This window comes from Harpia harpyja, chromosome 18, assembly GCF_026419915.1.
Source record: "Harpia harpyja isolate bHarHar1 chromosome 18, bHarHar1 primary haplotype, whole genome shotgun sequence".
Lineage (NCBI taxonomy): Eukaryota > Metazoa > Chordata > Aves > Accipitriformes > Accipitridae > Harpia > Harpia harpyja.
This window is the reverse complement of record NC_068957.1, coordinates 16,075,050-16,215,202: the sequence shown is the minus strand read 5'-3', so window position 1 is coordinate 16,215,202 and position 140,153 is coordinate 16,075,050. Positions and strand designations below refer to the sequence as shown.

The 140,153-nt window shown below is 45.5% G+C and overlaps 3 protein-coding genes across 8 annotated transcripts; 1 reads left to right on the top strand and 2 right to left on the bottom strand.

The window, feature by feature from the left end:
- Positions 1-39,066: 39,066 nt before the first annotated feature.
- On the bottom strand, positions 39,067-45,401 carry AGTR2 (angiotensin II receptor type 2). Of its 2 annotated transcripts, none has more exons than XM_052813994.1 (3): positions 44,348-45,401; positions 42,944-43,162; positions 39,067-41,224 (listed from the first exon to the last, which is right to left on the bottom strand). In XM_052813994.1, exon 3 carries the CDS (start codon positions 41,149-41,151, stop codon positions 40,033-40,035), a length of 1,119 nt encoding a protein of 372 aa, XP_052669954.1. In that variant the 5' UTR covers positions 41,152-41,224; positions 42,944-43,162; positions 44,348-45,401; the 3' UTR covers positions 39,067-40,032. The 2 variants fall into 2 exon arrangements, with proteins under 2 accessions (XP_052669954.1, XP_052669953.1); XM_052813993.1 differs by having other exon boundaries at positions 42,944-44,524; positions 44,940-45,401.
- A 6,450-nt stretch (positions 45,402-51,851) lies between these two features.
- On the top strand, positions 51,852-53,301 carry LOC128153863 (nyctalopin-like). The gene has a single exon (XM_052813710.1). The coding sequence runs from the start codon at positions 51,975-51,977 to the stop codon at positions 53,259-53,261; it is 1,287 nt and encodes a 428-aa protein (XP_052669670.1). The 5' UTR covers positions 51,852-51,974; the 3' UTR covers positions 53,262-53,301.
- Positions 53,302-60,222: 6,921 nt separating this feature from the next.
- Positions 60,223-115,638, bottom strand: PLS3 (plastin 3). 5 transcript variants are annotated; one of them, XM_052813532.1, is made up of 17 exons: positions 115,552-115,638; positions 83,681-83,767; positions 74,805-74,968; positions 72,278-72,407; positions 71,693-71,825; positions 70,319-70,400; positions 69,489-69,654; positions 68,197-68,339; positions 66,833-66,859; positions 66,625-66,720; positions 65,912-66,107; positions 65,161-65,239; positions 64,383-64,497; positions 64,131-64,264; positions 63,107-63,230; positions 62,376-62,500; positions 60,223-61,547 (listed from the first exon to the last, which is right to left on the bottom strand). In XM_052813532.1, the coding sequence occupies exons 2-17, from the start codon at positions 83,745-83,747 to the stop codon at positions 61,415-61,417; spliced, it is 1,914 nt and encodes a 637-aa protein (XP_052669492.1). In that variant the 5' UTR covers positions 83,748-83,767; positions 115,552-115,638; the 3' UTR covers positions 60,223-61,414. The 5 variants fall into 5 exon arrangements, with proteins under 5 accessions (XP_052669492.1, XP_052669495.1, XP_052669494.1 ...); XM_052813535.1 differs by lacking the exon at positions 115,552-115,638 and adding an exon at positions 115,476-115,496; XM_052813534.1 differs by lacking the exon at positions 115,552-115,638 and adding an exon at positions 95,020-95,133.
- Between the last annotated feature and the right edge of the window lie 24,515 nt (positions 115,639-140,153).

The window sequence follows — 140,153 nt, the reverse complement described above, 5'->3', positions numbered from 1 at the left end:
CCCCGTACAGGCACAAGGGGACCCTGGTGGCTGGCTGCTTAATTGCACTCCTCCGTTTCCAACTCCTCTTTTCCGTGGCTTTTCCAGATCCACACCGTGACAAACACACTTTCTGTCCTCAATAAGTGGGACTTCTTGTTGAGTAAAGTGCTACTCAGCATGGCTCGATGTAGTCACGACTAAGAGGTGTACCAGGAGTGAGAAGTGTGTGGGTGTCCTGGTTTCCGCTGGGATAGAGTTAATTTTCTTTCTAGTAGCCAGTATAGTGTTACATTTTGGATTTAGTAGGAGAAGAATGTTGATAACACACTGATGTTTTCAGTTGTTGCTAAATAGTGTTTATACTCAGTCAAGGGTTTTCCAGCTTCTCGTGCCCAGACAGCAAGAAGGCTGGAGGGGCACAAGAAGCTGGGAGGGGACACAGCCAGGACAGCTGACCCAAACTGGCCAAAGGGGTATTCCACAGCATGTGATGTCATGCCCAGTATATAAACTGGGGGGGAGTTGGCCAGGGGGACAGATCGCTGCTCAGGAACTACCTGAGCATCAGTCAGCAAGTGGTGAGCAATTGTGTTGTACATCACTTGTTTTTTATATCCTAATTCATTATTATTATTGTCATTTTATTATTACTATCATCATTATTATTATTATTATTATTTTCTTCCTCTCTGTCCCATTAAACTGTCTTTATCCCAACCCACAAGTTTTAATTTTTTCTTCAATTCTCTCCCCCATCCCACTGGAGGGGCGGGGGGGGAGTGAGCAAGTGGCTGCGTGGTGCTTAGTTGCCAGCTGGCAACATGGTTTAAACCATGACAGTGGGACAGAGTGTGATAGGTAGGAAGGTAAAACCAGACTGTATTTTATCACCCTGTGTAGCAGGTTCTCTAGGACAGTTCAGTTTTAGAAACTGGAGGGATGCCAGGATACTCTATCTTTGGAACCAAAAGCCAGTACAAGTGTAGCGTCCTGGCAGGACACAAGCTTTGGGGAGAATAAATAAAAATTTGAGAAAATACTCCTTCACAGGCTGCCTGGGAATTCTGGATTCAAGTGGCCAAGCCACAATGCCAGACACAAACCTTCAGGCTAGTTCTGTATGAAACAATACAAAACCCACCCCCACCGAGGACACACTGAGAAATGAGTCAATAATCTTCTAAAGCCTATTTGAACTGTACATAAACTAAATGAACCTTTTTGACAATCCTGATTTGAGTTATGAATTTGAAATAAAATGAGATAGCATGGTTTGGTGTTGGATTTTGGGTAACTTCAGTATCTGTGGGTCACCGTCTACCCAGGGGGAAACAAAAGTGTTCCTGTAAACAATGCTGGGCCTGACAAAAGCACTGAGTTCTCTTCCAAACTCATGATTCAGAATTGGCTATCAGCTTGTTTAGAAATGAAATGAGATGAAAAACAACCTGTTAGCCACAGCCTCTCCCTCCTTATTAGGATTAAGTGCATGTTGTAATGTTGCGGAGTCATTGACTGGCATTCTCTCTGTGTAACTCAAGATGACTAAAAGTAAAACTATACTGGAGGTACCACTCCTGGGATGTGTTCTGTTTCTGACCATGTGAATGTTCATTTCTAATGCATTTTCTGTATTTAAAGAGGAAAAATAAAAATCACAGCACAGTCATAATTCCAGACGTGATCAGTGGAGAGATGAGTATCATCAAGAAGAGAATTGCGCCTGAAGCAGGGCCTTTTTTTGCCTCCCTGTTAGCTATGCAGCTGAATAGCACAGCAGTTTGATTTGCATTCACTAGAGGTTGAGGCCATCAGGTTGAGCCCTGAAGGCTGGTTCCTCACAGCTAGCATAGCCACCCATCGGCCAAGCACCCTGTGAGCCAGTTACCGCTGGAATGTCTCAGCTAGAAAGACAGAGATGATAACCAGCAAACCAAAGCCAGCTTGGTTCTGCCACAGATGACATATCCCATCTCCTGACCAGCAGCATAACTGAGGTATCTAAGTAACCTCCTTTCTTTGGAAAGCACCCCTGGATTACTATGAACTCCACTTACTGAACACTCTGTTAAATCCAATGGGGGGAAAAAAAAGGAAAAAAAACCACCCCAACCATTAATGATAACCTTAACATGCTGACTACACAGCAAACAATTTGGACATTTCCTAGGAGCAGTGAGATACCCATGTTTTCCATTCGGTTGCACCAGTGCTATTATCAGATGTTGGGTATTGCCCTTAGCTAACACAAACACAGCTATGGTGATGAAGTAGATGTGCTTGGTGTGCTTATTTAAGAACAGGATGAGTAAATTCTGTTTCTTAATCTGTATTTTCTGCGATAGCAGTGCTTACTAATGTCGGCACCTGGCACACAAATTCAAAACCAATTCAGCAGACAAAGCCAGGACTCATTTACCTCTCCCATTCCCAACTGGCTGGAGCTAAAGACCAGAAAACCCACTCTCCACATAGAAGCAACAGCTTTAGAATAGCACTAATCCTGGCATTAAAGTGGTAAAAGGAAATCACTGGTGTGTCTACAAGGCAGGCAGTCCTTTCTAGGATAAAGTGATCCAGAAGAGGAGCAAGAGTGAATGCAAGAGATGCCTGCAGCCTTGCCATCTCTAACATGCACAAGTCCTCAAAAAAGAGTCATGAATCTCAAAACAAATTAAGTTTTCTCCCACCCAGAGAAGACCAAGCAGCACTGGCAGCTGCATGTGGAAGTGTCCACCTACCAGACATGAATCATGTAGTTCAAAATAATGTCTGCCCTAGCTGAGAGCCCAAAATAAACAAGAGCTCAAGTGCAGGAATAATTATTGGTGTTCTGCAAGGCTAACAGTCAAACCCACCAGCAGCACACAAGGATGTTACGTGAAAAGCTGATGGAGCTGGGCCTGGCTACCTACAGATCGACACATTTTATCCATGGAGATCCCTGCCTCAGGAATCAAACTACACACATCTGCCATTCTGGTATGCCTGCGAGTGCAGCTACGTGACACTTGCCCCATGGTACCCAGTGTGGTGTTATAAACCAGCTCCACACCTCTGAACAATAATGCATATGCCAGTGTGCATTAGACAGCCATGACAAGGATGCTAGCACCTATCCACAAAGGCAGAGATGGCAGTGAGGGACACCATAGCTGTATTTGCTGGCTGACAGAAAGAGTGCCCTCCTATTTTATTCCAGCATCAGCTCAGCAGCTTCCCTACAGCTACAGGCAAACATCAGGTAACCAAATGGCAGTAAACCAAGCAATCAGAAAGAAAAAAAAAAACAACCAACTAAAACAAACAAACAAAAAACCCCATTAAAACAAAACCATACCCCCCAACCAAACAAACCCAAACAAAAAAAACCCAAATCAAACAAAACCACTATGCCTTGGCCTTCAGAATCTGAGAAAGATGACATAAACCATCTAACCATACTCAACAGCACGTACTTACTCTCATCCAGAACTCCACAGCCATGTTGCACTCTGTAGAAGAGAGGATCAGAAAGTCAGAAGGGATTGCTATAGACTGACAGGTGAAGCAAGGCAGAAAATTTAGGCTGTTGGCTCCTGCAGCTGCATGAATTATCCTCTCCTCTACAGGTGAACAGAATCAAAACCTACAGTTCACATTTAAATTAATGCTTTCTGCTTAAGAAAGCATCAGCCTTGATTTAAAGACGAAGTGATAATGAGCAAGCCAGTTTCCTTAGTTGTGAACTGAACTGCAGGTGATCTAGAACAAACCTTTGCCACTAACTTAATAAATAAATAAATAAATAAATAAAAAGTCATTGGTCAAACAACCCATGAAAGTAAGGCAGCATTCTCCATCTTGTGAGAAATGTATTATTTCACTGTGTGCCAGCTGTAAGCAAGGTGGAAGCGTATTTAGAAAGAAGGCATGGCAAGAAGTGGCCCTCCTGCTATGAAGACAGGATGGAGAGGTGACGATGGTATTGTCAAGGGCACAGGCAATGCAAGTTACGGAGACAAAGGCAGTTGTTTCTGAAGTAGCCATCTGCAGCTTCAGAGAGGTGCTTCTGGAAGCAGACTGTCAGAGTTTATAACAAAACACAAGGAGAGTGGAAAATAATTACTTGAGGCCTCATGCCAGTACTGGCTTTCCTAGTTCTAATGGTCCCCATCCATCAGTTTGTATGACCCAGACAACTGAGATATGAAGCAGATTCTGCTTCCAACCCTGCTGATCCCTTTAGGGTGAGGATTGAGATTTTGCTCATGGTAAAAGAAGATGATCTTTTATACATCCTTCCTCCTGGATCTGTTTTCCTTCTTTATCAGTTTTGTGCCTGTTCTGTATTGCTGGGATGTTCATTGCTGCTGTTCAACAGGCCATCAGGAAGCACACATCTACTCCATTTGGATCTCAAGCCACAAGTTCATTTTCATTAAAGGTTTAATGGAATGGAAATTCTAAGAAAATTTGATTCAGAAACTTAGAAAGGGGCTATTGAAAGTTTTCAGTAATGTCTGAAGAGTTTGGTTCACTAATGTAATACTAAATAACACACTCTATTATACATTATGTAATCATATTAAAGACCTGTATTGGCCTAATCTCAACGATTGGTGCTTGATCAGATTTTTCCCCAACTTCAGCACTTTTGGATTCATCTATGTGACCAACTCAGAGGTGAGAAGTGCAGCAAAGTCATTCCGGCTGAGCTACTTGCCTCTACGGACAGTCTGCTATCATAACCCAAAAGAGGCAGCTGAAAGCTCACTCGCTCATCTCCTCACAACAGAACAGTTGCAAAACTGCTTTAAGAGCAAAATGCGTAAGCCTTCAAAGTCATGCTCCTAGGAAAATCCCTTTTTTATATTTGAGGGCGGAGACTTGAAACTATATGGAAAGCAAATTTGCCTTTGGGCATTTTTAGCAGGCTGCAACCTGCAATTAACATAACACACACTAATCAGGTTAGTGATGGGGAAGTTTTACATATGCATGTGGGAAGACAATATAAGGCAGAAATAAACTCACTCAAATATACCAGCAGAACTGAAAGGCTCTACAGTACTGCTCTTCCACTACACTGAGTCTGGAAGATTTTACTGTCACAGCCACTAAAAAGGGAGCCACAAATCTCCATCCACAAAATTAATCAAGGTGTTTTCAAGACTGTGTGCAAGGTTGTCAGTTTTGTGTCTATGGTACATTGACCTCCGCATTAGTTGATTTTATTATTTTTGAGTTTTAATTGAAGAGAACCTGAGAAGAGACTCGAGTCTCTTCAGGAATTTTTGGATGGAACATGCTCGTCAAATACTTCGCTCTTTCAGACCAAAGCTCTTTCCAGGATACCACAGCCTTCCTTGTAGCACTGGCTGTCTTCAGTCCCTGAGAACTTGTCAATTTGGCTGATACTACTAAAGTTGCCATATAGGAATATATGATACTTCTCGAACACGGAGCTCTATCTAGAATAAGGAGCAAAGCAACAAAAAAAAAAGACTAAGATGTTCAAAGTAGGATTAAGTAGAGGCTAGATGTTTATATCAATTGCGTAAACCTCTGAAAATCTCTGCTGAAATACTAACTTGCATGAGAGTAACCAAAGTGCAGTGAACAACTGCATTTGTGTCCCAGGACTCCTAATTCCCCCAGTTCTGCTTCCGCGTGTGGTCCAGAGCATCTCAGCTTTCCCTGGGCAAAGCAGCCTGGTGCCAAACAAACATCCAAGCCTGTTCAAGACAGATCAGCCAGGTCTCACTCCACCTGCCCCCTCCCTGACCATCCTAGAGGCATGCTCCAAACACATTCTTTGAGCAACTGCAACACTGTGTAAATGTAAAACCTCAAGTATCATATAGTGGAAGACGTAACAACAGATACAACTAATAAAAGGGAAGAGATAAAGTATGGAAGAACTAAATCCTGGGAGCATGCAATTATCAAAATTTAATGATCGGGGAGCACATAGATGTCAGAATATAATGACTTGCCTATTGAGAAATATTTCAGAGGCGTGGCCAGTAGAAACTAAGGACTCATTTTTAATTGAGTAAAATAAAGCCTAGGAATGAGTACTATACTAGTTTTCAAATATGCTGAACTGAGTTCATCAATCTCATTAACAGTTTAATTTTCAAATTCTTCCCCAGTATCAAGTGCTAATACTTGTGGAATTCAGCAAAGCCAGGAGATGCTGGATGGGGGGTTTTTTGTTTGTTTTGGTTTTTTGTTTTTGGTTTTTTTAAGTTCTATACCTTCTTGCTAGTTACACACAAACAGCTTTTCACAGAAGATAACATAAATGCATATTCTTGAGAAGCTTTTGACTAACAGTAAGGCTTTGAAATACAGGCATTGACTACCACACAGCAAAAAGAAGACCTTTCAGCTAAGTCCACTTTTCCTTGAGGTAATTTTACATATTAACATGCAGTCCTTCTATAGGTTCTCTAAAAGAATTACCCTTGTGATTGCCCTCCTTCACAACATGATAAAAGCCAGGCTGTTAGCCCTGCCCGACATCTTAGGAAGGGAAATACCTCCATCAACACTTTCCTTTGTGTGATACCTGTTCCTGCAGGTTAGCAGTTTACTCTCAGAAATAGCTCATCCAAGTCAGTGGGACTCCTCACGTAAGCAAAAGCATACCCACATCAAGTAATAACAGTAATAACACCATAAAATCACCTGTTAAAATAACACAATTCTAAGTCTAAAGAGAAAAAGAATATGAATGATAGAGATATTATTCCTACTACTATCTAGTTCTTATACAGCTCTTTCTATCACTAGAGTCAGAAATCCTTTGTAACAGAATATAGTCTTTTTACACTCTTTTTACAAAGAGGAAAGCAGAGGTAGGTTGCTAAAGTATTTTCTGCAGTACCTGTTTAGCAGAAAACACGTGAACTGCGGTGGACACAAGCACTGGACCCCATGAATCCCAGAACCCATAATTTCCTTTATGGTCACCATGGGGCCTCCTCCCCTCTAAAACTAGGGAGTGCATTTGTATTCCCCTCAAGCAGGGAAGAAAGCTGACCACCCTCCAGATAATCCATAATTGATTGGAAAAAGCTTTAACCAGAAACACCATAAGTTATTTTAATACCCACAACACACATCCTGGTTGCCACAAACCTGGCCACTCCCCTGGCTTTCCTTTCCAAGCCCTGAGGCTCTCTCCCTCTGGCTCAGGGTCTTCTGAGCAGCCCATCCTCGCAGTCCAGCAGCTCCTCGTCTCCAGCAGTATCAGGAACAGCCATATCTGGCCCCAAAAGCCCAGTGAAAGGGCCAGAGCCTTGGCTGGGTAAAATAAGTGCGAAGGCAACTCCCCCCTTCACATAGCCATGCCATCAGCAAGGTGGCAGTGGTAACACCTGCTTGGAGGTGCATCCTTTTAGCATGCTCCCAGAGCAGCTGCCCCAACAGCCAGAGAGATGCCATTTTCTGATGAAACACTGATTTTAATCAAGGCGCTTAGAGATGCCAACACTGAGGAACCTCAGGGTCTTCCAGGCTGCCTGACTTCCTGTGCCTAAACGCGTTAGGCTTAGGCAACATCCCAGCATGAGGCTTCTAGGATTACAGTTTTGGATTACAGTCCCACCTAATTGCCACTCTGGGCTGGTAATGTATTTTGGGGAAGGGCCAAAGTCTCTATCAGACTTCAAGAAGTCTCAGGACAGAATGGTAAGGGACTGAGTACAGTCCTGATCTGAGGTCTCAGTGCAGATGTGCATCTGAAAGGAATCTCTCAGAAGACATTTTTCTATTAGTTATGCAAAGAAAAATTCATCTTTCTTGGCAGCTCAACTCATTCACATCTCATGTCAGCATTTTAGTGTCCATGATTTGTGTGGGATCAGGGCTCCAGATGGAACAAACAGAATTTTATCTCTTCTTTCTCCATGGCAAGTATCACTGCACAATGAACAGAGAAAGCTTTTTTTGTCTTTTTTACTTCAGATATTAGAGATTGAAATATATACTTCTGCTACAATTAGCAGAAAAATGTACATCTACCATTCCTAAAGTTTGGGAAAAATTTACAAAAATGGTGTCATTTTCTGCTCTGCTGAATTGCTGGAAGTATCAGTATACCCAATGTTAACAACCTGCTTCCACCAGGTTACAGCTGCTCTGCAGTGTAAAGGATGCCCACTTCTAAAAATGTTCTACTGCAGAGGATAAAAAAAATACACTCCACTTTCCTCAAAGCTGAAGAGGTTTAATGTGTTGAGTTTTACACTGTTATTTTTTTATTCTCAAAGAACTTGCATTTTCTGTAGCTGGTTTTAATGTTCAAGTGAAAAAAGTATTATGAAGGCATGTTTTTTCCTTCAAGCTGGGGCAATTACCAACATCTGATGGCACTCATCCAGATACTTATGGACTGTGAAGCTCTGCAAACTTTTCTTCATTCATGAGTTTCTTTGTGTAATCTTGGTCTGGCAATCCTGTAATCTCCCGCACTTCTCATTACAAACCTCTCCTTGACTGGCAAGCAAGAGAGTAAGGTTTGCACAAGAGTGTAGGAATGCAAAGTAAGAAACTGCGCTGACATCCTTTCCATGTGATGGAGCAAGACACAAGAACCTGCACTTATGCACCTGGTAGGGAACACCAGGACACGTTCACAGCAGCAGCAAGTACTGAAAAAGGGGATTGAGCAGCCCCTGGGAAGTTAACATATAATCTGGATGGATAGCAAATACTGATCCATAGAAGACTAGCTGTGAGAAATGCTCCAGTTTATAGTGAAAATCTGGGTGTGATGGCTGTACTATGTTCAGTTTCATATTGCCAAAGGATCATCTTCTCTCTTGGTTTTCTTACAAACAGTTGTAAAAGCTGAAGGAGAGAATTAGATTTTCTGTCCGTGATGGGAAGGCCTAGGAAACATCCTGGGAAACTTCCTTCTGTTACTCCATCCAATTCCAAACACACTTGAGCTGATACTCCAGGACTTAGTACAAACTCTCCAGAGCTGTCGCAGTATGGAGAAATAAGATTCATTCAAAACAATGATTTTTGAGTGTTACTTTTAATTTTAAAATTGATGATTCATGTCCAAACTGTAGGATCCTATGTTTATTGATTGTCACTGCAGAATTTCATTAACCAATCCCATGCCACTTTGTTCTACAGATGTTTCAAGGTAGCATTTCATTTAAGCCATTCTAGTGTTAGATGTCAACCAAACGGTAACCTTACAAGCATTGTTTTCAGCAGCGCTTGTTATGGTGCCAGCAAACATCCAGTTTGGGGAAGACATGCCAGTCTTGCTTATACAAGATTCTGTGGGTAGGAGACACTCCCATAAGACATAGCTTTGTTAATTACATGAAAATTTGCTTTTTGCTTTGGATTGAGGGGTTCTTTTGCTGTTATTTTTTATTTGTTCCCTGGAAAATGAGCTTTGATGTTGGAATGTAGTTCCAGAAAGAAGGAATTGTTCAGCATGTAACTTGGTCACCTCTATTCTGGTATGCATGCATGGAAATAGAACAAGACATTACCCGAATCTTCCTAGGGTGTAAATCATGGTTGCCGCCTTTACTGGGACACTGAGGAAGGGCTCTAGGTATGTGTGCAGCATTTAAGTTGACACTGATACTAAACTAGGCACTGGTAGTACAAGGGACAACACAGGTACGTCAGTCCTTCCAGCAAGGGGTTAATATTGGCTGGCTTTCTCTTTCAGATGTTTCAGTGCTTCCCATTTCTTGGCTTTTGCCCATATACAGTGTTGCTTTACAGGCTAAATTACACAGTTTTGTGTCAAAACTTCTTTAACTAGCATCCTTCCTAGCTAAGTGAATGTTGAAGAGGGAGAGGAAATATGGTAGAAAATAAAGTCAAACAATGAGGGCTGCATTTACCCACTTGCTTAACTGATGAGAAGACAATCACGTTTTTTCATTTGCATTCAAATGACATGCAGTTGGGGCTTGCTCTGGGTGTGTTTGAGGTAACTGGCTGAGACACTAGACAAATAGATGTTCTCATTTGTTAACCTCAACAAGATTACGAGGAGGTTGACGGTGTTGTGAAAGAAACATTTTTCCCATCAAAGACTAAAAGACCATTGGTGATACCAATTCAATCAGAAATTCTGGTACATTCTGCTACACCTTGATTGTCTCCTAAGGCTTTTCAGGGTTCACTGGCTTACTTGACAATGAATATGCTTTCTCCATGGGCATGCATTGGCTGACAAAGTGGGTGTGGACGGTGGAGAGGAAACTGAACCCTAGAGAAGAGTTCAATCTGCCACACTGGCATACAGATTTACTGCTATGCTGTTGGCTGTTTATATAAAGATCGAGGTCCGGTCCTTCCTTATCTGCCTAAATCAAGGTCAGATAATATCTCCACTAGTTTGAATATTTCAAGCACAATATTTAATGACACGGACACCTGTTTTAGGCCTTTCACTTAGAAAGATAAAGATTGCAAACACAAGAATACAATCACCACATGGCACTCCAAACAAGGTCAGGGGTTTCACAGGCACACTAAGGTCACAAATGATAAAACAGACTGCAAATGGCTAACTTGCTGGCTTTGCTCCAAAATAGCATGGATATTTACCAACTTGGCACCTGGATCTTCGTCTTTATCAAAAGAAGGTATCAAGCATTCTTATTACAGGATCAGGAAAAAAAGTAAACACTTCTATAAAGATTTGCTAGAATGGATGATCTGGAAGGGTTGATCTTAGCTTCTTTAGCAGAAAGGGTCACTGTGGTGTCAGAAGACACAAAGCAGGAGGTTGGAGAAGGGCAGATCTAGGTCATGCGATCCAATACACTATGGACCATAGTGTCATTCCATTCCCCTCAAGATGATCAAACCTCAATTCAACCAGTTAAGGTTTTCCCCCGCTCCAGATAGAGCATTGTTCCACGATCTGACACCTCTGAAGATCAAACGTACTTTTTTTAACAACTGTACTTGTGCTTAATCAGCTTGCTTTTCCTCCTTTGCTGCTATCCCCCCCTTCCCCTTCTTTCCTCCCATCTTTCCTTTTGCCCTTGTCTATTGAGACCTGTCATATCTCCTCTCACTCTTTGGTATTTCTAAGGTAAATAAACCAAATTCCTCTAGTTAGATCTCAGTTCCTCTGGTCATTCTGACATCCCTTCTCTGCACCTCTTCCAGTCTGAATTAAGCTTCTTTGAACATGGGTAACCACAGGCAGGGACAAAGAGTGGGGAGGACAAGGATGCAACCTTTGAAGACAATCTAAGCATCCTGTTTACATGAGAGCCCAAACAGAAGAGGCACATTCTCCAGCCATTTGAAAAGCTGTTGATCCTAGCACAGTGATAAAGCAGAACCAGTAAGTCTAAGTTTTTATCGCTTTAATACATTTATTTATTAAGGTGTGTCTTTGGTTAATGTTTGAAGGTAATTTCCCACTGGAGACAAAACAAGCTAAACTCTATTTGCAGAAGATTAGATCATATTAGTCTGTTTTATAATGAGAAAAGTGTCTGGGAGGAGGTCATTGGAGATGGGACACATGTCTTTGTTTTTGCAAATTCATCAGAACTGATTTTCCAAAAGACTAAATTATCTCAAATTCAGCAACAAGCTCAAGCATTTAAAAAAAAAAAAGTGGAAAAATGTTGTGACATAAGTTTTTAACTTTTCTTTTCAAAACATTTTTTAAATTTTGTTGTAATTGCCATTTTTTTCTTTAAACTTAACCTGAACATTTGTATCAGTTCTGCCACAGAACTCAGAAATATACTATTTAGAATCACAGAACAACTTAGGCTAGAATGTACCTCTAGTCCAGCCTCCTGCCTATGAGGTGAATGGGCTTTTTGCTTTTTTCATATAAAATTAAGTAAACCTCTGCAGTTGGAATATTGTTATGCCACTGAAAAGGATGGAAATCTAGGCTGAAGCAAGGACTCAGGTCTTGCTTTTTCTGGCCCTTCTGCTGAAACTGTTTTTTCCTTTAAAAGCTAGCCAAGAGAAATAGCTTATCCTTGTCTCAGACTGAACAGATGCAGTCAGAGGTGTCCTCTTTTAATATTGTTATAACAAACATTTCTGCTGAAAGTCCTGAGATTTACTTTAATGAACACCAGTAGTAATACAAGTGAGACTCCTGAAAAAGAGAAATTCAGAAAAATTCTTTGTGCTTAAAAAATCAACACCAAAGCAAAAGCCTGCTGGAGATGAGGGAAAGAAACAATAGGGAAATAGAACAACTAAAAGGTTCTAACACCCTAAAAACATTTAAAGTTACGGAAAAAATTCAAAACAAGGCTTTGACAGCAATAGAGAAGCAATTAAACAGGAAAAGGCAGATAAAAGATATTAATGTTTCTGAAGCCTGGAGATGCAGTTTGGATATAGTGTGACACTTCACAGGCTCAGCAGGTAGAAAGCAGTACATAGGTCATCTCCTCATGCCTGCAAAACACAAATTCTTGCCAGACTAATGCCAGGAAAATAAAAGATACTTTTCTTCAGAGAAAAAACCAAACCAAATAAAGAATCCAAGCATTTCCCCCCCCCAACTCTTCTGCTGAGATGGCATTTGAGATGACAGGAAACTGAAGACTTGACAAGAGCCATTAAAACAAGAAATCACAGCAACTGTTAGCTCCAGAGTCACTGCTGTCTCTCCCATGCTTAGACAATATGGTGGGTCCGTCACATACACAAATGTTGTGATGACACTAGGAAACCTTACAATAATGAAATAATAAAGCTCTGTGATGTCACCCAAACCGTGCAGTTGTCCTCTGCAACTATCTCTATGAGTCAATCTGCTGTGTCTATCCTCATTGGATTTAAATATATTTCAAAAGCTCTTTTATGAGATCACAATATCTAATTTCTCACCTTTATTGAAAACTGCCAGCCTCTAAGGTTTTTGACCACACTTATTTTGTGTCAAGAATTTGCAGATGCAGTAGGTAAGGTCTGTTTGTGTGTTGTCTATTTCCTTTTCTCTCTTCAACCAATTTCTTGTGCATCTGCTCCTGCTTCTTCCAGTTTAGACTGACTGATATGTAGCCCAGACACCATTTAACCAATATACACAAAACCTAAGCCACATGCAATCACAACAGAAATTCCAATTTCACAGCAGGATGGTGAGAAAGAGACAAAGTTCAAGCTTAATTGTGGAAGAAGGATAACAAGTGTAACTTGTTTGTTTGACTAACACTATCTCCATTCCCCACCTCTCTAATGAGATTCCAGGCTTAGCTTGTGCACATGCAAAGCTAAGATGAGCATGAGCCTTGGAGCCTGTGTCAGTCACATTGGTCAAAGACACTCAGATGACCTCCAAGCCACTTCTATAAATACCTCCTTCTTCCTGTTCCAGAAGCTCTATGGCAACTATTTTCTGTAGAAGGATTACTCGTGTTTACAGTTGCTGAAGAAACCAAGCTGTGTTAACAGTACTGAAACCCATCAGGCTGGTTTTCCTGACCAACGGACCAGTCCTCCTCCTTGGCCAAGTTTTCAAGCCTCAGCAATGATCTGGGACCTTCTTGGGCATCTGACTTGAAACACCTTGTGAGGGAGTTTGCTAAGCGTGCCCTCTCCCAAGGAGGCACCTGCACATGGGCAACCATTTAGTGTTGGGAATGATGGCTCTTTGCTCTAGCGAGGGGCTTTTTCAGAGGTAGTTGAGACTAAGACTGTTTATTCAACAGCAACATTCTGGTACTGGAACAAAGTCCCACATATGCAGTTTGGCTGTGTCTATGAACAACAGTCAGCAACTGGATAAAATGCTAGTACAGCCTAAAAAGCGTGTCAAGCAATCCACAGCAAAACACCTTTTTCTAGATATTTTATTCTTCCTGTCCCCCTTCAGCTCTTTTTATGGCAAAACACTTGGATACAATCAGAGTCTCACTCAGTGAAGAAAACCTTCTTTTAAAATAAACTTTTCCCTCTCTCTTTTTAGAGGAAAGATTGAAGTCAGATAGCAATGGACTTATAGTTGGCCTAAGCTAGTAGTCAAAGGGTGTATATAGCTTTTGTAAGAGAATGTGATGATTTAATTCTTGTATTTGTTCAAAATGAGAAAATATCATCAATTTCCTTCTCTTAGGATTTTATTTTCTCCTATTTAATCCTATTCCTTAGTTTCTGTTTTAAAAACCCTCAAATAACTTAATAGTTTTGTGCCTAGTATGCTTTCTGTGGATTCAACTATTCAGACCAGGAAGAAAATGTCACACTTGTTCCAATTCTTTGTTAAACTATACCATCATCTGTCATGTGCGATGCCTAACAGATGTAACAGCCATGCTCTTTTTTATTTGCAGCTACATTCAGATCAAAAGATTTCTGTATGAGCAAAGAGAGCAGCAGGCCAGGTGGAGAATTGAATTCCAAAAGGCTACATAAAATTCCTTCTGCTTCCCAAATGGGATGCAGTAGGTCCCCATGGAAGTTGTCAGAGACTAGTTTAAGTTACATTTAATTATATATATTTTCACAGAACCTACTAAATGGACCCTATGAACCTTTTCTGTTTGCTTTAAAGATTACAGTAAACTCCTGCCAAGCTAAGCTGAATCTTTTAGGTTGCAAATTGGGAAGCTAATGTCTTTTCCTTGTTTTTCCAAATAATTGTATTCCTGACGCTGTCAGCAAGTCCTGAACACAGGAAGACTTAAAAAGCCTCCTCCCCTGCAAGCCCATGCTGAGCTAAATGAATCATAGAATCATAGAATATCTCAAGTTGGAAGGGACCCATAGGGATCATCAAGTCCAACTCCCTGCTCCTCACAAGACGACCTGAAACTAAACCATATGACTAAGAGCATCATCCAGACGCTCCTTGAATTCTGACAGGCTTGGTGCCATGACCACTGCCCTGGGAGACTATTCCAGTGACCGACTGCCCTCTCAGTGATGAACTTTTTCCTAATGTCCAATCTGAACTTCACCTGACACAGCTTCTGTCCATTTCCTAGTGTCCTATTGCTGGTCACCAGAGAGCGGAGATCAGCAGCTCCCCTTCCGCTGCCCTCCTTGAGGAAGGTGTCAGCTTCTCTTCTCCAAGCTGAACAAACCAAGTGACCTCAGCTGCTCCTCAGAAGTCTTGCCCTCGAGGCCTTTCACCATCTCGGTCCCCCTCCTCTGGACACCCTCTAATAGTTTGATGTCCTTCTTGGAGTGAGGCGCCCAAAACTGCACACAGTACTCGAGGTGGGGCTGCACCAGTGCAGTGTAGAGTGGGACAACGGCCTCCCTCCACCAGCTAGCTATGCTGTGCTTGATGCACCCAGGACACAGTTGGCCCTTTTAGCCAGGGCACACCGTTGACTCATATTTAACTTGCCATCAACCCAAACCCCCAGACCTCTTTCTGCAGGGCTGCTCTCCAGCCTCTCGTCCCCTAATTTGCATGTATAACCAGGATTACTCTGTCCCAGCTGGTGAATCCGGCTCTTGCTCTTGTTAAATTTCATACCATTGGTGACTGCCCAGCTCTCCAGTCTATCCAGATCTCTCTGTAAGGCCCTTCTACCCTCGAGGGAGTCCATAGCTCCTCCCAGTTTAGTATTGTCAGCAAACTTATTTAATGTACCTTTGATTCCTGTGTCCAGATCATTTATGAAAACATTAAAGTTTTATAAAAGCATTTATAAAAACATCTGGCCCTAAAATTGAGCCCTGGGGAACCCCTCTGGTGACTGGCCGCCAGCCTGATGTAACCTCATTTACTATAACCCTTTGAGCCCGACCTGTCAGCCAAGTGCTCACCCAATGTATTATGGACTTATCTAGCAGTGTGCTGGACACTGTATATGCAGAAGGATACTGTGAGAGACACTATCGATGATTGTGATCCTCCAAAGCTGTGGTTTTATTTGGGCACATCAGGCCTTAACACTGCTCCCAGCTTCATGCTGTCAGGCGGGAAGAGATGGTGGGAGAATCGTGGCATCCTGTGTCCCAAATGCACTCCTGTCCTTACTCAGCCATGCCTCTCCTCTGAAACTCAGTACAGCCTCCTGTTCTCCTGTCCGCCCTCCAGCTATGGCTATCGCCTCCACACACACTGCAGTTCTCATGAGTTAAAATATCAGAAAATGAAGGGGCTGAGGAGCAGGGATGTCTAGTTAGAAATGTCAGCTTCACTACGCCACAAACTCTATTTGTTCGTGCTCACCAACCCATGTAACAGGAGAGACCCCCCCCGCAGGACGGCATTAAACACACGCAGCACACCTCCTGCTGTGTCCCCACTTTGCTTTTCCCTGCTCACAGATTCCCAGCACCACGTATCACGCTGTGAAGCCATGGCAGGTGGAAATGTAGGATGCTTTAATACCTGTCATGGAGCTGTGTGAAGTGTCAACTCCCAGATATTATCAATTTTTTGGCTCTGTTTTTGTTTTCTGGCCGGTTTGTTTCAAAGGTGTGAGGTTTATTTTTTAAACTTTCCTTAAAGTTACTTGGCCTGGCATTGAGGAAGGTAATTTATTTACATAGAAGTGGCTGGAGTTTAAACACAAAGATAACCCAAGATAACCTTGCCTTCTCTGTTTTACCCCAAAGGAGTTTACTCATAGCTTTTATCGAACCCTCTCCTCCCATAGACTTGTGAGCAGGAAAATGACATAAATGGATTAGCATGTAGTTCCACCTGCAGCAGTCACAGTGTAAAGGCCAACCAGTGAAAAGTTCAAGAAAGTAGGTAATATCGTCATACCGCAAAGGTCTGGGGATCAGGTCAACAGAACCTTGTGAAGCACACACGCACAGCATGGGGCTGGCCCAGCCTTTGAAGCAAAAACCTGAAAACAAGTTTGAGTCTGACACCGCAATGAGAGGAAGTACTCAAGCTCAGTAAGGAGGAATGTGCTGTATTGCCAACTACAAGTTTTTATCATACATCTCCCTTCCAGTAAAAGCACAAGTGGGACTCAGAGGGGTTGGCTCTGTCCCCACCCTTGGCACAAGAGGCAGCTCTTGGCCCTTCAGTTCTCTGTCTGTTTAAGCCTCTGCTGTAGTTCTGGGTGACAGAGGCTGTGAAGAGACCTGCACTGTACCGGTTTGTACCATTTTGTACTGTTGATGATCTTGGACAGGTAAAGAATTTCAAGTCTCTTCTCCTAAGGCAAAAATATTGGACATTTGTTTAAAAAAAAACACTGAAAAACTTTAGCTTTGAATTAAAATTCATAATTTTTTTTTTAAGCTAAAAGTCCTCATTCAAGCAAACAGACAAAAGAAATCAAAAGCAATGGCAATGCTAGTTCAACTGGCAGTGAACTGTTTTCAGGTCTCCTGTGTGGAAAACAGAAAAATTAAATTCTCTACTGAATTTTCAGATGACGTTTTCCACCAGAAAACACCTTTGCCTATCTTGGATGCTGTCCAAGCAAACCCATATTAACTGTTCTTGTTTATTGGTCACTTCTGATGTTAAATAATTTCATGTTTCCTTCTAATGATGCTGAAGTTGAAAAAGCTATAACACCGAGCTTGCCTTTATTAGATTTGAACTCTATTTTTATCTGGTAACATCCTGTGGGAAGCTGGTATGAGCATCTGCTTCTAATTTGTAGCACATCTTAAGTTATAGCTTCATGTGTCATATTCATTAATACTTCTACCGCTCCAAAAGTATTGAGCTAGTGTAGTTAGTCTCTGTCTTGCTTTATCTGACTTTTTTCTTAGCTAGCTTTCCATAAAATTATATTTTCTAATGTCCAACAGAATTTTTTTGGTGCTCAGCTTCAGTTATTTTTTATTAATGCCATTTCCAAAATCATAAAGTCATTATAGCTCCTTGTTCAAAGGCAGTCTCCTGTTTTAATGGGCATCTTTCTGCAATAAAGATACTCTGCAGGTGAAGAAACAGTAGTTTCTGTTAGGTAGTAACTACAACAATTACTGCAGAAGGCCATTATTTCATCCTGTTCAGAGACATAACCTCACCAGGGCTAGGCTGTAGTTGTAGTAACAAAGGTGAAAGTGTATATGTCTCACAGCTCATTCTGTGTGTATTTAGCACTTCATAAAAACTTGCTTCTAGTTCTCTGTAGCTTAGTTGCATTCACCATTTGCTGCATTTTTCTCCAAAAATGGGCAAAAAGATCATGCCTAAATTTGGATCAAATAGAGATTACAGTGCTGAGAATTAGATTCAACTTTGTATAATTGGAAGCTCATGCCAGCACTCCAAGTCTGAAAGCAAGACTCAAAATCAGTCATTTTTCAGTTTGGATTCTGCTCAGGAGAATCTAAGCAGACAATCCCTCAATATAAATAAAATTTTGACAACATTATGAGCATCTTTAACAACTTGATTATCTTTCTACAGCGCTCTCTTTCAAACTCCAAACTGCAATATATTCTTGTAATAACTCCCAACTGCCTGAAGTAAAATGCCGCCAGAGTCAACAGGAACATGCTGAAAGATCTGTGAGAAATAGTGATTTCTTTTTTTCAAACAGGATCTGACTGGTATTTTATGCAGATTCAAGATATAGAACTATCAAACTCACTAACTTTCCACCAGCCTAGAAAATCCTGTGCATTTATGGAAACCGCACGTACAGAGAATAGGATACTCTGTTGACTTAAGCAAGGTGAGACTTCACCTACTGCTCAGGTCTTTCTTGCAATTTCCTTATCTTGAGAGAAGAGGAAGCTCCTGTATTGATTAACACAAGGAATTATGTCCTACAGCTGCAAAAAAAATCTCTCCTTGTGCTCCCTCCAGCAGCCTCCTCTGCCCACCCAGCACTGCCTTAAAGACCTGCAATATTCTTCCATAAGTGCCAGCAGCAGGGTTCAACCATTTTTCGCTTTCATTTTGGTCTCTCCTTCTCTTACTGCTCTTGCTATGGCGAGATCTGGCCCTAGTATTTACCACACTTAAAATCTGTTTCTGTCTTTAAGTAGCTGGCCTACAATATTAGCTTAACTGCTGCTGCTAGACAAAGGCTGTGTATTGAAAAATAACATGTCCAAAATCATACTGAACACAAAAGATCCTGGAAGTTACATGCTTTGGAATAGAGACACCACTGAAGCTACCTTTTCTCATTCACAGTCTGCCTGGACTTGAACACCTTGGCAGTGAGTGCACGGGAGCCGGACTGGACGGCAGCTGCTGCCTGAGAGTGCTGAGAAGTTGGCACCTGGTAGAGGAAATTTAATATCTGGCACAAACCACTCTGTTATCTTGGCCACGGAGCAGTCGTTCCTTTCCCCACAGATCCCTTTATTTCCATAGATAAAAACTTTCCAAGCATGCATTTCTGCAGTGCCTACAACACTGACCTGAAAAACCCAACCATATCATGGTGACAACCAGAAAGTGTGAGCATGTAGTGAAATGCTGTTCACACCAGACAGAACACACGGCCGTGGCTAGGATCCCTGGAAGGCAAAGGGACTGCAAGGTCACGACTAATCGAGGAGCAAGAACCTCTGAAGTATGAATCATCATCTTCAAAAGTATCCAAATCAGAAGAATGTTAGGTACCAGGTATACACAATGAGACGAGAGATCCAAGCCACGCTTCCCTTGCTGGAGCAAGGCAAGGCTCATTTATTACACTTTCCTATGCAGCAAACGTAATACCTGGGGAAAAGTACACACGGGACCCTCTCCTGTAGTAGCTCCCTCCCTGTCACATCCTTCCCTCAGAAAGCCTCCCCATCCTGTTCTTCACATATGCTATTCCCTGCCCATGTATTTGCCACTAATTCATGCAGGTTATTAGAAGACTTATATTTAGATAACTCCAGCTACAAAGAAGTATGGGTAGGATTTCACCCTTTTGTTTTATTGCTGTTTGTTTGGTATGGTAATGGTGTTCAAAGAGACTCAGCCCATGCACCAGATGTACTGAGGGCCGTCCTGGTCCCCAAGAGCTTGCTGGGCATGCTGATTAAAGGCAGACAGGTGCTGAGAAACAGACCCATATAGGAAAACTGATTTGAGGCAGAGCAGACATTCAGTCAGAGTGGTGGTTCAATTGGGAGAGCGGGAATAAAATCCAGGGGAAGGAGATACTTAGTGTTGTAAAGCACTTTAAAGAAGGAAGGTACTGTACAGCTGCTAACGTGCCTTACTCACAGCTCCTACTGGGTCTTAAACTAGCCAATAAAAGATCCTTTCCACTCAAAAAAAAAAAAAAAAGAGATCCTGAACTTCTCAGAAGAAAGCTTACTCTCACAAAAACTACAGCCCAATTATCATCTAAGGATATAAGGACTTTGAAAGGACATAAATGTTTTGGGGTGCTTATTGCCTATTTTCTAGGAAATGCTGATGCATATATAATGCACATCAGTTCTTGCATTCTCTGACACCTCTGCGGTCACACTGCAGTTGATGAAACAAAAGGCATTCTTGTAAGGAAGAAAAATATCTTTGTGTTTGTGCTGCTAAAGAAATACGGACAGCAGGAGCAGATTCACCACAGAAATAGAGAGGCTGTAGGACCGTCTAGCAGAGTTCAGTGTCAGCTCACGTGGGAGCGGCACCCATTCTTGTACTGCCTTTCATCACCGTCACTGTGGCATTCAGGTCAAGGTTGGTATGTGCCCCGATCTTGTTTTACTAAATGTAGCAACACCAGTTACAGTTTCCTCTTTTAGTTCCATTTCTGCTCTGACTAATTTTTGTTTGTACTATATGTACTTACAGGAGGGAAAGTATTACATGAACTTAAATGGTGATGTCAATGCAATAGAAAGATAGTTTGTTTGAATGACCATAAAAATCATATGAGATCACAGACACACACACACAGTTGAGAGTAGAATGTGTAAACAAAAAGAAATGTCTTCTTATATAAGCTGCTACAGTGTTCTTAATCAGGAAGTTTTCATTGCCGTCAAGCTTAGTTAGTCATTAAGTCCATTGTTAATTATAAGCCTCGCAAATTTTATTCTATAGGATTCTCAAGATACAGGCTTTCTAACTGGGACAACTTCTGACAGCAATACCATCAGAAATAAACCTCTGAGGTAGAAGACCCTGACCATATCACGAGGTACGTGGAAGTCAGCCCCATTAGCTAGGTACAACTCACTATGGACAGGGAATCTAGCAGCACGATCAACTTTAATGGGTAAAGGCTCCTAGTAACTTCAGTTTTAATATCTTGTTCTAATGCAGAGATACTGCTTCATATTATTTGTAAATCTTATTATTTGTAAGACAAATGAAAATTCTTAAGATTTAGTAAAACTTTAAAATGATATTTCACTTTCGCTGAAGGTACAGGGAGCTAAACTAGGAAATGGGTCTGGGCATTCACATTACACAACGAACAATTTGTTCAAGCAATGATTTACAGTCTGTGAAAACTCTTACATATTGTGCAAAACACTAATGAAAAACCCTTTTTTCCTGTGATGCAATGTCCACATTTCTGCCTAGGTCTTACATGCATATAGATCTTTTGGTTGCTGATTACAGTGAAGTCTGCCCATATTCCAGTTCTCAGACTGAAGTGTACTTTGCCACTGAGTACTTGCTCTTCATGTAAAGACGGTGTGATGATTTGTATGTTGTGAAGACATTTTGCACTCATTATTAATACAGCAGTATTCCCGTACTTTGAAAATCTTCTGAAAGGCTATCTGTATAGTTTTTCTGAGTTAAATAATGTGTAAAAACAAGAAATCCATCAGTGTTCCAAAGTTTACTGAGTACAGAATTTATGATTGCTTATGTACAATGCTCCCTTTTCATCTTGAAACACTCCAATAAATGTCTAGATTCATTAGGATGGCTGTAAGGACTATAAAGTTAAGCTTTGAATTCAAAAGCTGTTCTTGGGAATGCACATAGAGGAAAGACTATAAGGTCCCTTATTCTCTGAAGGGCTGAAATGTTATAGGAAGGCCGGTTTATCTGAACAACAACTAGAAAACAAGGTCAAGTTCAGAAGTGGAGCCATTGGACAAATTCAGAATCAGAGCTCTGAACTGCAACCCAGAACTTGGGGCTAAGTTTCAATCTGTCTTAGGTAAAATACTGTGTCCTTCCACAGAATACGTTGATTAGATTAGAAATCTGGTAGGGAATCATATTTGATCAAGAATATTGTATGAAGCCATGTACACAGTTGTGGGCAGAAAGCAACTTAAAACAAAACTGATAATCACTACTGACTAAAGCACTGCACTGATTGAAGAAATTGTTACTGAACCAGTAAGGAGAATTTGGTTTGCTTTTGGCAAGGAAATACTTCTAAAGGTCACAGATAATCACAGAATGAATGCCAAAGTCGGGAGAGAGCAAGGTGAGGTGTTCCAGGAGAGAACGAGGGTAAAGATTAGAAATAACTGTCAGGTCAGAACAATTCATTCTCTCGAGAACTGGAATTCCCCAGTGTAGTAACCCAACCTGATTTAGTGGAAATGACTTAAAGGCCAAGGAATGGCAAACAAAAGCACACATCAGAAAGCTGCAAACAGAACTGGCACTGCGGGATCAGGATTTCATCACCTCCAGGAAAAGACAGTCTGAGCCTTCCCACAGGGAATACCAAAACAGTCGCTCTTGCCCTACAGGTGCATGACTGGATCCAAGGCAATTGCAGAGGACAAGCGCTGTAGAGAACCCAATCATCTGCCCTTCCTGTAAGGGGCACGGACAGCTCTCAGTAACGCCATGCTCATGGTGGTTTCAAGGGTGAATTCAGAAACTACTCTAGAAATAATTGATGTTTGCCAAACTAAATCCTCTGAACTAAATGTTCTACTTGCTTCATAAAATTATGTTTGTATTTACCACATTGCTATGAAAAGCTGTGGCACTTCTCATTAAAAGATGCCCTTAATTCTATGTTCCTATAAAAACTATTTGCCTTAGGAATGATGGAAAAAGCTCACCAGTCTCCTCCTTTCAACTGCTGTTAGAACTGGCTGGAAGTTTACCCACAGAACAATTCTCCAAATGAGCAGTAGCTTGGTAGAGTTGTGTAATGGGTCTTTGGCAGCATTAATTTTGTATCTGTTCTCTACGGAAATATTTTGTTTCAATTTAAATGAACTCAATTTTAATGTTCCTTTCAGTCCAATACAATTACAAATCTTGGTTTTAACATTGCTGCAATGGTAAAGTTATGAAATGCCTTGATCTAGTAAAAAAAAAAATATTTTAATCAGGTTGGTTTGATCTTTTAGAAGTAAAATCTACCAGAAAAATTTTACTATAGTAAACTAAAAAAATTCAGCTTTTCATAATGTTTCCAAAGAAAAGAATTCTTAGAATTTCTAGACAGACAAATTTTTCTTTTTTATTACATTGTAAAAGCAGGTGAGATAAATGGAATTACTGGCATCATCTCACTTTTTCATGGCTTATAGCGCATTCTTACAAATTTTAAAGCAGAGACCATATAGCTTGCCAGACAGAACAGGGAACTCGAAACTACAAACATCCATCCTGCGTCTGACACAGACTCACTGCTGACCAGCTTCCATCTTCTTTCTCACCCACAGCTGTCAGGGAGCCTGTGGGAGGCTGGGATATGCCTGGAATGCAGACACGCAGCTTGAGAGGGCAATTTCAACTTTCTGTTTCCTCTTATATAAAACTGGGATAACTACTAAGCTATGTATCTAACCTAAGATTATCCTTGCATAGCATTTTGTAGTGCAGAGCAACTCAAGACCTTGTACCTGTTTGATTTATCGGTAGGACTAGTACAGTATTGAAGATTATGTGTGGTTATTCCAAAAAGCTGTATATATAGATGTGTGTGTTCCTCAACACAGGCAGGGCCCAGACCCCTTGATACATCCCTTCCACAATCTGAGTGCAGTGAAGAAAGAGGCAGATGTTCTCCATCGTATGACCAAAAGCTACATGTCCCTAACCTCCCTCCTCCCCTTGCCCACTAGCCAATCTTCCCTGGAATTTGTCATTTCAGACCCAGACTGGGAGCAGATACCTGATCAGCTGTGGCATGCTGGCACACGTTTGCGGAACATTGTCTGAAAGCAAAGGTTGACCAGCTGCCAGCTTGCTCCTTGATGCCTGCTTGAGGATCACACTGGGGGTAAAAATATTCACGTACAAGGGGAATGTCCATGGACTCTGTAGCCCTTCAAGACAACAAAGCTGAACTTCTGGCAGCCTCTCAGAAGCTGATAGCAGACCCAGACTAGACTGGGGAGGAGTACTACCAACAGAAGATACTGTTTAATCTTTCATTAAATTATCATGATACCAGCAGGTGACATGCTATTAAGTCTTAGGACAGTGTAGGCTCTAAGGGACATATCTGGGTGTGAGAGAGAGGGGTGTTTTTCTCTCTCCCAAAACTCGTGTACACATTCCTCAGCTACAGTGACCTCACTGAAAGGGTGGAGGAATGGGAGGAAGACTTCACCTCAAGATAAAGGTGTTTCTGCTTATCCTGGTTTCAGCTGGGATAGAGTTAATTTTCTTCCTAGCAGCTGGTATAGTGTTATGTTTTGGATTTAGTATGAGAAGAATGTTGATAATACACTGATGTTTTCAGTTGTTGCTAAGTAGTGTTTATACTAAGTCAAGGCCTCTTCTGCTTCTCACCCCACCCCACCAGCGAGTAGTCTGGGGGGACACAAGAAGTTGGGAGGGGACACAGCTGGGACAGCTGACCCCAACTGGCCAAAGGGATATTCCAGACCATAGGATAGGCTCAGCCTATAAAGCTGGGGGAAGAAGAAGGAGGCAAGGGGACATTCAGAGTGATGGTGTTTGTCTTCCCAAGTAACGACTATGCATGATGGAGCCCTGCTTTCCTGGAGATGGCTGAACACCTGCCTGCCGATGGGAAGTGGTGAATGAATTCCTTGTTTTGCTTTGCTTGTGTGTGTGGCTTTTGCTTTACCTATTAAACTGTCTTTACCTCAACCCACGAGTTTTCTCACTTTTACCCTTCCAATTCTCTCCCCTAGCCCACCACAGGGGGTGTGAGTGAGCAGCTGTGTGGGGCTCAGCTGCTGGCTGGGGTTAAACCATGACACTGCTGAAGCAGAAAGTAAAGGTGAGACAGACTTCCTCCTTCCCAGGTCCCCACCCCACCATATTCACCCCCTCTCAGGACTCCCCATCTCAGGACTCCCCTCTGGCCCGGCACCTGGGGAAAGTTAAACCCCCCCAGCCTGCCTCCACAAGACTGGAGCCCACCCACACAGGCCGCATCTGATGTCATGTCTTATGTGGTAGTTTGGCATGGCATGTACTGAGAGTGCCAAGGCATAGAGCCTCTCCACTGTAACGCAACAGTGAGAAGAACATGGACAACTTTCCTTCTATGTAGAAAAGCCTTTCCCTTAAAGGCTTGTCCCCTCAGACTGCTCAACTAATAAACAGTGGGACCTTCTCTGACGCATACATAGCTGTAGTTGGTAAGAAGTGTTCCCCCCCATCGGAGGCTGGTCTAGGAATCACATCCAGTCTGATAAGAATGGGCTCTGCTTTCCCAGCAACAGGGCTGGTGAGCACAGTTCTCATTAAGTGGTGTTGGAGACCTCCCCGCTGAGCACAGCGCGGCAGCCGGGCATGGACCGCAGAGCGTCATCCCCTCCAAACTGCTCCGAGCAGATCTTGCCACTGAACAGCCCAAGGCAGATGTCAGATTTGCAGCCCCTCACCCTGTGGTTACTCTGTGCTCCAGCTGGACCTTTCCAAGGTAGTTATGCTCCAGAGGAGGAACAAAATTGTTGCTCTATAAGGGAGAGTTTTGCGATTCCATGAGACGAGGCTTCCAAGGAATTGGAACAAAACCAGGAACCTGTTAGCTGCCAGATCAAAACCAAACACTGACCAGTCCCTCTCCCTTCCTCCATCCAAAGGTAGATACAACAGCAGCCTTTCCCCCCTCCCCAGGTGCTCCCAGCAACACTTTCTCTCCCACCAAAAAAACAAGTGACAGTAAAACCTCTGACCTGTCACCTGGTTGGAGAAAGAAAAGGAAGCGCTGTCACTGACTGTGTTGGATGGCATCCCAAAGTACATTACTGAGAATTAGAGAAATACCTGTTTAGAGGATTAAGGCCTGCAGCAAAAAGTTTAGAGGATCACACTGAATCAATACTGGACCAGTTCTTCAGGAAGTATGTCACAGATTTTTCATGGCGTAATTTTGGGGGGTAGATTTTCTGTGCAGGGACCCAGGGGAACATTCACACCTATACAAATAATTGGTTTTTATGACTCACACAAGTCATTTCGAAGGTTGTGAAAAAACGAGCTGACCCTTAGAAAGCTGTTAGATCAAAAATCTTGGACAAACACCACTAGGTTTCCTACATCAGGCAGGGATAAAAAAAAGTAACACAGAAAGACAATTAGGAAGAGCTAAAGAAAGATCCTCTGGGGAGGTGTCTTATTCTCCAGTACAGATCCTGGGACAAATTTAGATGTAGGCATAATTACTGTATGGTTTATTTAGGGGTTTCCTTGGATTTATCTCAGTGTAGTAGTTTAAAGAAATGTATTTGCTAAAAAGTAAGAAAATTCCCATTGCAAGTCTTTTGGAGTAGATTCTCTTCCCTGAGGAAGCTCTGTTACAAGGCCTTTTTGTACATTTTGGAAGAAGGAGAAAGAGGGTTTGATGCTGGAGGTCGAAGGTGCCTTGACAGCCCACCCACACCCTTTCTTCTAAAAGAAGACTTACTGGCTTTACTGGTATTACCAAGCATTCCCAACAGCAAGAAACCTCAGTCTCCAAAGCTAAAATGAAGGAAGGAGCTGAAGTAAAGAAAGAAGCCATAGCTTCCCACTTTGTAAATCAAGCAGCAAACTCAGACGGCCAAAGGAGGTGATGTGCTTGCTTATTTAACGGAGTACAAGGTAGGATTCCTATACTAAGTTCTGTAACAGTTACATATGCCAGGAGCATCCCAGCACTACTCTGGTCACTTGTGTAATGGTGTTTGAGGGAAGAAAGAGGATAAGGTTAACAAATTTGGAAGAAACTCGGTGTAAATGACTAACTCTTGTGTCTGACCATATGCAACTTGCTGCATTAGAAAGTAAAATCACTTGGCAAAATGTGTTTTCTATCAGAAGGAAAACAAAAATAAAGCTTAACCAGTTCTACTGAAACCAAGGAAGGTCAGGAGAAAGAAAGTAAGCATGGCACAGGAGACAAAAGACAAGTAAAATCAGACACAAAATCTAACTTCAGCTCTAAGGAATGCAGTGCCAAAGCTCTGTAAAGAGCTGCGAGCCAGATAGGAAGATGCGTGAGTAGAGATGGTCAGAGGTTTGCAAAGTAGAAAAGGGAAGCTTAAAAAAAGAAAAGTGGAACTGACGAGATCATTGCTAACAACGATGACTGACTCCAGCCCTACTCAGGGCAAAGACAGTCAGGTTCAGCTCTGAAACACTGATCTGACAGCTTTTAAAAGACAGCTTCGGTAGGCTTGCACAAAAGCAAAGGTGGGAAAAGGAAAAGCAAGGTGAACCTTTTGGTGCTTCTGTCTTTCATCAGGAGTTATTGCAGTGAATGAGACTAATAGGCAGCATCAGATTTCTCAATATTAGCTTTAGTTTTTGTTGGAAATGACAAAAAAATCTGGTAGTATCTTGTTAAAAAGAACCTTAAAAGAAGAATGTTCCCTCTTGGCTGAAACATGGCATTTTTGTCTGTGTGTGTTCATTCTGTGTGCAATTTTTATCTGTATTATTTCTTCAGGTTTGGAAAGTTAAGACATTAATACTACCAGGGAATTTTGAAGCTTATCAGAAAAGTTCTGGAGCATTCTTTCAGTTCTTGTATCATCTTAAGGGTTTATGAACATTTCCTCAATTGCACAAGACAGAAAACACTGGAGGACTCTGCAGGCAGAAGTTAGCACTCTGAAAGGAAAGGGAGCTGCTGATAAATCTACCAGGTGGTGTTTATTTACTCAAGTAATCATTTTGCTTCAGATAGAAGAGGGAACAGTTTTTGGTAAAGGTACAAAAGACGCACGCAGCAAATCTGCTGCTTGTGACTGTACATATTGAAAAGAGGACTCCACTATTTAGTTGCAGCCCAGAAGTTCCCCAGAGGAGGGACTGCTCATTGCAGTGAACACACGGTCAAACACACCATTTGTAGACTCTAATTATAGTGCCCTGTTCCTGGACTGTGTTTTGGAAGGGGACATGAAGATACAATCTGCTGCTGCTTCAAAGTTAACGAACCACCAACAAAATTTCCTACCAGGTAGATCATCATCAGCAAAGAATGTCGTATTTACCTAAAATATTTTCTGAGAGCTTTCGATAACCTCCATGCAGTGAGTGTTTTCTTTCTCCATGATCAACCTGACTGGTTTGTAAATAATACTGATATCAATGGCTCACAGGTGGAGGCACTACTCTGTAGACCTAAGAGGATCAACATTAGTGCCTATGATACCTTTTGACTTAAGATCACGTGAGTTTGCATATGTACACCTTGGCACATGCACATTTGTTTTCAGCGTGTTAAAATCATATTCAAACACAGACGTCAATCATATGTTCCAATCTGTTGGAAAACACAGCTCAATGATTTGCAGTCTCTTGTCCGTGATCCCTGCAGACCAGTGGACTACTTCTAAGGGTCTACAAAGAACAGTTATCAAACAACACCCTACTAGTACTCTCTTGTGCTTGCACTTTCATAGGACTTTTCTTTTTAGGATTCATATATCCAAAGAGGTAGAAACCACTGATTAAGTTCAACCACAAGCCCTGGCTGAAGCAAGATTAATTCACCAGGGTCCTGTGCAGGAGATAAGAGTAGACAATTATAAACATCCCTCCTGTCTTAAAATCTTGGAATTTCAGATATTAGACAGGCATAGAGAAAAACCTAAGCTCACACTAGCTTATGTGAACTGTCCTATTCATGAACAGAGGACATATCTAACAGCACACCTGGGATAGAATTGTTATGAGCCAAACAACTGGGAGGCATTAAAGGCAGACACTGAGGACTCCTGCTCCTATTAAATTATGACTAACTTAGATTCCAGCAAATAGAAAACAAACTGCTTGCTCTGAAATTAATTTAATACCCACGTAGGTGCCAGACTGAGTTAGAGCTTCTACTGAAATATGTAAAAGGGCTGGAATTGCTACATGACACTGCCACAAGCATTTTCCAAACATATTAAATATTTAATTTAAGTATAAAGTAATATTCACATCTGTGGAGTTTGTCACATTGAGTCCTCTAAATATGTTTTTTTCTCTGAAGTTATGCAACTTTAAAAAAATTATTATTATTTTTGCTATTCCCATCTAATCTGGAAAACAACAATTTATGGCTGCCTCCAGCAAAAAGCCTCAAACACAGAGCAAAGCTGATTTCATCAATGTGTAATTTTAGATGGAATCTTACCTGGTCTTCTGTTTTACCTTTTACTTCTATGTAGAATTTTTTTGAGAAGTCATGTACACGAGAGCTCTACTCTTATTATAGCTAAGTAAAAAATAAAACTGACCTTACTGGAATTCCATGCCACCGGGGACCATAATACGGGCAACATACAATGACTTGTGAAGTCCCACGCTAGCATTCCCTGGGCTTGCAGACTTTACTAAAATAAAGTCCTGATGTGCATAGTGACTATTTGTAGGGAGGAAGTATCTTCATGATACTCCCTGAATACAATAAAATGGGCACAAGTGCACAGAGACATTGATTTTGGGCACCTCAGTTTCTGGGTGCTTCAGAGAAGATACTTAGGGTCTAATTTGGAAAGTATTGAACTTTGAGAAGGTTCCAGCTGCCAGCGACTAACAAGAGAAACTAAGCACCAAAATATGATGTATCTAAAATTTAAGAACTTTAATTGTTTCACCCATCTTTTTGGACAACACCATGGCTCAGAAGGGGGCATGGAAAAGTGTTTTTTCTTCTCCCATGGAAATTCTTTCATGTTATATAGACAGACTCATTCCAGATGGATACAGGCATATCCCTACAGTGCTTGTATATATCCAGATTACCCTGCACTCTCTATACAGTAGATTCCCTTTGAAAGCAAGGGTGTCGCTGGAAGCCTGGTTGAACACCTAAAGCATGCAAGACCAATATTTAACAGAGATGCTTGATACACACCTTGGGGAGCTATTCACGTCATCTACATTAGTCATGCAAGTGAGATTAAGCACAGCCAGCTAGGAACCCAGTTTCCTTGTGCAGACAATGCATTAAAAGCTAAGTATCTCCAGAGGACAACAAAAGGACATCAGGTCAAAAAACCCGTGAGTTTAGACCCTCCTCCAAACATACCAGTAGCCCTAAGCTCCCTTAAAAGTCAGAAAGCGGAGCAACATCAGCAGGCAATTCAGACTTAGAAGACATGAAACAAACTGCTGGGGCACCTTTTTCACCACTGAATATAAAGGAAGCCAGAGGTCCTGGAGTGCCAGTGGTATCTCTGCTCACAGGTGAGAGCGGCCCACAGGGATTTTCTGTAGTGCCCTAGCAGCTGGTCTGGCACCCCCAGTTACCTTTCGTGAACATTTGTTCAATTACCCTTCAACTCTCACTCAGCTTTGATAGTATTCTGTGGGGTAGTGGGGTTTTCACAAATATGTCAGTACAGTTACCAAACAGAGTGGAACTGGTCTTCTTCTGAGTGCTACACTGAACTTTCAGTAACTTAAAGACTGCCAAATTTCACTCTTTTTTTATGATAAGCAATAGATCCACCCGTAAAATAGACATGCTGAACTTTAAAAAGTACAGCCAATTGCAGTTTGATTTTCAATGTCTAATTCTCTCTCTCTCTCTCTTTTTTTTTTTAATACAAATAGTATTCTTATTACACTGAAGTTATGTTTTCATACCTTCCAAGTGGATGGTTTTCTGCAGCAGCCTATAATTCGGCACTAGGTGGCCTCTGTCTTCTTTCAGAGAAGGTCTAATATCTCATTATATCACCTAAGGACTTAACCAAAAGTAAAAAAAATCGTTAAGCAAATCTACAGAACTTTGTTCAGCAGAGCTTTAAGATGAATATTGCAAAACAGCTCATTGTTTCTGAACTGGAACGCATTCACTGCAACTCAGAACACAGAACCGAGTAGCTGTAACTTGGCTAGCAGCCCAAGCCTTGAACAATGTTTTTTATCCACACAGCAACCTCCAAGGAGGTACATATAGTATTTTATTCCTGAAAAAAAACCCCACAACGTCCCTTCATCAAACTCATACGTGCAAGAGCGTACGGAAGGAAAGAGGATGTGAAGATAGAATAGTTACTCTTCTCTACTCTGCTTAGGTTTTCCCCGGTGAGATCCAAAAAAGCAATCAGAGCCTTACCCCCCCGCCTTTGAACAAAGCTCATGCACTCCAGTAGTGTGTCTTCTTGCTGCCAAGTAGGCTGCAAAAGCAGAAAACTGTGATGAATCATGAAGCATTTAAGAGACTTTCATGGTTGGTAAAAAATCTAATGGGATTGAGGTTTCTAACACAGAGACCAGCACATAATAGTTTAATTGGAGCATTTAGCTTTCTTGAAGAGGCTAACGAGGAAATGAGACATTGCCTACAGCAAGAGAGCACTCTGGCAAAATGGCTTCAGGACAGGGGTTCTTAATTTGCCTTTCAGTATTTCCCAACCACAGAAAGCACAATCCCTTTATTGCAAAATCACTGTGCTTCTGTGGGATAAGCTTTGTGCTAAACAAATGCCTGCAAGCACGTTCAGCCTTTAGAGCAGTATGTGCTATGATGTGAGATCATATGAGGAAATAAAGCATATTTTGTCATGGTGTGGCTGAACAGCAACTTCCTCCATTAGTAGAAATGGGATGAATTTGTATACAGAGGAGGTAAATGCTTCATGCCAGGCAGAGAACGAAGACCAGAGCCTGCAGAGCTACTAAATGAAGAGCCAGCACAAGGGTGATCTACAGCAGGCTGCTACTCTGGAGAGTCATATGGACACCCCCATGAAGAGGAAAGTGGTTAGTGACTTCTTTTGGTCACTGCATGAAGAAGAACACATAGCTCTTCCTTCGCTCTGCTGTGCTGCTGTACCTCTGACTTAGCTCCACTGCTTCTTTGGAGTATTTTTCTTCTTGAACCAGTGACAGAGAGGGTTTAAGACCCCAATGAAGCTGAAGACAGAACTCCTCTATGTGCTCGCGTTAAATATTGGGTCTAAAAAGAGCTTGGAGACACAAAGGGAGCAAGGGCAAAGGAAATGCTCTGTTTGAAAGCTGTAGATGTTAACTGCCAGCATTACGCTACTTTATTATGAGCTGTTCAGAGAGGATGTTAAATGTTATTGAATTTACTGTTATATTTTCAGTTGGTCTAATACGTGTACCTGTAGTAATGTTATGACAAAGATTATAGGACATGCGCAGGTGGCAACATGAACACAGCAAAGATTTGTGATGGGATCCACAGTAGGAGGGAGCTCTGGGAGCAACCTCTCAATTCTTCATGTGTTTCCAATCACATCTAGCTTGGTTCACTGGGCCACATGTTACCAATGTCCCAACGCACCACAACAAGTCCTCAGTGCTATCACCTGCTCTGCAACCCAAGGAAAACCTGTGAACATTCCTCAGCAATTATTCAGAGGTTTTCACAGACCCTCATGCTGAATCCACCCTGTTCGTTCCACATGAAACTTTGACATTTTTTCAAATGGCAGATATTTTTTTTTTCAATGATATGCCTTAGAAGAGTCTTGCTTAAGCCAAGTGCTGTCTTAGCAATCGACAACAACATAATTTCCCACCCAGCTTGGGTATGGATAAAATCTGCTACTGCCTTCAGCATGAAATCTGCTCTGAGTACTCTTGCAGCTGAATTAGCTACAGGGTAGCCCAACACTAAGAACCTTCCTATCTGTTTTCATTACCTGTTTGTATTTCCAGTTCATCCTAGAGTTACCTGCAAACTATCAAATCTCAGCAGAAAAGTAGCTACTAGCTAGAAAAGCAGCTAGTTGTCTTGTAGTTGAGATCCATGCTGGACTCAGAGCTGAAGGAACAAACATTCCTGACTCTTCTGGGTAATTTCTTTTTTGGGTGTTACAGTGGATGAAAGAAAGATCTCTTTGCATTCCTGCAGGGGATGAAGATCAAAATAAAATCAGATGAAAGACTGCCAGATCCCAGGCTGAGAGCCAGTGATGTCCATGGGGGTCTCACCAGTTAACATAGCACATTCAGTATCATACTCTGATGTCTTTTTTTCTAGACTTGTCCTTGAAAACAACTCCCTTGGGTTGTATCATTTCCCTAATAACAGCCCACATGTTCTGAACTGCAGCAGTCTAATACCACAGATTTGAAAGAAAAACAAATCTTCTTACTATTAAACATGTTGATTGCATTACAAAGTCTACGTGGGTCTGAAAGTACATTCTTAAGTAGACCTTTGTCAAACACATTTACTGCATACTGAATTGCACACAGAGGAATCCTCTTCCAAAGAAGCACAAACCCTTTGAAAAACAAATTCTGCACACCATACTCTTCTAAAAGGAGACAATACAATAAAACAAGGACATTCAGCACTTTATGGTAAAAAGGGATTCATGATGCTCTAAAACCCTGGAGTTCACAACAGTAGATTTGTATAGAGCCAAATTGCACTGTCCTTACTTTGGAAGAAACCTCACTGCGGTCAGTGAAGGTGTTTGCAGGGTAAGACGCTAGCAGCATGAGGGTCCTGAGATCTATTTCATTATGTGTAAAACTCCTTAAAGCACTTACCAGAGCAAGTCAAACAATACAGAGTAATGCTGCTCAGCACCTGCAAAGAAAACTTGCCATGTTCCCCTGCAAGTGAAGACCCTAAACAGTTGCATGCTACATAAACATCATCTCATCAAAGATTTTGGGAAGCAACAGATTTTAAGACTACAGATGAAGTGCTTCATTTTCTCCAGAGACAGTGGTAGTTGCTACATTTTTTCTACTCTGTCATGACACAGCTGCATGCCTAGCACATGTTGTATTCATAATTTTCACTTTCCTGTCATTGCGAAAGAGCCGCATGTTTGGATGCTATCCTAATGCTTAATGCAGATGTTTTGCTGTGCTTTTTGAAGGAGGCTGTGTGTTGCATGTGGCACGGCACCCCAGCTAGCGGGACACCCTGGAGTGCCTGGGGCAGGGATGGTTGCAGCTGACGGCGGCTCCCCACTGCCCAGCCTCACGGCTCACATGCCAGCTGCTCGAGTGCCATCTTGCAGCAAAGCACAAAGGGGCAAGTTTAGGGCACAGGCAAGTTATTTCAGAGTTCAGCCCCATGCTTCCAGCACAGCAAACACCTTTACATGCATGTACTTCCTCCACGACGAATGAACTGCATTATGTGTGGGCAGATAGCTTCAGACCACAACCTCAGAGGCATCCCTAGGGAATGCAGAAGACACTGTTAATCCAAAGTTTAAACAGCAACAATAATATGCTGCTTCCGCTTCCTTATAGATATATTATGTGAATGTGACATCCTCCCATTTCATTGCATTAAGTCTCTGCAAGCTCTCCCACACATCATTCAACAGTAACTGTATATTATATACCCAATAAATCTCTGTCTAAATGCATTTAATGATTATATCATTTTCCTTGCTGCTAGAAAGGCTTCTTACATTTGTTACAAGGTGAGTCAGATTTCTAGAGACAGCCTCATCCTCTGTTTCATTTTAGCTGTCATGTTGACTTGGCAGCTGTGTTGGATATGTCACATTTGCACTGCTGCAGTTCATTGGGTTGGGTATTGTTGATTTTCTTATTTGCTGTAAAAACAACAAAATATCTAAATTTACAGTTCTTAAAGCCAACACTCACACTGGAACCTGGCTTCCCATAACTGCTTGTCTTTCTTACAGGCATGGAGTGGAGCTTCACAAACTTATGTTTGCTTAAACTGAAGAGCTACTGGTTGTCAGCAGGGGAGAAGGGGTAAGTTCAGATGTATCTCACGGCAGGGAAATTAATGTCATGACCCTCATCCACTTCCATATTACTCTGCTTTGTCCCTGTGAAATGTTTTGGGGATTAACAGTTCTATCCAGAGCTTATAGTGTCAAATTCAGATTCTGTCTCAGCTGAAGAGGAAGCGAAAAGTAAACATTTGAAAGAGGCAATGAGAAAGGCTGGCTCGCTCCCTCCCTGTCCCAGGCTCTCCACTCCAAGCCCAAGGTCTAGAAACTTTTTAGCCAGGCCTGTGCAATTGCCTGCTGGCTTCTTGCCCCACATCACTCCCAGTGGCAGACAAACAGCAAAGCTGAAAAAGCTGGTTTTGGAAACTGAAGGAGTTACAACACCATCTATGGTCTTTGAGAGATGTAAGGGCTGACATTTGAAGCGCACAGAATTACAGCTTGGGAACAGAGAGGGAGGGAGGGGGGGAGGGAGGCAGGCATGGATGGATGGATGGATGGACGGGTGGACATCTTATGGGTTATCAAGGACAGGAGTGCTGTTGGGAGGCCTCTGGGCTTCCCGTGCAGAAGCAGTGTTAGCCCCCCTTGTTCCCATCCTTACTGTCCATGGCAGTACGCGTGCCCCCATTGAAACACGGGCCCAGCACACTACAGCCCTACTTCCCAGTGGTGGGGAAGCTGAGGGCACCGCAATACTGCAAAGTGGTGATTACAGATGTGGAAATGCCGGTGTGGGAGAAGGTCTGCAAACACCTCATTAGGTGAAGTGAATGCAGGCAGGCTTGCTGCTGGCAGCTGGGTATCCCACAGGGTTAGGCATTACTTCCCTTTAAACACACACCCTGCTGTTTTCCATAAACAAATCTCAATTTTTACTCTGGGGGTTTGTTGTTTTTTTTTTTTCTTTGCTCTTTTGATTCTAATGAAACCTAGCAAACAGGGGGGAGCATTGGCTCTCAGCCAGGTACCTCACTGGATGCTCTGCCAAACAGCAAGGCGATCAGCTGACCACTGTACCCAGACCAGATGATATGTGATGTTGAAGCCAGTAGCCCTGGACTCCTTCTGTAGACAGGTATCTGTTAAGATGAAGCCATAGGAGACTCACAAACCCTTCCCAGCAGAGCCCATGAGCCAGAGCAACAGGCCCCTCTGTTGAACCCAGCTGGATCCCACAGCAGGCAGACGTGAGGAAGGCACATCCCAGGACCTTGCTGGATGGAGCAGCCCCCAACATCAGTCATTTTCCTCTAAGGCAAGGAGATTTGAGAGGAGAAACAAGTCTGCCAGCATGGAGTAAAGGCTGCCAGACCACCTCAATCCCCACGCTTCAGGTTTCCTGCATTCCTGCCAGGACCATTCAAATACAGTATCCAAAAGTCTTCATTTTCATGGGGAAACATGAGCAGTTCACTTGCTCCATGGCACCTCCTCGCCCTTCAGCCAGGACAAGGAGATGCGTTGTGAAGGGCAGCCAAGTTGTGGCAGTCGGCTGCAGGGTGGCAAGATGATATTCCTGCCCAAAATCTGGCCTGAGGAATGGGACAATTGTGCTGAGTGGGTGCCAGCCCAGGCTCAGGCTATGTTGACTTCTCAGGGAGAACATGCTGTACCAAACATTTCTTATTGTATATCTTACATAAACAAAGCATTTAGCTCACCACTCAGCACTAGCTCCTGCTAATAAATGCTGGTGACTTTCTCTGCTTCATATATTGAAGTTGCATAGTCAAGTCAGCTCAGGGACACAGACAGGATGCTCAGTTTGGACTGAGACTCTTTCTGCAGTTCATTTAAGCTGAGAGTACTCAACTACAGCTAGAAAAGGAAGCCACAAACAGGATTTGGTGTGCAAATATGTCAGAGACCAACCGACCCTTGTAGGAAACCATCCCTTCCATTCCTCTTTGGGGAAAGACCCACTGACAGACCCAGAAGTGCTCCAGGACATTCCCCTCTCCAAAGAAACCCTTTACTACTCTCAGCTTTGACTCCAAACCCATCAGCATTTCTGTCTGGTAGATCACAACGCACCCCTTCCACAGCGGGCTTTCCTCTCCACTGACATTGACTGCACCATGGGCAGGGCAGAGCGGGTGCAGCCCCAGCCAAAAACCAGCTGTTGCTCATAAATTCATCTCGCCATACTTGCAGAGTGAGCAAGACGCTGAGCAACTGCACACACTCCCAATGTCCCTGCCGAAATTGCGTGAATCACTCAAGGGCACAATCTCAGGGCAGGCGCAGGGGACTTTGGGATGGCAAGGCTGGCCTGAGCGGGGCTCCCGGGCTTGGGCACTCTGCCAAAGGGCTGCAGGGCTCCTGCCTTGGACAGGCTGTCTGCTGTTTTCTAGGAGCACCTAAGGGAACACAGGGCTTGCAAAGGATCAGGGTGGGAGGGGGAATTGGGGTCTGACGGAAAGAGGCTGTAGCACCGCACAACTATTAGAATAATTTGAAAATATCGGCAAAATGTTCTCTTGAAAGGAAAAAAATAGCTTCTAAATTTGCAAGGAAAAATATCTGCTTAAATTTTTGTCCACATTCTTTTGCAGAAAATCCTGAAAAAATAAACACATCACACTGAAACTGTGAAAAAAACCCACATTTTCTGTTAAAAATCCCTGAAAAGTCCCATTATAAACTTGGGCATGATGGAAGAAATTCAAAGAGCTCAACATTATTCAATTTTCTCTAAAAATAAAGCAAAACCCTTGATACAGCACCTCCCCCACTTCCATCTCAGGTTCCCCTCCAGACAGAGTTTTTTGGATGTTTGTTTAACCACACTACTTAAATTCATGACCTATTAGAGGTACAAGGCAGATCTGGCAAACAGAAATGTCACACTGCCAAGCTCATGGGGTCACTTGGTTTGTCACTCTTGCAGAATATGACCTTCAGGGTAGACTTCTTTTGAAACTGCATTTTGAAAGAGGGAATTTTCCTCCCCTCTCAGTTTTGCCTCCCATTTAATACTCTTTTTTTGTTTCCTTGTTTCTAGGAGAGTACCACTGAGTGCAGCTGCCCCAGCCCCAGCAAGCAGTCATTAATCCCTGCCCTCCAGCTGCAGCAGTGGGAGATACTCCATCACTGCCCTCTGCTCGGGAAAGCTTTGTCCTCATTTTCTCTAGCCTCTCACAGGTGTAAATGCAACTGGAGTTGGATTTCAGATTCCTGTAGTATTTCCCTATCTGCACAGGGCTGCACACCAGGCAGAAGGCATGATACTTGTTAAAAACTGTTCTTTTTGAGCAGGACCAAACTGATGTGTAGAAAACATGCAGTCTGTATTTATGCTCAGGATGGGTACAGCTTAAACACAGGTACACACATCTGGGGTCAGATGGCATAGTTTAGCTTTTGTTTTGAGACTACAAAGATGCCAATTAATGGCACAATTGTGTTTATTACTGACCCGTATTGCAGCAAAGGTAAAAAGCCTCCACAACCTCTTATTACTCCTCTGAGCCTGCCACTTTGAACACCTGGTAATTTTCGTAGTATGATGATTTGTTTTGCTGTAGCATGACTGCGCTGTTGTGCTCATTGCTAAGCAATTAACAGTTTGTCCTTCCAGAAATATCCGACGCCCCAGACACTATTAGCTCCTCGGAACATTTTCAACAAAAACATTCCAGGGGAGAAGCATTAGCAGCTCTTCCACTTTCTGGGACAAGCATCTCTCCAGCTATGTACCCCACTACAGAACACCAGACAGGGACAGGGAGAAGGGGTTATTTGTGGTCAAGCTGCCATTTTGCCAAGTTCTGCACAAACTTTTCATCTTGCATCACTCTGAGACTGGCAGATTCCTTGCATAATCCCATTTTCATGGGCACCAGTGAAGAAACTTACCCCACCCTAACAGTGAAGGACAGCTCCTGCACTGGGTTCCCACAGCCTCCAGGCACCAGCCAGTGTTGGGACTTCCAGGGAGGCCAGACTCCTGGTTACCCAACCTGCAGGTATAATTTCTGACCCAAAACTGCTAATGATCTTTCGGTCACCCTGGGTCACCCAGCCTGGGGACAACCTGCTGGCAATCGAGCAGGGTGCAAACAGATCCCTTTTAGACTAACCCTATCAAACATGATCCTTTTGGAAGGATCCACAAGGACCAGTATCTCTCCAGCAAAAGAAAATTTCAAATAATCATCAAAAGGAGTGACCTCAAAATAGAATCAGTATTTGCCAAATAGGGTTTTTTTTCCCCCCTCTTTCTTTTATTTACAAATTAGTAAAATCCCATACTGAGATGTGGGTGAGTCACACTATGGTTTTGCTTCTGGGTGTTAACACAGAGTCACTTAGGCTTTCTGTACACAGTACCTCAAAATTCCAGTAGCAATTGACATTTAAAATGCAAAAACTCTAGACAATCAACAAATCCTTTCCCTGAAGGCTGCTGGACAGTTCGTGGGACTCAGCATGCCCAAGCAGCAGTGGGACATAGCATGTTCCTGGGGCATTACTGTCAAAAGTGACCACACTGAAACAAAGCAAAGGACCATCTGGCCTGCGAACCTGTTACCTGCTATGGGAAAGGTATAAAAACATGCATGTGGTTGTACTTTCCTGCAAGGCTACTCTCCTGCCTCCAGCAGTTTGCAGAACTATGTCTCCACCTGTTCTGAGGATCCCAGGCCTAAGCAGGCAGGAGGTATATTTGATGCATTTTACATGTGACATCTCTAGCCATACATTTTTAAAAAATAATATATATATATCTATAAAAATCAAGGTCAAAATATTTTCTTACAGATAGGTACAGAAGTATCTGCACTGCTTTATTTACACACTCTTTAGTGAGAATCTCTTTTAGAAAATCAGCTTAGGGAATAATACTCAGCACCTAAGCAATTGTAGCTATCTTGCAATGGTCCTTTGGTATATTTTGGCTTTTTGTGTTACACTAAACACTTGCCTGATCTCAGCCACACAGAAGCTGATATTTAAAATGCCATCAATATATTTATTTGCCCGAATCTTCTCTCTATGTAAAACTTGAGTGCTCATTGCAGAAAGGAAGGAAAAATAAATCCCCATGTATGAGAAAACCAGATTCTCCTTCAAACAGCTGGTGAATGAATGGGCACAAAACAAAGGGAACAGGAGAGAGGAGTGTCACCACTGCAGGGACAGCCAGCTGCACTGACATGGCCCCACATCATGCCCTAGTGCCTACAGCAAGGACTCGGGCCCCCCTTCCCTGCCCACGGGGGTCTCAGCATCTCTGAAGTAGCTCCCTTTCCTCAAAGAAGAGCTTTCTTGATGGCTGTTGAACTGATAAACTTGTCGCTTAAACAAGCGATGGAGCTTCTCCTGGAACTGGTTCCCAATAAAGCAGTACAGCAAAGGGTTGATGCAGCTGTTGGCAAATGCCATGCAGATGCCGAATGGCAGTGCTGTGTCGATGATCCCTGTCACGTCACAGTTGTTAATGATGTTCATATGAGCCAAAGCATCCAAAAATGTTAAAATGTGGAATGGAAGCCAGGAAATTAAGAAGGCCACAACAACAGCAGCCACCAGCTTTAGGACTTTGTCCCTCTTCTGCTTGGTTTTCCCAAACTCCTGTGCTTTGAGCAAGTGCATTCTGATCCAGATGTAGCACGTGGTGATCACTGTCAAGGGGATGAAGAAACCAAGTGCATTTTTCAGGAAGGCTGTTGCCACAGACCATTTCGCATAATTCTCATGAGGAAAGGCCATAATGCAAGCATTGACCCCCAAGCTTTCAATGTATTGAGTGTCACGGAAGTAAAACGTTGGGAGGGAAGATGAACAGGCAAGGCCCCACACAACCAGTGCTATAAAATAAGCTTGTTCTGGAGTTCTTCTTTGAGAGCGAATAGGATGGACAATAGCGTGGTATCGGTCCACACTCATGCACGTAATGAAAAATATACTTGCAAACATGTTCAAGCACAGGACGGAACTGGAGATTTTGCACATGAGAGACCCAAAGAGCCAGTTGTACCCCTGCGCGTAGTAGGTAGCCCAGAAGGGAAGCGTGGCGAGGCACAGCAAATCTGCCATGGCCAGGTTGAAAATGTAGATATTAGCAACTATTTTGGGCCCACTGTGACGACAAAGCACCACAACCACCACGCTGTTGCCAATCAGCCCCAGAACAAAAACCACAGAGAAGAGTGCTGGAATTAGTGAAAACTGATAATCTGAAGAGATAAGTGGGCAGGGAGGGGGCGAGCGCGATGCAGCCGATGAGTTCGTCAGTGACGTATGGAGGACTTGGAGAGTTTCTCTGGTGGTGACGACCAGGGAGTAGTTGCTCTGCATGTTGGTGCCAGTAAAAAGGGAGGTTCTGCAGGAAATTCATGTGCTAGCAGCACTTTTCTATCACATTGCTCACCTGCAGATCAGAAACCGTGTGTTAGACATGCACTCTGCAGCCGTCTTAGCTCTGGAATCACACAGTCACAATAAAATAAAAACCATTTCAACTTATGTCAGTAAGCTGAGTGCTGAAATACCAGGCAACCCTGCTGGACTCCTTTCCTCCATCCCACTGACAGGACACAACTAACCCTTTTTAAAAAGGGCTTCACAGCATTTTTTAATTAGCCTGGCAGAGAAGCGAGCAGCTGGGTTTTATCTGTGATTACATATGGTGCTTTCTGTGGCCAGTAGAGCAGAAAAATTATTGACTAAGGAGCTGGAGATACTTCGGGAACTTTTGTGACAAAAGACATCATCGAAGCTCCTCATGATCCTTTTCTCAGCTTTCTCATACTATGTCCAGCCCTCTGCACAGTTAAAATAATGTAGAAAGGCAGCACTCGCCAGTGGGGATCAGGTACTTCACACCTGAGGGTCTCCTGGGACTTCACAGGCATGAAAGCAGCCTTTTAAACAAGGCTATTAGGAAAGCAAGCTTTGATGTTTTTAAAATTCACAGGGCTGGAAACAAAGACACTGAAAGGTCTTTACAAAATACCATTTACTGTCAGAGTCCTTCTCAAAACAAATCTGCATCTCCTGCCCTCACAACGACTTTCAATCAGAAGAGTAAAAGAAATATTTTCAATGTAGATACAAGCAATAGACAGCCAAGTACTCAGCCCTTGCAGGCATTGGATTTAACTGTAGTATTTGACATTCATTTAGAAAGATCAGGACTGAGTTTCCGTAGGGGAAAATGTAGCTACAAAACACCTAAAATCAGAAAGTTAATTGACAGGTCTGTCTTTGTTCCAGTTCAACAGCTTGTGTCTGCACTCTAAGCAGGGCATTTTTCAAACTTTAAGACTTTATAGTCAATAAAGAAGATATCATACCCAAATATTTTATTTTACATGATAGAAAGAGACAATTCCTTTTTAATTAAGTCCTTCTGGAACCAGTCAGGCATTTAAGAATTCTCAAGGGGCCCTAAAAACAACAGAAATTTTGACCAAGACAAGACAATGGAGTTGGGCAATGATCTCTCATTTAACAGAAGGCAACTAGTCATTTCAAATGTATTTTTCTGTATTAACAGTTTAGTGTACTGTAGCTTATCATCTGCTCAATGCAAAATATGCAATATGCTACTTCAAACATACTGACAAAAAATTTTATTTTAATTATATTGTCTCAACAATGAAAATTCAATTGGAGAATATTAATGCACATTTCTGCAGAGTGCCGGTATTTAAATTTCCAAATACTGGATCACAAGCCCACGTTCTATAAGCAAATATGTCTTAAACCAGAGGAAAGCTTTTTGTTTGAGGATGACAAAGATTCAGGAGAGGGTCTGCAGCCCCATTTCGCCCTTAATAATCATGTCCTGAACCCCTCACTTCAACCTACAGAAGATGAAATCTCAAAACTAGTCACAAAGCATTATGTATCTCACACTCCTAACAGAGGGACCACACCATAATTAATTTTAGCTACATTACTGACAACAAGGTTTCATTAACAAACACACTCCCCCCCCGCACATGAACAACTGGTGGCTTAGAATCTGCTTCTAAACTAGTCATTCCTATTACTTACACTATTACTTAAGACACAATGAGGCATTTTATCACAAATTGAATCAAATCAATGGAAATTATGTTCTAACAGCAGATAGAAAACATACCTCTCAAACCTCTCATTCGTCTGGATGTAGCTCTAGAATTACGTGCTCCTTTTTTCTGTTTTCCTTTTAGCGAGTATCATCACTGGCAATCTGATCTCTCATATCTTCCATTTTCCCACTGGGAGACTTTAACCTACATAACTCAAGGACTGAAATATGGACGCCTGCCAGCTTCTTTTCCTTTTGGAAGGAAAACAGTTTGAGAACTCCCCTTTCCAACTTTCCAAAGCCACGTGAGCACACGCAGTAAATCAGGGGAGAAGAACAAGACATCCAAAAAAAAAAAAAAAGGCAAGAAAGAAAGAGGAAATTCACACAAATATCTCTGCAGTTTTCTACTGCAGCTCTTGAACCAGGATGATACACCCACACGCAAGCCTCTTCTGCCCCCAAGGTGTACATGCAACACATGTGAGCCTCCATGCAAGGATTCAGGCATCTCTGAGGGCAGGGGGATTCCCATGCACTCTATGGAGTCCCAGCACTTGCTAACATTGGAGAGCAGAATAGGCTGTTAGTTCTGGCAGAGCTGACTGTAATGTGGACACGCAGAGACAGAAAGCAGAGGAACATCACAGCATTCACACCAGCATTGCCTGTGTAAGGGGGCTGATCCTTTCTCCCATTTAGTAGGATGGGAAAGTCACTGCCCGAGTCCTTGCAAAGACATGCACACTGCTCAAACCGAGGAGGGCAGCAGGACAAATCCACGTGGCAGAGAGCAGGCTCGGCTCTGAGGCTGCACTGGGGTAGCACACAATGAAAGCGAGCAGATCGGCAAGGCTGCGTGCTCACACTGACTTCCCATTCACGCAAAACTGAGTTTTTACATCTGCTTCTTCCTTGCGTCACACGGTCCGTCTGGCCCCAGCCTCCTCCCCCTGGAAGAAGCTCCAAGGGAGCTCCTGAAGGATGAGTACTGGGGCAAAGTAAGTATCCGTAAGCCTTAAATGTTTTGCCCTGATACCCTGAGTGTGATCTCCTCTGCAGCAGCAGCCCATCTACTGGGGACATGTGTGCTGTGCTCACCAGGCAAAGCTGCATGTGCCAGATGGAAAGCAACCACAGAATTCCCTGCTAGTGACATGCCCCTTTGCCCCAGCCAGGTGCTGCTGGCTGGCTGTCCATCACCACCCGGGGCTGGACCCAAGCTCATCCCATTCTTTGAACACTGGCGCAGCCTTGCAGTGAGGGGTATCCAACCTTGGTGGCTTGGGGGAACCCCAGTGCCTGCCCCTGCCCTGGGACTGTATAGCACACCAGATGCAACAGGCACCACAGGCTCTATAACCAGCTCTGCTTACAGCAAGGTGACCCAGAAGAATGATGCAACAGGGAAAATAGCCTTTTACCAGCATTTTCAGAGGAACCAAGGGCTAAGCAGGCTGTGGAGAACAAACTCACCTTTCTGCCCAGCTGTGTCTTTGATCCAGAAAGAGCTGCAGAGAGTGCTAGAAAAGCTCATCAGCAAACTCATATCCATCCCCTGGAGGAGAGCACTACTTCTCAAGGCAGGGAGAGGAGACCTTGGCAGCTTTTGGCTTTATCTGCCTCATATTAAGAGTCCAGTTCTTGGCATTTCTGTGCAAAAGGACACTGGGTTATTTAAAGAAGGGGAATCCCAAGCAGCATTTCTATTTATCACAGTGCACCTGATTTACTGCTTCATGGACACAATGACAAAGCAGTCAGTGGTCAGGACTGTCAGGCTGCAAGCACGCACAGTGCCTGTGCTTGGGGCAAACACTGGAAGGGAAAGCAAGCTGAAATAGCTCAATGAAATGACATGCTGGGAGCAGATAAAACAGAAACAGACCCAAACATCACAGTATCTTGAGGGAGGGTAATACCAAATCACTGCACAGGATGGGAGACCTCATCTGTCCCAAAGGCTCAAGCGCTGCATGTCACAGCCAGAGTTAGACAACATACATGTTAGCATATCCTTGTTATTTCAAGATATATATATATAACCCTCCCCAATGCACACACTCACCCATTCCATAAATATTTAGTTTGAGTTTGGGGCATCCCTTCCTATTCCTTTTCCCTCTCATTCCTCTTCACCCTCCTTTGAGGTTGTCATGGAAAAGGCAGAGGAGGCACCCTGGAACCACTGAAACTTGCATTACTCAACAAAAAAATAAACAAAATTTGTAAAGGAAACAGTAACATCCATAATAGCTTGGGGGCTGAAAAAGTCAAGGCTTAACCTAAAAGCTTTAAGATGAAGATTTGCACTCAGTTCCCGCATTCTACAACCACTACTAGGAGACTTGTTGTTTTGTTCAAGAGGGATTAAATGGATGATGCACCTTCTAGAGACATGCTGCAAGAACTCTGTCCTTTCTTCAAACCAAACCTCTACCAAGCAGGTCAGTAGGAACACGTGGGATGTGCAAGTGCAGAGGTCACCTGTCCAACTGCAAAGGAGAAGAAATGCACACTTTGCCACCAATCCCCCCTGTACATACCCTGCCTCGGGTCTGAAGGCCTGCTGGCTCTCAGGTGAGTTACCTGAGATGTTGGCACTCACTCTGACCCATATTCATTCAATTTTTTTACTAACAGTGTGTTAGGACACCCTCAGCCAGGAATTCTTGCTGCTAGTTGCTTTGCACACAAAGGACCGGTGAAAGATCTTGCTCCATCCTTCACCAAATATCCAGCGTGCTTTGTAAGTGGGGGAAAAAGTCAAATGCATAAGAATGTTTATTTTGAAAAGATAAGAAACACTTCTGATCCTCACAGATACTGACTGTGTCTATTCTGTTCTACCCCCAAAACTGTTTGAAACTTTGTGCTGGGTTCATACCTCTTTGCAGACAAGACATGGGCCTGATGTGCCTGGTGCCATGGGGGTCATACCTCAGGCTGCCCTTTGCCAAATCTTGCTCCCATTCTTCCCCCCGCCAGTGCTCAATGCATCCGATTCCTTATCTGATCCCAAGTTGTCTCTTCAAAGCTCTATTTAGCCAATGAACAAACCCCCTCCCTCTTCTATTTCCCCCGCTACATCTTTCTTCCTCCCACTGTTTCTGAGCATTGCCTGTAACGAATGGCTGTGAAATAGAAGGTACACCTGGTACGGATGCCCAAGCTGTCCGTACACAAGCCAACATTGTGCCATGTAGTGCTGCAGCTGAGCTAATGCCCCCTGAGCTTGCAGGACATGTTTGTCCAGCTTGTGCAGCCAGCCTGTTTAATCCAGCTCATGGGTCACTGCATCAGAGCCCAGCACACAGCTCAGCACGGGCGCAGAGTCTTCAGCCTTTTTACCGTTCATCTGGCTGGAAAGTTGCAAAAGCTGGGAGTTTTCACCACAAGACAACCTGTTTGATGTTAAATGGTGAGGAGTTAGTGCTTCCTGGGGCATGTATTTGGGGAAGGATTTTACACATGTCTTTTATACCAAGGAAAACAAAAAATAAAAAAAAAAATCCCAAGTCAAGAGAAGCAAGAAATTTTCCTGCATGTTCACATGCAGCACTCAGGTTTACCTTTCTATCCTTGAGCTCACGCACCTAGAGGTCACTAGAAGCATTTAAAAAAACCCCAAGCAAACCCAAAACAAACCCAAACCCCCAAAACCCCACTCCCACAAAACCACACACACACACAATTCAAATAGCAACTTCTGATCAGTTCTGCAAATTAAAAAAAAAAAAAGGATTCATACACTCCAAGTCCTACGTCTCGGTTTTTGCAGGGAAGTGCTGCTGTCAGGGATGAAATATTCTGAACAGGCAGTGTATCCGACTGCGCCAGCAGACTGTCAGAGCCAGCTCTTGAGGTTAAACCTTGCCAGCCTGCCAAATCTTCAAACCAGTGTGGGATCCAGATGCAGACTGTATTCATGGGCTTGATTTGTTCCTTTTGGAGAATGGAAAAGGGGAAAAAAAATCTCTCATACATGTGCTCCCCAGGATGCATAACCCAACGTAGGTCAGTATGGCTCTGACTCCTCTGTAGCTGATTTACAGCAGGATGCCCTGACTCCCTGGCCCGAGCACTGGCGGCAGGAGGGGAGGATCCAGCACCCACAGACTGCTGGAGGAGTGATGATTTCCATCATGCCAGATAGTGCATTTGCACCGTGCCGAATGACAGGCCTTTTGCACACGCTCACCGAAACCATCCTGCCTGCAGCTGGGTTTCCCTAGCACTCCATAAACTTTTATATGCGTTCCTGCTTCCTGCATTTGTTTGTTTAAGGGTTTATTTAGGGATTAATTGCTCAGTCTTGCAAGTAAGATTGGAGTATCTAGCTCGTCCTTCCCCAGCACCAGAGCGCTCCTGCAGAGAAGGCTGCTTTCTCTCATCCTTTTTGGGGCCTTAGGGAGGAGAGCGGTTGTGAGCAGCAACCAGTTGAAAATTGATGGCCAAGGCAGTGGGTCCTGCTCACACCCAGCATCCTTGGTTCTTGCCTTGGCATGCTGGGTCTTAACACTGTCTCGTGTACCTCTGAAGCACGATCAGGCCTGACAGTGGGTGTCTGCAAACCCAGTGTTTTGGCCAGGAGGGACAACTAGTAGCATTTTTAAAGTGAAGACCTTGGTCAGTGTTTCACTTTCCCTCCTGGAGCCATGATTTCATATGGAAGCACTGAGCAGGCCTGGGGAAAGCTCTGCTTTTCCCCTTCACAGCAGCACAGTGGTGAACCCAAGGGCCACCCAGCCAGGACCCATCAGAGTACAGTATCAGAGAGCTCTGGTCCCATTCAATGGACCTTCCACGCTGGAAGAAGTCAGTTTTTGAAGCAGTTCAGTGTCTAGAGTGTGGCAGAGGCAGTCTGGAGGGAAGAGGGACGCCCCTTCCACCTCCAGCATCCAGAAAAATTTTCCAAAGCATTTCTTCTGAGATGTTTGTGTCCAGCTGATAGCACTGCCAAGACTGAGATTATCGTCCATGACATTGTTTGTTCAAATAATTGGCTGTGAGCATTTTACAAGTTACTAAAAGTAGTAAAGAAAACAAGCACTTAAGTGCCTTTGAAAACATGCTGCACCCGATGCTATTAAAGGCAGCGAGTACACATGCGCCCTGGCACCGCTGCCTGCTCTTGGGGGGAGCACTGCAGCACGCCTGGCCTTGCTGAAGGCTGCGGGACTTGGCCAGAGCTCCATTCCTGAGTGCTGCACAGCTCTGAGCCATGGCCGTAAAGATAAACCTTCAGGCACCAGGGCTTGCCCACAATGGGCATAGAGCCTAAATCCCGCTGACGCTGCTATGGCTGAAGCACAGCATTTCAGCAATTGAGACCTGCTCAGCCAGATCAGAACGGGAATCCACATTCAGCTTTCATAAAGAACAATTTTTCATCACAGGTAATTTTCTCCTGCCCACTTCTCCCAGGTGAGTTGCTGTGATAAGCAGTAGAAGTCAAGACATTGATGCCCACAGCTTGTGGGAGAGAGCTCCCTCCTGTCTAACTTTGGCTTTATTAGTATTAATATATCTGTATATAACTCGGCATTTAAATGATGTGGGAGCATACTTCACGTTTCTTTTTAGGGTCTCAAAGTGATTTTTTAGGAAGAGCTAGGACTCCATGGCCAGTTTTATAGAGCTACAGAGTACTCAGGGTCTCTTTCCAGAGATCCATTAAAAATAAAAATCTTCCTTCCTTTGATGTTTTTAACTATACTCACTGCAAGCTTAATTTCCCACTTTTTAAGTGTTTTTGTCAGGAATTTCTCTTATGTACCAAAAATGCTGAGATACACATGAAAGAGTTCACCAGCTAGATAAAGCTTTGGGGAAGTCAGAATATTCCTGACACTTGGGTATTCCAACTTATTTAATCCTTTTTTTAATCAACAAAGCTATTAAGCGATTCTGCTCACCCTACCTTTGCCCACCAGAAAGTCTAAAGACAGCCAACTTTGCTCCTTTAACTCATTAGACCAGGAGACCACCCCAAAGTAGATGTTTGGACTGCTTGTATCAAACCTCGATCCTGTAGAGAATACAGGTCCTTAAAATCTACAGTATTAGGCAAGGCTTTTGACATCAGCTACAAACAATTTCTGAAGTGGGTGTGCTGGGCTATAAATCCCAAATGTCAGATAAATCAGTTACTGAAGAAAAGACAAAACACAATCATGGTCATGCAATGGGTGGAATACATTTTAACAGAAGACCTGCAGTGGCTCAGCCTTTCCATTAGAGCCGGAAGGATGAGCCACCTCAGCCAAAACACATGATGCTCTCCAGAAAACCCTCCTAGCAGATGGACTGAGACAACCAAAATCCCTGCCTGTGGAGCACAAAGAGCTGAGCCTGAAAAAGACCGCCCAAGAGCTGAATGCTCATAATTGAATGGACCATAGTAGGAAAGTGTTTGTTAAAAATGTAGCTAGAGAGAAAAATCATGTGGCTGTTCTTCTCAAGGACCATGTCTTTACCTTGTCTCTGCAGCATCTGATGTGCTAGTGATGCTGGCTACGGCTGACTGCAGCAATGATGCTCAGGAAGCTGAAGCTGGACAGGCAATGCTGAGCGCTTCTTGCAAAGGAGCACTCAGCCCCCAGCAAAGGTTTAGCTCTCCAGTGTTAAGCGATGGCATACCGCTGTGTTCCTTCCACCCCAAGGGCTGCTACAACCAGAGCTGAAATCCTGACAAGGCAGCTGCCACCCCCCCATGCATGATGGAATCGTTACAGGGAGCAGCTGGAATTGCCAAACCCATGACAAAGTGTAAAGATCTGGTCATTTTGATACTTTCGGGCTTCCTTAGGCCTACAGGCTCTGAAGCAAGGAGACATTGTACAGCTCTGTGGTCCTGTTTCACCACTATATTTTAATCCAATTAAGCAACATCTGGCAATGATGAGCTCTAAGAACTGCATGCTTTTCACGTCTGAAAATTTCCAATACGAAATCAAAGAGAATTAGAGAGAGCACTGGGCTTAAAAAAGGGCTAGAACATGGCAACACTGCTGGAATTACAGCCAGAAATAAAGCCTGTGTAGAATAAAAAGGACACCAGAGCAAGTGATCCATCTTCGCTGGTCTGAGCTACAAAACTTCAGCTACAGGTGAGACCATTCATAGCAGACACAGAGCAGCTCACGCATCCTGCACAGAGACCAGCAGAAACCTGCCTCCTTCACAGGGATGCACAGGCAAAGTTGTGGAGCAATGGATATTCATAGCTGTGCTGCAGCAGGAGGTAAGAGAAGCTGTGGAGATCCCAGCAGCAGGACATCCCTTCAAAGTGATGTCCTCAAAGGAGCCGTCCCAGCTGAGCTGGGAATACAGAAAACAAAGATTCACCCACCAAAACCTTTGGCATAGCCCCAGATGTGAGTAGCTGGATGGGATGAGCAGCGCACATTTCCACCTTCTTCCGAGGCTCCCAGGACAATCCCCTTAGCAAGGTGCCATCACCACTACTCTCAGCGTGAAAACCAGCTTTTGGCCCCTAGTAACACTGCAGTAAAGCCTGTCTAACTAAATAAATGATGTTGTTTACAGCTGGAAGATGGTCTCCATTACACAACACGGCCATCGCAGCCAAGCTTCCAGGGAGAAGCTGTTCTTTGGGGGGTTGTTTCTTGAAAAAGTGAAGAAGAAAACAGAACTAGCTGAAGCCAACACAGCAATTTAACAGCACAGGAAACCTAATCTGCTTCTGCTGAGAAAACAATGGATCTGCAAATTTGTCCAATTCACACTTACAGTTGGGCATATCATATATTTGGGTTTTTAGGCCACTGTCTGGACAGAGCTGGCAGAGCAGGAGAGAGAAAGGAAACCTGTAAAACATGAAAAAGAAAAAAGCTGACATAGAACAAGAAACTAAAAGCAGGGAAATGCACCTGAAGGGAGGGGGCTGACAGAAGGTGCTTCAAACACATCAAAAACTTGAGAACTCCAGCAGAGAGAAGTGAGGGGGAAAACAAAAATTAAAAGAGTGAGAAAAACCAAGAGCGGCAACTGTGTCACTGGTTGCCCTGCTGACACATCAGCTGCAAGGCCCCGCTCTAGTCCTCTTGGCATCGTAAGCAAAATAATCAGCCTGCAGATTGCTGATTCCTGGCTGCTGGATGTATCAATCAGCCCCCCCATTGCACTTTTCCTTTGCACTCTGGATGTAGGATAAAAACCAGAGAGGGGCCCAAGGACATGGGTTTTTAGGGACCCAAGCCCAGCTCCAGCTGCTCAGTGGCATTTTCAGAACTGCTGGAGACAGGCAGCGCCCTGGGAAGGGCAGCGTGCCCTTGGGGTGCTCCACATTTCACGCACAGTGATCATCTTTTACCACGCATACATGGCTCAGGGCTTATCCCGAGATGAGGCTCCACCAGGACATGGCACTCCCCCACATACTCCCAGCTGGCAGGGACCGTGAGGTTTGCACAGCTCCTGACAGCCTCCCGTTTTACTGCAGAGGAGTCACAGGCACGGACAAGGCTGTGCTCAGGGCTCAGTCCCAGCTCCGCTTTCCTCGGCGTCCGGACCACAGCCTGAGCCCAGGGCACCTGCCAGCATGTGCACCCACAGCAGGGTGAGAGCCCCCGCCTCATATCCGGATGGCAGAGCCGCTCTCAGCTGCCTTTACTGAAGCCCTAACTGGACAAAAGTACAAAAATGCCCCCCCCAAAACAGAGGGGGTTTTGAGCAAACTACCAAACAGATCCTGAGAATGGTCATCAACCCAGGAGCAGGACCCTCTCCCAGACAGGTCCCGAGGGAAGTCTGTTACCTGCTGCTGCTTGCAGAGGGCGGGAGGTGGGAAAAACCACTGTCAGAGCGCGATGCTCAGCTGAGAAATCTCCCTGCCTCTCAGTAATGCTCTTTACAGCAGGGCGGCACTTAATCGGCTTTTATCTGCCTAAAGACTTGATCCCCATTGGTCTGCAGCAGGAAGGACCAGCTAATTTATTTTCACTGTGCACTAAAAGCACAGCCCAAACGACGCTGCAATGCTCGCGGTTCACCTATCCAAAAGGTACATGCTCTTTTTCTTGCCTCCTTCTCTGCTAACCATCAGGTATTAGATGCGGTGGCTGGCTTGTGGCTGGTCATGTTCTTTCTTGTTATATTTATATTTACTTGTGCAGCAAAGGCTGGACTGAGTCTGAATATCTCTGATTCATGCCCAAGCATGTGCAAATGTGCACCTGAAGAGATTATCCACTGTAACAGAGCCGGACTGAGAGCCCTCCCTGGAGAAATAGCAGCATCCACCGTGTCTCTAAACCTCTCCAATAATTATTTGCGGATTCTCACCACCAACACCTTCAGAAACCTGACTTTCCTCCACAGCCTCTGGCTAGATGGAAACAATCTGACTTTCCTGTCCCCGGGGACCTTCCACTCTCTCAGCAAGCTGCGAGAGCTGCACCTCAGCAGGAACTCACGTCTCACCTACCTGCACGCAAACACTTTCAGAGGACTATTAAACCTCATCAGCCTGGATTTGTCCCACTGCAATATCTTCGAAATCCACCCACTTCTATTTTCACACCTGCCTTCTTTAGAAAGGCTCGATTTAGCCTCCAATAACATGCGGTATGTCCCACAAGCCTTTAGGAACCTCTCCAGTCTCATGAGGCTGTCCCTGGAGGGCAACCACATAGAAGCCATTGGCAGAGATTCCCTGAAGGACCTGGAAAGCTTGTACGATCTGAATCTCAGGAAGAATCGGATATGGATCATTCAAAATGGCGCTTTTACAAAGCTTCTCAGATTGGGCATGTTAAATTTAGGACACAACTTCATCGCCGATTTGCCTAATCAGCTTTTCGACGGGTTGATCCAGCTCAAGACCATGCACCTTGAAGCCAACAGAATCACTGCTGTCGACTGCACCTTCAGACATCTGCTGAACTTGAGAAACTTGTACCTGAACAACAACCAGATCTCCTCGATCTCAGACTCTGCTTTCTCATACTTAAACAAGCTGCACTTCCTTCACCTGAGCAAGAACAACCTCAGCTCCCTCCCCATCCGCTTGTTAGCTGAACTGCCAAAACTGAAGTACGTGTTTTTATCCCACAATCCCTGGAAATGCAACTGCAAGATGCTTTGGTTCTGGCGGTGGACCGCAACGCAGAGGGGAGCGATCAAAGGGCTGCACTGTGCCTTCCTGGGCCCTCACAACATGACAGCACTCGATGTCCCCCATCCAGGGGACCTGATGGACTGCACAGTGCCGCCTGAGCCAGCAAGCGAAGACAAGTGCGGGGTGGCCAGTACCAGCGTGGCTTCCGGGCCCCCCACTCTCCCCAGCAAGGTCATCCTGCTGGCACTTGTCTGCCACGTATGGTATTTTGCAAGGGGATGGGACAGTTCCGTGGCCACATTTTGACAACGTTTAAATTATAAATACATTTTTTATTTTCTCACTATTTGTTTGCAAACAATGGTTTTCATTACAGGTGAGTTTTATATGGAAATAGAAGGATTTTATTATATAGGAATAAATGCTTTCATTCATGGGCAACGCTCAAATCTGAAACGCTAATATCAAAATTCACTATAAATGTTCATGTGCAGAGGAGAAGCTCACATTAGCAAGTTCGGGGCTGGGGCTTGTGCTGGGTGATGCAGTGCCGGGAAGCATGGCCCCACCACGGCCATTTCCAGACTGACCACAGCCACGTGTGATCTCTCGGGGAAGGGCTGCCTTCCTGTGCTCAGCCCGCACTGGGGATATTGTGAGTACTGCTGAAGTAGGAATAAATTGCACGTGTTCCAGCACATCTGGAGTCCCTAGAAAAGGCTCAGTCCATCAGCATCTCTGTGAACATGTGGTAGCTTCCCACAGCTGGCACATGAGGTGCTTTGCTATTAGAGTATAAGACAGTGTCCTGGTTTCATATATTTATATAGGTATATATATTAATACCTATTAATATATACCTATATAGTATATTTATATATATACTTTATATATACATATTAGGTATTTCCAGTACCTAAAGGGGGCCTACAAGAAAGCCGGAGAGTGAGTGAGCGGCTGCGTGGTGTTTAGTTGCTGGCTGGGGTTAAACCACGACAGACAGTGTTGGAGGAGTGGGCAAAAATGTCACCCAGTAAAACATTTCATCGCTCAGCTGCTCCTCACAGTATTGAGCCTCAGGTAACACGGCTCTGCATTTACCCCTGCAAAGAGCTCATTTGTTTCAGGGATGGTCTGTACGAGTTGTGTCTCCCCACATTTTGTTGACGAGCTCTGGCATGGCATCACACCAGTGTCATATCCCTGAGCTGCGTCCCTTCAGCTGCTGGGAGACACTGCCAGGTCACTGCCAGGGTGGTGAGACACTGGAACAGGTTGCCCAGAGAAGTTGTGGATGCCCCATCCTTGGAAGGGTTCAAGACCAGGTTGGATGTGGCTTTGAGCAACCTGGTCTAGTGAAAGGTGTCACTGCCCATCTAGTCTAAATCTGCCCTCTTTTAGTTTAAAACCATTACCCCCTGTCCTATCTCAACAGGCCCTACTAAAAAGTTTGTCCCCATCTTTCTTATAAGCCCCCTTTAAGTATTGAAAGGTGACAATAAGGTCTCCCTGGAGCCTTCTCTTTTCCAGGCTGAACAACTCCAACTCAGTCTCATAGGAGATGTGTTCCATCCCTCTGATCATTTTTGTGGCCCTCCTCTGGACCTGCTCCAACAGGTCCATGTCTTTCCTGTGCTGAGAACTCCAGAGCTGGATGCAGTACTGCAGATGGGGTCTCAACAGAGCAGAGTAGAGGTGGGGAATCACTTCCCTCGACCTGCTGGCCACGCTTCTTTTTGGGCAGCCCAGGATCCAGTTGGCTTTCTGGGCTGCAAGCGCACATTGCTGGCTCATGTCTAGCTTTTCATCCACCAGTACCCCCAAGTCCTTCTCCACAGGGCTGCTCTCAATCCCTTCATCCCTCAGCCAGTGTTGATACTGGGGGTTGCCCCGACCCAGGTGCAGGACCTTGCACTTGGCCTCGTTGAACCTCCCGAGGTTCATATGGGCCCACTTCTCAAGTTGTCCAAGTCCCTCTGGATGGCATCTTGTCCCTCAGACACATCAACCACACCACTCAGCTTGGTGTCACCTGCAAACTTCCTGAGGGTGCACTCAATCCCACTGTCTATGTCATTGATGAAGATATTAAACAGTACTGGTCCCAATACGGACCCCTGGGGGACACCACTTGTCACTGATCTCCATCTGGACATTGAGCCTTTGACCACTACCCTGTGGATGCGACCATCCAACCAATTTCTCAGCCACTGAACAGTCCATCCATCAAACCCGTATCTCTCCAATTTAGAGAGAAGAACGTTGTGGGGCACTGTGTCAAAGGCCTTACAGAAGTCCAGATAGATGACATCCATAGCTCTTCCCTTGTCCACTGGTATCTTCACATCCAGAAATACTAAATATTTTTGGATGCTTTCTCCTTTGCAAGATTATTGACTTGCAACATATCCCTGGCCAGATAGCACACCTCGCTGGGCTAAACCCCTGCCTAGCACAGAGCTCCTTGCAGGGGGAAACCCCTCTGGTCTGCAGGAAGCACTTCCCCATGCCAGGTCACAGGAGCAGTCCCACAACCTCCAGAACCAGCAGCACCATTTGCCAGTGCTCAACCAAGGTGTTTGGTGCTCACAGTAACGGCGATGGCAAATCCCATCCTTCAGGCACCAGGCACGGTCAAGCCTGGCTATTTGCACTTGGCAGATCTGGATTTCCTGCAGAGATTAAATTGCACCACAGGTAGAGTGAGTAAATCTGCCTGCAGAGACCTGTCCTGCAGAATTAGCATAGTCTTCCCTTGACTTTGGCCGCCAGTGCACAGAAGACACGATCTGCACAGACAGAATTTGTGCCTCACAGTGTCTCTTTGTTCTCCACCATTGGAAGACTTCAGGAATTTAGTAATTCCTAAAGCGACAATGAGCAGAACCCCTGCTGACCACGGCTGCCTCCCTTGTTCTGACCTTGCCATCAGCCATGTGGGCTGGTGGCAGCACAGCTGGGTCTAAAGAATGTTGCTCTTTACAGCTCTTTGGCTTTTTCTCTGAGATGCTTTCAGTGATTATTTCTCACCTGACTTCTAAAAGCAAGAGCACCTAGATAACATTCCAGAGAGATGACTAAATCTTCAGCATTTATCACTGTATAAACACTTGCCACAAGACATGCCCAGTGTTTACTGAGCACTCACAGAAGGAAGCAATAGAACATGTGGCAGACACACCACATTTGTCCATCCTTAGAAGAATTATCCCAAGCTGATAAGAGGTAAGAGAGAAATAAACCTTTGCTTAGTGCTGAAAACATAGAAACCAGCACATTTTGACAAGGGAAACCTGCCTTGGAGCGCAGAGTAAGACCAACCTTTGCTGTTGCACCAGTGAAGGGACAAACTAGGGCTGCACAATAAAACCACGCATGCTGCGTCTTCCTGGTTATCAGATTTGTGATTAGATTTGTGCAAAGTAAACAATGGTCAATACATTTTTGCTTACGTTTTGTTTGTGCTGTTTCAGCATTTTATTTGCGCATTCAGCACCATCCTCACTTTCCTCAGCTTCACATACTTTGGGAGGTAGTGGAAAAAAATCTCCAGTTTGTTTCTTGCTTTTGCATTCCACTCTGCTATTGATCTGCAATAGAAAAAGGCAGAAGTAAAAAGCAAGCAAGCAAAATCCACCTCAGAGATATTTTAAAGTCCCTACAAAATTAGATTTTTCCATTGAAAAATATAAATTGGTGAAAAGTTGATATGAAGGAGAGCCTTGTCTCATCTGGATGCTTGCAGAAAATATTCCTTCCACTTTTACGACACCACATCATTAAACTCTGAACAGGAGCGCAACTAAATTGCTTCTGTGCTATGATGAAGCAGCAACAGAAATACTTAACAAGTTGTACACAGCACGCTTGCGAAGAACATGTGGCTACGTTTTTTATCCACAAAAAAATGAAACTTGCAAGGAATACAAGAAAAACTTCCATCAAAAAACACAGGCCCTGAAGATGCAGTCTGGGCTTGGAAAGACATTTGAAGGATAATCCTTGAGATTAAGGACAACACGACTCATGAAGGCAGCAGCAAGCTCTACTGTTTAAAAAAAAATAAATATTTCAGCATGAACAAAGCTGACACTGCTAAAAAAAACTTGGAAACAAAAGGATGTAATTGAATAAACAAAACCAAGTAATTGAATAAATGAAAACAAATAATTGAATATGAAAGAGCAAAAAGACTTGCAGGAACAAAGAAATATGCTAAAGCTTACATCTCTGGCTCCTGTCAGAAACTTTTAGGAGTGTTTGACAAAACAAACTATTTTGAAAGCTTGCTTGCCAGGGGCTTTCTTTTGAGAAAGCACAGAGGTTTATCCTGCCTGCCCTGCACTGGACCTGCACTGTGAGATCTCTGCTTTGCTTTGACCCAAAAGTTTTCTCTGAGTTAGCCCATTTCTTAAATATATCTAGTACAAGGAGATGCTTTCCCATTCAGTAATTGTCAGCATATCCATTCTTCCCCCTTTAACCTGGTACCAGGAGGCAAAAGAAGCAAGAAAGAACAGATGCACGGGTCACTTCTGAAGTCTAAGAATTTTGACCTTAATTATACCATATCTCCAGCCAGTGCTATAAATCACTAGACCACTGTTTCAGCAGAATAGATGTGACTCCACTTACGGTATATCGCTCCATCTTCAGTGAAAACATATGCGATTTCCTGTGGGAAGGTTTGTTTACATATTTTCTTACAAAAAAATTGTACCAGTGGAAAGTTCCCAGCTGGCTGTACATGAGGCTTCGTGCAATAAACCACTGAGAGCGTTTGCTGACACTCCTGGCATTCTCTGAAGAGTGAGCGCTCCCCAGCCGGTGCCATCACATCCCATGCCCTGACCCCCGCAGCAGGCAGGCAAGACGCCTGCATGTCTCCTCTCAGATGCACCAGCCCCTCTCCAGCTCCCTGCCAAATTCCTCCCTTTCACCTGCCCTGTTTTCATCTCCTACACATAGAAAAATTAAGTCCCTATCACTCAACTAGCTCTCATATAAACTTTCATCTCTGAAGCCTACATGAGGCATAACAATAGAGAAGCAGCTGCTTCTTCAAATAAACTTGTTCCTCCTTTGCTTTTAATGGAGCGTTCCCTGCTGTGCTCCCAGCAGCACCAACCTCTCAACACGCTTTGAAGGACCAGCACCTAACAGCAGATTTGCACCTGGCCGTTAAAGATGAGGAAGGATGCCGCGTATGTGGCATTGCAGCCCAGAAGCACCAGCTGCAGGAGGGGCACAGGAAGATTTCTGACCAGAGAAGAAGGGCCAAGAAGGAGGCGGCATCTCACTCCAACCACTATTTTCAAACCAAGCAAGGTAAGTAGATAAATAGATAATCTTTCAAGCGCTAAAGCCAAAAGTTTCTCCAAGAAGCTACATCTCCATACTCTCCTGCCCCAAACTTGCGATTCCCAAAGCATCACGGCCCTCCGCGTTTTCAGGCGTTAGCGACTCCCCGTCCTCCACGCTCCAAACTGCTCCCTGCGCTCTCCTGGCCTCCCAACCCTGAGCAGGTGACCCCGCACCCCGGTTCAGGGGGGGACACGACCCGACCCGACCCGACCCGGCCCGGCCCGGCCCAGGAGCCCTGGCCCTGCGGGCACAGCTGGCTGCAGTACCGAGCGCTTGCCCCTGGATGGCAGCCCAGCCCCAGGCTTATCTCTGTCGCTCCTGGGCTGGGGACTCATTCAGTGTCTGCTACTGCACAGGGGACCCGCGCATCTGGCTGCCAAGAAAAGCTCTCGTGGGGTGGGAGCTTCTACCGCACGACCTGCGTGTTTGCAGCGCATCACCTGCGCCACCGGGGACTCATCCAGGGCACACCGACACCCACGTCACCCCACCGCGCTGCCAAGGCAGAGCCTTGCGGGTCTCAAATAATCTTGCTAATATGATTACACTTAATTACCTGAAAAACCCGAAGAGGGGAACAAAGGGAAGCCATGCGATTCTTACCACGGGCTCCAGATGATCTATGTAACATCTGCTTCAACAGAAATCACTTTCTAGCAGTATCTGCTTCTGCAGCAGCCTCATGGAGGACAAGGTCACAGTAAGAGGGGCTTGGGTTTGGGGTTTTTTTTTTCCTCCTTGCTTTAAAAAGAAAAGTGAGGACACAATCATGTACATGGTTCAGGAGCACTGACAACATAGCACTTGAACAGAGCTCCCTCACACCAGCACCTTTACGCCACAGGATAGTTTGGAGCATGGGATGGGGAATGACATATTGGTAGTTGGGCTCCCACACTCCTCCAAGCATTTGGCTTGTGGGAATTTTGAAGTGGCTTAAGCCCACAGCTGTGCCACCTTGTTTGCCCAAGATGATGCCCAAAGAGAAGGCCAGGCACCAACCTGTAATCTGGGTTAATCCACAAACTCATCCCCATTCCATCAGCAGACAAGCTGCAACATGCATCTTGCACAAAACACACCTGTTTTCACCACTGAAAAAAAAAAAAAAATCATTCCAGACAGGTGAGGAGGGGGACATCCAGACCAGGTTTATGTAGTTAAGGTGAAAGAAGGTTGTTTACATGACACCAGTCACACAAATTTTTCATGATTGTCATGAAAGCCACTGGTGGTTCTGGGGACTTCTGCACTGTCAGGCCACTGTTTTGGCAAAGCTCACCAGACACCCAGGCTCTCACCCAGGGGCTGCACGAGTGAAGGAATTGGTGCATTGGGAACACCACATCCCTCCAGCACCCACAGCCCTGTTCCAGACTTGCTGGACACAGCAAGTAGGGAAATTCCACCCCCCCCACCCCCCCCCCAAACAGCCAGTGGCTGCTGGATACCCCCTCTCCCACCACAGCCCCCCAAGACTCAAATCATGCCAGACTCATGTCAGCTGCCACTATACCCCCAGACCTGTGGTTTCTGGAAAAGAGCCTGGATGGCCAGTCCCTGACACAGGGAACAACTTTGCTTCCTCCTCCTGGGTTTTTCCCCTAAGGGGGCTCTTCCCCTACACCCGCAGACATCATCTTTGGGCACACAAGACTTCAAGAGCAAGGTTTTACAGAAGCTACCATAAAGGCAAAGCTTCACTAAAACACAGGTTGAGAATAACTGCACTGCCAGTGCCCTTTCTAAAAAACAAGAGCTCCTCAAGCACACCCTGATTCTAGGGTATCTTACAGACAGATCAACGGATCTGGCGCAAAACAAAAACATCAACCAAAGCAAAGCTAAAAAGCAACTGAGGACAGCCTGCCATGCTGGGTCTGTGTAAATAAGGAGAGAAGCATGTATTTAAATGTTTTTATTTCAACTAATGCTTTGCCACCATATTACATCACTTTGAATAGCTTGGAATAGCAATACGATCTCAAAATATAGCAAACAGCTTGCCAAAGCAAGATAATATTAAATCCTATGGATACAGCATCTTCCTTCTTTGGCGACAACGCTTCCTTTTATCTGTAAAAATAGTTTTATGTTCCAGCACACTTGCTGCTCAGTTTATTGAACCCTGCTGTTTATAACATTTGCCTCTTCCCTGCACAAACCTCCCCACAATGTAGTATGGTTTTATATCCAACAGCATTTTAAATAAAAAAGTTATAGTTTTCATGCAGATTTTTGTAAAAATTATTTTCTAGGTGCACAGAACTGAACCAAGATGCATACAAAAATGCATTCACTTCCATTCTCGAGTGTAACCGTGCCATCAGCAACATGATATCATACATTACTGCAAGAGGTCCGAGGATGGTGGTATTCTCATATATAGTATAACTTTAAAAAAACCAAAACAAAATAACAAAAAAAACCCCCTTTTTATAAGCAGCAAGAGAAAAAACTGCCATGCTTTACTGGTAATCAAAATAGTTAGATGTATAAAAAAAGCACCATGTACAAAGAATACCAGAGGAAGATCCATCTTCCTAATTACACATTTCTCATTTAGCATTGCGAGCTGGCCTGCAGGTCCCAACTTGTACTGTAGCTTTATTTGCAAAGTTAAGGAAGTGGTCAAACCTAGAATATGCTTGGACTGTATAACAGAAATTAAACTGGATTGCAGATAGAAATTACTTTTTTTTTTCCATTACAACTCATACCAACCACCTTATAGCTTTCAGGGGTAAGAAAAACACGCACCAAGTATCTGAGAAATAATGGAGTGAAAAACAGCTCCAGAGCAGTATTGCAAGATGCAGGTCTGTTATGAATGCATTTCTATGAGCACTTGGTAAGTTAAACTTTCCTTTGGGAAAAGAGCACGTCTGTTGGTTAAAACTCCTCTCCCTGAGAATTTTGATAAGAGTTTGTCTTGCAAAGCAAAACAAAGTCCTTTGAACTTCAATAGTTCCTAGGCCAACAGCATTTCAACGTGGTCACAGCTGATCTGCTACTCATGCACCCAGGGTGGCAGGTTGGGTTTTTGTTGCGTTTCGTTTTTTGTTATTTTTTTTCCTTTACATGGATCAACCCTTTTATACTCGCTTCATTCCTCTGCCCATCAAGCAGGCAAACACGGTCATGACCATCTTCGGTTTCACCTCCACAAGATCTTCTGGAAGAGCATAAACTCTGGCACCAATTCTTCTTGCCATGGACACAGCATACCTATTCACCATGGAAAGATGAGTGGGTGAGCACTGAGACCGCTACCAATAAATGACAAGTCAGCTCCTGCCCTATCCAACACGATTTCACTTATTATCCTCTTTATTAAGATTCAAGATGTACAACAGTCCAATCACACCACATCTGTTTGTTTTATATATGTTTTTTTGATTTTTTGCTGTATTCCTTTTCCACAGTAGAGGAAAGTGTCTTTAATGCACAAATTGACTTTTGAATGTCAAGCCCACTTTACCAACAGTTAAAAAAAATTGTAATTAATATTTGTTAGGGCTAATAGATAGCATGTATAACCAAGGATTAATCAGTTAACATTTACATTTCCCCTTCTGTTTGCTCTTTGAGAATAATCAAGTGAGACTATTATCTGCAAGAAACTTTGCTGTCATTCTGCCACCGTGGAATAGTCGCAGAACACACATTTCAAAGGCATGTTTTAATAGGCATACTCTAAACTTGACAACCTATGATGATTCAACAAGACATGAGACATACAAGGGCTCAATTTCAAAACCCTCAGCCACTGGCTGAGCACTTCACGTGCCTGAACAAAGAGGTGAGAAACAGAATATCATTGCTAAGAACTGCTTGGGCTGTTCTGTGTTTCTCTCAATAAGCAAGAGAGTCCAGCCAACTACTCCCTCCAGCGTTACAGGCAAGGACAGCAATTAGATTTCAAGAAGTGCTGCCTGTCTAAAAGGGATTGAAAACCACAGCAATAAACTGCGGTAAAAACACTTGCAGCTTAAGCCCAGCACATAGAAGGTGCACTCTTTCAATGCAAAACAGCTTTTGACATAGCAAACTTACTTAGCATTATTTTGTTTGTCATCTTCTGATAGATGACCCGTCTTTACAAGGTCATAGTTGATACAACCAGGCTGTATAGCATCAATTAAATCCACAACTGCCAAGCTCGTGCTGATAGTCTTGTCCTAGAGAACACAGGGACAGACAAGTAAAGATGAATGTCTAATCCTTAAAGCATACTTCTCACCTCAATTCAGCTCCTCTGCAACGTGCAACAAAACAAGCTTTAAACAAGCGATTTCAAAGCAGCAGAGTTAGTGATTATTCCCAGCTGGACCACAGGGAAAACCAAACTGCTGCTTCTCCTTTGGTAATAGTACAAGATCACTGCTCTAATTTACTGCCAGTGCTCTGAAAATACGAAGCAGTAACTGATGTGCAGGCAGCAGGTCTGCCCCACTGACCAGACCCCAAGGGACAACGTTCACCTACGAATGCTTGCCAGCTCCAGCCCCTATGCTTGCCAGCATCTCAGCCTCCACCTCTGCCCCAGAGCCCAACCACCCTCCCCTTCTCTGCTACCCCATCAGCTCTCTTGCCCCACTGCTATTCCCCACCATGGGTGGTCCTAAAACATCTCCTTTCTGGTAGCTTGAAGCCACTTTGTTCCCAGCACAGACTGAACCCTGTCCTGTTTAAACCCCTTTCTAAGATGCCCCTGCTGTTCCTCCAGCCAAGGAAATACTTTTTGAGCACCGCTCTCCTTTTGGATGCAAGAGGGGAACCTGCACCTTGAAGTTCTGGATGGATGTGGACTTGCCAGCTTCTTTCAGGGTCTGGTTTACCCAGCTGACTATAATGTCATCATTAGCTTTCTGACCGTCACCCAGGTCCTCAAGGACATTCAGCGTGTACCTGAGAACCAGTAGAGAGAACAAGATTAGGCACAGAGTCTGGGCAAAGCCCTGTTGAGCGTGCAGCCAGGATGCAATGTGAGCCCATGGCAGCTTGGAAAGTCTTCAAATAATCACAGCTCAGGTTTTGTTCGTTTTTTTTTTTTTTTTTCAAACTCGTTTAGCAAAAAAGAATCATATATATCTTATCTGAAGTGTGATTTCTGTTAAAGCATTTAGTCTTTCTAGCCTTTCAAGTCCTTTAATATGAGTTCACAAAAGTGCCTGAGCTCAGGACATTGTTAAACTGTTTCACCCTTGACCATTTTCTCCATAGGCGTAACACATTACTTGAAAGGTGTGGATCAGCTCATGAGTTAGCATTCTGACCTCTAATGCCAAATAAGGAGCTACCATGCTGCTATTTTACACGTATATATTATATACTTGCATCACCTTAGAATTCTTCAGAAATAGATAAGAAAAAGGATGATCAACTTCATCTGATATTACGTTTCTCCTTCCCCCATTCCTATGCAGAAGGGGGTTATAAAGCAGCCCTGTAATGTTTCTCTCTCAATTTCCAATTAAAAATTAGAACATAAAAGTTGTGTAAATGTTCTTGCTTAGGGTTTCTGCATGTGGGCCAGACTCGAGCAGGTGAGATAGAGGTGATCCTGGTCAGCAGGATGTTCGCAGATCCACCAGCGGGTTCTCCGGAGGTCTCTGCTCCAGCCTCCCATGTGCAGCAGGATCAGCTCTGCCACAGTTTTGTCCAGCTGTGTCTCAGAAACCCTCCGAGGACAGAGCTTTTACAATCTTTCTGGGTGACCTGTTCCATTGCTGCAGTGCTCTCCCAGCAAAAAAGTTCCCAAACTCTGTACTCCATTCACAAGTTTTACATGTTTGAGACGGGTCCTACCTTCTCATCAACTGCCAGACTAAGGCTAGTGTCAGCGTTGGGTTTCCGTCATTCAGATCCTGTCCTCCAATGCCAACCAGGGAGAATTTAGCTGGATGCTTTCCCAAGTCTACAGCGTAGTTACAGTTTTCTAGCTACACAGCAAAAGAGTTTAAACAGAAAATCACTCACAGATAAACTCACTTGACTGGATGCCTCAAATAGGAATTTTTAGTGTCCACGGCTTCTTTTAAAGTCTTTTGAAATGCTTACCTTTTTCATATTTGCTCCAAGCTTAGGGTACGGAGGCTTGTTAACCTTATTCCAGTCAACAGGAACTTTGATCTTTTCATATAATTGTAGTATTACCAGTGCATCTTGGAGATCGCTAAAGTGGAAAACATTGATTAAGCCTAATGTTTCAAGATTTAAATGCACTCTTCGTCACACCATGAATAATTACTACTCTACAGGTTGCTGCAATTTCAACAACCCTAAAAAGAAAAAAATTCAAAACATTTTGTAGTTTTCAGGGCAGCAGAAATGCTCTATGCTTAACATCAGCTAGCTACTAAGCTGAAGCAGGTTTTAGCATGGTAGTCATCAACAGATCCAGGGAAGAATTTTGCTACATAAAATCCAAAGGTAGCCACTTTCTTCCACTGACTACAGGGACCCAGAGTATCTTGCCTCTTAACTATGATGTCTTGGTTAAGCCCTAAAATCAGGTGACAAGGAATTTAGTTCCAGTTGCTCTAACGCAGTTGCTCAAGCATATATAAATGTACTGGGATCTCAGGGTACCAATTTACACAAGATAGAGGAAAATAAACAAACTGTCTTCAGCCCTTAAAGCCAACTGCTGGTGTGCCAAGTGCTGCCTCAGAAATCCCTAAGCTACAGACTGCAGGGAGGGTACAGTGAGCATCTCCCGGTCTCTACATCACCCTTTCTCAAGCTCTTTGCTCAGCATTTGTGGGCAGCAGGACACTGGTATGGGCATATCTCTAGTCTGATTGAGTTGGGTCTCTCCCAAGAGTCTAACGCTTACCCGTAGAGGTGATTTACATGGGGGTTCACACCAAGGGAGTTCATCCAGTTGCGGAAGGTCCGTTCCTCACGTGTCTCTCCTAGATGAGAGAAAACAGATTCATGCAACTTCTGCAAGCTCAAAGCTGCGCAGGGTTTTCCACCTTGCAAGGCAGAGAGCTTTGAGCAGCATAGCTTATCAGTTAGGTTTTCGAGCAGAAAAAGGGTATTTTTTTTCTGCCATAATTTTTTTCAAAGGAAGAGGGTTGCCCTGATATCTAGTTTTGGATATCAGTTTGATTTCTCCAGGCCTCAGAAGAACATGACTTTTGCACTTTCTGCAAGAAAAAGTAGCAGGAAGGTCTTTCACACGGGTATTAGCTAACTGCTGTCTGGGAGCCAGGCAGCCAAAGCCCTAATCCCAGTTCTGCCAAGAATTAGTGCTTCCATGAACATCTCATTGCATTACTGAGCTGCTCCTGCCTATCACAGGAAATGGCAAAACCAAATTCCCAGCCCTGGCATGGGGACTTACAGGCTGCTGGCAGTGCTCCTACAGCTTCAGGCTCCACAACAGGGTCAGAAAGCTGAACAGGCTGTCAAGTACCCTTCTCATTTGCCACAAATGAGTAAACAACCACTGCAGCACTGAAGCCTCAAATAATAGGTGTTACTTCAATGGAGATACCTCCACTGGGCACAGCCTCTTGTGACACAAGTGTTTACTTTAGATATTTCCCTCCTGCTAATTTTGTGACTGATACGGCCATCACCTTCTAGTAGGGTCCAGTCGATGTCCTGGTTTTCAGGCTTGGTAAGTGCTGGGTACTTGTTGAACAGGTTGGCAACGAAGGCCAGGTTCAGTTTGGGGTTGCCACTGACCACATCAGCTGGTGTGACGAACTGCCGGCAGCCAAGCCGATCTGCCTGCTGAAGCATGTACTCTGCTCTCCGCAAGTCATCCTTTTCCTGCCAGGGATGCAATGGACAAGAGCTGTCATGGAAGAGATCGGGCTACAAAACAGATGTGAAGTTTCTGATGCTACCTGGGGCAATGTCACAACTCCACCCATTAGCATGAGTCGCTAATCAAACAAAGAGATGAAACATGCACACTAATTCCTGCTGCTCTGGATGTAATAGTCCTGGTTTGTCTTGGTATTTTTCCTAGCATGGTGCTTTCCAAGTTTATACGCTTTCCAACTTCTATGCTTTTTGAACTTGGTGGTTCAAAAGCAGAAGTCAGCATGCTCCCAAATGGAGCAAAACCACAACTGATCTCAATCACATATGTTAATAGGTGGGTAGTGATCAGGCCTGCAACAACCGCTCATTTAGGCACATACCCAAGGTGCACACATGCCCACTGACACTTTACATGCCCTAGAAATTAAGATACCAGGTTACCTAAATGTCACGGGGCAATTATAGGGTACAGGTGCAGCATGATTGCACAGCATGAGGACACAACAGCCTGAACACTTACATTGAAACCTGACATGTTGATATCGATCAGAGGCTCTCCTTCTTTCTGCCCTTTAGGTGCAATTTGATTGAGGAGGTGGAAATAAGCTCTGGAATCCTGAAATGGATGAAAAAGAAAATTCAGGTTTCCCGCACAACAGTGAATACACCGTAACAATTCATTTCAGGTTCATCTTTAACAAGTCACTGTGCATAATTGGCTTATGTACCTTTACTGAATTACCAAAATCTGTAAGCTTAAAAGAGAGCATAATGGCAGAAATCCAGGCAGCAGAAAAGGAAACAGAAAGAGAAAAGGTTAGAAATACTTAAGATTAAAATTATGGCGTTTAACTGTTTGAAAGGTGCCTTTGCTCCAAGCTCTAGTGTCACAGCCTCCTCTCCAATGGCTGGAGGAGGCACTGACCCCATGCTGCTCACTCTCATGGCCCCCACACCAGATGCCCCAAGGCAGCCCTTCCTACTGCCACAGCAACAATGAGAATGGCTTAGCAAAGACAAAGTCCAAGCAAAAAGCTGATTATAAGAAGTCTGAATATCTTCTCCTGTGCCTGCCCATTAGGTAGAATAACTTAAAGGAAAGAGGCCAGGGATGGTCACAAACCAGGAGGAGCAAATAGCTGCAGTAATTAATTATCAACTACAAGTCCTTTTAGTCCTCAGCACTAAGAAGGACCTCAAGCATATCCTGGCAGCCTATGGGTTGCACCAGACAAGCCAACAGCTATCAGCAAAGCTGTAAGTAATTCTGAAGTTGTAAATAAGAGTGACTGTGTGTGTGCACGCATGCACGGACACAGGGGAGCTCTGAGCTCCCCATGCACCTCATTTGTCAATTTTTTTTTTCCACCCCAACAGTCCTTTAACCTGGAATCCACTTCAGTCCTCTTTCTCCTCCTCGAAACTGCTGGCCATGTGAATAAATTCCAGAAACCTGCTGAAACCAGTGTCCAAAAACCCTACACTGACCAGGAGTCACCATCCTCCATTTCTCACTAGTGCTGAGAGAAGACAGCCACCCCCTCACATCTGAAAAACAGCTGTAAGACTCCCTGCTCCCATTTCTACTCAGCCCAGCGTAGAGAATAACAGGTCTTGTTTCCCTTCCTCTCTCCAGCCCATCACATTTTGGATTAAATGCCATCACCTGCCAAGAGTGTGTGGAAGTCACGCTCTCCAGGGACGCAGTTAAGCACTTCACCCTGAGTGAGCTGCATGCCATTGAAAAATTATTTCCATCAAAAAAGATGGATTAAGAACATTTGAAACACATGAGGAATATCAGTTTTCTTCTCAATTAAAACATGAAACAGCTTTGCAGCAGGATCCCACTAGCACTGGAGGAAACATTCAGACAGTTCAACACTGGACTCAACCTCATGGCAAGAGAGAACAGCACTGTGGGGTACCTTAAATATACCATCCATAAAACCCCTGTTAAGCCCGCTCAGTGTATTAAGGCTAAGCAAGGTCCTGTCCGCAGATGGAGGGCTTCATTTACACATGCAAACACGGCTCTGGCTGGCTCCCAACCTTTTCCCAGGCACGTGCAGGCCAGGAGAGCTCTCAGTACCTTGATATCTGAGCTGAAGTTATTGATTTTGTGCCAGCCTGCGTTTTCCAAGTGGAAGTTGGCCCATCGTAGGAGCAGCTCTTCTGGGGATAGTTTCATAAGGTCCTCCAGATTTTCACCATCACGAAGTAAGGCAGCCAATGCTAGAAGAAAAACGCTTGTGAGGGGAAGGAAGGAGTTTTCAAGAGCCAAACCTGCATGCCAGAATTAGAGCTGCAGCAATATTTCAGGGAAGAAGGGGGGGACAATACCAACTACTGATTAAGTCAAAATAATCTGGGTATTAGTGGAGTTTTCCTGAGTTGGTTGTTACACAGAGAAGAGTTTGAATGATCTAGAAAACTGTGCAAAAAGTATTTTCCATTTTCTTGTATCGCAAAATTCTCTGGATTTTATGTGCAGTCTTTTAAGCTGATGACAGTAAGCTAAATGTAAATGTACTTTTATCTCAATTAAAAAGTGCTTCTAAGCAGTTTCATATGCACTGTTAAAAAAAGCCAGAGAAGCCAAAATAAGCACCCTTTCAGCTGGCCGCTGCTTCCCTTGCCATGAATTTTCAATCCAAGCCAAACAATGTTACCACTTCACAATTGAGAAATTTAAATAAAAGACACTGAAGCCCCTCCATCCATCTGGGTGCTCTGATAGCCCATGCACAAATAACAGAGCTCTTTGAATGATTTGAAAAATTTTAAATTTTGGAGGCTGTCGTGCAGGACCAAGCAAGCACAAGGGGAGAGCACTGCCAAGAACAAAGTGAGAGCTCAGCTGCACCACTGACAGTAGTAAGGAGGATTTTAGGAGAACCAAGTCATTGTGAGCATATTCTCAAAGAGCTGAATCCCTTTTTGGTTTTTTTTGAGGAGATGTGCAGTTGACTATAATCTGAAAAGGATGCAAGCAGCTTTTGCCACCTCCCAACACTGTTACATACCTTTGGCCGAAGCACACTGGGAGAGCCTGCCCAGCCTGAGGCATCACAAAGCAACACACTCATTCTCACCACAGGGCTTGAGCCAAGATGCATCTTGACTTACAGACTTGTGTTCAGCCAGTTCTCCAAGACCGACACACGTTACCAGGATGGCACAACCCACCCGGCCTGAACCAGCTTCACAGCTATAAACGGGCTGGAGAGCACTCAGCTTGGCGCATGCCCTGATGAACCCGAAGACGAGCACCCCCCTTTTCGGCAGAGAGCAGGGGAGGGAAGAAGCAGCGACGGGGCTGGAGCTGACAGCGCAAGCAATGCCATGTTCATGCTTTAAAAGTAATCACTTAGTTTCGCTTACCTTCATTTCTGCTAAGCTCGATGTCAGCAAACAAGCCAATCTTAATGATCTGCCAAAGAAGCCCAAGGACCAGGTGGGGTTTCCCTTCTCTCAAGTCCTCTGCACCAATATTGACAACATGACACCCGATGGCGGATGCAGAATTCAACGCCAAGTTCAGGTTCTCCTGCAAACAGCACAGGTGAGTGAGACACAGCCAGGGGAGATGCTGCTTTGCCTTTCATCCAGCACCAGCGAGGTGGAGATTTCCCCCTCGTCCTTGCTCCAACAGCAGCAGCTTGGAGGAAACGCTCCCAGCCACTCTCCAGCTGAAGTTTTAACGGAGCTGTGGTGGCAGCAGGCTGAATCAATAAGAACTGAACTAAGCACCAGGGTTTAATTTCAGCCTCTGGTATTTAGTTTCAGCCTCTGAGTTGCATCTAGAGGTGTCAACAAGAATAAGGCTAGAGAAGTGTTAAGTTATACGCACACACACGTGGAGGCATCCTCGCAAAAACAACCTGTCGTACTATGAAATGATTCATAGACAACGTCAATAACCATATTGTTTTAAAAAGACAGCACTGTATATAATCACCACAGCAATATCAGGTGCGCACAGCGTTTCAGCCATTTTACCCATTTTGTCATTAAGTTAGCATTTTTGTCTTTTGAACTGTATTCACAGCACTGTCAACTATGCACAGTACAAAACTACCTTTAATAATTAAATGCAAGTTATAAAACCCGCTCCTTTCCAGAGTTCCACAATAATGCCTCGAGCCACCACGCTGTTTTCATTAATTCTATCTGAATATGAATTTCAGCAAAAATACAGAAATGTATTATACCTGAATTATGAATGGCGTGAGTTTCTTCTTGTTAATTGCTCTTTCATCAATCGTGTCCGGAACAGAAAGATTGATCATTTTGCTGGTAGGAGGAAAAACAATAATATTTGAACAACATTTAGTATTTCATCTCAATAAAACTCAATGCACTGTTACAATACTCACCACAGTACATTTCCTTTTGCCTGTTTGGTTTTGTGTATTTTTTTTTTTAAATCAAGGTTGTGTAAATCAGAAGTTAATATTTACGTTATCAAGAATGTATTTGTAACTAATAGCTAAGCCTGAAACCTTAAACATGTTACTGGCCACTACTGATCTCAGCTACTGTAGCAAAAAGAGCACATGAATTATTCACAGCACAGTCACTGAACTAGCGAAGACTCACTGCTCTGTTGACATCCACTGCAGATGCTAGTAAGACAACACGCTTCCTCCTATTGTAAAGGTGTACTACTGCTGGCAAGAAAAAACTGCCCCAAAAAAGCCCAAACACTTTGAGAGCTCAGTGGGGAGCACGCGAGCGCAATGAACTTTTCGTCAACAGAAAACATAGCAAGTTTTTACTTTACATTATAACCTACTTCCTACTCAGTTCAGTCTTCACCTGAAGACCTGAATTACTTGAAACTGGGGAAATAAAAAACAAAAAAATTGCAAGCTAAAGAAAAAAAAAAGAAAACAAATGCAAGGCAATGGACAGCCCACTAAACATCTTTTGTGTATTTATACAGTGACTGTAATTCCAGGCTGATCCAGTTCTCCGCTATATTAATTCACTTACATTTAAAAAACAAACCAAAACCACAAAACCAAAAGAAATCCCATACATAGAAGGTGGCTGATGTTTAGCAGCCCTGGGTGCCTTCTGTTTTCAGTGTGCAGCAAAATAAGTTACTAACTTGTGCAGCTATTACCAAAAGCAACAAGAGAATTCCCATAAAATCCATTTTTGGGTTAATTAATAAGGTCACTAACATTCCCACAGAGGTTACCATCTGTCTAAACATCCAAGAAAATGGCTATTTAACACATCTGCCTTCCCCCAAGCTACCTAGCATCAGGCTGAGTTTGCACCAGGACAACTTCTGCTCCTGCAAGGCACCTTCTCCCCTTCAGCGAACTCAGTCTCAAGCCCAAGCAAAAACACTAGACAAAAATACCAGCTTGTGAAGTTGGCATCAAAGCTGAAGCATCACACAATGACAATGAAAGCCTGGGTGACTGAGGCCTTTTTTATATGTCAAAGCATTATGCACACACACTAGTCAAAAAACCAGCCTAGAATAGGATGAAAAATCCCCTAACTACAGCTTTGGGAATTTATTTTGGTGATTTTTTTTTTTTTTTTATTCAGGAGCCATCATGACTTACCATAGCACAATCCCATCTCCCACAGCTTTGAACAGGTCATCTGTATTTGGGTTCATTGGAATAACGTGCCTACAGTCGGGATCATTTTCCAGGGCTTTGTTTATCCAGTTTACAAAGGCATATTTTTCTTCCTCTAAGATAACCAATTGTAAATTTAATACAGGTTTTTCATAACATAGCAAAGATTTTCCCAAAAGAATCAGTGTACAATAGCCCAGGGAAATAAAAGCCCCACTATCATCACCACACTATTTTATTAGTCACACAAAGTTTAAAGAAATATGACTTTCACTTCCAATTACCAGAATATTCCTGTTACTTACTCGTTACTCAACAACTTTATTATATTCAAGTGTGGCACAAGGACTTCAACAGCAAGCACAGTTAAAACAAATAAGCACACAATTAATCTACACACTGCTAATCTTGCATTACCCTCTAATTCTGTCCTGCTCTCACCTTGACGTGAGATCATTCAGCTATCGGAAAACAAAAGCATAGCACACGGCAGGGCAGTAGAAATCTGCTATTTTTAGCATACCGCCTCCACTCACCCAAGAGAGGAGCTGAAAGGCAGAGCATTACCTGAGTAGGAGTGCTGCGTCCCCTCACTGGAGAGCTCCGAGGTCCCCCCGATCGCACAGATTCCTTCCTTCCTGTTAATTGCTTTTCTGAATGTTTTAGCGATATCGCTGCTTTTCACCTCTTGGAAAATCTACAATTTAAAGTGCTCTGTTAGACAAGAAGAACTTCATAAAATGAAAGGACCACAGAAGCAGCTATTTCTTCTCGACTTTAAAGCAAACCTTGTAGCAAAATCAGCAAATGTGAAGGACCCATCAAGGGTGTAGTGGCATTAAATTTAACATGGATAGTGGGCAGAGAGTCGTCCCACTCTCTCAAATACATATTGCAAGTGCCTGTTGAAACAGAAGCACTAGGCATGAAGTACCTCGCATACATTTACCTTCTCAAGTAGATTTCAAGACACCACAAGAAAAAAAAAAACGTGAAACCTTTGCAGTCTGAGAGCAGGTACACATGCAGCAGTTTCCGCAGGACCAAAGTTGATAAAGCTGTTGTGCAATTTTAACCTTTCTGTGTAAGCCAGATGCTCATGTGACTGTGACTTTAGTTCACACAAAACACTTTGTCCACAAGTCAAGAAACAATTCTTTTTAAGTGTGTAACAGTCAAATCTGCAATAATGTGTAACAACGTGCGCTCCAGATAAGGATTCCCCCTTCCCCAACAGCAGGCTTGGGCTGACAAAACACCCTCGCATTTGAGGGCAGAAGAGAAGCTTTAGCACAGAAAGACTACACGTGCCATTTGCGCAGGTTGTATATTACTATTAGTGGCCCTGAGGTCCTACAGCACTGAGCAACTATTAGAAAAAAATACATTCGATGGCTTGAAAGCCTACTGTAACTCCCTCAAAACTTAACCAAATTAGTTTCAACCACGCTGAAAACACAGATGAAACATATACAGAAACATAACCAGAAAAAGGCAATGAAACAGCACTGTAAAACAGAACAAAGTGCTTCTGTCAAAAAGAGAGGAGGGGACTTGCCCACCTGGCTGCAGAGGTGTCACTGCAGGGCCAGCCTGCTGGCTGTCACGCCTTACCTTCCCCATCCCTTAAACACAGGGAACGTGGAAAGTCAAGATGATGATGCCAGTGCAGTTAAACCACCTCCTGATGGCACGCAGAGGTTTTGCTCACCCCAGCAATCAGCTAGAGCTGAGCGAAGACTCAAGAGCCCAAAAGTTTTGGGTTTTCTGGTTGGTTGGTTTTAAACTTAAGGATTTTGATACAGATTTATTTATTTTAAAATTTGCTGGACTAATTACTGGTATTGCATACCCTCTTCAAAAATATGTGCTTTAATGCTGAGGTACCACTAAGTCACTGGCCCCAACTTCAAGTCAGTTCATGTCACCCCAGCAAAAGTGCTCAGAGTTAAAAAACAGCAACAGTTCTGTTTGTAAAAATCCTACAACTAACCATTGCTTCTACTGTATAGCTTAATTGCCTGTAAGACATTTCATGTTTACTTGATCATTGGTACCATTCAAATGTGACAGAAGAGACTTATTTCTTCTTTCCTAGTGCAAAGTTAGAGTTATGGACCAGCTCAAACCAACAGCTGAAACATGCACCCAGCATGCAAGTGTTCACAAACTGCAGACAAACTCCAACTTACTAGTTGACTCCGAACTCAAAAGTTCAGAGGGTCTGAAAACAATTAAGGAACAGAAGGTGAAGATAAATTAAGAAATATCAAGAAAAATAGTTGACATGAAAACAGCTCCCCCAATGTACTGCAAATACTTTTATTACTCTTTCAGCAGTCAGTCATCAGAGTATAAAAAGGATGAAGGGATGGATATCGAACCAGTATCTCTGAATTAGTGCTGTGCTTTTGTAAAAATAAAAAAAAAATAAAATAAAATTCTGACCTATTTCTACAGAAAAAGACTGAAGGTTAGACCCATCCTCCAGCTTCTCCTATCTCCTTGCTCCTGTTCTTCCCTTTTAAGGCAACAAACGGATCTGAATTTTCCTAGATCAGCATCAAGGACTAATCTCCAAGTGTGTCTTGAAATGCCCTCTCAAGTCTTTAGCAAATACTTGTAGTCCCATTAAATTGAGAAAGGAAATTATACTGCTTCACTGGGAAAACAAGCATTCATCTATGTGCCTGGAAAAACTGAGTAGCTTCCAGTCAATACTGCAAGCGTGGAGAACTGGAAGTCTTTTTTCCAGTTGTCACCTCATGTGGAAATGGTCTTTTGGCCTCCAACAAAGTTTTCATATAAGAAAAGCATGAGGATTCTTTTTGGTTTTTGTTTAAAAACCAACATGTTTCCCCTCTGTCCAAATCTAAAGGCTGGCAGTGACAGCACAAAAGACTGGTCATATGCAGAGATCTGTACAAAGAACTGATTTTTACATGACAAGTCCTCAAAAGTGATCAGTTTGTAGAAAGAAAACTAGGATTAGGGTAAGTGGCCGAGAAGCCAGGTTCAACCTCTTCTACCCCATTCCTTAGCTTTGTCTAAAAGGGATCCCCCAGGCTGCTGGAAATTAAGAAATACCACTTACATAGACAAACTCTTCAAAACTAATCTTCCCATCTTTATTCTTGTCACTGTCAATCATGAGCTTCTGGATGATCTCTCTCACTTTGTATCCGGGGAGAGGCAGGTTGGCTTCCTTGAAGAGCTCGTGCAACTCATAGTCGCAGATGAACCCGTTGCTGTTGAGGTCTGAGGAAGAGAAGGGGCAGGAGAAGGTTTTAGAAACATGCCAGTACCCTGACAGGCCCAGGCCCAGACAGCAGAGCAGAAACACAGCCCCACAGCCCCCATGCTCCAAAGTGCTTTACGGAGAGCAGCCTGAGCACTGGGGAAGTCTACAAGACAAGGACATAAGGAAGAATCTCCTAGCATGGCCCATCGTAGCACACCTGTTTTGGGGCCACATTGCACAGACCATTCATCTTTGCTGAAAGCAAAATCCATGCAGGACACAGACACTGTGGGGGGTTGACCCTGGCTGAACACCAGGTGCCCACCAAAGCTGCTCTATCACTTCCCCCTCCTCAGCTGGACAGGGGAGAGAAAATATAACAGAGGGCTCGTGGGTCGGAGGGATCACTCACCAATTACCATCACTGGCAAAACAGACTCAGCTTGGGGAAAATTAACTCAATTTATTACCAATCAACCAGAGTAGGGTAATGAGAAACAAAACCAAATCTCAGAACACCTGCCCTCCACCCCTCCCTTCTTTCCGGGCACAACTTCACTCCCAGATTCTCTTCCTACCCCACCCAGCGGCGCAGGGGGATGGGGAATGGGGTTTACGGTCAGTTCATCACACGTTATTTCTGCCGCTTCATCCTCCTCAGGGGCAAGACCCATCACACTCTTCCCCTGCTCCAGCATGGGGTCCCTCCCACGGGAGACAGTCCTCCACGAACTTCTCCAATGTGGGTCCTTCCCACGGGCTGCAGTTCTTCATGAACTGCTCCAGCATGGGTCCTTTCCACGGCATGCAGTCCTTCAGGAGCACACTGCTCCAGCGTGGGTCCCCCATGGGGTCACAAGTCCTGCCAGAAAACCTGCTCCAGTGTGGGCTCCTCTCTCCATGGGGCTGCAGGTCCTGCCAGGAGCCTGCTGCAGCGCGGGCTTCCCACGGGGTCACAGCCTCCTTCGGGCACCCACCTGCTCCGGCGTGGGGTCCTCCCCGGGCTGCAGGTGGAGATCTGCTCCACCGTGGACCTCCATGGGCTGCAGGGGGACAGCCTGCCTCACCATGGTCTTCCCCACGGGCCGCAGGGGAATCTCTGCTCTGGTGCCTGGAGCATCTCCTCCCCTCCTTCTTCACTGACCTTGGTGTCTGCAGGGTTGTTTCTCTTACATGTTCTCACTCCTCTCTCCAGCTGCCATCTCCATCTGTCCCAACTTTTTTTTTCCTTCTTAAAAATGTTATCACAGAGGCGTTACCACTATCGCTGATTGGCTTGGCCTTGGCCGGCGGTGGGTCCGTCTTAGAGCCAGCTGGTATTGGCTCTGTCGAACACAGGGGAAGCTTCCAGCAGCTTCTTACAGAAGCCACCCCTGTAACCCCCCCCCCCCCGCTACCAAAACCTTGCCACACAAACCCAATACACACATAGCAGGATGCCCACACCAAAAATACCAAGCCCAAGTAGTACACTATTTGAAGGACACCACCAAGAATACACCAGGCATCAAAGGCACATGGTAAATAAAACACAGTGCATCCTCAAAGACGGTCCCAGCGCAAGCCATGAGATCTCTTCGGCTTTGGGCAATGGCAGCTTTGAAGCAGAGCTTATCAGGATGGCTCTAGGCACACATGACCCAAGGCTGGTGTAAAAGTTTCACAACAGAGCATCTGCATTTTCATAAATGATCTCCAGAGCATTTCTTTTTACATCTAACTGCAGCTGGCTTTGCACGTTAAAAATAGAATGAAACAGTAATGAAATACAGCACTTCTTACTTTCTGAACTGAAAACACTAAGTCAGCTCTCCATTTACATTTTTTTATGATGTTGATAATGATGTTATCTATTTATCGCTGATAGAAAATGGTAGCCAGATATTTTAATGCTGCCCAAGAATGCTCTGCAAGGACATTTGCTTTGACAGTCAACTACCAAGCCACAGCAGCACTGCATGCTTAGTGAAATGCTATTGCCTACTAGATTTGGGAAGAATGAAAACAAGAATCTAGTGTGAATCTGGAGCTTTTCACATCAACAGATCCCAGCCCCCTTGGGGACGTCATCACATCCATTGAATGCACAGGGCAAACCCAGCAGCCCTAGACTTTCTTTAGGCAAGTGAGGCTTTGCAGCCACCATGGACAACCACAGGTTGGGTGCCTCCTTCCTCAGGCTAACTAGGATGAACAGACAGTGTGGTTCACAGCACAGCTGGTACCCAGGCTTCAGCAGTCAGGTCCACGAGCAGCCTGATCATTTGAAGCTGTCAGATGGCCCAGATTCACATCCCAAGACATAAGCATGACCCTCCAGCATGTTTGGAAAGGCAGGGATTCAGGGCATGTTGTCCTGTTACTGCCTCAGTAGCGATGTTAAAATCCCTTTGCTGTAGGCAAGTGGTACAGCCAGCCCCGGGAAGTTAATTCAGTGCCTGAGCTGCCATCTCTTCCCGGGGCTGGGGCTGTAGGGAGATACCAGCCCTGGATTACCGCTGCTGGTGGGGCATACCTGGATGGGCCAGGGAGGTAGAGATTTGGCAGTCTCCTATGATCATCATTCAACCACAGGCTCTGCAAATTCAACACAGTGCCTGTACTAAAGACATCAGCTGAGCCCTGTATGGCTAAACAAGAGCAGTCTCTGCATTTAAGCAGCTGTGTTACCCTCTCCCCCCATCTCCAGAGCTCCTGGCACTGTGATGGTGCACTGCCAAGTGCAGCTCGCCACCACCGGCTGCCAAAATCACGCCGTGCAGCTTCACCCAGCCACCGTTCTGCCCATATCCCACATGGCAGGATTTTTCTGCTATTTATAAGGCGGCAGCCTCTCTCTAAGGCCCTAGAGTTCAATTCCACTCAAGCAACAGCTTCTGCTGCCCAAACACCCTCGCAGACTGCAGGCTGCTGCTGGCTCCCCAGGCTGCATGACGGAAGAGCTGCGCCAGCCCCAGTATTTGGTTTTGTTCAAGAGGGAATCCCACACCACAGCCACTGGGGTCAGTGTTTATGCTTAAAGGGAGATACTTTCAAGAATAAAAGAAAACAATCAGGATAGGTCTAAAGTCCATTTTTTTTTTTTTAAGCAAATTTTGAAAGTCAATTTACTTTTAATGAGGTGTCAGTGGTGGTTTTTAGGTTTTATTTCACAGCAATATTCCAGCAAGCAGCATGTCCGCACCACCACTCCAACCTTCCTCATTTTCCAGATCCATATGGGATTTTAAAATTGTTTTTATAAGTTAGCAAGAAAGTGAAATTCAAATGCTTAGTGGCAAACATCCAAAGTAACACAGAACAAACCTGTACTCCCTCCTACACCCCAGTCCCTAGGTCTCAAACTAAAGAGCAGCATCAATTCCAGTGGATTATTAAGTATCTTAAATGAAATGTCAGTGTTTACAATAATGCTGATGAAATAAAGTGCTTTGGGCCAATGATTAATGACAGCAACAGGCTGCTGTCTGGCCTTTAATTTTAGAATTTTATTCCAAAAAAATATAAGCCTACAAAGGCAAGCTTTATTAAACAGTCCAGCCTGAGATGTCATCAGCAAACTATTTCCCCTCTAGATAAATCACAGCTTCTTCTGTTACAGTTTTCTTATTACTAAATCTAACTCCACAACATGCATCTTTTCCCTGCCTCACAGCCAGTGAAGAAAATCAGACGAGAAGGGATTCGCTAGTCTCCAGGGCCTGTGCACCCAAAACAAAACTTTGCTTTCACCCTCAGCATGCCTACAGCCAACACCCATTGCTTTAGCCTATGCTTGACTGAACCGACCACAATCCTTTGCCATGCTGCCAAATTAAGCAGGTAAATCCAGAAACACCTGTTCATCACTTCTTCCAATCAATCCACCACCTAAAAAAACCCCTAAGTTTTACATCTACCCAAATGTTAGTAGACAAAGGACAGAAAAAAATAAGACTTCAAAATACATATTGTATCCTTGATAGGATCACGGGTGTGATTTTGATTCAGATTTGATAAAGGTTTTCCTCTTGGTATGTCTAGCTTAAGCATTCAGACGTGTTTCTGGACCAAGCTTGCATGTACCATGTCTGAGCCTATTCAGAAGTGAAAGGGAAAAGCACAATAGATGGTATTTCGTGAGGCAGAAGCCTGTTGGGTGAGACAGCAGGGAACCAAGCTCCAAAGTCCCCATCTCTAATACATTGGAGTGATGCATAGGTAAAAGGATGCTTAAACCTGTTTAGAGCTCAGTTTTACATATTAAGCCCTGCATGTCTTTTAAGGGTACAATCTAATTCAAGGAATTAATCCCCAGCCTTGCATTTATATTGGTTTGCTTGCAGAACAGAAACCACAACTTAAAAACACTGACTGAAATGCAACTGAGGAGTTAACAAAGGCCATTGTCTGGTCCATCCACACTTGCTCAGCAGACCTCAATCTCAGCCTGAAAGCATCAAACCTGGCTGCAGGGCAGATATCAGGTATTTACTGCAGTCTGGCTCAACACCTGCCCATTTTGAAGGTTTCATTCACCCCTGCAAAGCAGCATCTTCCCAGTCTTCTGTGTCTGCCTAGCTCAAAAAAGATTCACCTCTGCTCACTGAGGGGGGAAAAAAAAAAAAGAAAAAAATTAGTAGCTCTGCTGCACAAAAAGCATCTGAAATGCACACTGACATGTGAGCGCATGCAACTCAGGAGCATGGCACCAGGAAAGATGCTGCCCATCAGGAGGGGCTGCACACCAGCAGCTCTCAGCCTCTACATTGGGCTCAGACAGACAGCACATATTCAAGCGTGAAGGACACACACTGTTGAGTAATGTGCTTTAACTCACTCAAAACACTTGGGTCTCGGGACCTAAGTTCTTACAACTCTTAATGACATCCCAAACACCCACTTGTAAGAGTTACTCTTCCATAGTATCCTGGGAAAAAAAATTAATCACTGATTTACTGCATAGATTAAAAGGGCATCTATGTCCCAGACACTTTGGGAGTGGGATTTACAAGCAAGACAGGTCTGTTGGCTCAACTGCAAGACCCCACACCAAGTTACTGGTCTTGCAGTAAAGATGCTCTCATTTCAAGTTTTAGCTTCTTGGCAGCTTTAAGTGTTAAAGCCTGGTGGATGTGCTAGCCCGTGGTTTTGGCTTGGTAGCAGAGTCGAGTAACCCTAACTAGTGATTGACTATGTGATGGAATATGGACTCATTCTTCTCTTAACATGTCAAAAAGCCTTTAGCCCTGTAAACATAACAAATAGGCCTGAGAACCCTACCCCACAGGGCAGCTGCTTCCCTTCCTGCTGTCTCTGTTCCCCCTCTGGCATCAGAGTCAAATGTACAAAGTAGCAGCATTAAAAAAAAAGCAGTCACCTTTGCAGCACCAGCAAGTTCCATAATTATTTCCAGCATTACTGCAAGCCCACCATACGGTGCCTTGCTGGATGTCCTGCGACAGGGCCAGACTTCAGACGGAAGGTGGTCTAAAGTCCCTCTCTAACAAAATCTGAAATGGTATTCAACAGCTTAAGAGGCTGTCAAAATAGAAGCTATCCCAAATGAAATCCTTCAGCGTACAGCCCAGAATTACTAATGGAAGAAAGCAAAATTGTTTTAACAGACAAGCTACAGCCTGGATTCATTATAATCTGCCTGATGGAAAGGAAACTACAGCACATCTGAAGTTTCCTATTTCTACTGAAAGTTGTGTGCATGCCAGCTTACTAAACCTGGGAAAGGTCACTGCAGTGATGTACGGCACCATCTTCTGCCCATGTGCAGGTGGCGCAGCAAAGCCACAATAAAACCTAAAAGCTGCTTCAAGCTCTGGCTCAGCTTCCTCCTGACAAATACTTAAAATAGCTTAAATAACAGGATGCGAGAGGGGAAAGTAACCCACACGTTTCCTTTTAAGGATATATGCTCAGCAGGACACACTCTAGCAGGATCACAGATCCCTATTTGCCTTAAGCTTAACATTTCAGTGCATTGTTTTACCACCTTGCAGCAGTGAACAAAGTGTTCGGCTGGGTTACAATTTTTAAGTACTTCGTGTTTTCAGAAAAGATGCTTATCTCTGCTATTAGAAGCAGGGAGAAGGAAGACAAACAGAGCAAGTTCGCAGATTTTGTTCTGCCATGCCTCCCCTATGAAGGGCCACTGTTTAGCCAAGTACATACATACATATGTCTGTTATACTGAACAAATTCAGAGATCAGCTGAGACTTGGAGCAACCTACTCTTCTCCCACTAACCTGCGGGTCATTCAAAGCCTAGACAGTTCTTATGCCCCACTTCATTACTTTTTTCAGATGTTAAAATGCTTTTCCGAACCACTGCCATTTACCACTTGGATCACTTCCAATACAAATACCTGGTTATAGGATGCTGGGAGCTGCTTGTCTGAGCTGTAGCTGACTTCAGTGCTAACCTTAAACCATGGTTTCTATCCATGGACTGCTTCTAGTAAGCAGTAGGTAGTCTATGGAACTCTTGCCTTTTGCTGGCTGTCAGAGAACAGCACACCTGCTGCATGGGAGAGAGGGAGATACCTTCAAGTGGCATAGAAGGCAGGTGGTGACAGAGTCTATAGTAACACACCTCACTGCCTTCCAGCATCGCCAGATGTCTCGATCTAGTCCAGCTGCACACAGAAAAGCTGATCAAACACACATCTTTGAACTCCCATCAACCTACACATCCAGAGCAGCAACTAGAGTGAAAGCAGGCCTCCAGGAAGCCCATGCAGCTGCACATTGGAGCAGGGCACATCTTGGTAAGCAGAAACCACCCTGAGAGATACTTCCTCCTCCCTACATCCCCTTTACAACATCCTAGAAGCCAATCTGCTGAGCTTTGCTATAACCATGCTTCTCAGCTGCGTTCCAAGTCTTCCAGGTAGCTGGGAGATGAAAGAAAAGCTTCATTTTAAGTAGCAGCCTTAATCCAACTTTCCTTTGCATTCACTAGAGACGGCATTAGAAGTTGCCAGCGAAAGTCAGTCACCCAGTTAGTGACCAGTTCTATATCCCAGGGCAAATATGGGTCCTTTAGGCAAGAATAAAAGGAATAAGAGCATTAAAGACACTCATGGCAGGCGTGTCCCACCGCAATGCTTGCAGGCTGTACCATGCCTAAAGCGCACAAAACAGAAGACAGCTGAAAAGCACTAGCAGATCCCATCTCACTTGTGGGTATGTCCTGGCTAATTATCACATTTCTCAGTAACACCTAATTTTTGACACTGCTTTTATAATTTAATACCAAACAGGGACCAGAGCGAGCTGGTTTCCTAAAACAAACCAGGATCTGACTTGGGTTTCTCCATGTTTCCAGTGCAAAGGCAGCCAGTCAACCTAATCTTGCTAATTTCCCCCCACACTAATGACAAAAAGCCACCACATTCCAGCCAGGTTAATCATTTTAAGTTTATCCAAGGACAGAATGGGCTGCCTGCATCCCAGCCTTATTGAGGTTTGCGCTCAGAGGCACATTAGGCAGCAAGAAGCACAATGGTCACTCATCTTCCTCTGCGGCAGCTCACTTCCACCTGCTGGAAAAGTCTCAGGAAGAGTGAGACAGAAGAGGGAACTGCCAAAAATGCAACTTGCTTCAAGTCCCAACAGCGAATACTACTCCATGAGAATCAGTTGTCTTTGAAATTTCTATGTCCCTCTGCAGACTGCAAATTTAGAGCAAGTGAGAGTTTTAAGAGCCACTCTGCTCTAAGGGCAGTTTACCCGATACAGATGCAAGGCAACTACCAATTTGTATTTATAACCAGTGCTTGAGCGATGCCAATGTCCAGTTAGGAAAATGAAACACTGGCTCTGACCACTTGTGCAACTCATTCCCAGCCAGTGCCAGTCCCGGGTGTGGTTCCCCAGCTGCATACGCTGACCTCAGTCCACACTGCTGCGGTCCAGCTCCCATCCTGCCCCTCCCTGGCGTTTCTCTGATCCTCCAATAAGCCATATCAGGAAACTAAACCAGCAGAAAACAGTTTTCTCCATGATGTCAGTTTTCTGCCCGTTTCAGCTTCCCAAAGCAGCCTGCCAGAGGCTTTTGCAATGCCAGCGCAGGTGGAAAGCTGGAAGGCAGGCAGAGCAGCTTGGGCTGTGCAACCCCTTGAGCATCGCAGGCTGTTAGGGAGGTGAGAACCAGAGAAGAAACAGAGCCACCAGAGGGCAATGCATATGCACTGCAGCCGCAAAACATTTTATTATCACTGCAAGTTGTTCCATAATGGCCAGGTAAACAGACACTAATTAGGTTTTGCCTACAAGCTCACCAAACACAGTGCCTCAAATACACCTGCACAAACCAGAAACATAGCACCTACATTTACCATCTGCACTGCTCAGCCAATCTGACAAAACCAACATCATCAGAACCAAGCACTGTGCAAGCCCTGAAGCACTGCCTGGGCTGAAGTAATGCAGTACCTGTTTGGATATTTCTTCTGCCATCAGGAACCAACAAAGCCTACCCTGGAGCAACAGGGCAAGGCTGTCTGCCAGTGCTCACTGACAGCCAGACTGCCCATGTCCCTTCCTTTGTGCTCCTTGGCTAGAAGTGACAAGCCAGAAGCAACAAGGCTGCCAAGGGACTCCTTGGCATGGAGAAGATCACGAGAGCAGCAGACTGCCCACATCCTGCTGGCACCGCTGCTCACGAGGCTAGGTTAAATTCATTTCAAATGTACAGCAGACAGGAGCGTGGTGCCCTCCTCACTGTGACTTACCAACTTTTGCAAAGGCCTCCTTGAGTTCCTCCAGCTCATCTTTGGAGATTTGCGTGGTGTTGGCCATCTCATTAATTTAGGGAGTACCTAAAGAGAGAAAAAGGACACTGTATGAAATCAGGCTGCATTCAAATGCATGCAGTTTTGAACAGCAGTATAGTAACAATCAATACCAAGGTCACTACAGTTCTTGAAGCCACGTTTATCTTTCCACTAATAAAACAGATGTGTGAAACTCAGAAGGCAGCAAATTCACTCCTTAACAAGTCAAAAATCCCATTAGCCTTGTTAATATTTAGCTCTGTGTATTTATTTTATGGGCTATGCTGTTCTGCACACATTAAGATACCTGCTACCAGTGTGTTCTGTAGGTCAGAAAAGCTCACATCTCCAGGGATTTTCCACAACTTTGAACAAAATGAGAATCCAGAGTTAAAATATCAATGCAAAATATGCTGAACGCTCTGCCTGCTGGTCTGCCCCCAAGAGCACACAGCCACCAAACCCAAATAATAAAGATTCTGAACAGTACCTGAAAAAGGTCTTTTCGCACAAAGTAGTATACCTGGTACTGTTCGCAAAAAAGAAATAGTCTGCTTTTCTACAGGGAACTGTTCGAATAAACACCTGCCTATTTCCCCAGAGTCAGTCTCTCAATAAACCATGTAAGCAACAGACTGTTTGCACTGCCACTGACCCCCTCTACGCCCCTGAGCAAGGCACAGCAGGAACACCGCAAGCAAGTCTGGAACAGCAGGCATCAGCCGCGCTCAAACCCCAAGTCCACAGAAACTTTGCATTGATCAGACCTGGTTGGTGTTTAAGAAACAGAGAGGATGAAGCATACAGTTCCTACACCCATCTGCTATAATACCCCTTTCCAAGCACTGATTAGGTGTCACTCGGCCAGCCTGGACAGGAGGCATCACCATAAGGATGGTAAAAGGCCAGTGACGTACCCACGTCCCCTTCCCATGACATTCATGACAGCAGCATCAGATGCCCTGTTGGCACTTCGGCCAATACGACCAAGAGAGATCAGTGATTGATGGAACAACGCAAACGGGGGAATCCCTGTGCATGAACAAAGAGGTAGGCACTGACAAGCACATTCCAGCACACGTGCTAGCTCTACCTCAGGGTCTTTAAAACATGGATCTGGGCAGGCTCAGTGCAACTTCAAATGAGACTTGCATTCCAAGATTTTCCAGCTCCCACAGTTAGCTACATCACTACGTTGAGAAACAAAAGGTTCCTCCTCTGCCTATGGGAACAGACACAGCTGCCGCCTCCTCTGTAAGCAAAAGGATGAGCAGTGAATTCAGGTTTACAGATTGTCAGAAGGCAGGCTCATGAACAGGCTGGCTCACTGCTCAAGTGACAAGAGGCTCAGTTTCACAAATGCCTGTGCTCTGAGCAAGCCTATTTTGTCTGAGGCTCCCAGCTGCCTTCACAAGCACTTGTTAGCTTAAGAACACAAGTTTGCCTGTAGCTGTAAATATTCATTTTCTGTAACACTTTACTCAGTCCGGGAAGAAAGAAGTCGTTAGAGATGAGAGCAATGGGCAGGTGTGCCAGCATGGGAAACCAGCTCAGACAGGTGCTACCAGCAGAGAAAGTCAACAAGAAGTTGCATCACTGCAGAGACAAGGAAAGCACATCAGACCCCACCTCCAAAAACATCTGCAGAGCTGCCAGCGGACACAAGAAGATGTTTAACAGTCAGTAAAAGGTAAAAGACACCAACAGCAAGACAGCCAACTTCATCATTGGACTTGTACTGCAAGAATGGGGAAGTGGGAGGAATTGTGGCAAAGCTGCATCAGACTGACTTGGGGGGGGGGAGCACCAAAGTAAATGTTTTATACCATTTCAGAGATAACAAGTTAGGCTAGTTGACCAAGGAAATGCTACCATGCAGGTCCTTGCAAGATGCAGGAATGCTGTGTGCAGCGCTGCCCGTCTTGCAGGATGCCCAGCCTGGGACCTACCCCCGTTCCTGAAGCAGCCCCTTCCCTGCAGCACTCCCACGGGTGCCCCAGCAGCCTGAGCCTCAGTGCCACCAAAACCTGGCTGTTATTTCCAGGGGATGAAGGAGTTGCTCAGCAAGAAAGTCAGCTCTGAGCAAGCTTGGTGCACGCTACAGGAGGTGGATTTCACAACTGGCAGAAACACTTGGGGAACACTATCAGGAACGGAGACAATTTTGGCTACGCAGGCAGGCAGGTGGCATGAGCTGCCAGGCAGGAGAGGCCAGGCCTACGAGACTGAAATTTCATTCAACCCTCCTTCACAAATTCTGCCTTCTTCCTAATCCTCACTTGCACCTATTCATTTTCAAACCATGAGGATTTCCTGCAAAAAGGGATTTCCAAAAGCATCATTATCTAACCACTTCATTGGAATTTAATTAGCTGCTGACTATCTCTAACATCTTTAAAAGCAAAACAAGCAGCAAACACCACCATAAGCTGAGAGCTTTTAAAAAAGCTGCTCTGTTTGACTTTAACAGGGAAATATTACACTCTGGATATGCCCTGCAGTTGTTTGTGTGGGTCTTCACTTAAAAAAAATTTTCCCTTCCAGCTCCTATGCTGTTCAGCTCAGTCAGTAAGTCTACAAAACAGGTTTGCCTCTCAGTTTTCATACTGCTTCCTCCTTCTCTGTTTCTCTGCTTGAGAGGAGAGAGGGAGAATTTGAACCAACAGAGAAAAAGCAGACACCTGACCTTGTTATAGCTGTCTGGGAAGGGGAAAAGTATGTTATAACAAAACAGTGTATGAAAAGGTTACTGGGCCACAAAGTTACAAGCTGACAGGGACTGCTAAGCTCCCAAGGCAATTTTACAGAGTTTTTTTGCAATAGGTATTACACCAACATTGGCACACTCATCTAGGGGACAGTAGGGCTTTTCAGTTTTTTGTTGTGTGGGGGTTTTTTGTTTGTTTTTAATAGCTGAGTCTAGGGCATTCAAAATCATGTTTTTCATTCAGTTGCATTTTTAAACAAGAGGCTTTGTCTTCACGGACATAAAAAGCCCTTTTATCACACTGGCATAGGGATCACGCATCAGCTGCCTCACTCGAAGCCCTGTGGGGACACGGCACCACGCTGCTCACGCCTCACCACGTCACATTCACTTCTACCACAAGCAAAGTCTCTGCCAGGGCACGCAATGAGAGCCAGAGACAAACTCACGTTTAAAGACCTATTTTAGAGGGAGGAAGAGAGAAGGAGGGGAAAAGAGGAGACAGAAGTGAGCTACTGATCCCACACCCATTTTACACGCTGGTGACAGCTGGTCCATCGGTCAATGCACACATAAACAGAGTGTACAAGGAAGCAATTCCTGCTCCAAATCCCGTTTGGTCCTGCCTTCATCCCTCACCCCACAGAAGAAAAGCAAAGGCAGCTCCATAACACACGGCTGCACAAAAGCAGCTTCACAGAAGAGAGTGGCTGGCAGACGGTGCAGCCCGTTTCTGTGCTCTGAAGACTTCACTTTGTGCTGCAGATCAGAGCTGCTTTAAGTGCATCTCAGGTTTTTGAATATCACTCCCATCCCAGAGAGGGGCTGTATAAAGTTTCTGTGCAAACAAGTTTTATAGCTTCTAAACACACTGCAGTCACTGAATTGGGATTAGTTTATTTGCTCTCCAGACAGAACTGCAATACAGGCAGGTCAAATAAAGCTGCCCCAGCCCGTGTGTTTTAACAGCTGTAAGCCACCTGGAGACACACCACTGCAGTGGGGACTGCCACCAGAGGGATGCCTCCTCTGTGGTGCTCAGCACTTCCAGCACAAGCGCCAGAAGCTAACCAGGGCATTTGGTGGATTAACTGCTCAGACAGCAACTTAAAAACACTCAAGCCCAGAGAAAAAGTCCCCAAGACTCTTCCCCAAGAGGAGAAGCCCTGGGAGCTGCATCCTGTACAGAGGATGGGTGGAAATTGGGGGGGGGGGGGGGGGGGGGGGGGAAGCATCCAGGCATTTGCACATCTCCTTGAAAGCTGAAGGATTAATTCAATTTTGAAAGCACTGGGCAACCAAATATTTCCCAACAGCCACTTGAACACTTCCAACAGAAACAGAGCTGGAATTTGCTGCTGATCCAAATGGAAGAATTTGCTTTCTTAGCAGCTCCGTGTTAGTTTGAAAACCGAGTCGCTCCGTCCCTCCCAGACCCGCCCTGTTTTAATATCTCTAGAACTGACTGATTAACAGCATCAATTTGTTTACTCAAATGGGCAAATGCAGAGACACATTAAAGTGTCAACAAAAAGGTATTAATATGTCCTTTTTCCATCCGATAAAAAAAAAAAAAAAAAGAGAGCGAGCTAGGCCTAGTCTGGAGCAGTGACTCACCCTGTATGTATTCCTCTGAAAAAAGGAACCTGTGGTTTTGCTGCCTTTTCATGACAAAGGCTCCAGACATGAGAAGGCAAGTCAGTCAGCATTAACTAATTAAAAATACTTCAAAACCCGCATATCTCTGACCACTAACCCAGCACGTATCAGTCTTCCTTTAGGAATAATGAGCCAGTCAGCCAGGCACTCGGTCCCCCCCCCAACCCATGGCAAGTGCCAGAGCCCCCGGGCTTGCAGCACAGGGCACTGACGCAGCCACCTTGCTAATTTGGAGGGAATCCTGGTGATTCAGCTGAGGTAGGATCTGGCCCCCAGGCTTCCTGTGGCTCACCCCATCCTCCTCTTCCTCCCTGTTTCGCAGGTAGGGAGGGGGCTTGGCCCTGCCAAGAGCCGCATCAGAGAATGGGGTGGCCATCCGCACTCCCCTGCTTCCCTTGCCCCATTCGCCCACCCCCCAGCTCCTTTTGCAAGACGTGTGAATCTTGGTCACCACAAAGTCCTTCCGAGCCCACTGCTGCAAGGGCCTCTCCCCCACCGCCACGCAGACCCCCTCCACAGGGCCAGCAGCATCATGCCCATCCTGGCATGGCTGTGCGAGCTTCAGAGCTGCTGGACAGCCTGGGGCAGCCACTCTGCTCAGAGCAAAGCAGCGAGGGAAGTGAGTCACTGGTAAGGGCTGAAAGCCTGAGTTTTCTTTGCATCCCTTCCCAGGTGATTGGGATGCTGCAGGGATCTCCTGATGCTGCAGGAACCCTCCTCCACAGGCACCGGCCAGCCCTAGGCTCGTGCTGCATTTGGAAATGCTTGCAGGCAGGAGAGGGCACACATACCATCCCATCATCAGGTGCACCCAGCAGCTCTGCTGGCTCCTTTTTTTGGTCCAGTCCAAGCAAAGCCACTGGGGTTTTACAGACAACATCTTCAAACTTGACAGCAACAGGAAGAAGCAAAAGTTTGTGGTGCGCAGTCTCCGCCTGATGAGTCCTCCAAGATAAACACTTACTGCTGCTTTGGGAGGAGACAGGGAGATTTAGGGATTGATGGCCTGTAAATGAAAACCTATCATGCAATCCATCCTCTCCTGCTCATCATTGGTTTGTGTGTTTCAAACAATGTTTTGTTCATCAAATTCCTCCAAGACAGCACCCACTCGTTAGGTGTGGTTATTAGCAAACACCAGGTTGCTGGAAGCATATAAGCTTTTATTTGGCAATTACCTTCCAGGCAGTCACCCATCAGAGGCACAGGCTGAAACCAGACCTTCGCCACACTTTCGTCTTTCCATATAGCAATAGGTGCCATCCTGATAAGAGCAGTGATTAAGAGATGCTACCCCATCCGCAGGGACTGCACCGCTGTGGTGTCCAACACCTTACCAACAGCATGATGCCACTACAAACCACTGTCCCTTGGAAATGACTTTGCTGTTGCTCTTTGCATGAATGCTGTACTCAGGAACACCTCCACGTTTTGCGTCCATATCAACTCAGTTAGCTGCTTCCCCTGCCTCGGGAGGAAAGGGGCATGTGAAGCTTCGAGCGGGTATTTCTTTGCAGTGCCAGACTTGGGCGAGTAGCTGCATCTCTCATCTGTGGCTCTTCCCTTCAGCCAAGCTTTCCCAGCCCCATGCACACCAGGCTCAACACTGATGAAACTACAGCTCTGCTCTCAAGGTCTGCCGTGCTTTAACTATTGAACAGCACTGGGCTGTAAAGCCTGCAAAGCAATCACCCAAACCCAGCTTTATTTCGTTATTAAGCCAGCTTTCCTCATCCATGCACAGCACCAAACAACTTGCCTCAACAGGCCAATGACCAGCTACACACAAATTCAATTTTAATACTGAATTTCTTTAAGCATGTCTTGCTGTTTGAATTTACTACCTCCCACCTCCCAATTCTCCAGCTTCCTCGAGCTACTGCCTTTACACGCAGTACATCCAGTACACACGGAGTACACACTTGGACTCGTCCATGCTGGTTGCGTAGCCCACCAGCTGTTATACAGCCACTTGTTGCATCGCAGGGAAAGGACACAGAACAGCAGATAGTGATTGCCACCTTATGGCTCACCTCTTCCCAATCCCAAACAGAGATTACCTCCAGCTGCTGTTTTTGAAGCATCTCTAAATCAGCAAAAGTCCCATTAGTGGGTTTTGCTTTATATTCTTTCAAATCCCTGAAACTGTCATGCTGGGAGAGACAGGCTCCCTGCTATGCTTATTTTCACCTGGGAGTGGACTGTGAGAGTTTGCTCCTGTTGTTACACAACTCACCGCTGCTGCAGGGGAAAAAATCTGTCAAATCCATCAGGAGCAGAGACACATCCTGGAGTTAGTCACTGCACTTGGCTTGCCAGCAGCTCTCTCCAGATTTGGAGGCATGCCTCTATGGGGTATCCACCTCTGGACATGCACATTCCTCCAGCAGGTCCAGGTTAAAAACCCAATTTCTCCTAGCTCCACCTGGGTAGAACAACGCCAGAGATTTTTCTGAACAGCGCTTGGGTAGGTGCCCAGCAGGGATCTGGGCTGCTCAGAGGCAGGGTCACTCCGACGATATGGGAACAACTGCAGCAAACCAGGTTTGCTATGCCTTCTGCTTAGACTTTAACCACTGCCCCAACATCCATGGGCAGCCTGGACAATCTGATCCTTCACTGTTTGCATGCTGGTCAACATGTTTTCTCTTCCTTCAAGACAGAACCAGATTCACTAGCTTCGATCATCTTAAATCCTTATTAAAAACAATTGCTGACCCATCCGCCAATTCACATGCCTCTGACTCCCCTGCACAGCCAAGGAGGCTTTTTGGGGTGCAGCCACACCTGAGTAACAGTCAGCATGTTCAGCACCCTGACCCAGAACCGAGCTGTAGCCAGTACTCCCAGAAAACCCCAAATCAGCATCAAACCTGCTCACAGCATCAAATAGAAATCAGCCCCTTGCTAAAAGGCCAGGAAAGCCATGTCCTTCAGGGCAGCATCCAGGATACTGAGAGCTGGGGACATGACACAGAAATTTGTAGGGATTTGAGTACACAAATCCTTCTGTCTCGCAGACATAGAAAAACAGAAAGATAGCAAGCAGCTGAGGATGCTCAGCCACGTGATATCCAATTGCCCAAAGGCTGGAGGGGAGCACAAGTCTGAGTAACACAAGTGCCTCCACTCCAGCTGCACATGGGAGGGAAAAAAAACAACTTCCCCAGTCCTCAGTGCAGTCCCCCCCAACACATCCCCATCCAGCCCTGAAGGACTGTGAGCCAGAGCTGCCTCTGACACACATTAAGGGGTGACATGCAATCCTGGAGTAGAGTAGATGGATGCTTCCTTACCCTCATGACCCAGTGTTTACTACGAGGAGGCTGAACTGACAGAAACATAAAACTGGTTTGGGACTCAAATGGAAGGAAGCAGCACAGAAAGCTTTCTGCAGACCTACACTCTTCTCTGAAGGCTCCTGACGCAGAAGACCAGGGCCAAGTGGATTGGATGGACAGTCAAAGCAGGGGCAGTGATGACTTTCAAGGAGGAGAGCAGCTGCCTGCTAGATCTTGCAGCTGCACCTGCACACACCCAGCACGCTGCAGACTTGCAGCTACAGTGTACCGACCGCCTCACTGCTCCAGCTCTTATTCCACGTATCTACAGAGTACTTATAATCTGCAGGGCACAGTAGAAACCAGATCAAATACTGTTTGAGACAGCAGTGAATCAGTCCTTAAAAGCCTCTTTGCCAAATACTTCTCCTAAACATTGCATTTTGGCACACCTCCAGTTTTAGCAGTACTCCAGGATTAGAGCACATTTGAGATCATAACCCGCTAGATTGGTTTAACTCACTTTTGAATTTCAATAGTTTGTCCACATCAGTGGAAACAGGAACAGCAATATTCCCTGTTAACTAATTAGTACAACATGAAAACAGGTGATCCTTTCAAGACCTCTCAGGAAAGAAAGAGCTGAACACTCATCCTGCCTGGAATTTGCAAAATCAAGTAACATCCAGAGATAATTTAAACCTAAGAGTAAGAAGATAAAAAGGGGGGCGGGGGGTGGGGGGGTCAGATGTCAGCTAACGGACTGAGACTCATAAGGCTTAATTTAAGTGCCTGGCTCAAGCACAGAAAAATCATGCTAGCCTCAGGAAATTCTTATGCTGATAGTAACTCTTATTCTTGCATAGTTTCCCAAATAAAGAGCAGTATGAAACACTTCCTTTGGCTTATTCTGTATCTTAACCATAAATGACTTCAAGAAAGGACCCACCTCTTACCACCCATCGCAAAACTCAGCATAAGGCATCCCTCATTTTATGACGGGACTCTCAGAGCAATGGTGGGAAAGTCAACGGGTTCCCCACCTGCATAAGTGAGGAGGGATGAGGATCACAAGGCTGAATTAGTGCAGATTTCCTTCCCCAGAAGCAGTTGGGACCTGCTTGCTGAGACCTGCAGGTTACCCTCAACATGCTTTAAGCATGTGTGTCTTGATTTCCCAATATTCAGCCCAAAAGGAGCCCAGTTCCTTACAAGGGTGAGTTGCAGACCTCAGCCTGTGCCCTGGCCTCCAGCAGCTGGACAAAACCCTTCGAAGGCTGAAGGGACTTGAGGCCACGCAGCTCAGACCCACCTCCATGCCCCCAGCACCTCCAGCCTCCACTCTCAAGTAACACCTTTGCTTGGCAGGTAAAGCGACTGATATTCAACATGCCATGATAAAGTAAGAAGCATTACTCAGTCTGTAAAACTTCCCTCCCACCCAGGAGGGGGAATCAACCCAATCCGTAAATTAAATCACAGTACAGTCACTGCTTATTCAATGCCAGCAAACAAGCTCCTGCAAGCCAAATACCCAGCATGACGGTGCTGATCCCTGGTGAGCTGGACAATAGGGAGTTTCAGCGATTAATTTTGGGAGGGTGGGTTTCATGCAACCTTTTAGAAGCTACAGCTGCAGTCGAGTGATTTTCCAGACTGTTTTATCAATTTGAAGGTAAACAGAGCTGTCCTGAAATGGCACAGCCAGGGCTGAAATCCCGGCAGCCTGGCAACTGCTGTCCAGATGATAAACATTCAGAGAAGTGTGTCAATGAATGTTTTCTTAAATAAGAAACAAAACACTAGAAACTACAAGCCATACTCTAAGCATTGGAACTATGTTTCAAAAGTCTCTTAAAAAACAGGAATTTCAGCAACTGATCTCTTACTAGATAGAAAGAGCTACTGATAAAAGAAGAAAAACCTTTCTCCATCCTTCCCCTGCTGCCTGTAATCTTGTTTAGAAAGCGCTTGGGAAAAAGGGAAAGAAGTCAAAATAATTTGATTCAGAGCAAGAAAGCAACACGAGACTGCAATAAATCAGTGTTGCTGCATAGCTGCCTTAGTGGCTTTTGGCAGTAGAAAAAGCCCTGTAAATTCAACACTTATTTTCTTTAGAGAAGATGGTACAGATCCTATCTACCCTTAACAAAAGCAGAAACATTAATCTCAAAGATTAATGTGAAATGGCTAGAAGAGCAGGAGAGCTGCTATCTTAGCCTCCCAGGAGGCTGCCATGACAGTGAAATCACGTTTACTCTGACAGCAGGGTGTTCCCCACACTTCTCTATAATTTAACTTAATACAGGGAGGAGCAATAGGGAGCAAAAGATAGCAGTTGCCAGTCCAAGATCAGGCAAGCTCTACCCCGTGACTCTTGGATTTTGGACAAGCATTAATAATCTCTGCAAAATGCACCCTAGTTAGCAGGTTCCAAGGCAAAGCAGGATCTCCAAGATGCATCCAGCACTCCTGGAGCCGAGTACTAACTTCTCATTGCATCCCTTCAAGCTGCTTCGCCTCCTCCTCCTCCCTTGGTTTAGCCGCTCAGCCAGTGCCCAATACCCCTAGGACAGATGTAGTGGTTAAAGACACGTGTGCACTGTAAACAGCGTGCAACCTCATTGCTACTCTGAATTTCAGGAGGGTGTGAGTCCTCCAGCTCTGGATATCATTCTTTACAGCCAGATGTTTTGCAGAATAAATGCAGGGTAAGAGTAAAATATAACTAAGCAAAACCTCAAAGCAACACATTCAGTATAAACAAAATCAGGACATGAAGAAGCTACACTAGATGTGTTTTACAGGTTTTCAGACAAGTGTAAGTTTTTTCAGCCCCCAAAAATTTCAGCATTTCAGTCCAATACTTAGAAGTACTTGGTATATAAGTGTTTTAGCCAGTAGCGACTGCTAAAGCACTTGAAGAGGGTCTATGCCAACTTCCAGCATCAGTTATAGCCACCCTTCACCAGAAAACACAGCAAGCAAGATAAACTCCTCAGTCTGGAAACAAACTCCTGCCAGGCTGTGATGCCACACACCATTCCCACCAGAACAGCAAAGCAGCTCAGCCCCAGCCTCTCAGGGCAAATGACTCCAAAAAGTTAGGTAGCCACCACAGCCAGCAGCCTACAGCCACTTCCCCAAAGTACTCAGAGCTCCTCATACTTTCTGCAAGGCAAAGGTTTAAATATTTAACACTTCTAACATGCAAGTTTAAGCAGTTGTGCTTTTTAAAAGCCTGCTGCAGACAGAGATGGGGTAAGATGTGCCCCAGACTGAGATTTCAGGGAAGGAACACCCTCAGTTCTCACTTGAAAAATTAAATACCCAGTGATGCAAAGTCAGTCGCAGCACTTGCTGCTGCTGCTTGCATGCGCTGCTCAATCAGGTGCACGGATAAATTCCAAATTTAAAACGCATTAAAAACTGAAATTCATCTTTTCTAATAGCCGTTTACAGCTATTTTCCTTTATCTACTACAGCATCGGGAATCACTAGACAGTTTGCAGAGAAAATAAAAGCAAAACAAGTCTTTGCAGGGCAATCTCTGGCATGTGCTTGCATCCGTGCAGGCAGCCAGAGCCCCGAGCAGCAGCCAGCAGCGTGTGTGGCATGCTAACGCCAGCCCGCCGCAGCAGACACCTTACCTTTCCTTCTCTCCCGGGGAAGGCGAGTCGCTCCCTCGCCCGGCCCGAGCGCTGAAGCTTCTCTCACGCCCACAGCAGGGATCTGGACAGCCAGCATTCCTCCCACCATCCCCGCCCAGCAAATGGGAGGTCGCTTCCCGAGAGCCACAGAAGGGATGCGGTCATGTCGCAAAAAGATGCATCAGAGAGGCTACGGGACAGGCGGCTTGAAGCATCAGGTACAAACGGAGCGGGGATGGGGGATCCTCCCCCAACAACTAGCTTTTGTTCTTTTATTGCTTGGCACTTGGGAACAGGAGGCAGTAAGATATAAAGCTTTTAGGTAAGCAAACTTTTTTTTTTTTTTTTAAAGAACTCTTCTACCTTTAACATTTTAAATTAAATGCATTTTGCTTTGCTAGCTCTCGGCTTGTCCAGCCAAAGAGTGACATGGAGCTTGTATTTTGGTTTACGTACTTATTTTATGGATGTCTTTAAAACCACCAGAAGCTCACGAACTGAACAATGAGTATGAAGACCTATTTGGCCTCAGTCCACACTGAAGGAGGATGCTGCCCTGCTATTTCACCCCACAGTTCCTCAAGAAAAAAAAAAAAAAGAAAAAAAAAAAAAAAAAGAGAGAGTAGTCTGAATGGGTGGTAAATACAGAGCTGGTCCATGTTGTAATACATTGCATTACCTCAACGATTAATCCCTGCCTGCTCTAGATGAAACACGGGTAGATATCTGCTACCAACCAGGAAGACATGAGCAACAGAAACATCATGTACTATGTTGTTGATGATGCAATGCACAGCAGCAGAATCAACCACCAAAAAGGTTAAGTGGGATTTCCAAACTATAATCACATATTTCAGAAATTTCTGTTCCTGTTAAGTCCATAATGTTTGAGCCCTCCCATAGCTAAAAGGAAAGGATGTAACTTACTAATGAACACAATACTTGAATTAGTAAAGAATTTGAAGAACCCATGACCATTCTAAAAATTAAAAATACTTGACCAATAGGGTCATTGGTTTTTTTGTTTCTTTTTAAAAATTATGTCAGCCAGGAAAGTGAGTCATTGCCTGGTCCCATTTCTTGGGCATCACCTGAAAATTTAGCTTCCAGCTGTAAAGTTTCAAAAGAGGTATAAAAAACAAAACAAAACAAAAAAAACCAACCCCAAACCCACAACCTGCCTGCTTCCTCAGGATGGTAAATATAATGGAAACCAAAATAGAGTGTTTTATGCCCAGAACTGCAGCTGCAACTTAAAAGGAAAGAAGTTGGCTTGAAAAACACTTTTGCACTCCACTGAGATCAGGTTGCCTGCACATCAGATGGGGTTTAGGGGAGAGCAACTTTGACTCTGCTCCAACTTGCATCAGCAACCAGCTTCAGCATTGCATCAGCCCCTGGGTGCAAGGAGCCCATCTGGCTGCTCTGATCCAAACCAGTGACTGTGTCCAGCCCATGAATTCTTGGGGCAAACATGCAACCAAATTGAAGAAACTTATTCCAGGAAGTTTAGTCCCTCCACTTTTCGCTCTATGTGTGAGCATAAATTCATCCTGTAAGGTTTAGGAAGTGCTGAAGCTTTGAGGCTTGGCAGGTCCTGGGGAGAGTGTGCCAAAGCCCAGCCCTCAAAATAGGTTATGACTTCTATCAACAGCAAAGCCCTTGCAGGAGCAATGCCTGCTTTTGGGAGGGAAACGAAAAACCTCCTCTCCTTGTCTCTGGCATCTGTGTTGCTGGGATAGAAAAGTAGCACCTGCAGGTGTGCAGGTGGCAGATTCACACTGCAGAGGCAGACACCTAAAAGCCACCAGCCCACGCATCTTCAAACCTCTACTTACTCACTTTTTTTTCAGTAAGTGTAACGCATCCTACAGGGCTAACAGCTATTACCGTTCTCTCTCCCAGGATGGGAAAGGGCATTGCTACCCACTGTAATCACTCAACACAGATCCTCAGTGGCTCCACCGCGAGGAGAAGTTTAACTCATGCACACACAGCGCATGTGAAATACCCGTCTTCCACATTTGCAAAGGATCAGCGATAGCCAGTTTTTCCACAGTTTTAAGAGCACTCTGCTCTCCGAATACTCCAAATCCAGTCCTGTCAGTCCAACCTGCAATTACACTCAAACCTAAAATAGCACTTCGGCAGTGCCAGCACCACTCATCTCCGCGTCATGCCCCGAGACTCGCCGTGCCGGGGTGCGGTGAAGGCAGGCAGTGGATGCACAGCAACACGGGCACTCCCAGCCCACTTCCTCCAGCACAGCTGGTCACACACCGCTCCCCACGCTCTTCCAAAATAGCAAGTTTTACGGTCAAGCCAGTATACCAGTGTATCTTCCTCTTCCTCCCTCTTTAAGAAAGCCTTTTAGGGAAGCACAAGATGGTGGAGGTGCTCAGAAGTTACTCTGCTCAGGTGACATGTCTGCTTCCCTGCATGGAGCATCAGGATGGAGGTTTACACACAAGGAGGACTTGCAGCACCGACAGGATCCCTCCAGTGCATCATTGCGCAAGGATGCATCTCCTCCCCAGCTCCAGCTGCCAAGTTTCACTGGGAGGCCACTAATAGGTATTTGCCCTCCACAGGTTACTCAACAACAGCTGTGGCAGTAGCAGCCATTGCCTTCTAGGTGAAGAGGGAACAGAGGGTAAATCCAAGAGTCATCTTGTCCTCTCTCACCTCCTCTCACCACGAGCCCTCAAGAATAGACCCTCTGGCAAAGCTCTGAGGGAGGAAGGGAGCACATCCAACTTGCTGGCCTTTGGCTATAGTGTGCTGTGCAGCCCCACTGCTCTCCCCAGTGAGTCCCACCGCCCAGTAGAGGGCAACCACCAGCTCCTGGACACCAGGCTTTCCTGCCCACTCCAGAAGTCGTATTCCACCCCTAGTTAGCAATGCCAAGAGATACCATGCTAATATTGGAAGCTGTACAAGACAACTAATGAAACCCATGGCAATACGCAAGTCCCTGGGCATGCTACACCAGCCCTAGTGATTTTGGGGAAGGGTTTTGCCTGCAGGCACCTCTAGCTCCTGCCTAAAAAAGCTGTTTGCTAGGATATAGCCAGCTCCCCTGTCATCCAGCCAAGCGGGTGTAGGGGATGCTGGCCCCCTCCAGCATCCCCATGCTAGAGAAACCCGCACGGCCAGAGGGCTGGGCCACACCAGCCTCAGGAGATCCCAGAGTATCAGCAGACCTCAGTGGGCCTCCAGGAGTGGCAGAGGTGGCTCTTGCCTCTGCCTGGCCCTGCCTGCTCTGGTGCTGCATATCAAGCATTTTCAGGAGCATCCCCCTTCCTTCAGAAAAAAAAAAAGAGGGGGGAGGGGGGATGGGACACAGGACGACAGGGCCAAAAGAGTAACTACCTGAAAGAGAAACTGGGTAACCCAAAGTTTACTCCATAAGAAAGAAACCCCCATGCTTTGAGCAAGGGCTTTAGAGAGCAAAGCTGAGTGGCCAGCTGCCATCCCAATTTGGACCGGGATCAGCGACCATTTACCATGGGCCAGATGCTCCCCTCCTCCAGTTCTGTCCACATTCTCTTTTAAAGATAAGGATTTTAATGAAATTATGCACAGGTGGACAGAAGCACTCTCCCCTGTGCTTCTTAATACAAATTGAGGTTTTATGCGCTTCTTGCCTTCACCTTCAGTTGCAACCAACTGTAGAGTACACTCCATCAATGTAAACAGGTATGGAAGGATTTGACAACGGAGGAGCAAGCATTTGACCTTAACTCTTCAATTTATCAGTCTTTTTAAAGAAAAAAGGATCCATCTTTGCTACATTCCCCTCTAAAAGCTTCCTGAGCTGCTCAGTCAGCGAGCCTGTCATCAGGAAGAAAGCAAGACATTAGTCAGGCTCATGCTTATTTAATAAAAAACTTGCATATGCAGTAGGGACTGAAAGTTAGTCTTTATTTAAAAAACACTTGCAAACTAGAGTACGATTTTGTAGTGCAAAACATATCTGAGGACTCGCCCGATTTATCCTGTGCTCCAACAGCGCTCATCTTAGTAATTAACTGACTAGTTATTCACAGCTTAGAGCAGGGAGCTGAGCAGTCACCAAAGAAGTCAGCAAGTATGCCCAGAACATTGTGCAAAGGATATCTCATGTCTCACTATTTCATAAGGAAATCAGAGGCTCCACTGATGTCAGCTCCAGGAAATGAGCCACAGGCAGATGATGCCGGAAGCAGGCTTTATATTTAGTACTGAGTCACCCACTTTATTAAATTCGAAAGACACAAAAGGTGGGTGTGGAGAGGGGATACATGGAAAAAAAAAACGGACAAGTTATTCCCTTGAGATCATAGGCAATGGGGAGCCTAGGGTTGGGTGGGATTTTTTTGTAAAGGGAAAGAGAAACTAAAGATGACCTGGGAACCCTTTCTGCACTTTCACTGGAAAAGCAGTTGCCAGATCTGCTGCACTTCCCAGGGCAGAAGCCAGCACTGAAAAAGCTGCAGGGGTCTGCGGTACCATTGGGGTTTGCTCTGGTCAGTCCCACAGGCAGGTCTCAGGCCTGAACAGGGCACAGCTAGTTCTGAGGCTCTTTCCCATCCTTTCTGCTATGTCGTCTTTGAGCCAAAACAGAGGTCGCTGGAAGGAACTTGGAGAGGAGAATATTTTTAAGCCAGTTTTGCAGCTCCACCTAACTCACCATGAAGTGCACCTTGCACCTATCGCGCCCCAAAGAAAACACTTTTCTTTAGGTGATTACAACAGCATGAGGTGAAGGCTGATGAAGACCAAAGCATGCAAAGAGGAGCTGACCTGGACATACAGTAAAACTGCACCCAAGTAGGGCAGATATCACTGCAGGCTGCCATCCAAAGGCCACTCTGTCCCCCTCCACCTCCTCAGCATTTCAGTCCCTCCATCCTAGCTCACTGTGGGGTCAAATGGACATCGGCACAGGGAAGGAGGGGCAGAGCAGAGAGGGACCCTTGCATGGCACCCCAGTTAGACCAGCTCAGCCACACCACAGACCAGGCCACTGGAGGAAGGGTGGCACTAGGTCTGGTAGAAAGGTCTTGCAGGCACAAACATACTTTTCCATCTTTTACCTCACCTGTCAGGTCTGCCCATCACCCAAGCTACTCCTTGACATGGCTTAGGCAATCCTCTGCTCACCTGGAGAAGATACTCTAGACAACTACCCACCTTAAGTCACTACTCAAGGAAATAGTGTTTTATACTAGAATTGCACTATTGGAGAAGACAAGTGACTGTTTGCCCGAGATTTCTGAACAGGGAAGCTGTTCTGATCCATTTTCTGGCAACATCAAGTTTAGACACATTTATAATTGAGACATATAAAGCATTCATGGGGCCTGCAACCTCATGGAATAAACTTGAGGTTAATTTGCAAAAGCTGCAATTTAATAGGAATGTAGTTCTTTGTACTAAGGTCTTTTGACAAGCAAAAAAAGGAAGTTTTAAGAGACACCAAAAAACAATCTTAACTGCAGATTGTACAATATAGATGACAGTATAGATTTGTGAACAAGAGGTTCATATTTTCATACAAGTCCATCATAAGCCTTTTCACTTTCTGTCAATGATAAATACTCTGCAGCCTGAGCAGCAGCAACAGCTTTGCAAAGTTTTCAGCTACTTGAGCCGGACTTTTCCCCTGAGAAGACTCACTTTCCAAATACTAAAACATAAATACTGTTACCAGAGCCAAGCACCATAGCTCATTTTGATATAAAAAGTCAACAGCAAACAAGAGCTCTCTCTAATGCCAAGCACCACCAGCGACTTGCCTACAGAAGCAGCCTATTAGATTACTAATAAAATTGGTGTAATCTTCAAAATAAGATTACAACAGCAAAAAGGATGTGGCTCAGAAACTAAATCCGTGGATTGTAGCAAGACTGGCAATTATGCAGAACCAGAGGTCAGGGACTGCTTAGTATCTTTCACTCATACGCAAGAAGAGGTTATACCATTGCAGTTACAGCCTGCTCCGACCAGCAAGCAGACATTCAGCCAACTGTTGACCACTGTCCAGACCAGTCTGCTGCAAACCGCTCCTGGCTGGTGGGGAGTCTGTGGGAGACTACCACTGGGTGGCTCTTCAGTCCCACACAACTCATCTGCAGGTGACCTACTATCACAAAGGTTTCGGTGCTGGGGAGTCAAGGCAAAGCTGATACAGTCACAGACCAACCTAGGCAGCAGCCCATACGCCCAGCCCTGCCTAAGAGGATCTTTAAGGAGTCACTGGTATCTCATCTGGATGTCCTGCCAGATGCTGGAGGTAGAAGATTTTGGCATGCGGCTCATCATGTTGTGCAAGTGGGCCTACAAATTCAGCTGCGTTGAACTAGTTCAGAATCTCATCTCAAGGGACCTTGAAGCTTTTCCTGGTATTTAGCTTGTGCCTGCTTTTGTTGGCTTCCCCCCCAACTGCTCTTTTTGTCTCAGATCCCAACAGAAAATCTTCTGTAGGATGGACCTGCTGGAGAGGATAACTTCAGGGGCTCCCATGACTACTGCACCCTTTTCAGATGTGTGGAAAGGTGAGGTAGAGCTGGATTACCACTCACACATACACTGCAAGTTGTCACCCATAGCCTTCAGGTCCCCAGACTGCAATCTTCACCATATAGCTCGTTACACTGTTAATTAGTAAGCTGTCTCACACTTACCGGACCATGAAAAACAGCTACTAGTAGCAGACTGATCTCTGTGCTGTGAACCCAGTCTTTGCTTTGACTGCAGATGTCTTACACTCTCAAGTCTGTTGCTGCTGCTGAGTTTAATGCTTTATGAATTAACATAACCCCCCCCATCCTTCCAAATGAAAAAAAAAATACATCTACAGATCCTACATAAAGCCAAGACTAAGCAAGACATGCCAACTGATAGAAGGCACAAAGCAACTTTACAGCTCAGGTTGGAGGGGAAGATCTGGGAGCAATAACACCACAAGGTACGACATGGATTACACCAAAGAGGTCCAAATGCTGATCAAGAATATTAGCTATGAGTGTTACACGTGAAAGGGCAATGCACTAAAAGCAAGTGCAATACCTTGCTATGTGCCAAGTTGATATCAACCTGCTGCACAAAGCCTTAATTGCTAAAGTGAATTATTGACTGGTACTGGTTGTAAAGGCTCTTGCATAACAGGGGGTTTCAAGGCCATTAGTACAGGGCAGAATCTTACTCCATTTCACAGCTTTCCAAGACCTCTTTATATAGGCCTTCAGAAGACAGGGAGCAAAGGGACTGACTAAAACAAACCTATATAACCCAGAAAAGCGGTATATACCCCTTAGAGAAGGGGGAGGCAGGGAGGAAGGCATAAAAGGTCTTGCCATTAGCGAGGGATCTAACTAAAGTAGGCTGGGCGCTGCCATAACCATTGGTCCAGGAGAGCTACAGTAACTTCCAAGAGCTTCTTAGCTGGGCAGAAGCAATGTAAGTTTTTCAAGTTTTCAACAAGAAGTCTGACTGTGCTGCCTTTGCTTGAGCATTTGGTTTATATAAAACAGTGGCAACAGCCCAGCTGGAAATTAGATCAACAAGAATGTTACAAAGGAGTGGGCAACAGAAGGGCAGGGGCAGGATTGCACTGGAACCTCCCATCCATGTCCCCAAGGAAAGCTTAGTCCTGACCTCAGCCAAACAGTGCAGAAAGCAACAGGCTAAAGTTTAGGTCAGACATTAAGGCCACTTATTCAAAATATTTTCAGTTTTCAGAAGGCCCAATTCCCCCCCTCTACTTATGGAAAGGTGAATTCTATCTAAGTGAGGATTTCAGAAAATTGCTTATTACTTCCAGGAGCACCGAAAAACATGAATGCATTTCCATTTGCTCTCTATTGACCTCCTTCAAAGTGTTGCTATCTCAGAAACAGTTCTTAAAAGCAGGGGCCAACCTTCTCCCTTCTTGTCTGCACAATACCAATCATAACAGGATAACTTTACATACAGCTACAACACCCTATATAGTCTCTAAAATAAAAGTCCTCACAATCCATTCTTGGAGGCAAAACATTTTGTGCAGAATTCAGGAAGAAAAAGCTTAATTGCAATATTGTTTCAGAACTCACTTCCTTTATTCCTGTGACCAGCTGGAGACAAGCACCTTGTTCTATGCTGGGTCAAGGAAATGTTTAGCTACAGGATTTATAGTGGAATATATATATATATATGCATATATCACCGCAGCACTGCAGCTGCTCAGCAGTTATAGCAGAAGGCAAATACCACTTTAACCCAAGATAAACAGCGACAGTCTGGAGTATCAGCCTGCTCATTAGCGTCCTGCTGCAGAGGCTCCAAGGCAGGAGAGCATCCAAGCCTGTCCCTGGGACGAGACTCAGCATCCTGGAATCTAAAAACCACAGTCCTGCTCCAAACCCAAACAACGCTCCACAGACCCTTCCCAGTTGATTAGCAGGAAGGAACACAAGATTGCAATGGCAGCGTAAACAAGGACCCAGGATTTATGATCTTTCAGACGTTGTTTAGCAAGCTGAAGCACTGCTTCACAAAATACGAATGCCAATTACAGGGATGGGTAACTTGAATTCAAGTTTCCACTTGGTTAGCACTGTTCTGGACACACTGAGAACTTTGGTGCTCGCCCAGCAGTTTTGCCTGCCAGGAGGGGCTGCACTGAGCTCTCCCAGAAAAACGGGGACAGCGACTGTGAAAACGCATGGGACCTTATCCACCATCCCCGTCCTTCCCAGGAGGGCAGCGTCAAAGGCAGCAAGCTCAGTCCTACTGTTTGTGAAAGTAGAGCAAGACACGTTCTACCTTGCGGCATTGGAGAGACAGTGGGAGAAGCAGATTAGCAATCCCCCTCCGCTGTTATTCTGAGCACAGCCCATTGAGCAGAAGTTCTGGCACCGTGGGCTTCTGCAGCCTGGGCTGGGACAGTACCACATACACTAGCAACATTGCTGGGGCAAAGACCAATACAAACATTAAAAAAAAAACAAGACCTGATCAAATTTAGGAAGAGACATACACATTGCTACAAATATGGTAACCCAAAGTGCTCCAGTCTCCAGTTTCTGTTGGAAGCTAACGGGTACATCAGAAGTGGGATGGTCTCATGAAGCAAAAACGCTCATCTCACCACTCTATGTTAACACAAACTGCATCACTTGTAGCCGCTATTTCTGGCACTAATAATGCAGATTGTTACGTGGTACTTCCAGCATGCAGAAGCAGGATCATACTTTGCTCGTCCGGTCAGCTCCTGCGATGCCAAGCTGCAGAGATACTTTGAGGGTAAGAGCATATAGAAAAGCAGGACTTTAGCTACAGTTTTCAGATTCCAACACAACAGGCAAGGAAGAACATGTGAATGGCACACAGATGACTGTGCAACCTTGTTTCAGTAACTACCCGCTGCACATCACCTTCCATCTAATCCAGAGATGGTACAAGCTTCTGTTATCCAAGGTCTTCAACCTGTATTTTAAATACCCTGTGCATTCTGCTCTGGAGAGCCCTAATTTAATCCCTAACACATTGGCAAAAAAAATCAGTCCCATATATATAAATTGAGTGCAGAATCACACGCCTTCCTATTTTCCTTCTAGTACCAAAATAATTTTCATATATTGATCTTCATATGATCAGGAGAGAGATGAGGGAGAACAAAGGGGATTTTTCTTAAGCTTCATTTCCCACCTCCTCAACGAGGCACAACAATTTCAGTAGGAATCCAAGAGGATGTCCATAGAGCTCTGCAATTAATTCTTTTTTTTCTCTAGCAAGACAGTGTTCCCATCATCTGGAGCCAAGGCAACAGAAGCAGCTCTAGCAAACAAAACTCTGGCAGAAGCTGCACTAACAGGACCCAGGCCAGGGGCAGGATTACCTACTGCATGCCAGAGGTGAGCCCCCTCCAGCTACTGCACCAGCGGTCACTGATACCTCCTGCAAAACACAGCATCTCCCCAAACCACAGTCTTGTTCAGCACCTGATATTAGAAACACTGATACAGGACAGCAGCTCTTCTGATGTTATTCAGCCTGTCATCTCCTAGAGCATCAGATTTTCTTCTTTATGCTTTTTCCCAAATTGGTGTTTTGCAGGTTTTTCCTTGTCTTGACCTGACCCTGCAGTGGGCAACAGTTCACATTGCCTTAAGTTCCTGTATTTGCACAATTTTAAAAAGCAGCCTAGCTAGCAGTTTTTTCAAGAAAAATTCAGTTTCCTCTAGCAAAAAAAAATGTCTGTAATAAAGACATAACTGCAGGAGTCAGTTTTTCCACTTTAAGGAATTGAGATAGGAACAAATAGCCCCTTGACTCGCAGCTAGAGTAAAAATACGCAACTGAGTTAAACAAAGGCTGAGGGCTCTGTCCCTAGCCTTTGGGAGAAACAAAATACTTCTAGTGTCCTTCTACAGCCAGTTTCATGACTTTTTTACAAGTTTACAAAGGTTTTATGAGAGACAGTTATTTCACATTTTAAATTTTTTTTTTTTTTTACAGTCTAGTCTAGAATAGAAGAAACAGAAACAGAAGAGGCCAAGGCGGAGTCTACAAAAACTGAAGAGAAAAAGGCATTTCAGAGAGACATTTGATCAACAAGGTAAAATAAGCCATTCCAGGCCCACAAGAGCGTGCTAGTCATGAAGAATCATGGAACAGGCAACGGGGCAGAGTCTCCCTGCCCTCCTCCCATCGCACTCCCTTGCTCGTTTATTCCCACCCCAGCCCTAAACAACTGTAGAGGCTTATGGCTAAGCTGGAGGCTGCAGTTGCTAGGTACCACTGCCTGCTTCCACAGCCCAGATGAGCCGCATGCTGCCTTCCCCTGCAGAGCGGGCAGGAGCCTGCAAGTAGCTGGCATTTGCTACCACCCTGTAAAACAACTTGCTGCCTCACACAAGCATGGCCAAGGACAGTGGAAAACAAATTAAACAATGCAAGAAGTCAACAGCTGAGGTTCACGAGGCAGAGAACAGATGCCCAGAGCAAGGAGACACTCAACTCTTCCCTTCTGCTATCCCATGGCCAAACACTTGGCTTGGCTTTTCCAATAAGCAGTGGGGGAATGAGATCACCACACCAGATACTGGTCAACCTCTTGCCATTAATGTGTTTTTCTGTTTTATAAGAAGAGGGAGGAGCGTGCAGCTCAAGTCTGGACAGACAGGACTGAGCTGAAGGTTGTGGGGCAGGAGCAGTCTCCTGGCCCTCATACTTCCCCACAGCACTTGAGCTGGGACATACTTAAACAGGCAGGCTAATGCCTAGTGCAGCCCCAAAATGTTGCTGTTCTTGCTGGGCTTCGAAACACTGGTCAACACGAAGGCAAGAAGATAAAAGGCTGTGTTTTTAGGCCAGGATTGCTATCTTCCCTTGAATGCATGGCCTTCAGCCATCAGGCCTCATGCCATTTTGTCAGGCATTGGAACAGGCTACCCAGGCAAGTGGTTGAGTTACCATCCCTTGGAGGTATTCAAAAAGCACGTAGACAAGGCACTTCAGGACATGGTTTAGTGGGCACGGTTGACGGTTGGACTCGATGATCTTAAAGGTCTTTTCCAACCTAAACGATTCTATGATTCTATGATCAGAGCAGCACACATGCCCTTTCCCACCCAACTCCCTGCCAAGCTCATACAACCAGGTAGCAAAGCAGTTGTAGGAAGCACTTGCCTTCATTTTCAGCTGGCCAGAGCTCTGTCCTTCCTTCCTTCCTAGAGCTAGTGACCCGCAAGTCTGCCGGACCTTCCTCCATGAAAGCACCTCCCCATCCGGGAACCTCTTCGACCCCTAAACACTCCCCCAACAGAGCAGAGCCTCAGGGTCCTCCTGCCACCCATGAGACACCTTGCTATCACACCAAGATGTTACCATCACAGGTAATGAAGCATAGGAGCTTCTGCCAGTGTTTTCTTAACAACTGCCTAAGCCAAGATAGGCATTTAAGGAATCAAAAAAGGCCTTGACTGCTTCCTGCCCCCAAGGCTCAGCGATACAGCATCCATTCATCTTTTCATCCCACCCAGCTGACTCTCTCCACTAACAAGGATGGACCAGGGGCTCTTTCCAGGCTACTGGACTACAGAGCCTGTGGTCTACAGTTTTCAACTCTTTCAGGTCCTGCAAAAAGCATGGCTAAAACTTCACTCAATATCTACTATAACTACGTGGCCGGCAGTCAGACACTTGGCTGTACACCTCCCCAACACTGGTCACCTTAGTACTTTTGGATGAATTAGCAGCAAACAGATTTTCTGAAGTATTTTATAGCTGAAGGGCTTCCTGTGGCTGCTAGCACCCCAGAAACCAAGATGTGAATGTGTTGTATACAGTTTTCAGCCTGCTGAAAAGAAAGGCTATTTTTAATCCAAGCCTACGTAGGGTGGGGCTCAGTCTCCAACCAGGCCAAAAAGCCACTATAATCCACAAGACCAATGTCTGGCAACCTTTGCTTGCAGGCTGATGTCTGTTCTATTTTGGGGATGGGAGGAATTTAGAATAAAAAGATATATAAATTTAAAAACAAAGGAGGCTATGAAAAGTGAATAGAGGGAAGGGCCAGACTTATCCTGTGTATTTTGGTATAAAGAACAGGGCTCTAAAAGAACACAAATCAGAATGACTTTCTTTTCTATTTCCTACAGCAGTTTATAAAGTATCATTTATAACATGGGCTGAGTACAACCCCACTATATTTTGTACAGGAGGAAGGGCCAACCTGTGGCTCCCTGCACAGCACTGAGACCCTTGGGAAGATGAAGCAGGAAAATGGTTACCAGCCATGGACATACCACTGGGATCCTATACAGGAAAGTTTCCTATCTCAAACTCCAATACAACAGCTGTTGGGACACCTTGTTGTTTTGTGATGTTGGGACTGCAAAAAAGGCAAAGCAGAGCCACCAAAGCAACCTGAGGATTGGAAAATAAGAGAAGTTTTGCTTATTTAGGGTTTATGGCCAACAGGCAACCAACCCACTAAGAGCAGAGATGTTCTATATGCTCTCAGAACCTAAATGAACCCAAGATCACACAGACTTCCTACATAAACATACCACTAGGTTTTATTTGTTACAGGCACTGTCTCAACTTGGCATTCAAGCCAACTCAACATAGCCATTTACTTCGCCATATTAACTCCAATTTTCTTGCACTACACAGGTCACCAGTCTAAAAGAGGGTACATAAAGCTTCTCTCACTGTCTTCAGATGCCTCTTTAACATCCATCCATCCATAAACTGTGAAACACTCACATAGGCATCAGCATCTCTAGAGCTCCTTTTTCACCTTATCAGGACTGGATTATTAACCCCACTACGATAGTCTGTAATTACTTCTCTTGGCAGAATGCAAAAAGGGCAGAACAGAAGAGATTGTACACCGAGCTAAGTGGAGGACCAGCAATGATGAACCTCAAGCACTGCTATCATTTTGGTCATGGACTTCTTAGAAAAAAAGCCAACACCTAAGCAACACTGTGAAGTTCAACCCAGATGTTATAAGCATAGCAGCAAGACTGAATGCTGAACGCCTCTTAACACTAGATAACACATTCATGGGCAACATCACTTCTTCCTTCCTTGTTCCACCCATAAGTGACAGCACCAACTACCTGCTCTTTTACTTCCATCACTAAGGGCAGTATGTGATGGGGAAACAGTGAATGAGACAGCAAACTGTTTTCAGCTTTATAAAGAAAAAACAAAAAAGCTTACTTCAAAACATCAGAAATTAGGCGTCCTGCAGAGACACTACACCTTATCTTCTCTTGAAGATCACAGTAATAGTCTCTCTTCCCAGCTATGCAGTGGGGACTCTCAGCAACATCTGTGAGCTGTCACTCTTTTTACAAGAACAAAAAACCTACTGAAGAGGCAGGAAAAACAGCTGTAAGCATTTCAGAGGAGGAAATGAGACAAGGAGACTGGTTAGAAGCATATGGCCCATATGGATTGACATGAGCAATCGGCAGCAGTCCTAACCAGAGCTTCCCATTTCAGACAGTTGTCCTGCTCCCCACATCCTCAGATGCATGTCAAACCAATAATTATTTTATTTCTTCCATACTGAGTCCCAAATGTCAGTAGTGCACAGGCGACCGTGCCCCGTGGGGACAGTCTGGATGTTGCAGGAGGAGCCAATACACCCCCAGGAACGCGCACGTCACCCTGCAGCACAGGGCATTGGAAAGCACAGACCAGCTGGCACAGGGTGACACAAGGAAGGGGACCCAAGGCAAGCAGCCCACCCGCCGGTGATGCTGCATTTCCACAGGCAGCGGTCACCCTCATGGCTCACGGCTGCTGAAAGGTAGAGATAAACTAACAGGGCAAAAGGGAAAGAATGGCGCTCAATAGCTCCGCCTCTGCTAACAGCAACCCTTCTGGGGACATGGAGGCTACCTCTTCATCATCACGCCACTCACAAACCCAGTGACAAAACTAGCTTTGAGTAGCCCAAGCATTAACCCACAAAACCCAGACGTGAAACACTAGCTGTTAGAGGAGCACACATGATGTAATTCTTCCAAGCAGGCCAGACAGGACTTGCTTGTCATTCTCAGCATTTTTAATCTATTACCAAAAAAGCCAACAGATTACAGGTTCCCAGGAGACTGGCAGATGCCACAGTGACTGAGCGCATTGGCCACGCAGAGCACTGGCCACCACAGCTCAGCACCCTGTCCAGGGAGGTCCACACCCCTCTGATGGGAACAGACCTGCCAGAAGAGGGTAGACCAGGCCAAGCAGGCAGTCCTGCTGTCAGGGCAGCTGCCTGCTGGCAGCACTGACGTCAGACATGCCTGCCGCAGGGAAGAGCTCGATTACCTCCAATGCCACCACCTCTGGATCAAACAGCGTGGTATTAGCAGAGGGCAGATTGGCATGTCCTCTCCTCCCACCCCACTCTCCAGCCCTCTTACATGGACATTTCCGTCTCCCAGCTCCATCAATTCATCACGTTTTCTCGCTCAGCCGGTACAAACCAGGTTGCTCTTTACGTGGCTGGCAGACCACAGAGGGTCGCACTAAATACCTGAAATCTCCAACACAGCGCCTGTTGTCCAGGGTTGGGCTCTGCAGCCACAAACACTCATAAGGCCCATCTTTTGGCTGTAATCAAATCATCTCTTCAATCACCAATTAAAAGGGTGGACATCCATCACCCTCCAGAGGCAGCACATATTCAGTGCCACAGCACACCCACCCCGCGAGGTGTGCTGGTGCGATGTGCCAAGGGAGACTGGGTGGGCTGGGGGCTGCAGCACAGTGAGACGGGGCAGGAGGATTTCTGACAGCTGGGATTCCCTGTCCCCAAGCTGATGGCACAGTGTGGCAATGCCACCCAGCCAGGCTCATGTCGCTTGCTGGTAAAGCAGAGGAAATCTACACCTAACCTAGCCCTTCGCTCGGGAAAGGGATCTGCACAAACCAGGAGACTTCTCACAGGCCACACTGCAGCACCCCAAGTGAATCTCACAGCACAGAACATGATGGAGAGGTGTTATTGAAGTCTCCTCTTCAGAAAAACCTGACCTAGAGGCAGGAAGAACATCTAGGGCAGGAAAGACTAGTGAGGATGGGCAGGACAAGCCTGACCTGTCACCTACAGCTTCAGCATTGAAGAGCACAAAGTAGGCAGCTACAGCTAAGACTGAAGCTGTACTAAATGCTGCTGTGTCCAAGTACCACCCGCCCCATACCCACTCCCAGCACAGACCATGCTGGGGATAGCTACTTTTAATTCCCTGCCATCCAATAAATCCAAGAGAGACAGTACACCCATATAAACACCCAAAGCCAGGTGTGTGGAGCAGGGGACACAACAACAGCGCATTCACGGGCAGCAGTTACATGGCTGAAAGAGATTACAGCCACCCAGTCACTGTCAGCTGAGCTGCTGCTGCTTAGAGGACCTCCAGGATGGCCGGTTAGCACCATTTCTCCCAGCCATACCACCCAGAGCTCAGATGTTAGACCATCACCCAATTGCCTTCAACCATGAGATCACACCTCTCACCCTTCCAACCTACTCATCTACCAGCAGCAAGAGTAGCAGGTACGTCTGGGCTGGAAAAGGGCTTTAAAGGTGCAAGCAGGGAAAGCTGATTCTGTGTTAAGAGCCCTCTCTGGGATGGTCAGCGGGGAAGCAGTCCTTCCACACACCCCCCCACCAGCAGCACTGCAGGCAGAGCTCAGCCAAGACCTACTCACCATAGACGCAGCTGCTGCTGCTTGTGCAATAATCCAATTCCCAAAGTACCAACAGGAATGTACGTGCAAAGATGTCAACAGATGCCTATCGAAGGGTTTGGGTACCATGGATAGGAAAGAGAAAGGTGATAGTGTGACATTCATTAGAGTAACCCAGCAAATACTGATTTAATACAACCTTGCATCACCCTCATTAGAAGGGTTGTTCTCAGTTTTGCAACGTACTTGAAATGGAAAAATATTCAGGAATGCTTTGCTCTGCATATGCATTAAGGTTATTTAGTAAACTTTTTAAATTCAATATTTAACTTTACTTTTCACAGAGATCTGGTGGTAGAAGTTTCTGGATTCATGTTTGGCTTTTTTGGTGTAATTAGCAACTTTCAGTTACTGCATGAGCTCAATGTCCAAAAAGCTACACAGAATACTTAATACACAATAGTAATTTGTTCAAAAAGTGTTGAGTATGCAACAGTCAGTAATTAGTTAATATTTATTAACACATCATATCGTGGCTATTCCCAATATGCCAAGGAACTCAGTAGTAAGTAATAAGTTAAAAATTAATATTTGTTATTGCACCATGCAGGTCAACAGCTTGTCAGTCAAATGTTAAACAGCTGTCCCTCAGAGAGGAGAATCTGCTTTACTGTGCTGAATTACTGCTTTACCATACAGGGAGGCAAAGATAATATTCAAAGCCTGAACAAAACACCAACTTAAACCATGTTTCTTTTGCTGTTTATTGCTACTCTGTGGCACACAGATAAAAACCAAGTTGTAGCCACGTAAATTTCACCTGTCCAACTCTCTGCAAACTGCAAAGCAACACCGTAGCAGGTGCGATCTCTGTCCTTCCTTCTCCACATTTGCTTTCTAACTCTCTTCTTGAACAGAAGCATCACCATGTGCCTGCACAGGGTTGACCTGCCTCCCAATATGGCAGGTCGAGAGCCACCCTCGAACACCACTGTCAACACCATTAGCAAGCTGGGACTGCGCTTTGCAGGGCACCACTGGATCTATACGAAACCCATGCCGGAATAATGCAAACAGGCCAGACGCTGCTTTACCGTCACTTCCTCTGCCACAGGCAGTTCACATGCAAGAAAATCAAGTTAACAGGCCCATATCTAAAGAGCGACAAATGTCCCCAGAGGATTCTGGTCCAAAAAAAAAAAACAAACCCCAAAAAACCACAAAACAAAACAACAACAACCACCAAACAAACCTGAAAAATTTGCTATAAAGCAGAACTCACTCTGTCTTTGGTTTTGCTGAAAACACAGCCTCATTGTGTTTCGCCATCTATCATTTAATGCTATGTAAAATAGGTTACCAAGAACACAGATAGGGTGTACTTGGGCAACATCACCAAATAAACTACTACCACCTGAAATATCACCACCAAGACAACCTCAAGTGCTAAATTAAGCTCTTGTAAGTGATGAAGTGTACTTACTACTGATCACTACTATCTACTTTGATAAGGAAGTGGATTAAAATATCTATATAGAAAGATTATGGGTACACCTTTCCTAAACTCGCTGCCAATCACATAAAAAGAGCAGCATTTCTCTTCTCCCAATGCATTACACTATACACATTAGCAAAAACGCAACTCCTGCACTGATGCTCCAAGAAGTGGAGCACTTGCAGTTTTACTACACAAAAGACACAGACCGTACTTCCAACATGAAGTTTACCTATAAAGCTATTCACAAGGCACTTGGACGACTTAGATCACTGGCAGCTGCTTAAGCAAAATTACTGAATTACTGTCCCTCACACCCTTTTCAATCAATCATTGCGTAGCATTCTCATTTGCTTCCTTCAAGTCTGAACTGTTGCATTTCCACTTCTCCAAAGCCAGTTAAGCTGCTGCACTAGACAGCCAAGTAAACACAGGAAAGAGTTACTAGAAGATCCCGCATGAGTGAATTCAGTGGCAAACCCATTTAGCAAGGCTGCAATTCCTTCACTCACCATCTTAATCTCAGAACAATTGAAACCTGGAGCAGAGAAATCAGTAAAGGAGCCCCAGGGGAAGGAGTTCCTCTGCATTTATCCCAAATCCGAGCATCCATCGGTCGAATACCTAATGAAGTCGTCAGTCCCCAAAGCCCTCCCCACTGTGAAGCTAATCTAGCCAAAACCAGTAAATAGGTTTCTGGAGTTTTGGGCATTCTTTAATCTGGGGAGATGTTTGCCTACTTTATAGGAGGGGAAACTTGGTCAGATTAGCTTTGATAAGAGAACAAAGACCCTGGTTAAGCATAACTCTTTATATCTAGCACTGAATAACTGAGTTTAATAATCACATTATGATCTCTTAACCAGACAAAGAACAAGTAATTCATCTTTCACAAGCAGAGAATTCCTTCAAAGGAGCTTGGTTACAACCAAGCAACATCCTCAAATTGTTAAATGTTTGGCAAGATTAACGGGCTGTGATAACAGCAGTGTTTCAAAAAGATTTTTCTTAGTAAATTATTTTATAACATACTTTTTTTTTTTAAAGAGTTATTCAGATGCAAACCAGCAGATCTGGAATTTAAGTTCTCTGCGTGCACACACCCCACAGAAGGCCATCAAACACCCCTGGGACAGAAATCAGCTGCAGAATATTGCACCCAGGGGACTCGCCTTGTGTCCACTAATCCCCCCAAAACACTGCACTCCACGGACAAACTACCAGCAGCTCCTCTTTGCACAAGGTTTCTTTTCAAAACAGATTGAATTTCTATACACCACTATGCACAGCACTAACATATGTTGATCTCTGTAACTATTCCGTCTTAACAAGCAGGTTCCAGCTGTTGTCTTTAAAGTTACTCTGAGCAAGTCTCCTAGCATTAAAAGGAGTTTTTCTTCTCAGGTTACCAGGCTCACTGGAGAAGTCACAAGTGTTACTGGTTGAACAATGGCTCCAAGTTCTCATGCAAAAGCAATTTATCTGAGATATCTATTATCTTTTATAGTCTCTTCTACAGGCTGACCAAAAACAGGAAGCCCAGCTCTCGTGTGCACACGCATTCCACTGGGATTGTGTAACAGCAATAACAACCTCGGAGGCTGATTCGATGGCATTTGCTCAGAGCTATACCAACAGCTCTCCTGAAAAGAAATAAATGAGTTCAAGTGATGCCTTGCTTGAAGTTATGGATGCTATTACAGAGCAGACACATGCAGCCTGTCCCAAGGAAGGATTAACTGGAGGTTAGGTTCCCATCCACACGTCTCACCGCTATTTCCACTTAGATAAAAACTTACAACTGGAGAACAGTCATGCCTGCAGAGTTTGTTACCTCTATAAGCAGCGGGACTTGATGCTATCCATTAGAATACTTGCAGCCAGTGCCAGGGCGCCCCAGCCTTTCCTATGCAAAGGCAAGTCTAAAGCTTCACCTCCTGAAAAATTCCGTGCTCTTCCCCTTCCCTTTGCAGGCTCCCAACAAGAAGCCATTGTTCGGGGGAGCAGGGTGACACTTCCTCTCCCAGTCCAAATTAGAGATGTATAAAAATAAACCCACACAGCTGCCCCACTAATTCATTTTATTTCACCCCGCTTCAATTAGATGAGAAGTCGGCTCCAATTTCCTCACTTTTTCTGCTTTTAGGAACACTATCCTGCACAAAAGATAAAAGTTAAATGCAGACCGAATCCCCTTTTCGGTACTGCTCTGCGGGAACCCGCAGCGGGAAGCAGCACCTCCCCTCCCCTGCAGCCGGGCTCTGCTTCTACCAACTCGCACGAAGCCTGAAGTTCTGCAGCAGCCGGGGCTTTCGCTGCGCGCCCCTCTCCATCCCCGCGGCGGAGCTCACGGCCCGGCCCGGCCGCACCAAACCCGCTCACAGCGGCCACGGGGCAGCGTATCTCCCGCGCCCGCCCCGGCTCAGCCCGCGGGTGAAGTTTTCCAGGGGAATGAATCAGACGAGTGCCTTTTCATCGCCGCGGGGAGGCTGGAAGGGCCGGCCGGAGCGCGCCCAGCGGACACGTTCTCCGCGTCCCGGCGGGCACCGATGCGCGCCGGGCTCCGCGCCCGCTCTCCCGCTCCGCGGGGGGGGGCTCCGCGCCCGTCCCGCCGCCCCACTGTCCCGGGACCTCCCCCACCCCGGGGACACCCCTGACCGGCAGCGGAGCCGGGCGGCAGCGAGGGCCGGGCCGGGCCCCGCGGAGCCGCTGGGGCCGGTCGGCGCCTCCCGCCCCGCCGCCGCCGCCGCCGGGATGCTCCGGGATGCCCGGGCCGGCGCACCTCTGGGCGGCGGGGCGACTGCCGGCGACTTTCCCCAAGTCGGAGCCGCGCTGGAAGAGCTGCCGGGAGCACTCACCGCCCGAGCGCCGCGCCGAGCCGAGGCGAGCCGTCCTGCCGAGCCGTGCCCCAGCCCCGCTGCCCGCGCTCGGCGCGCCCCAGCCCCGCCGCCCCGGCCGGATTGGGCCGCGCGCCTGCACATCACGGCCTCCCGGCGCGGCGATTAGGCGGGCGCGGAGTCACTCAGGGCGGGGAGGAGCCGCGGCCCCAGCCAGGGCGCGCCCCCGTCTCCGCCGTCGCCGGCGGCTCTGCCGTGCCTTGCCCTGCCCGCATCCCCCGTGGGTCCCACCTCCCGCGCATGCATTCCTCGTGTCCTGCAAGCATCCCTCGTTCTTCCCCGGCACGCAGGTCTCCTCGAGCAGGCAGCCCTTCTTCCCTACCAGCATCCCTGCCTCCTCCTGTGCTCGCGACCCTCCTCCCATGCAAGACCGCATCCTTTCTCCCATGCGTGGACAGCTCTGGCTCCCTCAGCCCTGCCACACAGACAGAGGAGCTCTGGGCTCCCCTTGCAATCTCCCCTTGTCTCCCCAGGAGCAACCCCGCTGGCTGGCGCTGAGGATGCCCACGGGCAGTGGTGCTGGTGGGCACCCCGGGCAAGGAGCTCCCCACACAGAGGAGCCAGGGGCTGGCCCAGAGCCACGAGGAGCGTGGGGGGGGGTGCCTAGGCCCTTGCACCCTGTACTCTGTGCTCCTGGGCAGGGAGCGTTGCCACGGCCTTTCCCCACCTGGCCTCCGGCTGTCCGATTTGGGATAGGTGGCCTCATAACTGTCCTAATTTCTACATTTGCCACACAGACATTCACACCGAAAATTGCTAGAAGGGCTCGGGAAACCAAGGGCCTTAGGGACGCTTTTGCGTAGAAGTGGTGGAGAACTGAAGTTACTTCAAAAGAGGCCTTGAACTGAGAAAGAAAAAGCAAAAACTTGCTGTGGGAAGAAGGAGGTGAACGGAGAGAAGGAGCCGGGGGGCCAGAGCTGTACTGCGGAGCTGGGCCAGAGAAGGGGGAAGCCGTTCCCCCAAATGAGGAACCTCACACTGCCCAGCGGCCTGACACTGCCACCTTCACCAGGACCAGGCGAACACATGGGTTCAGGTATTAATACCTTCTTCTGGTTTTAGGACAAAAGCAAATATGCATTCAGGCCCACAAGACCCTTTGCGGGTCAGAAAGATGAGCCGTTCCCGTGCCTGGAGGTGAGAACAGCACAAAGTAATAAATTCAGACATAAACCAGGAGCATTAAGGCAAGGTGCTAGCTCTTGTATAAAGTAATAGCACATGTCCCATTTTTTTGCGTTTAACTACTTTCCACCACTGTCAGAAAAATTAAACTTGCAGAAAGGCGACAATTACCTAACAAACTATTAATAGATAAGGTGCACACCAATATTAGATCATTCTTTCTCTCCTCTTTAAAAATTAAATAAATGTAGGACATATTTAAGTAGAACTGCCCAGTGAAATCCACTATGAGTAATGAGTATTTATTTCTCTATGTTGCCAATGTTACAGACGCACATATCTGGAGCTGAATTGCATAGTCACACGTTATGAGGCTTTGTATGAATTATTTACAGAAAGACTGTCAGTCCGATCATTACAGAATAAAGCAAAACACATTTCATTGTCAAAAAGGTCAGGAAAAATTCATTTCGCAGTTAATTTTCCAAAGCTACAAAATGACAAGGTCTCACAGAGTGGTCCCACATGATGGAAGTGACACGGTTCACGGTGGGAGTTTCCTCATCACATTAGCAGGAGCAGCTTCCTGAGAAGAATTAGACTCTCTTCCCTTCGTCCTTTTATTCTTTTTATACAGTTGGATTTCTCATTGGATGTCAGAAGCTCTTACATATTCATCAGTTTATTAGACTAGCTCTCAGGAGGTAGGAGTAGTAATTTTATACTGATTTAAAAGATTAGTTCAATTTCATGCTCTATGGTGGTAGTCCTCTGTTCAGATTAGGCCAATGCTTCGCATTGCATTACAAACACAACAGAACTGCCAATATTTCTGATTCTGGTTGCAAATTTTAGCAAAAAAAATATACTTTAGATTACTGTTTATCAGATTTTGCCAGCATGCCAACATAAAAGAGCTAGAGACATGAAATCATCTTTGTAGATCTTGACTATTCAGAAAATGCAGATTACACGTTTCTGTGCCCTGCTTTTGTCCAAACCAGTAGTATGAAACAGGCAACTCTTTGTTCTCCAAATGAGGGAGCAAAGTATTAAACATATTGAACATTTACCAGTTGCCTCTTTATTAGGATTTCCCCATGTCTTCATGCACAAAGAAAGTTAAGCTATGGTAGTGTGGTGGGTTGACCCTGGCTGAACACCAGGTGCCCACCAAAGCTGCTCTATCACTCCCCCCTCCTCAGCTGGACAGGGGAGAGAAAATATAACAAAGAGCTCGTGGGTCAAGATAAGAACAGGAGAGATCACTCACCAATTACCATCACGGGCAAAACAGACTCAGCTTGGGGAAAATTAACTCAATTTATTACCAATCAACCAGAGTAGGGTAATGAGAAATAAAACCAAATCTCAGAACACCTGCCCTCCACCCCTCCCTTCTTCCTGGGCACAACTTCACTCCCAGATTCTCTTCCTACCCCCCCAGCAACGCAGGGGGATGGGGAATGGGGTTTACGGTCAGTTCATCACACGTTATTTCTGCCGCTTCATCCTCCTCAGGGGCAAGACCCATCACACTCTTCCCCTGCTCCAGCGTGGGGTCCCTCCCACGGGAGACAGTCCTCCACGAACTTCTCCAATGTGGGTCCTTCCCACAGGCTGCAGTTCTTCACGAATTGCTCCAGCATAGGTCCCTTCCACAGGCTGCAGTCCTTCAGGCACAGACTGCTCCAGCGTGGGTCCCCCACGGGGTCACAAGTCCTGCCAGAAAACCTGCTCCAGTGTGGGCTCCTCTCTCCACAGATCCACAGGTCCTGCCAGGAGCCTGCTCCAGCACGGGCTTCCCACAGGGTCACAGCCTCCTTCGGGCATCCACCTGCTCCGGCGTGGGGTCCTCCCCGGGCTGCAGGTGGAGATCTGCTCCACTGTGGACCTCCATGGGCTGCAGGGGGACAGCCTGCCTCACCATGGTCTTCCCCACGGGCTGCAGGGGAATCTCTGCTCCGGCGCCTGGAGCATCTCCTCCCCTCCTTCTTCACTGACCTTGGGGTCTGCAGGGTTGTTTCTCTTACATGTTCTCACTCCTCCCTCCGGCTGCTGTTTCTGTCTGTCCCAGCAACTTTTTTTCCTTCTTAAATATGTTCTCCCAGAGGCGCTACCACTATCACTGATGGGCTCAGCCTTGGCCGGTGGCAGGTCCGTCTTAGAGCCAGCTGGTATTGGCTCTGTCGGACATAGGGGAAGCTTCTAGCACCTTCTCACAGAAGCCAACCCTGTAACACACACACCCCCCGCTACCAAAACCTTGCCACACAAAGCCAATACAAGTAGACAAATCCATTAATTCAGCTACAACCACCGCTTAGTACCCTGATATAATCATCAAGCTCAGTTAAAGATTTTTATTGTGTATTCAATGTAATTGCTATATTCTGAGTGAGATGTCAAAATGTGGAGATTCATTTACACATAACTAGTGAACACCTTCTTTGCAAAAACATACAACTGCACATTCTTAGGTGATCCTTAATGGTAAAAACACTCATTAACACAGGTACTAGTTTCCCTTTCTCGCAAAAAATAAACACAAGGCTCAGCAATTACTGCTTTGTGAAACAGTGAACAAACTTTTTCAAGAGCACCTGACAGCAAGCAGTTGGGTTCTTATTTCAAGGCATCCACAGGTGATGTGGCTGGAGGAGGAAAGGTGAAATTTTGGCAAAGGTCTCTGGGGAAAACCGGTGCCCTTATAAAAAGTTCCATGGAGATGCTAAACAGAGACTGAAGCACAGCGTGGGTCTGGAATATCAGTGTTGGCCAATGTCTGAAATGTTCGGGACATTTTTAAAGCCCTTTCAAAAAGATTGCTATTTAGAAAATGGCAAAGAGCACTGTTTACACAGAGGGACTTTCCGCATAATGTCATGCACGAACAAAGAGGTTAGGGCCAGACAGGCAACAGGTATTTCCAACCTGACTTACAAGATGAATAGTTTTATTTAATATGAATTTTAAATAAAGCTGTAGTGAAATATTTTTGTAGAAAATATGCACTTACAAGATGCTGACTTCACAAACTACTAGCATATAGCAACTTAGGAGAAAGGAAACAGGCCATACTTTTTGAAGATGAGTTTAAACAGTGTTTCATTAATTCTCTTCTTCAGCAGAGTAGGGTGAATTTAACAGGTATCAGAAAATGCCCTGGCTATAAAGCCACAAAGGAAGGACTGCCTACTGGATTTGTGTGTTGAACATTTTTAACTGTAAGGATATGAATTTCCATAAATGTAGTTTATTGTAATAGTCATCACCAGACAGATGAAGGGCTGAGCCTGTCTCCAGTACAACTTTGCCACTGACTTCAGCGGAAGCTGGACCAGCCCTTAACAGACTGCCACTGCCAGATTAATGTTAGTGTGAATCCGTGCCTACAGAAGTAAAATGAATTTTAATTATGTCTGTTTAAATCTAAGCTTCTTATCTGGCAGCTTAGTGATACATCTCCTGTACTGTTTTTCCACTGTATAAAAGTTACATCTTTGCTTTTGGCTGGGTATTGAATAGTATGTGGGTTTAGCATATAATTATGGTCACTTATCTGTGAGAGTGTCTTACTGAGGCAATGCTTGGATGAAATAAAATTAGAGAGGGACTATGAGGATAAATACTGCTTGTCTTCTCAGTGGCAAATCTAACTGATTTCTGATTGAGAGCTCCTGCCAACATCACTAACAAGAAAAAAGCCCATTGTCTGTTAAAGAGGAGACAGTGCCTTTTGGAAAGGGTATGCAAGAAACAATATGGTCCTAAGAGATGCTGTGAAACATCGTATGGCATGCATCTTTGCAAGGTATGCCTGATATCCTGTGTATAAGCTAGCTGCTTTAAGATCAAGATCATCATAGACCATAAGTGAGGGGTGGTGACAATCATGAAGAAGGGGAGGAAGCCTGACAGAGTAATTAAAAACTTGTGTCTCTGATGCACGGTATGCCAAAGAGACAGAAAAACTGCAAAACATACTAAGGGAGTGGTAACCATACAGGTTCAGAAGTGGCCTTTAAAGAAATGGGCTTTAAAGGAGTTGGTGTGAAGTTCTTCCATTAGAATTAGGGCATCTGTTCTCAACTAGACTTTTGTTTTGTTTTCTGCAAATACTTATCCACAACATTAACAGAATCTAAGAACCAGGACATTAACATCAAAAACACTTGTCATCAATCAAGGAGAACAACTGAGTGGCGCTATGAATAGATTAATAAGCTGGAACTCTTTTTTTTTCCATTGCAAGAAAGCAGATGGAAATCTGCATGATATTTTGAACTACAGCAAATTGAATTTACCTCCTGCTAGAAACATTTATTCAAGTAATTCATGGCAGTTCTTTACTTAAAAACAACTTTTGGAAAATAAATATCAGTAAGTTTATCCAGCAAGGTTGGCCCATGCAAGGCATCCAAGTCTGTGAGACTCCTCACGTGAATGTAGATTACCCACCAAAGTTATTGGCCTGCCAGGCTGTAGCCAAGCTGCCTGGCAGCTGCCTTCTGTCTCACTGTCCTGACTGCCAGATAACAGATCACCTCGTGGGACTCTGGACTGTGTTGTGAAACCACCAGTGCCCCCTGTTTATTCTGCTGTAAGGCAAGCTCATGCTTTGGTGAACTGTTTGCCCAGGGTTTCGTGCTGCCTCTGTTCAGCAGCATAGGTTTTATTTGTTTAAAATTGTGCTTTCCTGTCAAGGGGAGTTTTTCAGTGATTGCCCATGCAGCATAAGGAGAGCTTTGCACTTCCAACCCAGCAGTGGCAAGCCCGAGTTATTCACGTTATGTCTTTGTACAAGCCTTAACTACAGTTTTTTTATGGGCCGAGCTTCCAGAGGACTCATTGACCTTTGAAGCATGCAGGAGAGTGGGTGACTTGAGACTTTATTTCCAGTTCATATCAACAGGGTGAACTTCCCTCCTTCATTGCTGTGGACCAAAAAAACCCCAACTGTATTGGCTTTGTGTGGCAAGGTTTTGGTAGAGGGGGGGGTTACAGGGTTGGCTTCTGTGAGAAGGTGCTAGAAGCTTCCCCTGTGTCCGACAGAGCCAATACCAGCTGGCTCTAAGACGGACCCACCACCGGCCAAGGCCAAGCCAATCAGCAATAGTAGCAGCGCCTCTGGGAGAACATATTTAAGAAGTAAAAAAAGTTGCGGGGCACACAGAAACGGCAGCCGGAGAGAGGAGTGAGAACATGTAAGAGAAACAACCCTGCAGACCCCAAGGTCAGTGAAGAAGGAGGGGAGGAGATGCTCCAGGCGCCGGAGCAGAGATTCCCCTGCAGCCCGTGGGGAAGACCATGGTGAGGCAGGCTGTCCCCCTGCAGCCCATGGAGGTCCACGGTAGAGCAGATCTCCACCTGCAGCCCGGGGAGGACCCCACGCCGGAGCAGGTGGATGCCCGAAGGAGGCTGTGACCCCATGGAAAGCCCACACTGGCGCAGGCTCCTGGCAGGACCTGCAGCCCCATGGAGAGAGGAGCCCACACTGGAGCAGGTTTTCTGGCAGGACTTGTGACCCCGTGGGGGACCCACGCTGGAGCAGTATGCTCCTGAAGGACTGCAGCCCATGGAAAGGACCCATGCTGGAGCAATTCGTGAAGAACTGCAGCCTGTGGGAAGGACCCACATTGGAGAAGTTCGTGGAGGACTGTCTCCCGTGGGAGGGACCCCACGCTGGAGCAGGGGAAGAGTGTGATAGGTCTTGCCCCTGAGGAGGATGAAGCGGCAGAAATAACGTGTGATGAACTGACCGTAAACCCCATTCCCCATCCCCCTGCGTTGCTGGGGGGGTAGGAAGAGAATCTGGGAGTGAAGTTGTGCCCAGGAAGAAGGGAGGGGTGGAGGGCAGGTGTTCTGAGATTTGGTTTTATTTCTCATTACCCTACTCTGGTTGATTGGTAATAAATTGAGTTAATTTTCCCCAAGCTGAGTCTGTTTTGCCCGTGATGGTAATTGGTGAGTGATCTCTCCTGTTCTTATCTTGACCCACAAGCTCTTTGTTATATTTTCTCTCCTCCATCCAGCTGAGGAGGGGGAGTGATAGAGCAGCTTTGGTGGGCACCTGGTGTTCAGCCAGCGTCAACCCGCCACAGCAACATGGCAATGAGAATGCATTTTTGTCTCTTTACTTAATTTATCAATCCATCAAGAGCAGACTCTCAAAAGCTACTGAATCCACACTCCCTTTTTCCTAGCTACGGTACAAACAACTGTCTCTAAAGAAAATTATGCTTCCAGAGAGCATGAGATGCAGAAGGTCAGACATGGGTAGTTTCAGGCAGAAGAACCAAGCAGAGTTAGCTGCAAACTGTGGAAAATACAGTCACTGCCCATGCAGCTGACAGTCGATCATTTTGGCCATTTATCTAGGTTGACAATTTGGGGTGCAGTAACCTGGTTATTACTGCGGCCTGACATTCTGTGTGCAGCTTCTTATTATTAAATCCTGGCAATCTGCTCAGAGCTGGACAACATTAGCCTGGAATGAGTTTTTAGGAAGGGTTTGAAGGGGGAAAAGCCTGGTGGTTTGGCAAGCTAGGAGGGGTCGATATTTCATGCAGTTGGTTCTGCGTTGGGACAAGACTGGAGGCAGGAAACAAAAAAGCTGCTGACGCAGGCAATTCTGCATGGTATAGAGAGCTTGGGATGGGATGAACTGGAAAGTGTACAGGGCCTCCAGGGAGGACTTTTGTCTGCACAGCGCAGGCCTTCATGCTGGTCAGGCTTGCCAGCAATGGCCTTGCTTTCCTCTTTCTCTCCACTCTGCCTGCCTTTAGCTCAACTCAGGTTAAAATGAGGTACACAGAGACTGCATGGCAGCTAATGAATAATATTCATCTGCTACAGGATGAGAGCGGGAGGCTGTGCTTGATAACTGAGGAAGTGTTCTTGCTGCTCAAGGACACTATTTCTACAGTTCCTAATATTTCCTCATTTGCTAGCAACTAATTGGAACTTACTTGTCTTTCTAGTCCGTAATATATTTGTGAATATTTTGTTCTCATTTTCTCTGAACTTTCTTCTTGCTTTTCTTATTTTTTTCCCCCTCTACCTTTTGCCTCCTCCTCAATTTTGCCCATGCTGGCACAAAGTTCCCCCAGCTCATACAAAACTCAGCCATCCCACAGACTCCAAAATCCACGGTGAGCGGAAGCAGAGCAGGGCTGTCTACATTCCTGCAAGCCCAGGGCTTGGGAGATGGTGTGGATATGTGCCAGTGCTAATAAATAGGGAACTATTAGTGACTGTGTAAAGCAGGAAAATTGCAGAACAAGATAAGACTCACAGAATTCCCATAAGCTGATTTTGGATAAGGATATTTACCAAGGGGAAAAAATAGGTTATCCTTAAAGGCATATGTCTCTATCCAGCCATATGCGTGTTGTGCAGGTGCTACACCATGTATAAAAGGTAGCAGGATCATGTGTTGAAGTATATCTGTGACACATGCTCAGCTCCTTTGCACCCTGCCCGGTACAGAAGTTGCTTCGCAGTTTTGCAGCCAGACCATGGTTGGGGGTGACCATTCCCAGCCCTGAGGCCAGGCTGCACCACACCTGCCAAACTAAACACCCTGTGTAGCTCCAGTTGGGCCCAGCATGCACAAAATCCAACGCAGTGGCCGGGACAAACTGAGTGGAGCAGTTTCTCTTACAGGTCTAGTAACCGCAAGGCTTTATTGCCTCCTCCTGTGTCCTGCAGAGCAGAGATCAGGCCAGGCATCCTGATCTTGCAGGCTTGCATTGCAGCAAGGCAGTTCTGCAGATCCAAGGAAGCTGCTTCACCTTCCTGGGCTGAATTGCATCTCCAGGTAGCTCAGTGCTGCTGGGGCAGGGCTGATCCTGCTGCATTAAAACCGGGAGGCTCTGGTGGGTACCAGCCCCCCCAGCACAGGTGGGGTGCATCGATGGGTGCTGGCACATCAGCTAACATTTACATACCACTGCTTTGCATTCTCTAAGCTTTATTGCTACCAACAGGGCAGGAAAGAGAGAACTGGCTGAAAATAATGTGACTTTTGTGGTAACTGATGTGCGGGACAGGGCAGAGAGCAGAGGAACTGCTTGTGATGGATGAGAAGAACATGAGGAACTGTAGAGACAGGGCAAACAAAAATCAATCTAGGGTGGTTCAGGTTCAGGTCATTCTGCTGTGGAGCATGGAACAGACTAGCTACCCTCTCCAAGGCCCTTCCAGCCTTATCTCCTGCCATTGCAGTTCCTGTTTGTTGCAGGAAAGCACCTTAATGCCAGTCATGCTGGGATTTCTCTCCTTTCCCAACTGGGCAGGACACCAAGCAGCAAGCAGCGTGCAGGTACAGTGCATGGAGCAGCTGCAGGATGTAGGTGCAATGGGGTTAGCCTCATCATCAGCCCCATAAGTGGTGCTCAGCTCCATCCCCCCTGGCACAGAAGCATGGATCAGTCCTCAGGGCAGCAGTGTGCAGAGTGCTGGATCCAGCTGGCAGCAATGCTTTCTCCTTCCTGACCCCACCACTGTGCTCCCTGTGCTTAGCTCTTGCTGTTCTAGTTTTTGCTGATCTAGATGTGTTAAAAATAATTTTTCTTTTGGTGCCTGACTCTAGGCAGGGTGATTGGGTAGCTGGGGTCATTGCAGTATGTGACTGTCAGCTGCTGAAATCATTTGCATTGGGCTGCGGGTTGGTAACCCACTAAAGACCTCATTTGGAATGATGACTAATCAGCATCAAAACTCCTGCAAGCTTCGTTTTAAAAGCAAGGAGTATTTTCTTCAAAAAGAACAAGAAAACAGCATTTCCATGTTATAAACCAATTGGCCTTCACATGGCAAGAGCCCAGCTCATTTCCCCTCCGGTCTGCATCCTGAAATCATTACTGCACTTACTTCCAGTAGTACAGAAAGTCTTTTCCATATGCCTCCTCTTCAGCTAGTAGTCTGTAGCTAATGTTTAATGTTTCCTAGGCAGGACGAGATGAGGACAAACCAACAGCGCTACTGGGATGACAAACACCTTGGAAAACATAAAACCTTTCTCTAAAAGCAGTCACCAGCTCTGAGAGCAAGCCCAGTCCTGCAGACAGCACTTCAACAACGCCTCTGAGGAGCATGCAGCCTTGGGACAGTCTGTGCGAGGAGTTTGCAGAAAGCTCCCGTGTCCCAAAAAAACCCCTTTGGCCAGAGCAGGATTGTACCTTGTCCTGGCTGAGGCGAGAGTGCTCAGTAATGAAGAAGCTGCATAAAGTTAAAAATTCATTTGGACAGGCAATTCTTTATGAATTCATAACAAAATGTGTTCTGCATGGATATTTGCTTTCACTGACATTGAAGAGCATTTGCGCCAATTAAGATGGGTGAGCAGAAACCTTGTCTTCTGGACTCACATAACTTCCATCACAGCAACTTTTAACTGGACACTGTCCTGGCATTTCACATTCCAGCCTGACAACAGTCTGCAGGTTTTGACCAATGTGCTCTGTAAAAAAAGTCATTTACTGGAAAAGGACAGTAAACAGCTCATAAAAAGTGTTTCTCAGCATCAGCTCCAGAAAGGAATTCCTCCCAGAAGCTCATCTCGCTCTCTTTGTTAGAGCTGATAGGGACGTGCAGGATGGAAGGGTATTCATAGCTGCAACGTGGCTTAAAAACAGAAGAAAATAATACTCTTGTGGAAAAAAATGGTTCTCTAGTGGGCTGGGCACAGGCAGAATTAGAAAACAGGCTGTGTTGTCCTCAAGCAAGGGCACTCCACGTCCTCCTGCTTCTGCAGCAGGCACTGAAGGTCTTTTAAGGATGGCAGATGATACCAGTGAGAGCTCCTCGGCTCCCACACGTGGAGGGTACCTGAGATAACCAGGCCCTGGCCATACTGACCTGTACAGGAAGGGCAAACCCGTTCTCCAAAGGGCACTGTGGGCCCCTGCTCCCAGCCTCGCCAAGCCAAGGATATTCTCCAAAGCGTCTGCCCCAGGCGTTTCATCACTCTGAGGTTTAAGGGCTGGGTGTCTGCACCTCTTTTGTGTCCCTGGCCCAGCTGGCACTCCAATGGAAGAGCCCAAAGCTGCATTTCTTTAGAGATCCAGCTTTTTTGACAAGGGGTGGATGGTCCAAGACATTTCTGAGGGCCACGCTTGCAGGAGAGGTGCCCATATGCTCACCAGCTTGCAGCCCAGCTGCCTGCCTCCAGGCACCGGAGCTGGCTTGGGAGGGTGGTGTCTGTGGTTACAGCTCTCCCGACTTCAGCATCTCCTGTGCTCCAGATGGAGACAAAACACAGTGTTAAGAGCTACCAGCACCAAATGCCCCAGATGGAGTAAGAAGCTCCTCCGAAGGACAGAGTAACACATATCAGGCCAACAGAGAGCTCATCTCATGTTTAAACTCAACAGTGTGAAGAGTTTTCATCTCTTCCTACACTTTTTGTTGCTGTTTTAGCATTATCTGTCCTCACTTTTCACATTTTTGGTGTTCCTATCCAGACCAACTTAAACTGGTGTGAAAGCCATGAACAAAAGGCACTTCTTCTAGAAGGAGGGCAAGGAACATTTGGCCTTAGGTTTGATTTTGCCTCGAATATTTTTACAATTGACTTAGTTTAGTGTTCACACATGTATCTCACAAGAAATTTGAGACTGAAGCACTGCCAAAGGCATTAACACATAAAAATATTTTTCAGCAACTAAATATCCCCTCCTGATCTGAAAAAAGAGGCTTTTCCAATCATTATATCCTTATGGTCCATCAAATTGGTACTGGAAGAAAATCTGAGGTAGCTTTCTCTGTCACATAGCTGCTAAGTAGCTTGCTTTATCTTTTGAAACACACTTTCTGCAGTGGTGATGACTACAATATTGTCTGATGGATTTGTCAGGCCAGATAACCATGAAGGCAGCTTGGAAAATCTGGCCTCGTTTACAGATGATTTTAAAGGCCTGTGTTCACTGCAGGTTTCATTTCTTTATTAATGCAATTCTTTAAAAATTATATTGAAAGAGCTGTTTTACAAAGAGTTGGAAATTACTCAGTGTGAAAGGTCCTGATGAGCTCCCTGGTGAGGTTGGCTGGCAGATGTGTGCCCACAAGGATCCAATGCTGGCAGATGTATCCCCGCTCACCTTCCCCAGGCTCACAGCTATACCTTCCTGATTTCTTTTTTCACCACTGAGGCCCGACTCTGAGGGTGGCTGCTGTAAGCCCAGAAGTCCTGCTCATACTTACTGACTTGCTGCAAAAAGGGAGGCTGACTCCTCTGAGCTGAGATGCTGTGGTGGGTTGATGCTGGCTGGATGCCAGGTGCCCACCAAAGCTGCTCTATCACCTCTTTTCTCAGTTGGTCAGGGGAGAGAAAATATAACAAAGGGCTTGTGAGTTGAGATAAGGCCAGGCAGAGATCACTCACCAATTACCATCACGGGCAAAACAGGCTTGACTTGGGGAAATTAGTTTAATATATTACCAATCAAATCAGAGTAGGATAATGAGAAATAAAACCTAAATCTTAAAACACCTTCTTCCCACCCCTCCCTCCTTCCCAGCTCAACTCCACTCCCGATTTTCTCTACCTCCTCCCCCCCAGCAGCACAGGGGAACGGGGAATGGGGTTTACGGTCAGTTCATCACACGTTATTTCTGCCGCTCCTTCCTCCTCAGGGGGAGGACTCCTCACTCTTCCCCTGCTCCAGCGTGGGGTCCCTCCCACGGGAGACAGTCCTCCACGAACTTCTCCAATGTGGGTCCTTCCCAGGGGCTGCAGTTTTTCACAAAGTGCTCCAGCATGGGTCCCTTCCACAGGCTGCAGTCCTTCAGGCACAGACTGCTCCAGCGTGGGTCCCCCGCAGGGTCACAAGTCCTGCCAGAAAACCTGCTCCAGTGTGGGCTCCTCTCTCCACAGATCCGCAGGTCCTGCCAGGAGCCTGCTCCAACACGGGCTTCCCACGGGGTCACAGCCTCCTTCGGGCACCCACCTGCTCCGGCGTGGGGTCCTCCCCGGGCTGCAGGTGGAGATCTGCTCCACCGTGGACCTCCCTGGGCTGCAGGGGGACAGCCTGCCTCACCATGGTCTTCCCCACGGGCTGCAGGGGAATCTCTGCTCCGGCGCCTGGAGCATCTCCTCCCCCTCCTTCTTCACTGACCTGGGAGTCTGTGGGGTTGTTTCTCTCACATATTCCCACTCCTCTCTTTGGCTTCAGTTGCACAGGTTTCCCCCCCCCTTCTTAAATATATTATTCCAGAGGCACTACCACCGTCATTGATGGGCTCAGCCTTGGCCAGAGGCGGGTCCAACTTGGAGCCAGCTGGCATGGGGTCTGTCGGACATAGGAGAAGCTTCTAGCACCTTCTCACAGAAGCCCCCTGCTACCAAAACCTGGCCACGCAACAGGTGGCCAACACAGGTGTAGAGTTGTGGTTCTGTTTCACAGCCCTATGGGTCCTGGTTCACCCTTCTGTGCTGCTCTGCTATTGCCTCTGGGCTCCTACTTAACCACAAACAGCATCAGACCAGCCCTTCTCATAAAAGCTGGGTGTAAGCTGTTCAGTGGATAGTGAACTTCCCCCAACAGGTCAGCTTTGGTGAGTGACAGAAAGTGTCAAACTCAGCAAATCACCCCCGAATCCTGGGGAATAAAAATTCTAACAACAGATTCAAGTGCAACATTTTAAAGCAACATCACTCGACACTTCATTCTGAATGTGAGGTTAAATGTTTAAAGGAGGCTGGAAGCATTGAAAGTGTTCAAGTCAACGCAAAATGAAGCATTTATTTTTGCTCCAGCTATAACTGATCCTTTTCCTGTTCTGTTTCACCAGCCAAACCCTTATTTTCCCATCCTGTAACTGGGAAAAAGAATCTAACTTCCCCACTGGGGACCAGCCTCACAGACCTGGGAGGTGGAAGATGTGCTGTGTATAACACATACCAAATAAACCTTTTGCCCCACAATGCAAATAAGCCTGTAAGAGTTTTACATCCCCAGCTGGGAGGAAAGTTTTTCCGCATACATCCATCTTTCTGGTGCATGCACAGCTCCTCAGGTTTAAATCTCAGCTTGAGACCCTGGCATCTTCTCATTGTGGTAATGATCCCCCAGTGAGCAAAACAGGATTCTTAAAGCTTCCCCCATCAAGTCCCAGCCTAGCTAATGCCGCCTAGCTGCTGAATCCTTCAGGCTGGTGAGTTGGATATTCCCCTTGGCACAGCCCATCTTTTTTTATAAGGCTTGCAATATTTTGCATGATTTTTAAAACTTTGAACCCTCCTCCACAATGCCACCTCCTTGAATATACCACTCTGTGTGTCTATCTGCCGCCTTTCCTTCTTTATTTGGAGTATTTAGATGCTTTGGTATAAAGATGATCATGTCCAGTGCCTATGTGCCATCTAGCACAGTGGGGTGCTGGTCCACACATGGGATTTCTCAGAGCTGTGATTATGAAGGCAATAGTGATATCACCAAGGGATACAGGAGGGTGATGGGCTTGGAAAGGCCATGGCAATGCAAACTCATGTTTTCTACAGAGAAGCCCTTGGGTGACACATATACTGTGATCCAAATGACCTTTAATGACAGCTTTACTTTCTGGACACAAATCCGCCAGGGGCTAACAGTCCCTCTGTCCCAAACTCCCCTTTGCGATTTGCCCTCAGCATCAGGTGCAGCCCTGCCTTATCGGTGTGGCAGCTGCCTTCACCCCGGGAGAGATCACTCAGTTCCCAAGCGAGCCCTCCTCCCCAGCCGGGAACTGCCATGAAACCTGGAGAGAAAAACTTTGATCTATATCAGCATGAAAATAAAGACTTCTTGGAGGCCACCCTTCCCCACACTCCCAGCTGCTTCAGCCAAGCAGAGCTGCAGCCATTGCCGGTAGCGCCAAGCATGCCAAGGGAGCACTAACACGTGGCAGGAGGGATTAAGAAGACACAACTGCTAAAACAACAGCCTGGGCAGATCGAGCCCTGGGTGCAGGCAGCTGCCTGCAGTGTAGGCAGCCAGGGCGGCTTATGGAATCACCTGTTGCATGGGGGCAGCTCCTGTCAGCACTCTCGCACATCCTTGTGTGTGCAAAACTGATTTTCAGCCTCATTACTATTATTAAAAGCATAATTTATTCAGTGGCACACATGCAAGAGCATAGTAGTTCCTCATTTGCCATATGAACACAGCATGATTCAGTTGGGGACAGTCCATGCTCTTGCTTGCACCTGCATCTGCTTCCTCTTCTCTTTTCCTTGTAAAATGCTCAGTGTGGAAGAAAACAGGCAGAGGGAGAAGTCGTACATGGTCAGTCCATGGCCTGTTTTAGTAGGATGGTTGGGACCAGAGGGCTGCAGTTGTCTCTAAGGGACCACATATGCAGATCTACCCAACAGGGTTCCAGCTGTCAGCACATCATCCCCGAGTTCTCCTTTACCGCTTCTCTGGCCTTGACCATGAAGTAGTTGATACGAACTGCTCCCTGCTTCCTCTGGCAGCCTGCTGCAAGTCCACAAGCTGCTGGGCAAACACTCATTGTTTGCATTTTATTGCCCGTGCTCTCTCTCTCCCAGCAGCGCCGTTATCTGCAGCATGTACAATATGCCAGCTTTCCTGTAAAGCTGCCCATGTTTATGGTTTTGTCAATGAGGACTCTCTCCTATGACATTTCTGTACCCTAAGCAGGCATTGGCAGGAGGATCAGGGATGGCAATATTCCGTGCTGGGGGATCGGGAAGGAGAATTAGACAAGCCACCGATGCAGACGCTGAAACTTCCACATATCAAACTGATGGTCTGGATAAAGTGGCTGTCTCTGATAAGCTGGAGACAGGCTTTAAGTGTGTGATAAATACCCATCCTAAAGTGAACACTGTTGGGAATCCATGTGAAATGAAGTGCAGAAAGCAAAGGAACCACAAACCAAGGAATCTTACTATGCCGCGATGCATCTCTGAAATGCTTTGCCAAGCTCAAAATCCTCTGAATCCTCATGTCTTGCAAAGTAAGGATGCTTTCAGCAGTGACAGCTGACCTGCAGTGTGGCAAGGGACGGCCACCCGTGTAGCCGGGCACTGTCATTGTGGCAAGGCAGCCACCGGCTCGGCTGGGGGTGAGAGCTGGAGCTGCTCCCCTGCTGCCCCTCCATGTGGGAAGATGGGAATGGGGATGGGGCTGTTTCCTCTGCTGCCCATCCATTTAGGCTGACAGTGGAGGTTGTTCTGACAGAGCAGATGAACAGATGATATAAAACTCACGAAGAAAGAAGACTGTGTCCCCGTCTGCCACTGGAGTACTCCCAAGAAAGATATGAAGGGTAACGCAGGTCCATGGCCTTGGCTCTGCCCAAAGTGAGATATGCAAGAGGACCTGTTGAGGTCAGACTGGCTCTTTCACAAATAAAAAAATCCACCAAGGGAAAGTGTAAGCATCCTTCCTTTCTCATAAGAGAAACCTTGATGCTGGCACTCAGGGGCACAGCAGGTTTCTGCAGCTCCCCGTGAGCCTGCTCTGCCGCAGCCCTTGCCGGCAGGGCTCAGCGTGGCTGCCTCCACCGTCACAGTGCTGAACATGCCTCTTCTCAGCTGGCAGAGGGGAAAATGTGCTGGAAAGCAAAGATGAAGGCTTCAAATTCAAAGAGCTCAAGGCACATGAGAACACCGGGGGAAGAAACACGAAATGTACTACAAGGTGCACCTACTGCACTTGTGTTACAGCTACCCTGGAGCAGGCACAGGAGGGGAAGCATTTGTCAGCTCAAAGGTCAAAACAAACCAAAAAGAGAACAGGTCTGGGTTAGCAAGATGGGGAGGAGAAAAATATTTAATCTTGAGCAATCAAAAGCATTTAGTTCAACCTGAACATTGCTGTGTTTCCTAACCCTATATTTAACTCCCCTTATACTGAAGGTCACTTGTAATGGAAAAAAATGCATTTTGAAAACTTCCATTGGAAATTCAAATAGTTGCAGATGTCCTAAGGTGAAACAAAGGGGAAAATAGAAGATGTTGAAACAAACATGTTTTTCAGCTGTATCTGTTGTTGAAATCATGAGTAATTTCATTTCTCCCGAAATGCCTTTGTGCATTCATTTTGTGAAGAGGAGATGTGTGAACTACTCATGGGCAGCAGCTCAGGGGCTATCCAGCAGAGGAGAAAATCGTTAAAGAGTTTAAGAAGAAGGAGGCAGCTCAAGCCTGTACCTGTGCCCTGGTGCACACGCGATGAAACATGTTCCTGATCACACTGAACTGATTGCATATTTGTTATGAACATATAATCACCTGGCTGCAAATAGCAGTGGGTGCCATCGTTCATCAGCCCTTGAGCCTGGCATCTGGCTCATACCTGATAAGCCTCCTCTGGCTTAGTTTTTGGTGTATCCAGCACTGGAGGCCGTGATGAGAAAACGGAGCTTCCTTGCCATGGAGCAAGACAGGCTCAGCAGCTCAGAGGCTGTTGGTACCAAGGCTGCTGCCAAGCAGGGAAGCCTGGGGTTTTTGGCTTCTGTGGTTTTTAGGGTAGGATGTTGCCAGACACAGCTTTTGGAGCCAAATCTCCTTGAGTGTTTATGTGGGACTTGTCCCTTAGCGCTGGCAAAGTCGGGGTGGCTCAGCTTGAGGGCGGCAGCCCAGCAAGTGGGCAAAGGGTGCAATATAGGGCACCTTTTCTTCCCACCTCCCTGCCCGGACACCTGCCAGCCTGCGGACTTTGTAGCGGTGTTTTGTGGGTTCCCTGAATGGGAGCATTTGGACCTTAGTGTATGGTACTTTTCCCCCTGTTCTGAAATGGGATATGACTTTTCCAACAGCTAAAGCATGAAGCAAACAACTGATTTCAGGGGGATCTTTAGTTATTAAGAGTTTTGGAGAGCCGCTTTTCAATTCACAAGCTTATTACCCTGAGTAGGGATGAGAAAAGCAAGCATGGCCATGCAGAGAGGCTGCTCTGCTGGGCTCCGGCATGGCAGATCCTGGCACAACATGCTTTTTCTGTTTCCCTTCCCAGAGGCATTGCCCCTGCCAGCCATGTATCCCAAGGACCCTGGTGCCCAGTGGGGAGCACTCAGGAAAGTTCCTGTCCCACCCTGCGACAGCAACAGTGACAGTGGCTCATTTTTTGGAGTTAGCATCTACCCCCACAGCAAAGTTTCAGATGCATTAGAAAAGTGGTGTCAGCATTACAAAAAGAGTGTTCCTCAGCTAGTGTGACAGTCTCAAGTTTGGCCTTTACTTTAGACTGTATTCACTGCAGAGCAAAGGAAGTCAAGCCCTTAAAAAAAACTTTGTAACGGCTTTTTATATCAGAGGCGTTTTGATCCTGATAAGATTTTAAGTTATCATATGCTAAATGCCAGAATTTCTTTGAAACGTTATCTTTCAGCTTCAGCAACACCCTTCAGTAGGAGGATAAACTCCTGCCCGTGGTACCGAAGTAGCAGAGAGGAGAAATCACCCACAGCAGCATCTGTCTCTTCCGCCTGTCTGACACAGCAATGCTGGGAGCACAACCTACGGGCTGGCTCCCACGTGGTGGGAGCTCCCACGCTCCTGTACTGCTGCTGGAGAACTGGCCCCCAAAATCCATTACATGCACAAACCTGGCACAGCCCAAACGCTGCCACCCAGTTTCCCCTTGTGCAGTCTGAGAAGCTTTTCCTGCCGTGTCCTTTCCTTAGCTCTACAGAAGGCATTATGCCGTGACCACGGCTCCTATCATAAGTAAGGTGTCTGATCCCCAAAATAACATGCACGTATCAGCTAAATAACGATGCACTCTGTGCTGTTTAAGGTGGATGTTCCTGATACGGTAGGTTGGCTTTTGGGTCAGAAACACAGGTGAGCAATGCCCTACCTAGCACCCAGCACCAAAGCAGATGAGGTCCTTGCAGTCTTTACCATGTTACACTCCTGATGCTCTCAGCCCATAGGTGAAGACACCTTGTTCAAGGGCTTTGTAGGCTGATGCTCTGATGCTCTTTGGACATGGGCCACAGTACCAAGAACCTGCAGTCCTTACTCAGAGTTTTGTCAGCAGGCAGCACCATCCCTGCAGCACAGCAGGGGCCTCTCCTGGGCTGGGGGATGAGAGCCGGTGAGCACTGCCTTTTCCCTTTAACCCTACAAAGGTTTCCCACAGCACTACAGAGAAAGCTGGTGGTCAAGCAGCACTGCTTGGCCTGATGTTCTGCAGAAATGCCACACAACTTTCAGGCTGCTGAGGCTGAAGTTATCACGGCAGTCACGATGCTCTCCCCCTTTTTCTTTTGTTTACACTGTACTTACTGCTTCCATTTAAATAATAACCCCTGTCACCCAGCATAGCCAGAAAAATCAAACAAACGTGTGTCTGAGAAGCAAAGGCCTGATTCCTCCACAGGATTTTGGATGTCAATGGCAGTAAATCAGTGTCGTTTCCCTAAAATGAGCTGCCAGAACATGGACCAGGCTGCAGCCTGTTTCAGCTGTGTCTGTTGATTCCTTTGTTATGATTCACCTTCCACAAATATCCAAAAAACAAGTTTGCTGGCAGGAGTATTCTGGTGAGAGGCAAAAAGCTGCAAAAAAATCACTGAACTCTCACTTTGAAGGAAGAAACCTCCTCCTGACAATTTGATCATTGAAGATGCCCTGGCCCCACAACTCTCTGTGCCGAAGGCAGGTACTCACACCGCGCGCTTGGCACGGTGCACAGTCACATCAGGAATATTCACAGCACTCTTTTGGCACATCTCAAGGAAATGCATATTTTTCCACTGTGCTGTCTTTCTGAATCGTTACATAGAAAAGTATCATTAAATGCTGTTCCAATATTCTTGGTTTTGCTGATCTTGGTATCTGGAAGCAGATGATGTTGTTACCAGGACTTCACCACTACAACAAGGATTTCTCCCTTATCAGAGATTTCTACAGCCTCTTTTATTTCTTGATAGATTCTGTGTTCCTAAAAAGAAAGCTAATTTCCCAACTATAGTGTCCAATGTATCAGTAGATCTAGTGATTTCAGTAGATCAATGGATATCTACTATTGCTTTTACTTATGTGGACAAAATCCTTAGAATTTTTGTGCATATTACATAAATCAAAATTATTTTTATGCATATTGAACATGTCTCTGCCTGCTGCCATGTTTTTAAGAATCAAATAATGATCATCTGAACTGGCAAAGAATCATTTTTGGAGGAGAGAGAAGTAAATCACAAAAAATGTTCTCTAATATATATGGTTATAATAGATTTATTTCCCTCTCTGTTCCAAGAAGGAAAGAAATGAACAAACCCCTTCACTTACTTAGCTCATCTCTATAACTGGCCACATATAGTTTTTGGCTTCGCTGTCAACAGTATCATCCAGACAAGGTAGCGAGTCCCTCCCCAGGATTTCAGCATGTGCAGCAGTGCCAGGCTTACAGTGTGACAGTAATGAAGCGTAACGTGGCCTCCTTACCCAGACTGAAGCCACCACGGTCGTGTCTGCAAAAATGTAGTACAGTTGCATGAGACAGCAGCTTGCAAAATATTTGAGATGCTGAAATATACCCAGAAGACAACTGCTTTGGACAGGCTGACAAATGAGCCTGTTATCCTCTGTCCTTCAGCAGATCTCGTGCCATATATTAACTCCTGTCAAAAATGGCTCAGGGCTGATCCCCTGAGTGCAATGCTCTAATTTTTTTGGTTATGCATATGGGTCACGCAGAAGTCCAAGGCCTGGAGCATGCACAGACTGAGGCATGCATCTCGCCATATTCTCCCTCTTAAGAAAGAATGCACCGAGCATTTCTGGGCTTGGGCTGTTTGTATGTTTGCATTAATACACAGTTAAGTTGCTACTTAATAGGTATTCCAGAAAAAGAAAAGAAACTACAGGCCAAGGTAATTTAAATGTACTTAACTGTCTAAATCCTTTCACTAAAGCTAAGCTCAAAACTAAAACTATTCCTTCCCATTTTCTCCAGACAGTGCACACTTTCAGGATACAGAAATAGCCCAGCATCCCTTTTCAATAGTTTATGAGTTGTCAATTGATGCTCACTGTGTTCTGTGTTTAGAAATCATCCAGAGCAGCAGGATGTATGTACCAGGCCCAAGAAGTCTGTATTTCATACACATAGTTATTTAGACCAGCTGTGCTTGTGAGATTTCTTCGTATTACTGCTATTGTGCAAAGAGCAAAAGACATTGAAATACTGTATTTCAGAAGGCTGCTAAATGGCAATGTTTGAAGTTTTGACTGTGGAGCAAAGCCTCTCTGTTTCGGATCTCTGGAACTTTTCCTGGAACCGTGTGGATATTTCGGGAAGTCATTCAAAGGAGCAGTTTTTGGGAAGGGAGGTGGTTCACAGGAGGATCTTTTCCTCCCAAACCAGTCCAGGTCTTGAGTACTTCTGAAGAAAGAGCAATGTGTTATTTGAGTTGTGTACTGTCTATTTTTGTACTATTTCATAAGATATGTGCCCTGAGGACTGCCATGAGAAGCCCATGTGTTCGGGGAAGGGGTTCGCAGGAGCACACACACATGCCTGGCCCCACCCAGCAGGGAAACTCAGCGTCCTTCCCTGCTGACAAATGGCACAAGGAGATAATGTGCAGAAATAACGACCACAAAAGAAGCTGGGGAAGGGGCAGGAGCAGATAAACATGCAGAGACACTGGACAGCACCATCCTTTCTCTAACAGAAGAGAAGTTTGCATTTATACGATGCCTGCTTTGCTGCCTGCAAATGGCTAGAAATGTACAATGAAAATATTACAATAGCCATCATAGACTAATGCAGAAATAATTATTAAATGATTGTGGATCTGTTGTTGAGGTATGCAGCTCCATGCGGTCCAGGCTTTGAAGCTCAGCTGTGCTGCTGGCTGCCCTGAAGGACAAATCCTGCTCCGGCTGCAGCTCCCCGGCTATGAGCCATGCCTGCTGCTGTGAAGAGCAAAGAAATTTGTCTCTTCCAAAGCTCTTGAAACTAGAAACTCATCTGCCACCCTGATTCAAAATATTCCAGGAAACTTATTTTTTCACACATAATTATTCTTTGCTTTTTTTTTTTTTAAAAAAAGATTAAAGTGGTCAGCATTTTTCAAAAATCAGAAATGTAATTGCAAAGAATGCTAAAAATGTCAGTCTATTTTCTCTAAATCTCCAGATTCGTTTCAACAGGACTGTGTTCATTTGGCCAGATGTAAAAAGATTTTGATAAAAAAACAGAATTTCCCTAATCCTGCAAATCTAGTGAATTTTGTCTGCTCAAACAGCAAATATTTTTTTTTCTTTGCTTTTTGTTGGGCAAGCAAGGGATGACCTGAGAGGCTTATTTTGCCCCTGTATCCTGCCTGCTATAGGCAGCGCGCTGCAGACGACCTGCTAAAGTGGGAGCAGAGGGATGCAGGCATATGTGTGAGGGAGTCAGAACTGCCCCACGAGTGCTGTCGCTATATGAGCTGTTGCCTAAGAGCAGCTCTACCTGCTGCATTCCTAAGACACCTAAACAGAAGAGGAACCGGGCGTTTCCACACAGGTATGGCCAGGCATCTCCCTAGGTTGCTCCCTCAGTGTGTAAGAGATGTGGCAAAGCCTGGGTGTAGCCCAGCGCAGAAAGCATCTGTCTGGACAGGAGGAAAGATGCTCCCCGGGGCATTGCCTTTCACATCCAGCGCTCTGCAGCAGCCAGCGCTGTTGCAAATAACAACCTCCAGGCAGGCGGGAACTTTCCAAGTGAGGCAGAGTTTGCCTGGAAATGCCCATCAGGTGCGATACGCAGTGACAGCCCCTGGCCCGAGGATGCAGACTCAGGGTCCAGGTGTGGAGCCATGCGCAGGGATGGAGTCATCCCGGCCTTCCTGGGACTTGCTTTGAAAAACCTTTTAAAGCCAAAAAGCAAATAGGATCCTCATTTTCATGTGAAAAATCCATTCTACCATCTTGCTACCATCCACATTTTCTCTGTGAAAGGATGGCAGAAGGTGAGCTCTCCTTCCTTGCCAGATATGTATATTCAGGAGACCAAACCCCATCCAGTTTGGGGTGGGAGCGCAAGCCAAACTGTTCACGAAGCGATGCCCCGTGTCATTTGTGACATGATTACAAGTTACTAAACTAAGCTCAACTGAGTAACTAAACTAAGCTCGACCGAGTAACGGTGCCCCACACGCCGTCCCTTCCCCCCTTCCCTGAACAGCCATTTCCCCTCCGCGCTCTGGATCTACCCTCCGCAGCCCAGGGGCGTTCGAGGTGAGGAAGAAGAGACCGCCGCTGTCCCCTGTCCCCTGTGCCCTGTGCCCTGTGCCCTGTCCCAGTCCCGCCGCGTATCTCTCCGCAGGCCGCCGGCACCGCGGGTCCCCCTTCCCTTCAGGGCAGACCTGCTGCCTGCAGGCAGCGCCCGCAGCGCAGGCAGCTGCCGGGGTCGCACCGGCAGGGCGGCACTGCTTCTGCTGCTCCTCAGCTGCCTGCGCGGGTGACCCACCCCATGCTGTGTGCCATCTCATGGCTCCCCCCCCCCCCCCTTCTTTCTCTTCTCTCATTGCAGTACAGAAAAATCTGCAAATTAATGTTCCCCCGGCAGAGTTGTTTCCCTTTCTGAACACTTTTTGGGCAGGAGCGGACGGCGTGCGTGTGAGAAAGAGACAGTGAGACAGGCTGATGTTATGGAAAGGCAGTGCTCTAACCCAGGAGGGGCAAAGGAAAACTTCTTTTGTTGTTTTTGGATTAGTTCACCCAGAGTTTCTCTTTGTTTTGCTGCCAGGGCTGCTCTTAAATGTCTGACTATACACTTTTCAGTGGTAATTGAAAGATCATTGCTTCCCACAGCTCAACATTTTTTCCACCCAGCTCATAAGCACTCAAGTGCCATGCAGCTCCGACAAACTGTGCTCTGCCTCTCTGCCGCCCTTGTGCCCGGCCCCCGGGGCAGCTCGTGGATGTGGGGAGCAGGCCAGCGAGAAGGAGGGCATCTCTGCAAAAAGCATCCTGTACAGATCTGATCAGCTACAAACCTGGGAAAGTTCAGAGGAAAAATCAGGAACAGCATTAGGTGCTAACAGTCCCGAACACAGTGCTAACCATTGGCAGGGCAGGGTGTGAGGGAGCTGCTTCCAGCTGGGAAATTGCCGTGGGGTTAACTGAAGGAAATAGCAGAGCAGAGGTGGTATCCGGAGGAGTAGGGGAACACCGTGTACTTGTCCTGCAGGCAGTCCTGGCACATGGCTGTGATGGGCTTACCAGTGGGACATCAGCTCCGCAGCCCACGCCACCGCAGTGAGCCGGTGCCATCCTGCTCCCCCCGAGGACACGCAGATGGGGGGTAGCGCTGGATGACAGGGTGCTGCGCTGTCCCTGCCGATTCCTAGTGCAAATCAACCTCTTCGCAGCAGCCTTGTCCTCAGGCTTAGGTTAGGCAAGTGGCTCAGGCCGGCAGCTTGTCCTGAGCTAAGAGTTTGGGGCAGTAAGTTTTGATGCTCTGGAAAGAGTCTGCTTCACT

Excerpts from the sequence above, each read along its gene's own strand:
- LOC128153863 (XM_052813710.1), top strand. The coding sequence starts at position 51,975 with ATGTTCTTTCTTGTTATATTTATATTTACTTGTGCAGCAAAGGCTGGA.
- PLS3 (XM_052813532.1), bottom strand. The coding sequence starts at position 83,747 with ATGGCCAACACCACGCAAATCTCCAAAGATGAGCTGGAGGAACTCAAG. Across the intron at positions 66,721-66,832 it reads ATTTTGGTAATTCAGTAAAG|GATTCCAGAGCTTATTTCCA; the intron begins GTACATAAGCCA and ends CATCCATTTCAG. Across the intron at positions 63,231-64,130 it reads GTCTGGCAGTTGATGAGAAG|GTACACGCTGAATGTCCTTG; the intron begins GTAGGACCCGTC and ends ACTGGTTCTCAG.
- AGTR2 (XM_052813994.1), bottom strand. The coding sequence starts at position 41,151 with ATGCAGAGCAACTACTCCCTGGTCGTCACCACCAGAGAAACTCTCCAA.